The sequence below is a fragment of the Sciurus carolinensis genome, chromosome 6, assembly GCF_902686445.1.
Source record: "Sciurus carolinensis chromosome 6, mSciCar1.2, whole genome shotgun sequence".
Classification (NCBI taxonomy): Eukaryota; Metazoa; Chordata; class Mammalia; order Rodentia; family Sciuridae; genus Sciurus; species Sciurus carolinensis.
Genome location: NC_062218.1, coordinates 124,252,774 through 124,396,952, shown reverse-complemented (window position 1 = coordinate 124,396,952; position 144,179 = coordinate 124,252,774). Strand labels below are relative to the sequence as shown.

Below are 144,179 nucleotides of genomic sequence, written 5' to 3'. Positions count from 1 at the left end.
AGAACAGAGGAAGGAAATGGAGGAAGGAGAGGAGGGAAAGAGGAAGCACTAGGGACTGAAATGAAACTATATTCCATGCATGTATGATTATGTCAAAACGAACTCCACAATTATGTATGACTACAATGTACTAATAAAAACATTTTTAAAAACTAAAAATTTCCTCTATTTTTTAAGTTTCATTGTTATATAATTTACTATCATAAAGTTAACCAGTTGTCAGTGTATAGTTTTGTGGTTTTTATTAAATTGTGGAGTTGTGCAATCATCTCATAATCTGATTTTAAATATTGGAATAGCTCCATTTATTGAGATTTTATTTACTGTCTTTCAGCAATAATCTATAGTTTTTAGTGTTTAGATATTACACTTCTTTTATTTATGTATTGCTAGGTATTTTTCTTCTGTTAAATATTATTGGGAGTGAACCTAGAATATGTAGATTCTTATATCATCTGTAATTAAATAAAAATTAATTTTTGCCTTTCTAATCGGTGTGATTTTAATTTACTTTGTTTGCCTCATTGCTCTGGGTAAAGTACAATATTGAATGAATGTGGCAAGGGTGGAGATCCTTGCCTTATTCCCAAACTTGGGGTAAAAGCATTCATTCTTTCTCTCTTACATATTGTAATATGAATGTAGCTAAGCTACATTCCATAAACTTGTATATGTTGTGTTTTTGTTTCCATTCAGTTAGAAATATTTTCTAATTTTCTATTGTGATCTTTCCTTTGATACATGTATTATTTACAAATGCATTGTCTAATTTCCAAATTATTCCAAATTCCAAAATAGTTTAGATTTCCTATATTTTTGTGTTGATTTTTAATCCAATTCTGTTTAACAAAGACCATTTTGGGGATGATTTTGATATTTTTGAAAACACTGAGACTTTTTATGGTACAGTGTGGGAATCAGCAAACTTCTTCTTAAAGGGAGAGATATTAATTAAATATTTTCTAGATTTAAACAAGAGAGAAGTTTGCCATGTGGCATCTTGTTATCCAATAACATAGCATTGTAACATAGCATTGTATATCTTCTTATTCAGGTCATCTTTTATAATCATACCCTTAGGAAAGGTCTTAAGTATTAGTACTTATAACTTACTAGGCTCTTTTTTTGAGTACATAGCTTTATGGATAGTGCTAGTGGTTAGGAAAGCGCCGGATTTTGTCTGTTGATCTGGTTTCTGGTCCTCTTATTGGGATCTCTTACTATTTTTAGTGGTTTGTTAGCTGATTCTACTGGAAATTCTTTAAAAGACTATTATGTTATCTGAATTTACATATAGGTCTTTTTTTCCTCTTCTTTGCCAACATTTGAAGGTCATGTTTTGTCATATTTTACTTGCTAGAACTTATAATATAATGTTGGGCAGCAGAAGCCATAATAGCCACTCTTGTTTTATTTCTGACTTTAATGGAAATGGTTCTTTGCAGGGTACTGGCTGAAATTATACACCATTTTTTCCCAAAAATATCATATATAGATGTAGATATAGATATATTGTTATATATATATATGTATATATCATTAAATATATATTCATTTATTTAACTTTATTGGATTAGGAAGTTTCTTTGTAAGTCTAGTATGTGACAGAAACTTTTTATTAGATATGTATATTGAATTTATCAAAGTCTTTTTGGAGAATCTATTTACATGATTGTATGGTTTCCATTTTTAATCTAAAAACAGAATGAGTTACACTGATAATTTTCCCAATGGTACTTTCATCTGTTTTACATCCTGCTTGGTTTTAATTGTATAACATTTTCCTCAATCTGATGGATGGAGCATTTTTGCTTTAATGTGTACAGATCACTTTCTGGTAACCCAGGGCTCTTGCTGTTCTCTGTATGCACCCTTTCTGAGTCAGCAGCACATTTGGACTCATTCCATTTTTAGGTGGTAACTTTTCTCCATTGATATTATTTCATTTGCCTCACATATTGTAGGGATTCCTTGTAGTAATTTCTGGCCCAACCAGTGTATCCATTACTGTGTTTCTAGTACTGCTATGGATTTAAAAATTAAATATCTATAAATTGTTGAAATTTGGGATGGGAGAGGCAGAGACATTAACAGGGACTCTGACCATCTTGATCCAAGATCCAAATTGGTGCCATTATAGGCTTTTGTTGGAAACTGATTATTTCTAAGACTCTTAAATCAATTTAAATTCTATCAGAACACTAGGGACACCTATTTCTATAATGTGGTTGCTTATTTAACTTAATAAGATGTTTATTATTAGGAAGAAAGGCAGTACTTTAGTCAATGCTGTTTGTAATGGAGATAGGTCACAATATGCCTTTCCTAGGTGGTTTTCCAACAATCATGTAGGGCAAATTCTTAGAATTCCCTCTTGGAATAAACCAGTTTGGTCAGCTACCTACATTTTTTTTTTTTTCTCTTTTATGTTAGAACAGGAACTCCCTTCAACCTCACTTTCCAAATGGTATAATGGAATGCTAATTACTTCAGTAGCATTAAGAACAAAGTTTTTAAGCCTCCTTTCCCTTGAGGTGAAAAGGGCAGTGTATCTTTTAATAAGTTTCCTTTCTTCAGAGGTTTATCACAATCTTTGGTCCAAAGACAAAAGCAAATTCCTTGGGATTGTTTGTGTAAGAGCAAAGGCTCAATCCTTGTCTTAGAGGTTTCTGAAATGGCAAAGTGGGTACTGTATGCACATATCCTACATTCATCTTCAGCCTGCAGAAGTAAGTTATTCCTCTGGCAAGCAGGCCTTTGCCCAGGAGAAAGCCTAGGACAGCTAGCCCAGGCTATCCTGGGAGCCAGGGGCCTCCTAGGACAAGCTGTGAGACAAGGATTTAGGCCTTTAGTGCCTAAATCTCAATAGTTCAACAATATTCCTTCATTAAATAGTTCATTAAACATGACTGACCACCTACTGTATGCTTGACAGTAGAGGTTCAGCCTGGAATACAATAAATAAGATTTGCAAAATATTAATGTCCTTTTAATACCATGCTGTGTTTTGAAAACTTCAATTTTGTATTGAGCTTTTTGACACTGAGGTAATGTGACCTTGGCAGGTAGGGCAGAAACTTTTTTTCCCTGCAGGGTACAGGGTGAAATGATATACCATTTCTTTCCTAGGAAATGAGATATGTGGAGAGATCATCAGTTTGTTTGTCATTAGATATGGTTGAACTATATTGGGTAACTGGTCTTCTTGTAACTAAGGTCCTGACTAGCTACCCACACCCCTCTGCCACCACCTGCACTTGCAGACTGGGGCACAATTCTGCACTTGCAGACTGGGTGAAGAGCTTCTGTGGGTGTAGGGAAGGCAGGGCCAAGAGAGGAAACTGCCTCTGATCAATACAGCTTCAGCATCATCATCATAAATAATTTAACCACATACTCCACTTTTAGTTTCTGAGAGTGGCTTCTCATCAGGCCTGGTTGTATTACTGCCACAAAAGTTCACTCTTCAAGGCTGAAGAATCTTCCAGCAGAAACTCAGTCATCTTCCTGGGACAAAGGTCTACAGTCTTATTCCTCCTGCATCATAGCTAAGCATCATTTAAAAAAAAAAAATCATTCTGAAGTATTTTGGCATCGTTGCTTTGAGAGTTCTAAGCCAAAGATAAAGGAAATTACCTATAAGTGCTGGGAATAAGACAGATGGGCTAATTCTAGAAGCCTGCTTTCTGTTGTTCTTTATTTACTTTAGAACATTGTTTTTAGGTGTTGATGGAGGGATGCTATGGAGAGGAGGGAGGAGAGATAATTTACAGTATCTCAGATTCAGATCTAGTATTGCTTTTAGCGGGCATTAAGTAAGGAGATGGGGTATATCAGGAAGTATTGATTAGAAGAAGATTGGCTACTGTCTGATTATTGAATGAGGAGTTCATTAGCTTGGGCAAGCATTATAAAGCATGACTATTTTTCTGTTTTACCACCAAGACATATTTTTAAAAATTCCTTCCTCTTGTGCCAGAGCTTCCCAACAAAGGGCACATGGCTCATTTGCCATTAAGTGGAAATTAAGAATAACACCAATACAGGCTAATGATTCAATGATTAAATTGAGTATATGGTAGGGCTTGGGGAAATTCACAAAGCAGAAAAAGTGCTAAGTAAGGGATTCTGTAAGCATTGTCATCATACATAAAAACAATACTGACTTTGAGGAACAGGAAGGGCAAGCTTTTGGCCAGGCACATTTTCACCTATTCCTAAACTACAAACTGGTCAGCCAAGGCAAGATAAAGAGCTATGGTAAGTTTTTTTTTTTTTTTAATCACCTTTTTCTGAGTAATATGAAGGACACAAAAGGGAAGACAGGTTGAAAATTGTATTAACCTGTTTCTGCTTTTTAAAAAAATAACTACCACATTTATTTTCTTTCCTCAAAAGACTATATGTTCTTGAAGTTTTCCTTCTCACGAACTCAGCTTTACGTCATTTGCTTTTTTTTTTTGAATCCACATTTGAAAAGGGGTTTTGATTTTTGTGAATTTAAGTGAACCTACTATATTTTAAGAATGCTGAACATTTATGGGCCGCATTCCCCCATTGCCCACACCAGGTCACATGTCTCCAGCTGGGGTACTACAGTACCCAGGTGCTTCCTCCCACAGTCACTGTGAGCTGTGCACTTTGCAAATGAAAGGTGCATTCAATTATTTGCATGACTGCCTAGTGTCAGAAGGTAAGCAGAATTAGTAACAAACTAAAAATAATCAACAGCATCCCAGCCATACCCCCAAACTCTGATTCTGAAGTTCTCTCTCTTCAATTACAGTGACATGCACAGTTTTTAATTCTATCAGGGGAAACATTTTTATTATATTTTCCATTGTAGGCAACTCTGTTACTATAATTTTCTTCCTAACACATTTATGCAACATAGTAGCAATATTTCTATTTCCTTAGAGAATCAATATGGCTACATTAGGATAAATGAGAAAACTGTTTTCTGCAAATTTATTTATTCTAGAGTTGCATCAGCTTGCTAGGGGGGAGCTTTGTGTTTCAGAAAGGCATTTCACAGTATGTTAATCTTAAAAAGGAAAATTGTTAATATTTATTTTCTAATATATAAGGATTCATAATATAAAATATGCTTTTTTTCTGGGTAAAAAATACTTTGTTGAAATATCCATGTCGTATAATTCCAAGAGAAATTTTAAGTTTCTTTTTTCAATGTACCATCAAGACCAATTTTGTTTACCTGTATTGAAAAGAAATACTTTCTATTGAATTATGAAAATATCATAAAATTTTATTTACATTACCCCATTATGTTAACAATGAAACAAAAATGACTATTAAATATAAAATACTTAATATCTATAAAGTTCCAAAATAAGTATTTATTTAATGAAGAATGAATGAACAAACAAATGAATGTATCTGCTTTACACCTGGAGAAACTGAGGTCAAAAGAAATATTTTAGCCATAATTTAGTATAACTCAATTTTGAAATTCTCTAAATATCTAATTCAAATATTATTTTTTTCCTTTAAAAAGACAAATGAAAACTGAAAATTTACTCTTTGAAAGAGAAATCTGAGACTAATGCCTGCAGGGACAGGGCATTTCAGATTACAATTTCAGAATAAATATAAGAAGGAAAATTATTTCACACAAATACTGTTTTTGTTTGTTTGTTGCAGTAATAGGGATTGAACCCAGGGGCACTTATCACTGAACTACATCCCCAGTACTTTTTTATTTTTTATTTTGAGATAAGGTTTTGCTAAGTTGCTGAGGTTGGCCTAGAACTTGAAATCCCCCTGCATCATCAGCCTCACAAGTTGCTGGGATTACAGGCATGTACCACTACGTCTATATTACTTCTTTCTTTTAACCGTGGTTGTAAGAATCTAAAGTGACCATTTAAATTCTATGAAGTTATAGAATTTCATCAATTATAAATAAATTGTGGATAAGGGAAAGTTCTAATTTTTTAATTGTAAGCCCTACATTGTTTGTATTTTCCAAATGATTACTCCAAGTGGGAAATGAAAGCATAAAATACTGCTTTCTCTTCTGCCAACCAATAGCATAGTTATAGTCTAAGAAGCAGTATTTTATGGTGCATGAGTCCTTCTCCTTTGTTACAGAACCTTGACAAACGTGCCCAATGTGCCCAACTTTTAAAAATGTACATTCCAGCCATCTTTGCAGAAGGAGTAGTCAGTGAGATGCTATGGGAAGTTCTTAGGTGGGACTTGTGGAAAAGTCAAGAGGCCCTCTCTTTCCCTCTTTCTTTTCCTTCAACTGACAACACAGTTCTGATATGTGGCGCTCCAACCATGGTCTTGGACTACTGAGGAGAACCTAATGTTGGAAGTCATGCAGTAAGAAGATTAGGGAAGAAAGAGAGATGAATCTGAGTGTAAGTGGTGGAGTTGCCACTCTTAACTCTTGGTTCCTACCTCCCACCTTCTTTTATTCAAGAGAAAATTAAAGTATAACTTGTTTAAACCATGTTGAGTTTGATTCAACCGAACCCAAGTCCAGGATTGGGGATGTAGCTCAGTTGGTAGAGTGCTTACCTTGCAAGCACAAGGCCCTGGGTTTAATCCCCAGCAACACAACAAAACAAAAACAAAAACAAAACCTAAGTCCAAGCTGAAATAGCTGCATGGTAGGTGTTTGAACTTTAACAATTCATTTACCTTCTTTGCACCTCGATTTATTCATTAGTAACAATGGGCACAATAACAGTATGGACTCAGAGTCATTATAAGGATTAAATGAGTTAATACGTGTAAAGAGGGTAGAATTGTAACCAACACAAACTGAGGGCTCAGTGAGTCCTCTTTACTATTTTTAATCATACTTGCAAAAGGTGTATGAAGAGGAAAAATCACTGCATTTCTTTGCACTTTCTTCAGAGTAATAGACGTTGGCAAAGATCTTACCGGAACCTACTGTGTTTCTCAATTAAAAGTACTTCACAGATTACAAGCACTTCAATATACCTGAGTTGCTCTAATCCTTTCCAGGATGAAAGTGAACTTGGAAGCTTGTTTGCAGTGGCAAATCATTAGCTGGCTGGCTCCACAGTCTGAATCCAAGTATACTGTTTCTAGAAGGGCCAAGTTGGCTTGGATCTGTTTCATGACCTTTGACAGTGCAGCATACTTATCCCTGGTTAATTGCCCTGTAAACATGGTTCCAAATTCAAATTGTGTGGGAGGAGATATGAGGAAGTATGACTCAGCCATCCTTCCAAGAAATGCCAAGCATCTGCCTTCTCCGGGTGGTTGAGCCCATCTGTCAGCAGGTTTGTGGGGTTATAACTAAAGCTTTTTGTTTGGTTCTTTTTAAAAATGAGTTTCCTGAATTTTTTCAAGAGATCTGAATTTTGTTCCCCCAGTTAGGTTATCTAGAAACTTCTGAATCTTAGGGTTTTAACTCTATCATGCCTCTAGATTGGCTTCACTCCAATCATAATATAATCTTAACAATTAATATGTATTGAGCACTATGGGTGAGGCACCACTGCAGTGCTTTCTCATTATCTCTTTTGATCCTCATAAAACTCTACAAGGCAGGTACTATTCTATGCACTATTCAGAGCTAGCCAGCTGAGGCCCAAACACTGAAGTAACTGACTCATTCACCAGATAAAGCAGTGGCAGAGCCAAGTGAGAGTCCAGGGTCTTAGACATCACCTGCTTCCCCTGTCTACATCCTTAAACTCAATTTTCTATCCTCACTTTTCAAGCCTCAGTCACTCTGCTGCACCTGGGTGTGCTTCTTTGCCCACATGCTTTTGACTATGGTCATATTAGTGTCCCTGTTACTCCACATTCCAGTCTTTAATCACTTAGAAAGGATTGTCTTCTACCACTCAGTAAGCTGATTGTTCTGTCTTCCACACCAGAAGCTTGTTGCCTTTGGTTGGGGTGCCTGTCATCTCAACTAACTATCAAAAGTCGTGGAGAACCTTGGCCTAAGAGTGTTAGGTCAGCCCAGGGAAGTTTTTCTGAGGATTGCCTTGCTGCTAGTGGTTTTCAACAGGGTAAGCATCACTTCCTATAATGTACACTGCAATAAGGCCTTCTGTCCTGGATCCTAGTAATTCTGTCCTGCTCTAGTAATTAAGAGCTTTGGGTGCAATGGAGTAGGGCAGGAGTCGCAGGGGGGCGATCGACACAGGACTTTTAGTAAGCAGAAAGGAAGAAAAATGCTCTTTTATTTCTGTCATCTTCCTCCCTCAAACCCATAACTGCAATCTAACCATGAGGAAAAAGCAGACAAATCCCAGTTGAGGCGCATTCTATAAAATACCTGACCAGTACTCTTTAAAACCGTCCAAGGGGCACTGGGATTGTAGTTCAGTGGCTGAGCTCTTGCCTGGCACCACATAAAAATAAAATAAATAAAATAGAGGTATTGTGTCCATCTACAACTAAAAATAAATAAATAAATAAATAAATAAACTGTATAAGGCACCAAAACAAGGAAAGTCTCAGAAACTGTCACAGCCAAGAGTAGACATGATAACTAAAAGCAGCTGGTATCCTGGATGCAGTCCTGGAACAGAAGAAGGATACCAGGAAAAATCTGAGGAAATCTGAATATAGTTAATCATGATGCATCAATATGAGTTTATTACTTATAGTAAATGCACCATACTAATGTTAGGTGTTAATAATGGAGAAACTGGGCACAGAGTCTTTGGGGACTCTGCAATTTTTTTTCTGTAAATCTAAACCATTCTAATGTTAAAAAAATACTCAAAAAAAAAAAAAAAAAAAAAAAAAAAGCAAGCATGGGCAATGTATTAAAGTCCTATCCTATTTGTGAGATTTTATTCAGCTGGCTAATATACTATCCCCCTTTTTATAGAAACCTTTAATGTTCTTTCTCTCTTCTGAAGAGCTTTGGACACTTTGTAGAAAGGTATACATTGTTTTTATTGTTTCTGCTGATCTAGGTGGCAATTTTATGATTCCTGTGATACCTAGTAATTAGATCCAGCATAGGGAATGGCTTGATAAAGGTCACCAGAACAGGGTCATAGCTGGGTGTGGAGTCCTGATTGCTTACCTCTCTAGTGCCTTTGAGAGGCTGGCAGGAAATCTGCTTAGATGAATTCAGTTCCACTTAATTCAACATATGTTGGCTAGCACCTACCATGTAAGCATTGGGAACCTAAAACAGAAACTGATTCAGGGACCATGTGGTACAGTGGGGGGGGGGGTGCAAATATTATCAATCGGCAATTTCAGTATAAGAGAAGCAAAGTGCTCCCATGTTGAGGGAGCTCAGAGGGAAGGCATCTCACCAGAAAGGAGATGGTTGTTTACCCCAGGGAAAAAAATTTAAGCCTGAATTGCTGGTGAATCCTGGCTAGGGAAAATGTTTCTTAGTGCTGTTGGGACTCTGCGGTGTTTTTTCTTACAGACTCAAGGACCCTTTTGAAGAGTTACTAGGTGCCAGTAGTAGTACAACTCTAAAGCCAGTTTTCTTGTCAGGGCATAAATCTTACATTCAGTGGCCCAGTTTTCGGGAGATTATGAAAGGACTTTGATATACATGGGCAGCAAAATCACAGCCCAAGTAATTTGGCTTACTCCTGTCTCCCTGAGAAAGGAGGCTTGTGCATGATTTTCTGAACTGTAAATATGTTAGTACTCCCAGGAGAGTGGGGACAGTCCTGATTTTTTGTTAATGTTGTTAGGACTGATGATGGAGATCAATGGCATTTTTGTAATACCCTTTGACAGCAAGGCTAAGGCATTTTTTTCTTTAGGTGTGAATCACATTCTGGGAGATACTTCCTGGCACCCTTTCTTCCTAGGAGAGGTTTAACAAGTCATATAACTGTGCTATATTCTAAGTGCTTCTAGTCCCTTGGTAAAGTAGACAGTGAACAGAGAATTATGGTACAATGTGATAAGTACTGTAATAAGCACATAGTCAGAAAAGGGAGCAACAGGGTGGAAGTAAGACTTGAAAATGGGCTAGTGTCTCACTTGGCCTCAATTGACTGAGGCAGGTAGTGGGTTTTGTTGTTGTTGTTTTTTGTTTTGTTTTGGTATTGAGGATTGAACCCAGATGTACTTTACCACTGAGTAACATCCCAGCTCCCCCACCCCCCCCTTTTTTTTTTGGTACCAGGGACTGAATTTAGGAGTGCTTACTCACTGAACTACATCCCCAACCCTTTTTTATTTTTTATTTTGAGACAGCTAAGCTAAGTTGCTTAGAGTCTTGCTTAGTTGCTGAAGCTGACTTTGAACTTGCAGTCTTGTAGTGTATGTTTAAGGGGAAAAAATTAATAATCTTTAGGTCTCCTGAAGTTTAAATCCAGGTTACTAAATTACCTAGAATGTTAGTAAGAAAATCAGTCTTTGAGATAAAATATTCCCCATAGATTTTTTTCAGTTGTTTCCTCAGTAAATAATTTGTCCCCTCTTTAGACAATAGAAAAACAATTGAAATGAGATGCAGCATTACAAAATACAAAAGTAGTGAAGGAAAAGACTTTTGTTCCAGATATTTGTTTTTATACAGTCAAGCATCTTCTTTGATGCCCCTCTCTTCTCCCACCATATCATAGAACTCTGGGGCAAAGCATGTTCCAGATATGTGCTATAGAGACTAGTAACGCTTAATGGAGGACTTCCATTATGCTATTAAATATTTATGAGCATAGAAGTATTATTGTCTTCCACAAGTACAATGCGTGTAAAACATTCAACATTTATAACCTAGTCTGCAATCTGATGACTTACATAAAACTCATTTTAATAAATTGAACTGAACTCTCTGAACTTATTTTGACTCTAAAGTTATGTTGGTACATGCCTGTTGTACAGTGAGAGAGGGAGGGATCTGGGTTAGGGCTCTATTGTTCCATACTATTTCCTGTCCAAGTGGGTAGTACAATCTCGTTCATAAATATGTAAAAGCAATGCTTCCTGAAACTCATTCATCTACTTACAATTAATAGGTCTTTCAGAAATCCTTAATTTTTAAGATTTCATCTATGATAGAGAGAGATAAAATTCATTTTCAATATAATAATATTTCATAATTGTTTCCAACAAAAACATCTTCCTTCTTTGGAAGGCTAGGCCTAAAGTAGAAGGTAAAGAACTGCTGGTCTTTATTCTTTTTAAACTTCAGTCTTCCTACGACTGATGAACTTCCCAAGAAAAGAATATTTTACTAGAAACTTAGCTAAAGACATTGCCCCAAACCATTGCTTAAGAGACATTATACAATTATTAATCTGCCACTTCAAGACCTATACTCTTCACTTTAGAAGGAAACTTACGAGTTATTTAATACAGTGATTTAAAAAATTTTTTAAAATTTGTTCTAGCCGGTTTAATACAGTGATTTCTAAACCTGGTTTAGACGATCCATGGAAATTTCAAAAAGCAAGCAAGCAAGCAAGCAAACAAACAACACAAATCAAGCCTGTCTCCACCATAGCCTTCTGAATAAAAACAAAAAGTTTCAGGGCTAAGTCCTTGGAATCTAAATGTTTTATAGGTTTACTAGGTTATTCTAATAAAACATAAATTTCAGTGTGTAATAAGGTGTTTAGAAATAGTCATTTCAAACTCTATTAAACGTTATACAACTTCACTATCTTCTGGGGCCAGTTAGGTAACAGAAGTGGGAGATACTTTTGCATAAAAGTCAAGGAACCCAGCAGGTGGAAGGAGAGGAGAGCAAGGGGAAAGATTAGGGAATGATATTAGCCAAATTATATAGTTATAGTGTGTGCATGTATGAATATGTAACAATAAATCCCATCATTATGTACAACTGTAATGCACCAGTAAAGATGTAGAAATAGAAAAAAAATAAAAATAAAAGAATTCCCCTAAGGGTTCAAAACCAAATAAATAAAAAGCCAAGGAAGTGGTTTAACTGGGATTGATGAACTTGCAGTCTGAGACACTCAGATTAGCATTTTTAAAACTCTGCAGTATCAAAGTTTTCAAACAATGATAATAGCAAAATGATTTCCCATTAACACAGACCTCAGAACTTTAACATTTTGCCATAGTTGCTTTACCTCTTTTCCTCTTCATCTAATTCTATGTTCTTTTTTTTTTTTTTTTTTTTTTTGAGGTGGGGGTACTGAGGATTGAACTCAGGGGTACTCTAAAACTGAGCCACATCCCCAGCCCTATTTTGTATTTTTATTTAGAGACAGGTTCTCACTGAGTTGCTTAGCACCTCACTTTTGCTGAGGATGGCTTTGAACTCTTACTCCGCCTGCCTCAGTCTCCTGAGCCACTGGGATTACAGGCATGAGCCACTGTGCCTGGCTTCTCTGGTCTTTTTAAAAATTTCCTTGGGTATAGAACTCTAGGCCAACAATTTATTTCTTTAAGATGCTGCACCTGTTTTCTCACTTCCATTATTTTTGATGAGAAATCTGCTGTCATACTTACATTTTTGTTATATACTTAGGTATTTTTCCTCTGGTTTTTAAGATTTTCTCTTTATCACTGATTTTGATCAATTTGTTTCTTGTACTTGGATATCTTAGATCTGTGGATTTAATACTTTGTATCAAATATGGGGGAAATTTTGGTCATTTCAAGTATTCTTTCCTGCATCCCCTTTACCGACTTTTAAGACTCCAATTACAAGTACATTTATTAGGCTGCTTGAAGTTGTCCCACAGCCAACTGAAGTTCTTTCCATTTTTCAAAAATAATCTTTTCTCTGCATTTCATTTTACAGTTTTTACTGTTATATCTTCAAACCCACTTATCTTTTTTTCCTGCAAAGTCTAATTTGTTGCTAATATAATCCAGGGTAGTTTTCATCTCAGACACTATAGACTTCATATTGAAAAGCTCATTTTGGTCTTTTTCATATTTCCCATGTCTCTACTTGACATGTTTAATCCTTCTTCTAACTTGAACATATGGAATATATGGAAATAACTGTTTATGCTCTTATCTTCTAATCCTAACATCTGTGTCATTTCTGTGCCAGTTTCTGTTGATTGGTTTTTCTCAATAGGAGTCATTTTTATAATTTCTAGGCCTTATAAGTTTTGATTTAAGCATTGTTTCACCTTGTTGAATTCTGGATAGTTTTATATTTCACAACTATTATTGGGCTTTGTTCTGGGACAGTTACTTGGAAGGAGTTTGATCTTCTGGCGTCTAATTTTTAAGATGAGTTAGGTGTAACTAGACTTGGAAGAGAAATCCCTGCAGATATTCAGATTAGGTCCCTGTGTGGCTCTTTCCTGGCACTTTAACCTACGAATCCTTGCCATCTTGATCTCCTAGAAACCTTCTTTACTTTCTCTATCTGGGTCTCCCTTCCCTTTGGTAGTCTAGAGATAAACAAAACAGTAAGACAGGGCAACTGCTCACTGTTCATTTCACAGGGATCACTTTCCATTGCCTGATGACCAATGTCTTGAAAACCACTGGTTCATATATTCCATCCAGGTTTTTGATTTATTCAAGAGGAACATAAAAACTAGTCTCTGCTACTCTCTATCTTGGTTTGAAGTGGAAGTTCCATTGTAGTCTTTCTCCAGTACTGGGGATTGAACCCAGAGCCTTGCACATGCTTGGGAAGTGCTCTACCACTTAGCTAAATCCTTAACACTTTTAAGACCGGGTCATACTAGGTTGTTGAGGTTGATCTCAAACCTGTAATCCCCCACCTCAGTCTTAGAATAGTCGGGATCACAGACATGTGCCACTGTGCCCAGTAACCACTAGTCTTGTGTGTGTGTGTGTGTGTGTGTGTGTGTGTGTGTGGTGTTGGGGATTGAACCCAGGACCTTGTGCATGCAAGGCAAGCACTCTACCAACTGAGCTATATCCCCAGCCCCTAGTCTTTTTTTTTTTTTTTTTTAATCTTTTTAGTTGTAGACAGACACAATACCTTTATTTTATTTGTTGTGCTGAAGATGGAACCCAGTGACCCACACATGCTAGGCAAGCGCTCTACCAATGAGCTACAAACTGAGCCTCACCTAGTAGTCTTTTTAAAGCCATCTTGTTTGTTTTGGTACCAGGGATTAAACCCAGGGGCACTTATCACTAAGCCATATCACTAGCCCTTTTTATTTTTGAGATGAGCTTTCACTAATTTTCCAAGGGCCTTGCTAAGTTGCTGAGACTGACTTTGAACTTGTGATCCTCCTGCCTCAGTCTCCAGAGCTGCTGGGATTACAGGTGTGTACCACCGTGCCTGGCTAAAGCAAAGTTTTGACATCATCCCAATTCTTGATGTTTTTAAAATATGAGGAAATTTTCTTATAAAACAACCATTATCACAGACAGCTAACAAGAATAATTTTTAAATATTATCTAATAGCTAGATCTGCATTTCCTAATTAGCTCAAAGGTGTCTCAAAAGTTGTTTGTTCAAATTAGAACCCAAATAAGGTCTACATGTTGCATTTGCTTGCTACTTGCCTTTAATATTGAGCAATTTATTGTATCTTTCTCTAGTTTCCCCCTGCCATTAACTTGTTGAAAACATCAGCAATGTATGAGTGTACCTTTCCCCCATATCCTCACCAGCATTATTGTGTTCTTGATAATTGCCATTCTGATAGAAGTGAGATGAAATCTTAGTGTAGTTTTGATTTGCATTTTCCTGATTGACAGGGACAGTGAACGTTTTTTCATCCATTTGTTGGCCATTTGTATTCTTTTGGGAAATTTGTTTAGTTCTTTTGCCCTTTATTTATTTATTTTTAAATTTCTTTTTATTTTATTTTTTTTATTATTGTAAACAAATGGGATACATGTTGTTTCCCTGTTTGTACATGGCGTAAAGGCATACCATTTGTGTAATCATAAATTTACATAGGGTAATGTTGTTTGATTCATTCTGTTATTTTTTCCCCTTCGCCCACACCCCTCCCACCCCTCTTTTCCCTCTATACAGTCCTTCCTTCCTCCATTCTTGCCCCCTTCCCTAACCCTAACTCTAACCCTAACACTAACCCCTCCCACCCCCCATTATGTGTCATCATCCACTTATTAGCGATATCATTCGTCCATTGGTTTTTTGAGATTGGCTTATCTCACTTAGCATGATATTCTCCAGTTTCATCCATTTGCCTGCAAATGCCATAATTTTATCATTCTTTATGGCTGAGTAATATTCCATTGTATATATATACCACATTTTCTTTATCCATTCATCAATTGAAGGACATCTAGGTTGGTTCCACAATCTGGCTATTGTGAACTGAGCAGCTATGAACATTGATGTGGCTGTATCTCTGTAATATGCTGATTCTAAGTCCTTTGGGTATAGGCCAAGGAGTGGGATAGCTGGGTCAAATGGTGGTTCCATTCCAAGTTTTCTAAGGAGTCTCCACACTGCTTTCCAGAGTGGCTGCACTAATTTGCAGCCCCAACAGCAATGTATGAGTGCACCTTTCTCCCCACATCCTCGCCAACACCTGTTGTTGCTTGTATTCTTGATAATCGCCATTCTAATTGGGGTGAGATGGAATCTTAGGGTGGTTTTGATTTGCATTTCTCTTATTACTAGAGATGTTGAACATTTTTCCATATGTTTGTTGATTGCTTGTAGATCTTCTGTGAAGTGTCTATTCATTTCCTTAGCCCATTTGTCAATTGGATTATTTGCATTCTTGGTGTAGAGTTTTTTGAGTTCTTTATAGATTCTGGAGATTAGCGCTCTATCTGAAGTATGATTGGCAAAGATTTTCTCCCACTCTGTAGGCTCTTTCTTCGCATTGCTGATAGTTTCCTTTGCTGAGAGAAAGCTTTTTAGTTTGAATATATCCCAGTTATTAATTCTTGCTTTTATTTCTTGTGCTATGGGAGTCCTGTTGAGGAAGTCTGGTCCTAAGCCGACATGTTGAAGCTCTGGACCTACTTTTTCTTCTATAAGATGCAAGGTCTCTGGTCTGATTCCGAGTTCCTTAATCCATTTTGAGTTTAGTTTCGTGCATGGTGAGAGATATGGGTTTAGTTTCATTCTGTTGCATATGGATTTCCAATTCTCCCAGCACCATTTGTTGAAGAGGCTATCTTTTCTCCATTGCATATTTTTGGACGCTTTGTCTAGTATGAGAAAATTGTTATTTATTCGGGTTTGTGTCCGTGTCCTCTATCTGTACCATTGATCCACCTTTCTATTTTGGTACCAATACCATACCGTTTTTGTTACTATTGCTTTGTAGTATAGTTGAAGATCTGGTATTGTGATACCCCCTGCTTCACTCTTTCTGCCAAGGATTGCTTTAGCTATTCTGGGTTTTTTATTCTTCCAGATGAATTTCATAATTGCTTGCTCTATTTCTGTAAGGTACATCATTGGAATTTTAATTGGAATTGCATTGAATCTGTATAGCACTTTTGGTAGTATGGCCATTTTGACAATATTAATTCTTCCTATCCAAGAACATGGGAGATCTTTCCATCTTCTAAGGTTTTCTTTAATTTCTTTCTTTAGTGTTCTGTAGTTCTCATTGTAGAGGTCTTTCACCTCTTTTGTGAGATTAATTCCCAAGTATTTTATTTTTTTCGAGGCTATTGTGAATGGGGTAGTTTTCCTGATTTCTCGTTCTGAAGATTCATCGTTTATGTATAAAAATGCCTTAGATTTATGTGCACTGATCTTATATCCCGCTACTTTACTGAATTCACTTATGAGATCTAAAAGTTTTCTGGTGGAATTTCCTGGTTCCTCTAAGTATATAATCATATCATCAGCAAATAGGGATAGTTTGACTTCTTCTTTTCCTATTTGTATCCCTTTAATTTCTTTGGTCTGTCTAATTGCTCTGGCTAGAGTTTCAAGGACGATATAGAATAGAAGTGGTGAAAGAGGGCATCCCTGCCTTGTTCCAGTTTTTAGAGGGAACGCTTTCAGTTTTTCACCATTTAGAATGATATTAGCCATGGGCTTAGTGTAGATGGCCTTTACAATGTTAAGGAATGTTCCCACTATCCCTATTTTTTCTAGTGTTTTGAGCATGAAGGGATGCTGTATTTTATCAAATGCTTTTTCTGCATCTATCAAAATAATCATGTGATTCTTGACTTTAAGTCTATTGATATGGTGAATGACATTTATTGATTTCCGGATGTTGAACCAACCTTGCATCCCTGGGATGAAACCCACTTGATCATGGTGCACTATCTTTTTAATATGTTTTTGTATGCGATTTGCTAAAATTTTGTTGAGAATTTTTGCGTTGATGTTCATTAAGGATATTGGTCTGAAATTTTCTTTCCTCGATGTGTCTCTGTCTGGTTTAGGTATCAGGGTAATATTGGCTTCATAGAATGAGTTTGGAAGGGTTCCCTCCTCTTCTATTTTATGGAATACTTTGAGAAGTATTGGAATGAGCTCTTCTTTAAAGGTTTTGTAGAACTCAGCTGAGAACCCATCTGGTCCTGGACTTTTCTTTGTTGGTAGGCTATTGATGACTTCTTCTATTTCATTACTTGAAATTGGTCTATTTAAATTGTGTATGTCCTCCTTGTTCAGTTTAGGCAATTCATATGTCTCTAGAAGTCTGTTGATGTCTTCGAAATTTTCTATTTTGTTGGAGTATAGATTTTCAAAATAGCTTCTAATTATGTTTTGTATTTCAGTCGTGTCTGTTGTGATATTTCCTTGTTCATTCCAAATTTTAGTGATTTGGGTTTTCTCTTGTCTTCTCTTTGTTAGTGTGGCTAAAGGTTTATCAATTTTGTTTATTTTTTCGAAGAACCAACTATTTATTTTGTCAATTTTTTGTATTGTTTCTTTTGTTTCAATTTCGTTGATTTCAGCTCTGAGTTTAACTATTTCCTGTCTTCTACTACTTTTGGTGTTGGTCTGTTCTTCTTTTTCTAGGGCTTTGAGCTGTAGTGTTAGGTCGTTTATTTTTTGAGTTTTACTTCTTTTATTAAATGTGCCCCAGGAAATAAATCTTCCTCTAAGTACTGCTTTCATAGTGTCCCAGAGATTTTGATATGATGTTTCTTTGTTCTCGTTTACCTGTAAGAATTTTTTAATTTCCTTCCTAATATCTTCTGTTATCCATTCATCATATAATAGCATATTGTTTAATCTCCAGGTGTTGGAGTAGTTTCTGTTTTTTACTCTTTCATTTATTTCTAACTTCAATCCATTATGATCTGATAGAATACAAGGTAGTGTCTCTATCTTCTTGTATTTGCTGACATTAGCTTTGTGGCATAATATATGGTCTATTTTAGAGAAGGATCCATGTGCTGCTGAGAAGAAAGTGTATTCGCTCTTGGTTGGATGGTATGTTCTATAAATGTCTGTTAAGTCTAAATTATTGATTGTGTAATTGAGATCTATGGTTTCTTTGTTCAATTTTTGTTTGGAAGATCTGTCCAGTGGTGAGAGAGGCGTGTTAAAATCACCTAATATTATTGTGTTATGGTCCATTTGGTTTCTAAAATTGAGAAGGATTTGTTTGACATACATGGATGAGCCACTGTTTGGGGCATAGATGTTTATGATTGTTATATCTTGCTGATTTATGCTTCCCTTAAACAGAATGAAATGTCCTTCTTTATCCCTTCTGACTAACATTGACTTGAAGTCCACATTATCTGAAATGAGGATGGATACTCCAGCTTTTTTGCTGAGTCCATGTGCATGGTATGTTTTTCCCCATCCTTTCACCTTTAGTCTATGGGTATCTCTTTCTATGAGGTGAGTCTCTTGCAGGCAACATATTGTTGGATCATTCTTTTTAATCCAATCTGCCAGTCTATGTCTTTTGATTGATGAATTCAGGCCATTAACATTCAGGGTTATTATTGAGATATGATTTGTATTCCCGGTCATTTGGTTCATATTTAAAATTTTATTTATTTATTTATTTATTTTTTGACACATCTTGGTTCCTCCTTTATTTGACAGTTCCTTTAGGGTAATTCCTCCCTTTGCTGATATGTTTCTTTGTTTTTTATCTCTTCCTCATGAAATATTTTGCTGAGAATGTTCTGTAATGCTGGCTTTCTTTTTGTAAATTCTTTTAGCTTTTGTTTATCATGGAATGATTTTATTTCATCGTCAAATTTGAAGGTAAGTTTTGCTGGGTATAAGATTCTTGGTTGGCATCCATTTTCTTTCAGAGCTTGAAAAATGTTGTTCCAGGCCCTTCTAGCTTTTAGGGTCTGGATTGAAAAATCTGCTGATATCCGTATTGGTTTCCCCCTGAATGTAATTTGGTTCTTTTCTCTCACAGCCTTTAAAATTCTGTCTTTATTTTGTATGTTAGGTATTTTCATTATAATGTGCCTTGGTGTGGGTCTGTTGTAATTTTGTGTATTTGGAGTCCTATAAGCCTCTTGGACTTGATTTTCCATTTCATTCTTCAGATTTGGGAAATTTTCTGATATTATTTCATTGAATAGATTATTCATTCCTTTGGTTTGTTTCTCTAAGCCTTCCTCAATTCCAATAATTCTCAAATTTGGCCTTTTCATGATATCCCATAGTTCTTGGAGATTCTGTTCATGATTTCTTACCATCTTCTCTGTTTGTTCAACTTTGCTTTCGAGGTTAAATATTTTGTCTTCAATATCTGAAGTTCTGTCTTCCAGGTGTTCTATCCTATTGGTTATGCTTTCTATGGAGTTCTTAATTTGGTTTATTGTTTCCTTCATTTCAAGGATTTCTGTTTGGTTGTTTTTCAATATCTCTAACTCTTTATTGAAATGATCTTTTGCTTCCTGTATTTGCTCTTTTAACTGTCAATTGGTGCTATCATTCAATGCCTGCACTTGCTCTTTCATCTCATCGTTTGCTTCCCCAATCATTTTAATTATGTACATTCTGAACTCCCTTTCTGTCATTTCTTCTGCCATGCTGTCGTTGGATTTTATTGATGTAACATCTAGATTTGTTTGGGGCATTTTCTTCCCTTGTTTTCTCATATTGTTCAGGAATCAGTGGGTCATTAAGATATTGCAGATTTCCTCTATCGACTTATAATGTCCCTGAAGATTGCTAGTATATCCCCTCTTATCCTTCAGTAGCCTGAAGTCTTGGAGGAAGTTGATAATGCGGAGCTCCAGGAAGAAGTTGCCTCTCTAGGGGTGGTGACCCTCAGGTGGCGTATATTCCCTGCTAGTGGGCAGAGGTGACTCCACTTGTTGACCAATGGTCATCCAACGGGGAACTAGTCTGCGGGCTGAGGCAAGTCCTGTTTGTGCCTGTGTCTCTGGTTTTACCGTCCCTGTGGGAAAACCTCACCCGGCAGGGAAGACTCACTCGGTGGGGACGTCTTGCTGATCAGTTCCCCTCCTAGAGGTTCCCCTCAATCTACAACTACCGCCTGGGCTGGGCTGTCTTCCTCTGCAACGATCCCAGGGGCCCGGACCTACCTCCTGGGCCTGGGAGCCTCACCCTTCGCAGGCGAGTCTCCTTAGGCTGCCTCTCCCAGAGAATCTGCCCGCAGTCCTGAAAACTTCGCTCTGCCCCTAGGCGTGTCTCTGTGCGGCTCTTCCAGCAAGAAGCCACCTAGCTCCTGGGACCCTGCTCTGCACCTAATCACCTGGCTATGCGGCCCCTCCTCTGAGCCGCCACCTGGAGCCCTGTACAATAGCTCCGATACCCAGAGACCCGCCACACACCTCCTCCTCCGGACAGCGGCCGGGTTTCTGATGCAGTCACTAGGAGCCCAAGCAATTCACTTCGTGTCTCCTCCTCCCGCCACCGCCTGTAGCCCTAGGCAGTCACTCCAAGTCCAAGTGACCCACCCTGTTCCTCCTCCTCCTCCTCGGGGTAGCCCCCCGGGTGTTCAGGAGCGGTGGCTCTGAGACCAAGTGACCCACCACGCTCCTCCTCCAGGCAGGCCACCGGTATTCAGGAGCGGTCGCTTTTAGTCCAATCAACTCACCACTCGCCTCCTCCTCTGGCCACCACCTGTGGCTCTGATGCAGTCACTCCTAGACCAAGCGACCCGCCGCACTTCTCCTCTTCCTCCGGGCAACCCCCCGGTGTTCAGGAGCGGTCGTTCTGAGTTCAAAGAGCTCGCCACGCAGCTCCTCCTCTGGCAACTGCCTGTGGCTCTGATGCAGTCACTCCTAGGTCAAGCGACCCACCGCGCTTCTCCTCTTCCTCCGGGCAACCCCCTGGTGTTCAGAAGCGGTCGTTCTGGGTCTAAACAGCTCACCACGCAGCTCCTCCTCAGGCAGCCGCCCGGAGCCCCAGTGGTTGCTCCGAGTCCAAGCGCTGTGCTGAGTCGCCTCCTCTACGATGATCCCAGTTGTCCGTGTTTACTGCTCCTGTGGGGGGAGGGGCGTCTCGCCAAGCAACTCTACTTCACAAAGTTCCCTGCGTTCTGGGGCTACCGCCCCATCCGGGATGCCTCCCCAATGGGAGAGACTCACCCAGCAGCTTTGAGTTGGTCCCAAGTCTCTCACTATCTCCTCTTTTGAATCTTGCGTCCTGGAGCAACGTGAAATGCAGCCGCCCCCTAGTCCGCCATCTTGAAACCTCTCTTTTGCCCTTTATTAATGGGATTTTCTTGGTTTTTTTTTTTTTTTTTTTTTAAGCTCTCTATATAACTGGATATTAATCCTGTCAGAGGAGTGGCTGGCAAAGATTTTTCCATTTTGTAGGGTCTCTCTTCACTGTCTTAGAATTTTTTCCTTTGCTGTATATAAGTTTCTCAGTTTGATGGCATCCTACCTATTGATTCTCGGTTTTATTGCTTGAGCTTTGGGGGTCCAACAGAAAGTCACTGCCAATGCTTATATGCTGGCATGTTGAATCTATATTTTCTTCTTGGAATTTCATAGTTTCTGGTCTAATTCCCAGGTCTTTGATCTGCTTGGCGTTGATTTTCATGCAGGATTAGAGTCCAGTCTCTATATACGGATAATCAGTTTTCCCAGCACCATTTGTTTAAAAGGTTGTCTTTCCTCCAACATATATTTTTCTCACCTTCGTCATGTATCAGATAGCTGTGTTTGGGTTTGTGTCTTCTAATCTATTGGTCTTCATGTCTATTTTGATGCCAGTATCATGCTGTTTTTGTTACTATAGCTCTGTAACAATTTGAGACTGGATATTTTGATACCCCCCGCATCACTTTTCTTGTTCAGAATTGCTTTGCTTATTCTAGGTCTTATTCTTCTAAATGAATTTAAAGACTGATTTTTCTAGTTCTGTGAAGTATGTCATTGGTGGGTTTTGATGGGGATTGCACTGAATTTATATACTGCTTTTGGTAGTAAGGTCATTTTGACAAAATTAATTCTGCCTATCCAAGAACATGGGAGGTCTTTTCCTCTTCTGAGTTTGTCTTCAATTTTTCTTCAGTGTTCTACTGTTTTCACTGTAGTTCTTTCACTTTGTTGGTTAGATTAATTCCCAGATTTTTTTTTTTTTTTTTTTTTTTGAGGTTGTGAAAGTGATGGTTTCCCTGATTTCTCAGTTGAATTGCTGTTGGGAATATAGAAAAGCTATTGATTGAGAATTGGTCTTGTATCTTGCTACTTTGCCAAATTCATTTATAAGCTCTAGAAGTCTAATGGTGCAATTTTTTGGGTCTTCTAGAGAAAGGATCATGTCCTCAGCAAACAGTGACTTCTGATGTTATTTTCTTCTCTTGCATGATTGCTCTGGCTAGTTTTGAGAACTATATTGTAAAGTGGACATCCTGTCTTGCTCCTGATTTTAGAGGACAAGTTTAATTTTTCTCCATTTGGTATGACATTGGCTTTGGGTTTGTCATATATTGCCTTTATAATGTGGTAAATTCCTTCTATGCCTTCTTTCTCCAGTGTTGTTAACAGGGATGACTGTGGCATTTTATCAAAGGCTTTTCCTGCATGTATTGAGACAATCATGTGATTCTTGATTCTATTTAAGTGATGAATTACATTTATTTATTTGTACATACTAACCAACCTTGCACCCCTGGAATGAAACCCATTTGATCATAGTATAATACCTTAATGTTTTGGGATGTATTTTGCTAATATTTTGTGGAGGATTTTTGCATCTATTTTCATCAAGGATATTGGTTTGTAGTTTTTTGGATGTTTCTTTGTGTGGTTTTGGTATCAGGGTTATATTGGCTTCATAGAATAAGGGAGTGTACTCTCCTTTTCAATTTCATGGTATCGGACACTGGAGTTAGTTCTTCTACTCTCATAGAACTCAGCTGAGGATCCATCCGAGCCATTCTACTTCTATTAAAGTAATTTGGTAGGGAAATCATATCTGAAAAATGGTTTTTTTTTTTTTTTTTTGCCTTTCTTTTCCTATTCTACCAGAGACACCCATTTACCTGGAGGTGTTTAGATCATTACAGCAAGGATGAAGGGAGGAAATATGCAGCAAAAAAATATAATTCGTAGTTTGTGTCACTTGAGAGAATTTCCTAATTTTCTTAAGTTCCAATTATTAAAGTCTAAGAAAATGAGGAATGGTAAGTCCCTGCCACAGATGAAGCAAGGAAATCCTATTACTCCAAGCCCTGAGAATATGCAGAAAGTATAAAAGATGGAAGGAAGAGGTGTGTGGAAATAGCAAGGTCTAGATAGATATGAAAGAAATTAAGTACATAAAGGTTGGTGGTCTTTCAGTACTGCCCTTAGATCTGGGCAAGGGAAGCCCCTGCATATTAGAGAAACCTGTGAGGCCACTTTTTAGGCCATCCTAGGTACCAGAAATCCTGCAATTCCCTGTCCCAGCCCACTCCCAGGGCCTTCATGGGCTTTTCCCTGTGTCCTTTTCAGACTATGCTGCCAGGTTATGTAGCCCTAGACCCAAGGTGTGATAAATGAGCAGCTGTATGTGGAGTTGAACATCAGGGGGGGTTGGAAAAAGGGGCTAGGAAGCCTCCACAAGGGTCATTGGATTCCTCAAGGTATGGCAAAAAGAGGGCTGAGAACCCTGAGGCTAAGATTTCTAAATTTGAATCTGGCCTTACAGCCTCAAATTCCTTTGAGGAAACTGAGGAGAAAGATGTTTATCCTGTGGTTATCCCTAGTGATTACAGGGAGCCAGGGTTGGCAAGCCAGCAAGTTAAGAGAGACATTCTTTCCTTTCACTTTGCTCCAGACAGCTGTGGCCTGGGGTAGAAAATGGAGTTAACTTTAGATTTGTGCTATTTGGTTATTTGGTATGGTTTGCTATTTTTTCAGTTCTGTAATTATGAAGATGTACTTGTCAACCTAGGAAAACTTAATGATTTGATAGTTTGATTTACAACTTACAAATATGTAGACTTGTGCCAGGTGCAGTGGCGCATGCCTGTAATCCCAGCAGCTTGAGAGGCTGAGGGAGGAGGATCTCAAGTTTGAGGAAAGTTTTAGCAATAAATTTATTGAGGGTCTGTCTCAAAGGACTGAAGATGTGGCTTAGTGGTTAAGCACCTCTGGATTCAATCCCTGATACCAAAAAAAAAAAAAAAAAAAAAGTAGATGTAGTGTGTTTGGTGACTCCAGAGAGAGGTATATAGGCCAAGAGAAACAGGCTTACCTTTGGTATAGGATCATTCAGTGAGGATCACTTGCTATCCAGGGTGGTTCAGTAGCATTGAAGTTAAAGGGGAGGTAGCTATATATATGAAAAAGATAAGAGTGCTTCAGCCTAGGCTGGAGTTGTGGCTCAGCAATAAAGTACTTGCCTGGCATATGTGAGGCCCTGGGCTCACTACTCAGCACCACATATAAGGAAACAAAAGATACACTGATAACTAAAAAAAACATATATATTATATATATATATATTATATATATAAATATGTTATATATATATGTTTTATATATATTTTATATATATATATATATATATTAAAAGGAGTACTTCAGGCATTAAGATCATCTAGCAATTTCTGCATAAGCCAGAAAGCAGTGAATGTGTGTATGTATGGCAGGTGGAGGAGAAAGAGATCAAGTCACTAATATCAGTTAGCTAAAATGAGGTCTTGGATTGGCATGAGGTTATAATGTAGGGTCTGTGAAACCAGAAGAAAATAGACAAAAACCCATCTTGAAAAGTCATACTAGGTCAGCTGCAGATACTTCAGTAGGCACTAATCCAGGTATCAGAGCAGAGCAGAAACCTGCAATAGAGGCTCCCCATTCCCAATATGGAGTCACGTATAATAGAAAACAAGAAGCAGGGAAAAAAAAAAAAAAAAAAAGACTGATTTCTGTGGAGATTGAGATTGTTAGCTGACAAATTCAAAAGGCTCCATGTCTGTAGCCTCCCCCATGCTTTGATGTTCAAAGACATAGGTAAATTAAGATTATTGATGTATTTCAAAAAATAAATGTCATATAACAATTTCAACCCTACAAAGATCATTGCAGCATTTTTGGGGTGGAGGTAAAAATCACATTATCGAATTATACTCAGTTCACTGTTGAGTAAAAACCCTATCTTTATTTGCAAATAGTTCTAGAGCTCTCACTCTTTTTCCTACCCAAGTTACTTTTTCCCAGTGACTTGTCCTGAAATATAAATGTGCATCAGAATGGAATCATTTGACTCAGTTATCTACTCCGTGGTTTATATCCAAAGGACTTAAAATCAACACTACAGTGACGCAGCCACATCGATGTTTACAGCAGCTCAATTCACAATTGCTAAACTATGGAATCAGTCTAGGTGCCCTTCAACAGCTAAACAGATAAAGAAAATGTGGTACATTTACACAATGTAATATTACTCAGTCATAAAGAGAAATGAATTTGTGGCATTTGTCAGTAAATGGATGGAATTGGAGACTATCATGCTAAGTGAAATAAGCCAATCCCAAAGAACCAAATACCAAATGTTTTCTCTGATAATTCGGATGCTAAAATCACAATGGGGTGGGGGAAAAATTAGAAGTACTTTGGATTAGAAAAAGGGTAATGAAGGGAAAGGAGGGGGAATAGGAATAAAGATAGAATGAATTGGACATTATTTTCCTATGCACATATATGAATACATCACCAATGTAATTCCTTATCATGTAAAACAAGAACAGGGAGTTATACTCCTTATATGTATGTTATGTCAAAATATATTCTACTGTCATGTATAACTAAAAAATATAAAAAAGTCCTATGCTAATGCACAGACAATATTCTGATTTCATTCTCACATACATCTGACATTCACTCATATAACACATATTAAAAAATGAACCCAAACTTAAAACTTGTTTTCTACACATTATTGACAAGGGAATAAATTATTTTCCCCACTAAGAATGAAAACACTTTAAGATTGATAAAATCCAATGGTACTATATGCTGTTACCTTATTGGTGAGTTAAGAAATGACTACTGTTTCTGGATGGCAATTTGGCAGTAACTACCAATATTTTTAAAGCAGATATCCTTTAGTCCAGACATTTTCTTTTAAGAACTCCACAGAAATGTATGCTGTTCACAGCAACATTTGTGAGTTAGAAAAAACCTAAGTGTCCCTTAATATAGGAAATATTAAAATGAATATTGAATCATAAAAGCAAAAAAGGTATTGCTTCAACAACCATGTAACTATTTCTATAACTTACTGATTTCCTACAGGATGTTTTGGAGCAGAAAAGGATATTCTACAACAAAACCTCATTTGTGGTTGGTTCTGGTGGTGCATGTCTGTAATCCCAGTGACCCATGAGGAGGCAGAGAGATTACAAGTTAGAGGCCAGCCTCAGCAACTTAGCAAGACCCTGTCTCAAAAAATAAAAAGGGTTGGGGATGTGGTTCAGTGGTAAAGTGCCCCTTGTCCCCAGTTTAAAAAAAAAAAAAAAAAAAAAGTGAATATTCTAGTGTTATTCAATTGCTGAAATTTAAATGACAAGAAAAATACACTAGCATTCTAGAAACCTCATGTGCACTTTATCAATTTATTTTAATCATATTTTCCTTCACTCCTTTGATATTTTATAAAGCTCTACCAAACTCCCCTAACTTACTCATGTATGATTAAATGAGAAACTGATGAGCCTAAGCTTACCATGTCTGTTGTGTACTTTCACTTCACAGTTTCTCCAATGAGTTTTACGTTATTTTCATGTCCCACATACACTTTTTTTTTTTTTGGAGATGGTGGGAATGGAACCCAGTGTCCCATGCATGCTAGGCAAGAACTTTACCACTAAGCTGCATCCCCAGTCCCGCATATTCATTTTATGATTTCCCCCCAGTCCTGGATATCTACTACCTTCACATATACTAAGTGAGTGCTCTACCACTGAGTTACATGCCCAATACTCTCCATACACTTTTATAAAACCTTTTACTTTGAAATACTTACAGTTGCAGTCACACTTCTCACTAGCTTCTTCAATGAATACATCATCCAAAGCTGCAGTGTATTCTAGGAAACTTAGTGAGACGTGCTTGCAAAATAAAATCTAAAAAAGGGCTGGGGATGTTGCTCGGTGGTTGGGTGCCAATGGGTTCAATCCTCCATAAACAAAACAAAGAAAGCTGCAGTACATTATCAATCACTTAATCACTTCAGGAAATCGCACATACACTTTTAATGGCAACCCTTATTTTGGTTAGGGCTTTAATAAAAATTAGAACATTAGGAAAAATGTGAAAAAATGCAAGAGGATGAGGGTACACCTCAAAAAGATGTGGCATGAAAAGAACAAAAGTACCCTGTGCTGGAGAAAGAAAATGTGCACTCAAGTTGCAGCACTGTTACTAATCACACACACACACACACACACACACACACACACACACACACACACAGATCTTGTAAGTTACTTTATAGTTGGGGCTCAGATTTATAAATAATTAAAAAAAGGGTGAGGAACTAAGCCATTAAAGTCTCTTCTAAAGTCACAATTCTGAGTTACAAGTAGATGCAATTTTATTACTAGATGACTATTTTCTGATACTTAAATTCTCAATATTGAGGTATACATGCATTAGTATGCCTTTCTTAGAAAGCAGCATGGGAAAAACTACCAGAACTTAAAATATACAGTTTTTGCTCCAGCAATTCTGTTATTTATAAATTTAAAGAAACACACAATGACATATTTTCAAGGATCTTAACAGCAAAATATTTGTAATTATGAAAATAAGGTACTGATACTTATGAAATGCAACACTATAGAACTACAAAAAATATGGATATCATAAGGCATTAATAATAAATTATTGAAAAGTTATCTTATGGACTCAATCTCAGATCTTTGTGTGTATGCATCCTTATATCTGTATTTGTCTAAGTATGTATAAAGGATTGGGTAAGTAATGCTTAAATACAGTCATTTAACATATTCTTTCTCTGTATACACACATAGAGGTTTGCAGGATTTGTCTTAGAACAACAGGTTGGGGGTGAGGATGAAGAGGACTATTACTCTTTTTTAAATTATAATACTAAGAGTCCAGTGTAAAAAGCAAAGGTTCAAAGTGAATGGAGTTATAAACTTTTAAAAAATGAGTAATTAAGCACTAGTCATTCCAGTATCACTTAAAAGTTCATTTTCCTCACTGATCTGTTTTGTCTCTTACTGTATTATGACATTGAGACTATTCCTGGAATTTTCTTCTGTTCCACTGGACTGCCTATTTATATGTCTGGTATATTATATCAAACATAATTCATTCAGCCATATGGTTTTGTGTCCACACTTTAAAAAGTTGCATAGTATTGCGCTGCATAAATGCATCATCAGTGCATTTCTCAGTTTACAAAAATATTGTGGTAATATCCTTGAAACTGTAACATTGCCCATTTGTAGTTTACAAATACAGAATTAATGGGGCAAAGAGTGCACATTTTAAATTCTGATAGCTTTTACAAAGGAGGATTTAGAATATACTTTAATGTCTGGTAGGGTTGGTGCCTCTCATTCTTTATTTTTCTCATTGTTATTCTAGTATGTTCTCCCAAATAAAAACAAATGAGAACAAGCATAACACTAAGGGGATGTCATTAAATTTACAAATTAACATAAAAAGGAGATCCTGTTTTGATATTGAATGTTCTAATCTAAGAATATGGTATAGTTTTTTACTGTTCAAGTCTTTTTTTTTTTTTTTGGTACTTTAGAGTTATTGTTCTGAACAAAAAGATTTCTCATATAGGTTTTAGATGTATCAGGTTTATACTTTTTTTTTTTGCAATCAACAGGGGTCTTCTCTTGAAGTAAATCTAGTTTAGGATTGTGTGTGTATATATATGTATATATACACACACGTATAAAGTCTTTTATTCTTTTTACTAAATATTTTTATTTATCTATAATTATACATACAGAACAGTGCCAAAATCTTATGTACAGCTTAATATTCATAAAATGAATGCACCTATGTAACCAGCACCTAAGATCATAAAACAAAACATTACCAGCACCATAGAGCCTCCCTGTATTCTCTTCTAGAGCCAAAGAAATCAGGTAAAAAAATAATGTACACAACATGGGTCCACTCATATAAAGTTCAAAACCAGGCAAAATTAATTAATGATTACATCTTGATAGCACTTACCTTTCAGAAGGGAGGTTGTAGCTGAAAGGGGTGATTTCTGAAAACACTTGTGAATTCTGCCTATTCTGAACTTATAATGGAATCAGAATATGCACTCTTGTGACTGGGAAGCCTACTGATTATTTAACTGTACTTAACAGTTACTTCACTAAGTTCTTTTCTAATATACATAGTTTATATATAAATTCCTTTGGGTTTTCCAGACATATATAATCACATATGTAAATAGCTTTGTATTTCTTTTTTAGTTCATGCCTTCGTTTTGTTTAACTTCCTTGGCTAAAATTATGAACACAGTGTTTAAACATAGAGGAAACAGTGGGCATGTCTTGTTCCTGAGTTTGGTTGGGAAGCTGCTTTGGGGCATAAATACAATGTTAATGAGTTACTCATCAGTTCCTACACCTAAAGTACTTAATTCTACTAGATGTCTTCTGCGAAGATAACCATAATATTTTCTTTAGCTTATAATATATTGTCTAATACTGAATTATTCTTGCATTTCCTAAAATAAATTGAACTCAGTCATGATTAATACTTTTTGAAAGTGCTCTTGGATTGTTTGCTAATAAATCATTAAACTTTATGCACTGATATTCATGTTAATGGCCTAGAATTTTATTTTTATTAAAATCTTTGCCAAGTTTTTTGATCAATGCTGTTGATCACCCAAGAACAAAATCTGGAAAGTTTCTTTTTTTTGCAATTTAAGGTTCAAGATTCTTTGTCTAGTCTGTAATTTAAGCAATACTGGGAATATTTGATCTTAAATATTTGGTAAAACTTACAATCTGGGCCTAAATGTTTATTTTTGGTAGGAGGTCCTTTAATTACTTGTTTCTTCTATGGCTGGTTTATTTTGGTTTTCTGTATGAAATTTGAGCAATTTGCATTTTTATTTAAAAAGCTTTCTAATTTGAATACAATTCCTTTCTAATTTGCATAAAAGGTCAGTTCAAAAAAAATCTTGCTTTATGGTTATTTCCCCCTTGTCATTTAAGTTTTTCTTATTTGTGCTTCCTCCTTTATTTCTTAAATCAGTGAGCTGATGGTCTATTTCATTGAGCTTCCTCATTCCCTCAACCTGGTCAAAGAATCAGGTTGTCAGTTTATTGACTCTACTGTTCTCTGCAGTGCTGAGGATCAATACTTTTCGCTTTTATCTTTACTAATTCCTTCATTGTGTTTACTTCAGCTTTTAAGACTACTGATACCATACAAGATACTGTAATTGCTCTCATAACTGCATTTTGTTTTGAAGTATTAGATTTTTATTTGTCTTTCATTGTCTGTGGGGATGCTGATTTACTTATTTTCCTATTTCTTATACTAACTTTGAATGGGAATTGACTGCAACCCTGTTTAGTTTTTTTAAAAAGTGAGTTTTCCTGTGATTTTGGGAAGGAGTACTCTAACTTTTTCAGTTTCATGGACCCAGAGCTCCCTTTTTTTCCCCCCACAATGATTGAATTGATTGTCTGTGTTTATATATATATTTTTTTGTCTACTGGCCTTCTTTCCAATATTCGTTTTGACCACCTCTTTTTTTTTTATCCTATTATACCTGTCCTGTCCACCCTGGATTCTAATTCCAGCAGTTTCTTGCAGGCCTGGCCTTTGTCTTATTTTCAAAAGATTGTACCAAAAATAAGTATAAGACCCCAGCTGCTCTAGTTAACTATTAGACCATACCACATTGCTTAAGCACTCACCTGCACATGGGATTCTGTAGAACCCTTCCTCATTTCAGCTTCTGTTCTCAGGATGGCCCACTGCACTTCACAGTGAGAAGCTCTGGGCAATGTCATAGTTCTCTAACTCAAAAGTCTTCAGAAACCAACTGCCTTCCTCACACTTCCTCACAGATAGTGAAACCATGTGGGTCAGCGTTTTATTCTCATTTACTTGTATTTTGTATTTCATGGGAATATCCTGCCATCTATTTTTATAGACAATGTGTCTGTGGCTACCCCAATTACTGTCTTCTTATGGAGAGATTAAAAACTACACTGCTGCCATCATCTTCCCTGAGTTGTATTACACTCTGTTAAGACCTCTACTATAGAGTAGAAGTTTAAAAAAAAAATAATAATAATTTTGTGATTATCACACTATAATTAAGAATATGGTGGATTTCAGGCACTATGCTAAGTGTTTATATGCAATACCTCATTTAATCCTTACACAACCCTGTGAGTTCAGTTTTACTATTTTCCTCATTTTACCAATGGGGTACCTTGGTTCCATGATAAGCCGAACTGGAAGATTTCGGATGTAAACCCAAGCTACCTAACTCCAGAGCATCTTCTTATTAACAATCAAATATAATCAGGTTTAAGAATTTTCAAACTATATACTTCTAAGTAGCAAAATTTCTGCGTGAATTTAGATTACTTATAAATAAGAACCTAAAAAAAACCCAAAACATATTGTAGATGAAATTTAAAACACCATAAATGATAAATAGGTTAACAGTAGCTTCTATTATCATATATATATATAAATGAAAACTGCTAGGAAGGAGAAAATTTAGAGACTCTGGGAATAGTTATTTGAGATTCTGATCTTCATATTTCTCTTCTCATTACATCACTACTTCTAAAGAACAAAATATATTTGTAAAATAGTCTATAATTTACTTTATTAATCAATAATTTTCTTGTAAATTGTTTTTAAAAAGTTAGGAATAGTCTTTCCACAAATCTCAACAGCCCAGTATTTTTTGGTCAGTATGTTTTGGTGAAAAGTGAACATTCACTGGCCTATAAAGTTTCACAAGAAACTTTGTCTCTTAATGTATATCAACTAGAATTATTCTATTATTAATATTTTTAATTTAATTTTGCTATTAAATTATTCAAAGAGTTAAAAGTATCCAACAGTTTTATGAATGACTTTTACATCAGAATTCACTTACCTTTCATTTATGAATATAGTTACTATTACTATCTTTCTTACCTTCTAACCACTGATGGTGACTCAGGAAATTGTGGGTTTTCTACATACTTGTAAAGCCATTATATACATGTTATTTTAACTCTTAATCTCTAATAGATGACTGAGTTTGATAGGGAGGGATACCTAACTTGCGGGGATTTAAAGAGAAGCAACTGGAATTAACTCATGGAAGAAAAACACCTTTTGATAAGTTTGTATTTTCCTCACCACTGGAAGATTTCTTTCTTCCTTTTTTTTTTTTTTTTTGGGTGGAGCTGGGGATTGAACTCAGGGCATCACACATGCTAGACAAACACTGTATGACTGAGTTACACCCTCAGCCCTATTTTATTTCTAATAAAGTACACCTGACTTTGCAAACTCCAGTTTAAAACTACACATACCAACGATTCTAATAAACAAATCATTTTTCCCAAGTACATACTAGGTTTCCCTTGGGAAGAATTATTTTAGAATATTCTTGAAACTAGGCACAAAATTAAAATAAGTTGAAAATATTGTAATTCCTAAAAAGTAACACAACTTAGTTTTTATACTGATGTATGTAGAACTAATGATTCAACTTTTATCATTACCAAGACTAATTTAAGCCCAGCTCCTTTAGTGAGCTTTCCTTCTATATCAGTATTAGCCTAATATCAGTATTAGGCTCATATCTCTGAATGTGACTAAGTGATAGATGTGATTTATTGACAAGTTGACTATTGAAAAGTCTTTACACCATCAACTTTGCAATTAGCTAGTTCACTGCATTAATACAAAATAATGACTAAAAGGACAACCCTAATTCTTACCTCTAAGTGGTTACATTTCCCTCCCATTTACCTGAAAATATAAAACTGTAAAGTACCATGACTATGTATGGAGCTGCACCATTGAAATTACTTGACTGGTTCTGTTTTTGCATTTAAATTTTAACTTAATTTTAAAAGCTACAAAATTATTTCAGGTTGAATATTCCTTATCCATGAGTTTAGAACCAGAAGTATTTCAGATTTTCAATGTTTTCCCCCGAGATTTTAGAATATGTGTGTGTGTGTGTGTTTATACATATGTAATATCTTGTGGATGAGACCTAAGTCTGAACACAATGAATTTGTTTCGTATATACTTTACATAAAAAAGCTGAAGCTAATTTATATATTTTTAGTGTGCTTATTACATTTTCATCATGATCTGTCACAAGAGGTCAGATAATTTTCCACTTGAGTGTTATGTTGGCACTCAAAAAGTTTGGATTTTGGAGCATTCTAGATTTCAGACTTTTGGATTAGGGATGTTCAACCTAATAGTTTGAAGAGCTAATAATAACACATTGGTGTCAACAAACAAAAATTTCAAATGGCTAAAAGTAACTGTTAGAAAAGTATAATTTTCAGTATCATGAATCTCAGAAATATAAACAAAAACACTAAATGCTTTTCGTTCTAGATAAGAATGTTTTCTCCCCCACCCCTAGAAAAGACAACTTACGATATGAGATTAAAATAAAACATAACTAGTCACTCCAACAATGTCTACATAAAGATCCACATAGCACAAAACTTTCTCATTCATAATCATAGTTAAATTACTCTTTCCTTATTCAGTTACATAATAGTCTTCTTAAAACAATCTCCCTTTAGAAAACTATACTAGTTAAAGCCTATTTACTCTTTTATGAAGTTATTCATTTCATTTAATGAAATTAAATATTGGCCATATAAGTTTAATTGGCACACTTCAGAATAAGACAAAATAAGCCATTCTTTAAAAAAAATTATAAGATCATCTGTTTTCAAAGACTAATCCCAGATACTTAATTCATTAAAGCAGTATTTTTTTTTAACATCAGTAGTCAAGATTTTGAAATGATCACTAAGTCCTCAGCTGAAGATTATCATTGCTATATGAAGTGTAAACTTGTTTTGAAGATTCGTGTTCACTTTATGATACAATTTGTACTAAGAGTTTTTAAAAAGATAACCTACATACGTACAGTTAATTTACCCCAAAGAACTTCTTAGAAATATTGTATAAACATTTAAGAACCATAACAGAATCCACTGTGGTTCAAACTTCAACAAAGGTTTTCTTGAAACCTAGTACAAAGGTTACTGGCTCAAGACCATTTCTAAAGTGATATCAGTATGAGCTTTGATTGCAAGACTCTACCCTTTAAAAAAAAGAGCACACTTGGTTATACATGGCTTTTAACCTTGAGCTACAGTTATGCTACAAATCCCCCCCACCCAATCTAAAGTCAGTCATGTGGAGATATGTACATTCTCTGAGCACTGTTTAGAGTCCTTGGTTTTCCAGCTTTGATGAAGATCTCTAAGGCGTTCAGAAGTCCGTGTGCTTACATTCAGAGCAGGATGAACTTTACAAATTCCACTTTCCTCCATTAGTGACAGGCCACAGATCCCAAAGTATGCATGCAAAGCATCTGAAAAGAAGGTATTTTTAAAATTCTAATAGGCATTCTGTACCTGCTACAAAATATTTTAGCTACATGTCTATGATACTACATTAAAAATAAATTTTAACAAAGGCAAAAATAGTTTTTGAAATACTTTGTTTCAAAAACCAATTTAAAAATCAGATGATTAAAATATTTTATTAATGAAATTAAAAACAGTTACCAACTGAGATGAAACTGCCAATATTCTCTAAGGACAAAGAAAGAATAGCAGTAATATAAAAGGATCTCTCATATTACTGAGTTTTTCCTTTTGCTTACTATAGAATATGGAAACAAGTGCCTTTCACTCTATATTAGAAAAGAAAACAAACCTACTTCTGAATCTAAGTAGCAATATAGCTTTCCCTCCTACCTCTAAGTTTTACTTCTAGCAGTTCTTAAACCATATACTAATATTGTGTTAAGTGAAAAAATAATCAGTTCTGAAATGTTGCCCCATATTTAGTTCTTCTATTTAGTATAATGTCAACCATTCTAAAAATATCTGACTTTACCAAAAATAAACAAACAAATTCACATTCTATCTCCCTCTATTTGGTTACAATAACAATTCTTCTGTAGTGGCCTTACTACAGTTTCCCATCTTCCAGGGGACAGCAACCTTCTAAAAAGTGTATGGACTGAAATCATGTATGTGTCTACTGCCTGCCTGAGAGCCTTATTTTTAAAAATTCTGAAAAGCTCAGAACTGTGCTGTTGTGGGAACATTACAAAAGAACAGTTTTGAGCAGTCAAGGTTTTTTCTTATTTTTGAACTGGCCAGCACATATGACCTCAAGATCTATAAAAGTACAAAACATCTCACAAAGTTAAACATCATTAAGAGTTACTGCTTAGGTTTCTTCTGGCATTCTTTCCTCCAATTTTCAGACTAGAAAAATTAAACTTGATTTCCTTTGTACTGTTACATTATTTCATAGTTATTTTAAAATTACAAAGAGCAAAAAGCAACATTAAGGTTCAGTTTTATAAATGAGGAAATTTTTTCCAGGAAAAAAATGAAAAAAAAAAGTATAAAAGTGCCAGGCACAGCTTCACATGCTTTTAATTATAGCTACACTGCAAGCTGAGGCAGGAGAATTTCGACTTTGAGACCAGCGTGGGGAACTTAGGGAGGCCCTGTCTCAAAATAAAAATAGCTAGGGGGTATAGCTCAGTGGTAGAGGTAGAGGCCTCTGAAGTACCATAGAAAGGGGGGGGGAGGAGGGAGAAGGGGTCATAATATATACACACAGAATAATGAAAAATAGGATCTTACATAAAATTAAAATTTTTACAGATGTAGTAAAGCTTGTATTTTCCTCAAAAGGAATTTTCTAAGTCAAAAAGACCAGAATTTGTTTCAAATCTGGAATAATTTCTTTAAAAAAATCTTATCTGTAGGTGGTAACATATAAAAGCACTTTATATGGTGAAAGATCTATTTATTTCATAATTAAAGTCACTTTTTCAAAAAATTCCTTCCATAAATGTATATAAAAATCTCATGTCAAATCTACTACTAGACTTACTAGAACTCCCCAGTGTATAGGCTCTGGAGACACTTTAATCTATCTGTAAAAAAGTCCGTATCATATTCAAATATTTACACAAATGTCCAAGTTAACAACTGATCTTTCTAGAAAAAGGTTCATATTTATTTTAGTTACGTTTATAAAAGAAATGCTTTCCAAGAGGCTATAATCTCCATCTTCTCATTTTTCATTAAAATAGTATATTATTTTTAGGAATAGTACCACACAGATTAAAAAAATGGCATCTCAAAAAAATGGCATCTCATATTTCTTGAGGTACTTTTTAAACATTTATAACTATATGTTTTATGTATCAAAAAATTAAAAATAATTTGCTTTAGAAATTAATTTATGAGGGCTGAGGAGATAGCTCAGCTGGTAGAGTGCTTGCCTCATAAGCACAAGGCCCTGAGTTCGATCCCCAAAACCACAAAAAAAAAAAAAATTAATTAATTTATGAAAACATACTTTATGTCTGAAAGCACTGTACAATTTTTCTAAGGAAGTATGCTTTATAATAAAAATATAGGTTAAGTATGGGAGTGAGGAAATATTCCTGCCCATTTCAAGAACAAAAATATGACTTCATGAGCACCTTATATATCGATTCAAGTATATGTTCTAACCATACCAGTTCTATGATAAGAGATGAGCTGAAGAGTTACTTTCTAGACTGATGATAATAAAAATCATGATTCTACTGCAATGCTATAAAAACAATCATTTCTTATATCTGACTTCATGTATTTACAGTAATTCTTTATAGAACAAGCGTATGAGCAGTGAGAGAAACTGTATTTTTTTTTTTTTTTTAATGACTTCTCAAAGAATAAAAACTGGTTCCCTTCAGGACTGAGAGTAATTTAGTCTAATTAGAGCAAGTCATAGTTAATAATCTTAATGATTTTGGATGGCCAAATAATCCTATTTTGGAAAAAGACCCATTCAGACCATCTGTTAAAGTCACACATTAAATAAGACGTTGCTAAGTATTTGGGAAAAAATGCATACTATGCTGATGCATCTTGATAATCATCCCCTTCCTTTATACATTCCAATACCCTACATCTATCTCAAACTTAAATGATTTATCTTTTGAAAAATATTATTTATTGTAACTTTAGAGCTGTGGCAACATTTTCTATCGCACACCTTTCTGATAAAGATGTTAAAGATCTACTCAAGAGATAAATACTATTCTGTATTCATACAGAAAATAATTACCTGGATGACTGTCTGGCCATTTGGCAAATCCTCCTACAAGGCGATCTTGAGTTGATAAGATGTAATTTCTATTTTTCTCAAAGTTAGTGTATTGAAAAATTTTCAGAAGCTGAAATGACAAAATTAATTGATGTAAAACTTTGATATTGGCCTTTGGCTCACATTTCAGGTATACATCATTTCGATATGCTTTTTTCTAGCTAACACTTACAGAGGAAATCTTTGGGGACTTTTCAGCACTTAAAATCAGTCAAGCTACATGATTTTTTATCTTCTTTCCAAAATCTACTCTCCTTTTATTGATCTACTGTTTCCTTCTTCCAAACCAGGTTCAACTTGGCTCTTTGTACCACATTTGAGTTACATTTAAAACACAACTTCTTCAACCTACTAAACATAATCAGTCATTTAAAAAAGAAGAAAATTTTATCTAGTCATATTTTAACTTATTATTATAGACTTTTGATTCATTTATTGCAAACTGTTAGTAACTGGAACTCAAAGTATTACAAATAAGAACAAAATTAACTACATGCTAGAGATAATTTTCTATGAGAAAAGTAAAAAATTATAGCTCTTTAGTTAGGAAAGATAAAAGTGAGACAAATATGATTGCGACATAAAAAACTTTGTTGCTTAATGATTTAGGACATCTTCTCTCAAGAGGCATTAAGAAGAAAAAAAAAACTATGACAGGAATAAGGATGGGACAGATGGTAGATAAGAGGGTTCAAGAAATTTCTGAAGACACAAAGTAGTTTCAAGTGTAAAGTGTATTCAGGAATCAGAGAATCAGGAAAGATATTAGTGACTGATAAACAAGCACTATTTCTCAAAAATTACTTTAAGAAAATTGACATAAATAAGAAACAAACTTATTTTCTTTGATTCAGTTAATTGAATATAAGGAAAGAGAGTGACACATTTCCTAGCAAGTGGCACATGAATCATTGCCTAAAAGAAGAAATTATCTTTTGTTTCTTTACTACTGGTGTTTGAATACTTGGCCTGGGCATGTTAGGCAAGTGTTCTGTCATTGAGCTACATCTCCAGTTCAAGAAATTATAATCTAATACTGACTTGGTCCAACAATAAACAATATTTACATTGTCACAAAAGTGTTTATTACTGGTTTCCAAAGTGAAGAATTTACTTATAGGGAAAATACAAAAGATCAGATAGCAATCAAACAATATTAACAATATAGATAGTTACCTAATGTGACACAATAAAGGAAAAGCAAACTTACAGTTTTGGAAGGTAGGAGAAAAGTTTCAGAAGTAAATATAATGTAGTCAGCAACAATATGCTGAAAAAAAAGGAAGGCTAAATCCTAAATATTTCTTAGTTAGGAATCAAAGAAAATGTTTAATTTAAAGCTGTTAAGTCAAGAAATCAGCATAGGCTGGGGCGCGGCTGCATACGCCTGTAATCCCAGTGGTTCAGGAAGCTGAGGCAGGAGGATCACAAGTTCAAAGCCAGACTCAGAAACTTAGTTTAGGCCCTAAGCAACTTATTAAGACCTGTCTCTAAATAAAATGTTTGAAAGAAAAAGAGTGCTGGGGATGTGGCTCAGTGGTTAAGAGCCCCTGGGTTCAAATCCCTGATACCTAAATAAATAAACAAAATCAGCTTATAAAGTTATGGCAATGTCCACAAAAACTAAAAAAAGAAATGTTTAAAAGTAGTTGCTGAGATCATAAAAAAAACTTCAAGAGTCAACTTTAAAAGGCTCCTACTGGCCACAGATGGGACAATCAGAAGCACTGAAAAAAATAAAGAATGAAATATTGAAATATATGAGTTCACAAAGGTAGTATCAAAAAAAACCCATTTCACTGGAAAATTTGAAGGGATATTAGAGAACCAACTTACTGTGGCAAATATATTGAAATTGTAAAGAAATAATCTGCCTTTCTATGGATAAACTATACCTCAGGTTAAGGTAAAATTCTTTATAAGGAATGTTAGTTAATAATTTCAGAAGAAATGATAATACTATTGCTGTTTTACAATCCCTTACTGACACAAATGATGTGATGTATTCAATGGTTACTAAAACCATTACGTGAAAAGTTGATGGGTTTCTAAACATTAGCAATACATAATCCAAATGCAAATTTAAAGTGATTCTATTTATAAGCATTTAGAATAATTAAATACTTAGAAACAAATCTAGTCAAGGAGGTGAAAGACCTGTACACTAAAAACATTTCTGATGGGAAGATCGCCCATGATTATTAATATTGTCAAGATATTAATACAACCCAAAGATATCTACATATACAACACAATCCCTATCAAAATTCCAAAAGCTTTTTCTATTTTTTTTTAGAAATGGAACTCAATCACCAAATTTGTATGAAACTGCAAGAGGCCTCAACAGCCAAAATAATCTTAAAAACCATGGAAGTTAGAAGATGTACACTTCTTCATTTCAAAACTTACTATGAAGTTTTAATAATCCTCACCTATATGGTTAACTGATTTGACAAGGGTGCCAAGAATATCAAAGAGGTGCTGGGAAAACTGACATGTGGATCTTACTTTGTGTCATGTATAAAAATTAACACAAGATTGATGAAAGACAAACTTTTAAGTCCTGCAACTATAAAACTATTAGAAAAAAAAAATGGGAAAAATCTTTATGATTCTAATTGGACAACAATCTCATGAATGTCAAAAACAATTGGAAAAATCTTTATGATTCTGATTGGACAACAATCTCATGAATGTCAAAGAAAAAATAGGGCTGGGGATATAGCTCAGCTGGTAGAGTGCTTGCCTCACATGCATAAGATCCTAGGTTCAATCCCCAGCACCACAAAAAAAAAAAAAAAAAAAAAAAAAAAAAAAAAAAAGATTAAATTGGACCACATCAAAATTAAAAATTTTTGTTCACTGAAGGATACTATCAACATAGTAAAGAGGCAAGCCGAGGAATGGAAGAAAAAAAAATTTCAAATCATTTATCTGCTAAGGGATTAATATGTAGAATAAACAACTCCTACAACTCAGTAACAATAGTGTTCAGTATCACTCATTATTCAGGAAAAGTAAATCAAAACCACAATGAGATAACTGCTTCACAGACCCACTAAGATGGTGATTACTTAAAAAACAAAACAAAAAAAAAAACAACTGAATGATGACAACCACTACAAAACAGAAAAAAATGTTGGTGAGGATGTAGAGAAACTGGAATCCTCATAATTGCTAGTGGGAATATAAAATAGGGCAGTTGTTGTGGAAAACTGTTTAGTGGTTCCTCAAAGAGTTCAACACAGAACCACTATATGACCCAGCAATTCCACTCCCGGGCACATATAGCCCAAATATGAAAACAAGAACTTGAACATGGATTGTACAACATGTTCATAGCAACATTATTTACACAGCCAGTAAGTGGAAACAACCCAAGTAACCATGAAAGATGAATAAGCAAAATGTGGCAAACACATACAATGGAATATTATCTAGCCATACAAGGAACAACAATTTGACGCATACTACAAAACACAGACCCTGAAAACATTATGCTAAGTGAAATAAGGCAGATAACAGGACAAAAAGTATGATTCCACTTCTATGAAGTAACTAGAATAGACAAATTAACAGAGAAAGAGAGTAGAACAGAGTTTAGGAGCTGGGAGAACAAAATAGGAGGTTACTGTTTAATGATTTAATGAATACAGAATTTATGTTATGAATGATGAAAAAGTGAATACCAATGGTGGTGATGGTTTTACAACATTGTGAATATAAATACCACTGAATTACATACTTACAAATGGTTAAACTGATATGTATGTATATTTACAATAAAACATAATGTAGAAAAACAAAAATTAATAGGAACTTAATAGAAGAAATCAGGCTGGCAATTCTGGAGCCTTCTGATAAAAGGAGAAACCAATCAGATATGTGCCTCTTGATGTGATGCAATGGGAAATACATACCCATCATGGATTGGATATTTACTGATAACAAGAAATTATGGCTAATTTTTTAGATGTGATGGTAGTAAGGTTCTGTTTATTAAGAAGTTAATTTGATTTAGAGATAATACTGAAGGATTTCCAGATAATATATATCAGATTTGCCTTTAAATAACATGGTGAGGGGCTGGGGAAATAGCTCAGTCGGTAGAATGCTTGCCTTGTAAGCACAAGGCCCTGGGTTCGATCCCCAGCACCCCACCCCACCCCCCAAAAAAAAAAAAACATGGTGAATGGGAGAGAAACAGGACAAGTATGGGTAAAAGAAGATTGGTTTAGGGATAAATTTTTTTTTTTTTTGTGGTGCTGGGGATTGAACCCAGGGCTTTGTGCTTGCAAGGCAAGCACTCTACCAACTGAGCTATCTCCCAAGCCCAGGGATAAATATTGATGATGGTTGATGAATAAATGGGGATTCACTACACCATTCTCCCTACTTTTTAGTATGTTTGAAATTTCCCATGATTAAAAAATGAAAATAAAACCAGGACATCTGAGAAACAGCACTAGAAGTAAGGAGAGACAGAGATGTTATTCCTGTCATTTTAAATCATTTTCCATTCTGAATTTGTTTTAACCATACACATAAATTTTGTTTAAGAGAAAAAAATTAAGATATTACAAAGAAGATGAACACAGACTATTTGGATTCTAGACTAGCTAAAGATACTTCTTAATAAATTTCAAGTAGCACAGAGAAAAAAAATAAAACAGTAGCCTAAACTTAGCAGTACTTAATGCACATGACCAAGATCTAACATTTTCGCATTGTTTATAATAACATGAAGTTTAGGTTTCTCATTTTTATTATTTTTCTTACCTTTAGAGTTGCTCCTACCCAAAAAGAATAACAGGTGTCCACAGGTTTATTAGGTCTTCCATGATAACCATTTTGTTGTCTCATTATGCACCATCTCTTTATTCTGTTCAATTCTTTCTCTGAAAAAACTTCTTCTAGTTTTCCCATTAGACATAGTGATGCAATGCCACAAAAAGTAGATCCTCCTGTTAATCAAAATCACACAATGTTAAAAACTTCAAATTAGAAGCCTATAAAAACAGTACAAAATGCCTGGGGGAAAAAGGGGTTAAATAATCCTAGAAAGCAGTGAAATAAAATTTAAGTGCCAACTGATTTCAAAAGAACCACTGAAGTCTTTAGTGTTGATTTGATGAAACAAGACTTTAAAATAATTTAAAGTTACAAGAATCATTTTGATTATGAGAAAAAGACTCAGAACAAGATTAAGAAACTTGTTCAAAATTATATCATTAATGGCTAATTTGTAACTAAAATCTGGAACTACAAAGTCCCTGTTCAACTCCATCACCTAAGTCTAACCTTCCATATTTGTGGGTTCTTCATCCAAGGATGTAACCAAATGAAGATCAAAAATATTTGGGAAAAAAAAAAGTGTGCATGTACAGTAGAACAGACTTTTTTCCCTTGTCATTATTCCCTAAACAATACAGAAACTATATAGCATTTACACTGCACTAGGTATTATAACATAGAGACTATTTAAAGTATACAGGAAGGCATTATATGCAAGTACTACACCACTTTATGTAAGAGACTTGAGCAACAGCATTTGCAGAGATCCTGGAACAATCCTGCATAGGCTGACTGTACTTTCCTCAGGAAATGAAAAGCTAGTACTTTTCTAGAAAAGAAACAACACTTTCCACTGGCACTATCTGTTGTCAACTCCAAACAATTTGAAAATACTTATATTTCCCATTTATTATAATTTCATCTAGTGATTTTTATTAATTTCAGCAATTTAAATAGACTGTCCCTAATATGTCTCATCCCTTAACTTTCCTGTTGGTGTTGCAAATCCTGGAAACTGTTGGGGGCTGTGCCATGTGGGCTGCGCTGGGATGGCGGCTGGTGGCCAGCCAGAAGTTGTTTTGATCACATCAGCAGTGAGGAGGTTGATTAATATAAGCACACTCAGGTGATTTATCATTGGCCGTACTCAATTAAGTCCACGCACACAACGCGTGCACAGGTGTTCCCAAGTGCTGCTGCTCCGGCCTGCTCGTTTTGACCTTTGCCGTGATAGGACAGCTGGCTCCTTGCCTGATCTCAACTGGCATGGTCCTGCCCTCCGCCTCCTGGAGGGAATATAAGCAGGCAGTAGGTAGAAGGCAAGAGAAGCAGCAGTAAGCAAAAGCGGCAGCTAGCAGAAAGAAGCAGCAGCAGTACGAAGAAGCAGCTAGCAGAGAGAAGCAGCAGCTCAGATCGCAGTACGCTGGAAGCACCACTAAGAAGCACCTCAGATATAATAGATAGCACTTAGTTCACAGGATGCGGGACCTACCTCTAAAAAGCAGTAGCAGAACTCTTAAGAAGAAATAGATCTCTGATGAGCGTAGAAGCCTGTCTTTCTCTAAAACTTTCTCTATAAGCAAAGCCTATCTTTCTCTCAAAGTCTCTCTTTCTCTAAAATCAAGCAAGTCTCTTTTTCCTCAATAAGCTAAAGAATAAGCAAGAAAGCAAGGAAGCAGCTCAGGAATAGAAGTAGTTTATTTCCAGTCCACCTCCGATAAATACCCGCACAATTGTTGCCACGGGCGGCGACAGGAAAGGAAAAGTGAGCATTATCTCTAGAAAATTCAAGGGAACTATCAAATTAAAAATGTTACTGATGATAACAATTACTTAATCTTTAAAATCTTCCCCAATTAGTTGGGAGATCTATTCTAGAGTGAATTAAAACAGAAAAGCAAAACAAATTTATTACAAGTCTTTAGAATAATTTATACTAAGCAACCAACAATCATATTTCCTTCATAATGACTCACTAATTTTAATTTCTCTTTCATGATAACCTACCCATGACTTCAGGTATTGTTATATCATTAAAGATAAAACCTCTAAATAACAGTACATAGTCTTCAAATACCAATAGGAAAAAAGAGGCAAGTTAAGTATTATTCTCTAAACTACTTGTTGGGATTCTTTAGAGAAAACGATCACAATTCAAATGAAAAACACTTGATTTTTTCCCAGTTTTTGAAAATGGTAACTCTAGAAGTAAATTTGAGCTGTAAGTGTCCAATTTTACCAACAAGGGTCTCTTTTGTTTTTAAATAATAAGGGAGACCAATTTGATAGAGGAAGATGATGGTGTGTGTGTGTGTGCACGAGTGCACGTGTGCAGAAGTAATGGGGAAAGAAATCTACCAAATTATCCTATATCCATGTATGAATATACCACAATGAATTCTGCTTAAACATATAGTCATAATGCATTACAACTGTTACTACTACTACTACGGCCATTACTACTAGAAGGAAGATAAATGAGTAAAGAAGTACAAGTGTAGGGGTTGGGGTTGTAGCTCAGTAGTGGAGAACTTGTCTCTCACATGTGAGGCACTGGGTTCGAGTCTCAGCAACACATAAAAATAAAGGTAGTGTGTCCATCTACAACTAAAAAAAAAGAAAAAAAAAGAAGTGGTGCAAGTAGAATTGGGAAGGAAGGAGGGAAGGGAAAGAGAAGGTACTGGGAAATTAGATTGATCAAATTATGTTAAGTGTATGGATGAAAATGGCCCAATGAATCCCATTATTATGTATAATTATAAACCAATAATTTAAAAAGTCTCATTTTACATAAAATTCTGAAAAACTAGTTCTAAAGATGAGGGTTAAAAGTAGAATATCAGAAGGTGGTAGAGGAAAAAAACCAAAAACAAACTAGTAACAGTTCATCAATAAGATGATCAAGAAATACTATTTAAAATAAGCAAAAGAACTGAAAAAGGTTAATGAACTCTGCATACTTCACAGTACTTCAAGGTTATATCATTAAAGTATAATACAAGAGTGTGTCTCATAATAATGATCTGAATTCATTAAGAAAAGGTTAAACTCTGTTCATTTTGCCTCAGTTGAAGACCATTAAAATTACTTCTTGAAGGCACATAACAGTAAGAGAATATTAAATAAAGTACATATAAAAAGAGAATCATAAAGATTTCCAAGTGAAATGATTAAAAGTTTGTCATCTGAAGTGATATGCTATAGTTGTGGAGAATCAATGTATGAAGAATACCAGAGTGATAAAATTCCCAGTTGGAAGGAACTACAGTTCTTGCAGGTGCAGAGTAAAGGAGGTACTATAGACCTTAGTTCTGTATATTATGGTCTACAGACATTTTAGCAGTGTTAACAGTTACAGATTAACTTACTGCTGCCATAATTTTACAGCTCAGTTGTAAACATTCTCATAGTATTTGATACCTCTGAAATTTATCATTTAGGGCAGTCAACAATCACATGGCTAGAGAAAACTAAATAAATAGACACACAAACAAGTACATCATTTTGTACTTAAATACCATGTGAAAAAGGTAAAGTGAAACAAATTAAAGGGAACTGAATGTTTATATGAAATTAAGGGCAAAGATATTTCATATTTCTGTTCTGGCTTAAGCAGAGATTTTAAAAAAATCATGGCATTAATTTATCTGAATTTTTCTATTATGAATCTTGAGAGAAAAAAATAATTTTATCCCTAACAAAGCTGTTAATTCCAATTCTTCTGGAGCACATTAATGTACTCTAAAACTATTCTACCACAGGAAAATCGCTGGGGTAAAGAATCACCACATTTGGGGGTGGGGATATAGCTCAGTTGATAGACTGCTTGCCTCAAAAGCACAAGAGCCTGGGTTCAATCCTCAGCACCGCAAAAAAAAAAAAAAAAAAAAAAAAAAAAAATCACCACATTTGATGATCATGGTCTAGGTTATAATATGTCTGCTTAATTTTTTGTTGTTGCTATTTTGTTTTGGGGGAGGGTGTTACTGGGGACTGAACCCAGGGGTGCTTAACTATTGAGCCACATTCCCAGCCCTTTTTATTTCATTTTTAAATTTTGAGACAGCGATCTCACTAAGTTGCTTAGGGTCTCACTAAGTTGAGGTTGGCCTTGAACTTGAAATCATTCAGTATTCAGCCCACTGAGTTTGTGGGATCACAGGCATGTATAGAGCCATACTGGCTCTATTTAGTTTTTCTGACAGACTAGAGGCCAAGAGTGTTGGACAAGAACAGCTGAGGAGAAAAACAAGAAACAAAAAATACCTAAGAATTTATTGGGGAATAAGGAGGAAAAGTACATGAAGAAACTAAGTTATTATCAAACTTAGCAGACAATTTCCAAACTTGACTTTCCAGGCTAGTGATGCAAAGTGGAATACAGGATGACCAAGTCATCAAATACCAATTGAACAACTACCCTGCACATGGGCATAAAAAGAAAGACAAGAATAAAACATGATTATCTTACAAGCTAGCAGCAAAGACCGAGGTAGGAAGTACCATAAACAGGATATGGACCAAATGTTACATGAATATGGAAAAGGAAAAAACTGCTCAGGAGTAGTTGGGGACAAAAGATAATGAGAATTTCATAAAGTTGACAGTGGAATAAAGCACAGAAAGGTCAAATTCTTGAATGTTAAGAAAAGAGAACAAGGAGAAAGTAAACAGAGGGAAAGGAAAAAGAATATTAGCAAAGTTGAGAAATGTGCAAATGTTTAAAGAATATGTTTTCTCTAAGCCTAGAGTGCCTGGACGGATCACTTTACAAGGGTCCATAAAACTAGAAGGAAAATGAGTTCTGGACTAAACTAATGGACCTGAACAGAGGAAGGACAGTGTTGATGGGCAATTATGGATTTATGAAGTGTATTTGACACTCAGGCACAGCAAAATCTCTAAGAAGATTGACTATAATTATTGTGGTGGTTTTTCAACTTCATTAATCAAGAATTATTTTCCCAGAAACTCCTTCACTATGTGATCTAAAGTTGTCAGAGAAATCTGTGTGAAATATGTAAAGCAGAAATGAAACAGCAGTCATTACCCTAGTTGTAGTTGAAGGAGATAAATGACGAAGGCAGCCGTGCTGGCTTTACTTTGCCATACAAATTCTTCTTTCTTTGCCCTGGTTTGACAGGACTCAGAGGCAGGAGTAATAGCCCCCCACAAACTAACCTACTTATAGTCATATCCTGGCAGTAAATATGGCTTTCTCGGTTCCCCTGTGAAATACGTTTGCCCACTTCTGCCAGTGCTTCATGATGGCTTGTAGGTGACTTTTCTCTGATCCTCTATTCCTTTTATGTGTTTCTCCATCTTCTTCCATAGTTGTGTAAAACTGTATTCCTGTAATATATCCTTTATTCTTTTTTAAAAAAAATTTTTTTTAGTTGCAGATGGACACAATACCTTTATTTACTTATTTTTATGTGGTACTGAGGACTGAACCCAGTGCCTCACATATGTGAGGCAAGTGTTCTACCATACTTGCCACAACCCCAGCCCTCCTTTATTCTTTAATACTAATAGGGTTTTGTTATACTGATTGAATTTGAATTTATTATTGAAATACCTACTCTCAGAGGGTTGGTGTGAGGATTATGGATGTAAAATATCAAATATTACTAGCAAACAGCTCTCCTGCTTAATAAGTAATTTTGCTCTTAATCTCTAGATCAGATTATAAATGAGTGGCTCAACTGGTAAATAAAAACAAAAAATCTGGAGAAAAAACACCCTAAATTCTGGACTGCTGGCTTCTCTAAAAAATCAGATCTGGTGGTTAGTTATTCCACATTTCTTCATAGCACCATCAGGCTTGTTAGGAAGGAAAGAATGAGGTGATTTTAAATGTATGCAGTTTGAAACCTCCAGTTTTCCATAGTGGCTTTACTGATTTATAAATTTATAATTTATAAAATGTAAGCTAGAGGTCATGATGTTAAGTGAAATAAGTCAAACACAGAAAGACAAGTACTCCATGTTTTCCCTTTTTTATGAAAACTTGAAAAACTTGTAGGAGACTTTTCTCTTATCCTCCAACTATTCCTGAAACAAACAAACCTGAAAGTATAAGAGGGACTATTGGGGAAGGGAAAGTGAGGCGAAAGGGGTAGCAAGGAAAGTAAATAACAAAGTACAATATGTGCATGTATGAAAATTTCAGTCAAACCCAGTAATCTGTACAATTAATGAGTTAATGAGTTAATAATTCAAAGTATCCAGTGTGAGATGTTAAAATGGAAGTACAGAGGACATGCCTGGTGAGCAGATGAAAAGGGGACTATGCAGCACAGAAGCAACAAATTAAAAAGTTAGTTTTAGGCATGGTAAACATATCAGTGGATAAACCAGGGCAAAAATCTGTTCTGATAAGGCTCAAAATAAGAGGCAAAAGGCAGACAATAAACAGCTAAAATATAAGGTCACTCATAAAATATTAGTGATATGAAATAAAGCCAGAAAGGTGGTTAAAGAATGGGGTACATATAGTTGGCCTGCAATTCTAAATAAACTATGTGTATATGGGTGGTTAACAATTTTAAGTAAGGGGTTTGTAACAAATATAATTTGACCAAGATCTGAAGGATGTGAAGGAAGGACAGGTACATGCTGGGTATATGGGATGGATTGGAAGATAATGTGTACAGGGAATAACAAGAACAAAAGCACTGAGATAAGAAAGATGAGAATGGGGAGGGGCAAGATGGCAAGACAGAGGCACTTGGCATTCATCAGTTCCTATGTGGAGTACAACCAAAGTAATAGGTGTGTAGATGCATACTGAGGTCAGTCAGTGACTGTGGAATACTACTGGAGTCCAACAATGGAACTGTAAACTCCAAAGACTGTAAAATTCAAAGACTGGGGACAAGCACGTAAGAGAAATGAAATACCCCAACACCAGTCACCTGGCTCCATAGAGGAGGGGAATCTCCCCTATAGAGGAAAAAAGGTGAAAAACAGTCCCAGCAAGTTCTGTTGATGCAGCAGCTGGCATAAGGCAGGATTATAGCCTAAATAAATAAGAGCTCTGGTGTCCGCACAGTGGGCTGACTCTGAAGAAGGAATTTACTATTATTTCCCAGTGAATTCCCAGGGTGTCACTGATGGGAGCCATACTGAGAAAAGACCCACTGAGTCTGGGCTACTCTGGGGTCACAAATTCCTGCGTATTTCCATCTTTGGAAGCCTGTGGTCATCCCACTATAGTGCTCAAGCAGGAGATTATGAGAAAGACCTGGCTCACTGGAGTGACTGATACAAACCTGCTGAAAGTGACGAATGGTAGGGAACAGGAGCTACAACTCAGAGAGGAGCAGAGGGTGCCACCCTCTAGAAATGGAGAATCAGACAGCAGAGTCACATTTGGTTTTGCACAGGTGCCAGGACTGAGGGCATCTGTGGCCCCCACAGATACTGCTGCTCCTCTCCCAGCACAAAACTTTGTGAGGTCTGCTATTCCCCTCTACCTGGACACCCACAGAGGATTCCTGTGGCAATTACAAATAAACCACATGTTACTCCTGGGGTACAGAGTCTAAGAAGATTAGGAGAGAAAGTTGCTTGGCACTGTCTGCATTCCGACCCAAATGGTTCAGTAGGCACTGAGGAAATTTTAATGGGTTTCAGCCATGACTCATTACTGTTCTATATCTGGTGGACAGGTGTGTGTGGGGGGCGAACTCACATTGGCCATGTATGGCCAATGCCCTGCCCAGAAGGTGCTCAGCCAAAGCAAATCCAGAGAAATTTTATTTCACTTAGACCATGGATACACCTCAGCTGAGAAGAATTTTTTTCCTGTTGTCATTTTGGTGGTGGTGGTGGTAGCAGAAGATCTGTTTATGGTTTTTCTTTTTTCTTTTTTTTTGGCAGTGCTGAGGATCAAGTCCAAGACTTACACATGCTAGGGGGGTACTCTGCTACTAAGCTATATCCAAAGTCCAGCTGAGAGTAGTTTTGTCCAGCTCCAGCTCTGATCCACATCCACGCAAAGCCCTGGTGGGCACTCCAACATAAAAAACTGGGGGGAGCTGGGCACAGTGGCACATACCTGTAATCCTAGCAGCTCAGAAGGCTGAGTGAGGAGGATCTAGAGTTCAAAGCCAGACTCAGCAAAAGTGAGGCACTAAGCAACTCAGTGAGACCTTGTCTCTAAATAAAATATGCAATAGGGTTGGGGATGTAGCTAAGTGGTCAGGTGCCCCTGAGTTCAATTCCCTATATCCGCCGCCAAAAAAAAAAGAATTGTAGGAAGAAAATCCCCAGGCCATTCACAATTAGGGAGGATCTGAGGCCTGATGACAACGTGCTCAGTAGCAGCAAGATGGAATATCTCACTTTTTGCTAATACCGTACCTACGTGAGTCCTTTGCCTTGGTTTACCAGCACCTTGGTTAGATCGGGCCTTGCTGACACCACTGGGAATGAGTACCACAGAAGGGGGCTATTGTTCTGACTCCTGCCCTTCCTCTTGAAGCACCTGGACCCAACACCAATGTCTAATTAGAAGACAAATATTTCCAGCCCTTTCCCACAACTGGAGCACCCAGTATAGAAACCCTTTCGAGGAACAGAACCAATACCAAGAATGCCTTGAAGAAACCCCCATGACCTGATGGGGCCACCACTCCTTCTCTAAGACTAACTGCAAAGTGTGCACTCCCCACATTCTGCTGCCTACAAATACCTGCCTGAAGTCCTAGAGGGTTCCCATTCTTGTGAAATCTGCAAAGACAGTTTTCTTTGAACTCTGATACAGTACTGTGACCAAATACTAATCACAACCAAAAGAGCTGCCCAGCTAGAAATAAACTCAACATCACACAACAAACTGATATCCCAGGTAACATCCTCTGGAGAAAACTGTTTAGTAAGAAGGTCATTCTGTAAAAGCGGTAGAGATATTCATCTGAACAGGTGCACAAATCTCAACACAGAAACACAAATAATATGGGGGAAAAAAAGTAATATGACACTTCTTATGGTTTATAGCTTTCTAGTAACAGTTTGTAGATAACAAAATAAATAAAATGACTGATAATTCAAAAGGTAATATTTAAAAAGCTGATATCTAATACAGATAAGGAACACAATGCAGGCTATGAGTAAGAAATTCATCACAGAGAGATTCTTAAAAAAACCAATCACAATCTTGGAAATGAAAAGTTCAAGTCTGATAAAATATTCAGTTAAAAGCCTTAGATACAGTGGAAGAAAGAATATCAGAACTTACAGACCTTTTAAAATACTACCTTCAGACACACATACACAAAAATGAAGAGCATTCAAGAACTGTAGGACACCATTAAAAGATGAAATGTCTACATTATCAGCATACCCAAAAAGGAGGAAATAAAGTTTAAAGACAGAGAAAAATCTGTTCAATGATATAATAGCAGAAAATCTCCTAAGTCATGAGAAAGACACAGATATTCGGTATAGAAGGCCTTTGGTACCCAAAATAAACGAACAGAGAAGAATCTTACCATAACACATCAAAATTACAGGAAAAAGAATACTAAAGTCTGCAAGAGAAAAGTACCAAGTCACATTTAAAGACAAACTCATTAGACGAAGAGCAGATTTCTTAGCAGAAACATTAAAGGCCAGAGGGCATGTACTGATGTATTTCAAGTCCTGAAAGAAAATAACTACCAATCAAGTTTACTGAATCTAGTAAAATTGAAGGAGAAATACTTTCTAAGATAATCATATAAACTATGGGCATTCATGACCAGTCTTACAAAATGCTTAAGGGATTCCTACACCCGGAAGTGGAAGAAAGGTAACTACCATCATGAGAGCAAATGAAAGAACAAATCCCACTGGAAGAGTAGATACACAAATGAGAAAGAGGATAGAAACCCAACATTGATATAGTAAACCATCAAACCACAGTTGAATTAAAAAAAGAAACAAAAACACATTTAAAACAACTAGAAGAAAACCAACAAAATGTCACCAGTCCACACCTTTCAGTTACTCTGATAAATAGCTTCAAATCTCCAATTAAAAAGATACAAGTTGGCTGAATAGATTAAAAAAAAAAAAAAAAAGACAAAACAAGTATGTATGCCTACAAGAAACTCTCCTCACCAGTAAGGACACAGACATATAGACTGAAAAGACAAAGGACCCCCCAAAAAGATATTCCAAGCAATGGAATCCCAAAGCAATCAAGAACAGTTATACTTCTATCCAACAAAATAGACTTTAAAACAAAAACAATAGAAAGAAACAAAGTTCACTATATAATGATCAAGAGAGCAAATCATCAAGAAGATATAATTACAAATCTCTATGCACTGAGTGTCAGAGCCCCCAATTTATTTATTTATTGGTTCTTTTTAGTTCTACATGACAGTGGAATTCATTTTGATAAAATTATACAAGCATGGAATATATCTTATTCTAATAAGGACCTCATTCTTGTGGTTGTAAACAATGGTGGGATTCACGATGGTGTATTCATACATGTACATAGGAAAAGTACACCAAGTTCATTCCATTGTCTTTCCTTTTCCTATCCCCACTCCCTTCCCTTCATTCCTCCTTTGTCTAATCTACTGAATATCTGTTCTTCCTTCTTTCCCCTTATTCTGGGTTAGCTTATACATATCAGTGAAAACATTTGACCTTTGGCTTTTGGGGACTGGCTTATTTCACTTAGCATGATAGTCTATCCATTACTGGCAAATGTCACAAAGTCATTCTTCTTAATGTCTGAGAAATACTCTATTGTGTATATATACCATATTTCTTTCTCCATTCATCTGCTGAAGGGCACCTATGTTGAGTCCAGAGCTTAGCTATGACAGAGCACCACACAATTTTATAGCAAAATACTATTAGGCCTAGAAGAGACATAGGCTCCGATACAATAACAGTGGGGAATTTTAATACCCTAAGTCTTACCAATAGATCATTCAGACCAAAATCAAAAACAAAAAACAAAAAACCCCCCAAAAAACAGAGTAATTATCCTATAGAGCAAATAAATTTAACAGACATTTACAGAACTTTCCACTCAAAAGCTCCAAAATACATATTCTTTTCAGTAGCGCACAGAACATTTTCTAAAACAGACAATATCAGATGACAAAACAAATCTTAATAAATTAAAAAAAAAAGAAATAATAATCTTCATTTTTTTCTAATCATGATGGAAAAATAAGAATGAAAAGAGAAATATTAAAAATTACAGATACGTGGAGACTGAACATTACATTTTTGAAAGAATAGTGGGTCAATGAGAAAGAAATTAGAAAAATACTTGAATTAAACATAAATGAAAACACAACATACCAAAACCAGTGGGATACACAAATGCAGTACTAAGAAGGTAGTTTACAGTTGGTGTCCACATTAAAATAAAAAAAGAAGAAAGAAAGAAGAAAGATCTCACATAAATAACTTAATGATGCATCTCAAGGTCTCAGAAAAGCAAGAAAAAAAATATCCAAAACTGGTAGAAGGAAATAAAGATCAGAGCAGAAATAAATGAAATAGAAACTCAAAGAATACAAAGAACCACTGAAAGATTTGGTTCTTTGAAAAAAATTAATGAAACTGATGATCCTTTAGCTAGACTAAATAAAAGAAAAGAGGAAGACCCAAATAAATAAAATCTCTGATGATAACCACAGAAATTTAAAGGATCACTGAGATTATTTTGAAACACTATATGGTAGCAAAATGGAAAATCTAGAAATGTACACATTTCTGGACACATATGACCTACCAAAACTGAACCAAGAGGATAAAAAAAGTGTGAACAGACCAATAACATGTAATGAAATTGTATCAGTAATAAAGACTCCCAACAAAGAAAAGCCCAGGACTGGATGGTTTCACTAATGAAACGTGCCAAAACTTCAAATGCACTAACATGAATGTTCCTAAAACTATTTCACGAAATTCAAAGGTAGCTGACCCTTTCAAAAGCATTCTATAAGGTCAGCATTACACTGTTAACAAAACCTGAATAGGACATATTTGAAAATAAATAATAAATAAAACTACAGACCAATATCCCTGATTAACATAGATACAAAAATTTTCATTACACATTATACATATAGTAGCACATTAATTGCACACAATATTATATACCATGATCATGAAGGTTTCACTCCAGTAATGCAAGGATTATTTAATATACACAAATCAATAAACAATACACTACATAAACAATGAAGGATAAAAATTACATGATCAGCTCAACAGATGCAGAAAAAGCATTTGATAAAATTCAATATCCTTTCATAATAAAAGCACTTAGTAGATTTTATTTATTTGGGTCTTCCTCTCTTCTTCTGTTTAGTCTAGCATAAGGACTGAAAGTCAATATGATAAATGATATATCACACTGAATGGGGAAAAGCTGAAAGCATACAGTGAACAAGAGTGTCCACTCTTATGGTTCTTATTCAGTACAGTACTAGGAGTTTTACCTAGACAAGAGAAAGTTTTAACTAGGCAAGAGAAATAAATAGAAGGCATACAAATAGAAAGGGAGAAAAGTCAAATGATCTGTTTGCAAATGCTAAGATTCTTTGCACAGAAAAACCTAAAGACTCCACCAAAAGCCTATTCATAGAATAAATGAATTCAGTAAAGTAGGATGCAAAATCCACACACAAAAACCAGCAGTTGCTGGATGTGGAGGTACACACTTGAAATTCCAGCAAACTGAAAGGTTGAGGCAGGAGGAATACAAGTTTAAGGCCAGTCACAGCAACTAAGTGAGACCTTGTCTCAAAAAAAAAAGGGCTGGGGATATAGCTCAGTGGCCAAGCACCCCTGGGTTCAATCCCCAATGCCTACCCAAACAAGCAAACAAACAGCAGCTTTACTATATACCAATACTGGCTGAGCAAGAAACCATGACAGTGATCCCATTCACAAGAGCCGCCCACAAAATACTTAGGAATAAACCTAAGGAAGTGAAAGACCTATGCAATATAAAGTGGAAAACAATGAAGAAAGAAACAGAAGCTACTAAAAGGTGGAAAGATCTTCCATGTTCATAAACAGAAAGAATATTGTTTAAAATATCTACACTACCCAAAGCAATCTGCACACTGAATGCAATCCCCATTAAAATACTAATGACATTCTTCACATAACTAGAAAAACAACCCTAATATTCATATGGAAGCACAAAAGACCCCAAATAGCCAAAGCAATCTTGAGCTAAAAGAGCTAAGCAAGAGGCATCACAATACCAGAATTCAAGACATACTACAGGGCTGGGGTTGTGGCTCAGAGGTAGAGCACTTGCCTGGCATGTGCAAGGCACTGGGTTTGATTCTCAGCACCACATGTAAATAAATGAATAAAATAAGGATCTAATAACATCTTAAAAAAAAAAAAAAAAGACATACTACAGAGCAACAGTAACAAAAATGGCATGGTACTGGCAACAGAAACAGACCAATGGAACAGAATAGAGAACCTAGAAATAAATTCACATATCGATTGCTAATTGATTCTTCACAAAGTTGCCAAAAACATACAGTGAAGAAAGAACAGCCTCTTTAACAAATGGTGCTAGGAAAACTGAATTTCCAAAAGCGGAAGACTGAAATTTGACCTCTATCTCTTACCCTGTTTAAAAATCAACTCAAACTGAATTAAAGTCCTTAATATAAGACTTGAAACTCTGAAACTACTAGAAGATACATAGAGGAAAAACTTAAAGATATTGGTAGAGGCAGTGATTTTCTGAATAGGACTCCCAAAGCACAGGAAACAAAAGAAAAAATTAACCAATAGGATTACATTAAACTAAAATGTTTCTGTATAGCAAAGAAATAAGAGTGAAGAGAAAACCTACAGAATGAGAGAAAATATTTGCCAGTTATTCATCTGACACAGGGCTTGTATCTAGAAAAAGAACTCAAAAAACAACAACAAAAAAAAATGAGTAATCAAATTAAAAATATGGGCAAATGATCTGAACAGACACTTCACAAAAGAGGAAGTATAAAAGGACAATAAAATAAATGAAAAATGCCCAATACATATAAGTCATCAGGGAAATGCAAATCAAAACTACAACAAGATACTATCTCATTCAAGTTAGAATGGTTATTATCAACAACAAAAACTAATAAATGTTGGCAAGGATTTGGAAAGAAAGGATCCCTTTTAACACTGTTGGAGGGAATGTGAACTAGTAGCCACTATGCAAATGAATAAAGTATACAAAACAAATACCTGCATACCTGTGTTTATAGTGGTAATTTTTGTGATAGCTACAAGAGGGAATCAGCTCAGGTGCCCATCAACAGATAAATCAATACAGAAAATGTAATGTGTATACAATACAGAGAGTATTATTCAGTCATAGAGGAGAATGAAATCCTGTCATTTGCAGCAAAATGGATGGAGATGGAGGACATTATTTTTCTATTAAGGTCAGGCACAGAAAGAAAGTTTTGTATTTTCTGTTTCTCATATGGAAATTGAAAAAAGGAAAACAAATAAATTTAAAAAGTCAACCTGAAAGAAGAGGGATTACTGGTGACTGGCAAGGGTAATGGGGGACATGGGATGCAGGGTAGGGGAAAGAAGAATTTACTATGTATATCTATATGTGGATATATCACAGTAAATCCCATCAATCTATAAAACCAAAAAAAAAAAAGGTCAAAGAAAAATGTAAAAAGATAAAGGAAAAGATGGATTGAGGGTAAGAGATACAAAGAAAAAACAAAGATGGTAAAGGAACCACATACAATTAATTGGAAAGCTGTACAAACAGAAGATGATATTTCAAGAAAGAAAGGGGGAGGTTAACAGCTTTCAATGCTTCAATGAATAAAGGATGAGAAATAAGCAAAACATACTGGATTTGAAAAGTAAATTACTCATGACTTTAAAAGAGAAACTTTCTAAGTTGTTGAAGGTTTACATGGAAAATTAAGGAAAAAGTCAGATGTGGAGGCAGAGGCAGGAGGATCACAAGTTTAAGGCCAGCGTGGGCAACTTACCAAGTTCCTAACCACTTAACAAGACCCTGTTTCATTTCAAAATAACAAAAAGACTGGGGATATGGCTCAGTGGCTCAGCGCTCCTCCTGGGTTCAATCCCTGGTACAAAAAAAAAAAGGCATTTGCCAAAACAGGCAAATAGTATATTTGGATCACTTTTCCAAAAAAGATTAACAAGAAGAAGAAAAAAGGAAGAAAACAATCACCTGATGGGGTTGGCAAATTGCAGGGCTTCATGTTAGGAAAAAGTTTTACTTGCTAGTATAGATAGTGCTAAAAAAGGGAAGGAAGGCTACGCCAAAGACCTCTAGGGTAGTACTTTCAGTCTCACTCACCTTCATAGTATATAAAGTATTTGAAAATACCTACATTCTATTTGAGATATACAAGGATACTGTGGCATTCTGATTAGGAAACTCTTTTCTAGGGCTTTAGGTCTCAAACCCAACAAGCCAAACAAAACCAACTCATAAGAGTGAATTGTGGGCCTCTTCTTCTTGGTCCCATATTGAACTTGAGTTGGAAGAGGCGAGTCCAGTCTCAAAATGAAGATAAAAGCAATGCCCGGTCATCTACAGCCCAACTCCAGCTGTTTTCATTGCTGCTGCCTGCGGTGGGGGGAGGACAGCCATGATCCAAAGGAACCAGAGCAATTGAGGAAGCTGTTTACTGGTGGTCTGAGCTTTGAAACTACAGATGATAGTTTAAGAGAACATTCTGAGAAATAGGGAGCACTAACAGATTGTGTGGTAATGAGAGATCCCCAAACAAAACATTCCAGGGGCTTTGGTTTTGTGACTTACTCTTGTGTTGAAGAGATGGATACAGCAATGTGTGCTCAGCCACACAAGGTTGATAGATGTGTAGTAGAACCAAAGAGAGCTGTTTCTAGAGAGGATTCTGTAAAGCCTCCTAATAGTGAAGAAAATTTTTGCTGGTGGTACAGAAGAATATAATTTGAGAGATTACTTTGAAAAGTATGGCTAGATTGAAACCACAGAAGTTATGGAAGACAGGCAGAGTGGGAAAAAGAGGATTTGCTTTTGTAACTTTTGATGATCATAATATAGTTGACAAAACTGTTGTTCAGAAATACCACACTATGAGCAACACTGTGAAGTGAAAAAGGCCCTTTCTAAACAAGAGATGCAGTCTGCTGAATCACAAAGAGGTCATGGAGGTAGATCTAGCAACTTTGTGAGTTGTGGAGGAAACTTTGGAGGTGGTGGAGGTAACTTTGGCTATGGTGGAAACTTTCATGGAAGAGGCAGCTATGGTTGTGGAGGTAGTGGCAACAGAGGTAGTTATGGAGGTGGTGATGGTGGATATAATGGATTTGAAGATAATGGTGGCAACTATGGCAGTGGTCCTGGTTATAGTAGTAGAGGAGACTGTGGTAGTAGCAGTGGATATGGTGGTGGAGGAGGAGGAGGATATGAGGGTTAGAATGAAGGAGGAAATTCTGATGGTGGTAACTATGGTGGTGGTGAGAATTATAATGATTTTGGAAATTACAGGGGACAACAGCAATCAAATTATGGACCCATGAAGAAGGGCAGTTTTGGTGGAAGAAACTGGCAGTTCCTATGGTTATGGATCTGGTAGACAGTGGTGGATATGGTAGCAGAAAAGAGCTACAGTCTCTTGGTAGGAGAGAGAGTGAGTGGGGAGTTGTCAGAAAAACTTCAGGCTACTTTGAGACAGTCATCCCAAATGCATTAGAGGAACTGTAAAAATCTGCCACAGAAGGAATGATGATCCACAGTCAGAAAAGTTACTGAGCTTAAACAGGAAACCCTTCCTATTCAGGACTGTGATAGCCACAATCTGCAAAAAGTGCAGCTATTGATTAATGCAATGTAGTGTCAATTAAATGTACATTTCTGAGGCCTTTTATCTGTTGTAGCTTTTTCTTTTCATTACATCAGGTATATTGCCCTGTAAATTGTGGTAGTGGTACCAGGAATACAAAATTAAGGAATTAAAAGGAGAAAAAAAAAAAAAAAAAAAAAAAAAGAATGACTTGCATGCCACAGGAAGGTTTTTATCCTGTTAGGAGCCTTTGGAGTGTTTGAGCAGCCCCTGTTTCATATCCCAGAAAACATAATTCCAATTTCTTGGAGATAACAGTATCTGTCCCACAGGTCTCCTGTGCTGGTTAAATGTCTTTCCAGCTAGAGTGTTACAGCAGTGAGCACCAAGATCCTATCTTTTCGGAAATTTTTAGAGTTATCCTATTTTCTTAGTATCACTATAACTATATCACTTCTGATTATGTGGATGAACTAGTAATGTAACTGCTATGGAAACTGGTTAAGACCTGGACAAAGTCTTCCACTGAGCCACATTCCCAGTTCTTTTTTATATTTTATATAATATAAAGGGTCTCGCTGATGTGCTAAGTGCCTCGATAAGATGCTGAAGCTGGCATCGACCACACCCAGCTGGACAAAGTCTTTAGATAACAAAGTTCTCAGTTATCTTGTAGGACAAGTCTTAAGGACAGTCTGAAAGTCTGAAGTCAGTTTTTCAAGAATGAGTATGTGCTGAAGAAGTCAGCTCTCCAGTTAAGATCTTTGACATCATAAGCTCAAAATAATTGCCTTCAGAAAAGAAACATGTAATCTATAAAGAGGCACGATGATCATCTACACCTGTGTAAAAGAACCCTTAAGCTTCCCCTTGACATTCAATCAGTAAGTAGCTTCTTCCTTTTCCCTTCCTATAAATTCCTCCTGATACCTACCAGTTGACCAGGGAAGCGGATCTGAATTTATCAAGACTGATCTCCCTGTTGGTTGTGCAATAACACTCTTTTTGCAGTAACTAATGCCACTGTACAGGATTCTATGTGCACAGGTCAGTGAGTCCTTGCCCAGTATCTCTATTACCAGTTCCTCCTACAATCAATCATGTGTAACTTAGGCACACGCAAGAATTATGGAGCCAAAATTACAGCATGGTTTCAGAGGAAAATCCAAGATAGTCCTCCATATACCCTTAGTAACATATACCCTACGATTATCTAGACTGAAGGAAGGAGTGAAGATGCAAGAGGGGGAGGAGATATCGGATAGGACAACAACCTGGGAGATATTTAAGGATATGGGGTCAAGGAATATATGTTAAAAATAAAATTTTATACATGTTTTACTGTTTACAAACAACTTTCCCCTTTATCTTTCATAATAAAGACAATTATTTCCATTCTGTTGTGCTTAAGAGAGGAGCCAAGGGCTGGGGTATAGCTCAGTGGGTAGAGTGCTTGCCTAGCAAGCACAGGGCCCTGGGGTCAATCCTCAGTACCACAAAAAAATAAAATAAATAAAAAGAGGAGTCAAGGTCACACAACTGGTGCCAGAATCATGACATAAAGACTGATCTGTTCTTCCTACTCTTATCATGTTAGCAGAGGGATGGAGAAAACAAATAAATATATTTAAAACAAAACAACAACAACAACAACAAAAACCCTGCTGTGATGAAGAGAAAATTGAAGCTCACTCAGAAAACCTATAAGATCTGGGCTCCTTTTTAGAAAAGAAGAATGCATGCTTATTTACTTTTGAATGGCAATTTTACTTTCAGAGAGTTCAAGCTACTGATGTGCTGACAAACTTAATGACCACCATCTCACTATTTTGCTTCTGCCAAGTGAGGAAAATTTGAGAGACCACTATTACTAAACATATGTTAAGCAGCAAAATGTTTTATGTCTATGCCTATGGATAATAATATTAAGGAATAAAAATCTTCATCTCTTCATGAATTTATTGATTCATATTAGATATTCTGCATCTCTTTGTTCTGGTCTTTGAACATTATACAAAAAAAAAAAAAAAAAAAAAAAAAAAACCTGCTGTTTTCTAACAAAGGTTAAGAAATCCTAAGATATTTTTGTGCAGTTAACACTTGAATAAATTACTAGGAAATACTGTATGAACACTAGTCTGAATAATGCCTTAATGAATGTTGACCCAAGAGGCTTCAAATAGGTACAACAGGGTCTAAAGAGAGAGGTAAGAAAGTTACAAAGAAGATAATAAGGCTACCCAAAGGGCTAAGACAAATTTCAGAGATCTTCCACACTGTTTAAAGAAACTACACATTCATTTAAGATATCTTACCATGAGATTCAAGTCCAGCTCCCTGTGCCAGCCCATTGTCATAGGACTGAAAAAGAAAAACATTATTAGTTTAATAAGAAAAAAATATGGAATAATAAATGACTTAACAGTTGCCATTGTGTTTTTTTTTTTTTTTTTAGAAAATCTTTTATTTTCATTTCTCCTTTGTATCTTTCAAAATTTGCATTTTTCTCCATAGAGAAGTAGAAGCAGGCATTTTCCAAATACCTGGTCTTTCATTCACCAAGCCAAATCACTAAACGCATGCAATTCTGAGAATAGACTGTTCAAAGATTGCATCCACATGTTCAATTTTTACCTAATAAAAAGCGCTCACCCCTATTCCTCTAACATTTGCAACTACGTAAGAGTTGAATGAAAATATAAGGATTTTAGTGTCATAAAACTTTATGAACATGAAACAAATCTAGTGAGACAGTTGGACTTGCTGAAGGGTAAGAATGGCCTAAATTTCAATTTCCCTATATTGTTAAAAAAATCAAAACAGAATAAGAACAACAAAATTTACAAAATTCAACCCTTAGCAAAGCAACAAGAAATTCTCAAGCTTCAGATTACCAACTGTCTATAGAAAAAGAAACATCAAATCTCAGGAATCTACCTCCTCTCAAACCTCTGATATATTTTTTTAGAAAGTGAAGGTGATTTGTGAAAAATTATGAGGAAAATAAGAGGGGGAGATGATAGGTCTGAGATTCACTTAAAGATCACTGCCTAAAAAATAAAGTTCACCCCAATACCAAAAATATAATAAACTTGCTTTGCATATAGTTCCAATCTGTACAAATTCCAGTTACAGTAACTTTAAAAATAAAGAGTTCACATTTCATTAAGTATGGTATATTAATCATAATTTTGCATAAAGTGTAAGTTTTTCAGTCCACATGTCATTACATAAATAACAGATATGCATCATAACCAGTGACCAATTACATCCCCCTTTTCAAAGTCTGTTAGTAATTGGTCATTGCATGCTGTTCAGTTCACACAGCAAGCATGTGGCTGTACTGTCTCTTTGTCTCTCAGTGACAAACCACATGCTGTTTTACAAAAATGCATAATGAAAAGAAAGGATTAGTAACTAAAGATGAAAAGTACAGTAAAGAAATAAAAAGCGATAACACTGTAAATAAACTTGAAAACAAACAGTCACAGAAGAAATAGTTGTCGCTGACATGTTGAAAATGCTGCTGTTTGAGAAGTTCTAGATATGCAATCAGAAGAAATAAGTGAAGGTGAAAGGAGTTGAGAAAAAAAGGATGAAGATATTCTAGAAAAGCATTTCTGACAAAAATGTAACAATCTCAGAGATATTTTACAACATTGAAAACACAAAGAACAAACTGAAAACTACCAGAAACCTGGGAGTATGATCACTGGCCTAGACAAATAAAAAACGCTCACTCCATATAGTCAGTTACATAATGAGAAGGCAAAGCGAGAAGGCAAAATGCTGTTCAAATACTTTAATTCTCAGTATTACTGAGAATTAATAAACGTTACATTTGTAACGTTTTAAAATTACAGAGTACTAAATATTTAATGTACTGCATACATTTGTTCTTGACAGTAAATGTTTTTTGTGCTTTGGCAAAAACTTTCAAAGGTCACAGAACAATTAGCATTTTCCCCATCAATGATTAAAATAATTTTGCATAATTTCAGTATGCATGGTTATCATTATGGTTTAGTACTTCTATGAAAATCAAGGACTGCCTAAACTGAAAAAGATCTGATAAAATACAGCACTGAATATAGGAAAGGGATTTAAAACGGTACGCAAGTCAAGGTGACAGTGCTTAAAGGGCATGACTTTTGGTGAGAAAAGTCAGAAAGAAAGAGGGGCCCTCTGAAGATCATGTAATAAGAAAAACCTGAAAGAACCTAGAAACAAGAGAATCTCTTTTTTGCCAGAAATAGCACAGAACACACAACCCTTTCCCTTCTACTAAAATGAACCACCCATTTCAGAAATCACACTTGGTTGCTCTGAAAAGCAGGTAGCCTTAAACTAGAAATTCTTTTAAGAAAAAAAAAAATCCATGAAATTACTAAACACAAAAGATGTACATAAAACTGAAATACCTAAGTTTTTTTTTTTTTTTTTTTTCAAAAAAGGAGAACAATAGATATTATAAAAAAACAAAAAACAAAAGTCAGGCCTCCAGCCTGGTTTTGTATAGATCTTAAGAAAACAGTCCATTTCACTCATAATAAAAGAAATGCAAATTAAAAATACACGGACATAATTTTTCAACCACCAGGATAAGAAGATAAAAGTACATTCTATTGGTTAGACTGTATGGAAACAGGTATTTGTCTACATTGGCAGGAATACAAATTGGTCCATCTACTTTGGAGAGAAAATGAGATATATCTAATAAAATTACACATAAATTTAGCTTTTTGGTGGTACCAGGACTGAACCCAAGGATGCATAACCACTGAGCCACATCCTTAGCCCTTTTTCATTTTTTATTTTGAGATGGGGTCTTGCTAAGTTGCTGAGGCTGGCTTTGAACCTGTGATCCTCCTGCCTCAAGCCTCCAGAGCCACTGGGACTACAGGCATGCACCACTGCGCCCAGACTTAGTTTTTGATCAAGCAATTTCACAATCACAAATTGATCCTGAAAAATACATCTCTAACAAAATACACAAACATACAGGCATGAAGTTATTAATTATATCACTGTTCAGAAACTACATGCTCTCTATATAAATTAGATGATATAACTATGGCATATTCTCACACTGGAGTAACATAAAACTATAAAAAAATCCAAAAATTAATGAGAATGGTCACCTACAGTGAATGGGAATAAGATGTTAAATCTGGGGGTCAAGAAGGGTTTGGAAGATGGAAGAGGAAATAAGGAGACAAACTTCTGTGACTGCACCTTTTCACTGTGACACTCAGAATCAAAATAATGCTTCATATGTTAACAAACAAAAATCAACAAACTGAAGGGGGGTGCAAAATGGAAGGAATCCAAATAGAAACAAACTTAACTGTACTTCAAATATAGCATATAATTACATTAAAGAGGGAAAATAAATGAACCCTATAGTGTCAGACTGAAATATGAGGCATTTACATGAACTTGTAAAAGCTGAATTAACATCCTTGAAAATTCTAATTTACAAAACTTAAAAATTTCATAATTGGGAAGTAATAAACGTGGAAAGCAGCACTTCTATTTCTTCAGGTTTTCTTTGTTTCTTCTTTTAATTTAATTAAAATAAATCAACAATAAATAAATCTTAAAATTTAGTATTTCAGTCAGACTTCAGTTTTACATATGAGATGGAACAGGGCAAAGAATAATTATGGCTGAGACTAAGCTTTCCTCACTACTGCCAATAAAAAGATTAAACTGTTCTGTGTGAAAGAACAGCAATTTTACTTGGTATTAGCCTTAAAATAAACGTAAAAATAAACTTAAAATAAAATGTAAAATAAACTTAAAATAAAACATCAACACACACACACACATTAAAAGTATTAAAATTTAATGGCCAAGGAGTTGATCTGCTCTTTACGACTATTTCTATACAGTGTTCTGATACATGAGGTACCAAGAAATCAATCTTACTGGCCTTACTTCCAAATTCTAGGTGGAAAGGATGAGGCATACATTATTATTGCAGTTCTCATATACCAGCAATAATAACCTAAACTACTCAGTGTCATTAACATAACTCACCATGCTTCTTCTAATATAGGTGATGGCCTTTTTCATATCCATACCTGACCAGTTATTCAGCATATAGCAAATACAGGAAGCACAATACACAAATCGCATGTCATTTTCACTGCCTTCGGGTACAGCACAAAAACTGAAAATTAAAACAGTAAGGTGATTTTCTATTAATGCTGGACTACAATTTTTTTGCAAGGGGGTTAGAAACCCCTACTTTGTGTCTTAACAGAAATATCTATCACTCATTTAGAAACCATGTTCTACTTGTCTGTAAATTACAGGATTATTAACTGAATAAATTAAAATGATCTCTAAGTCAACATTCTACTTCAAAGTTCTGATACCTGGGTAGTATTATACCCTACCACGTTACTTTTTCCCAGATGCTACCATTCAGAATAAGCTTATTTACTCCCAAGGAGGGAAGTTGCAATACACTGATTTGAGAAGTAACAGCAGAAAAAGTAGAAGGGAAAACCTGGGTTCTTATTGGGCAGTAAGAAATTCCTAAGCCCATGTTTTGTTATGTAAAATTTGTTCTAAATGTACATACAGATAACTATTAATTGATTGACCACATTGTTTTAACTTTTACACATTAATTAGTTTCTGAGAGGTAATAATATGTGTTCATGTCTATTCTTTATAAACAAATATAAGGTGGCAGTAATTGAGGACAACAGTGAAATATTAATCACACATACTGGCTGAAGTATTATAATATTTCCTATGAATGTCATTTTATTCTGTAGGTCTACATTAATTTTTCCTGCACCAGGAGCAGTGTTTTGAAAAAATATCAGTAGATGAGTACAAAGATGTAACAATACAGCAAGATTTGTTTGCAAAGTCTTCTTTAAACTGCATCACTGTATCACTTTGCAGACTTAAAAACTGTTTTGACTTAAAATTCTAGAAAAATTCTTTAGATACACCTCTACAAACTACCAAATAGTAGCACACTACTTTTTCTTTTTCTTGGATTCTAATCTGGTCTTTATTACATGGTTACCACCATTGCAAAGTAATATCTAAACAATAGGGAACAGTCCAAATTACATGGAGTTTCAAAAATCAGAATGATTATATATCTAATTTTGTATTCTGAAAATAATTATTTATTTTCCCTTTTTTAGTTTTTATTTTTACAGACTGCATTTTGATTCATTGTACACAAATGGGGTACAACTTTTCATTGCTATGGTTGTACACAATGTAGATTCACACCATTTGTGTGAACATACATGTACATAGGGTAATAATGTCTGTCTCAGTCTACTGTCTTTCCTTCCCCCACCGCTACTGCCCCATTTCCCTTTACACAACCCAAAGTTTCTCCATTCTTCTCTTGCTGTGCCCCCACCCCCTGCCATCCCTCCCCTTGTTACGTATCATCATCCACTTATCACAGAAAAACTGCAGCCTTTGGTTTTTTGGGTTTGGATTATTTCACTTAGCATGATACTCTCGAACTCCATCCATTTACCAGCAAATGCCATAATTTTATTCTTCTTTATGACTGAGTAATATTCCATTGTGTATATATACCACAGTTTCTTTATCCATTCATCAACTGAAGGGCATCTAGGTTGGTTCCACAATCTAGCTATTGTGAATTCAGCAGCTCTAAACATTGATGTGGCTGCATCACTGTGGTATGCTGATTTTAAGTACATTGGGTATAAAACAAGGGGTGGGATAGCTGGGTTCTAATGGTAGGTCCATTCCAAGTTTTCTGAGGAATCTTCATACTGCTTTCCAGAGTGGCTGCAAATTGCACCAATTTGCAATTCCACCAGCAATGTATGAGGAGCACACTATTTTTTCTACCCTTTGAAAATGTCATGTTCATCCATTCTCCCATATTTTTAAGGAATGTTTGGACTAAATGTATACTTGCCTCCAAATATCCGTTTTTTTCCTATGGAAGGTAAATTAAAAATGAAGTGAAAAAGGAGTTGTGCTATTATAAAATTACTTTCATTTTCATTCACAAAAAATTCCTGCATTACTTTTTTGATTAAGCACATAACTATGTATTCAATAAACTTTAAGTGGTTCTAAGAAGAGTATGTGATCCTCTAAAGGTCTAGTTAGTATTATATCTTTTTTTATTCCATAATATTTTTATTAAAACAAACAAAAAACAACAAGGAATGACTCATACCTCCCATCTTCCAGCTGAAGGGCTCTTAAGCCTGCTAAGCAAGCTTCTTTATTTACTCTGCTTAAGTCATCTCCAAGAATAACTAAACATGAAAGGCCAGTGTAGGTCATTGCTATGTGGCCACTATCATAAGGATGAGCTGTTCCAGGATTCTAAATTTAAAAATATATCAATTAATGAATTGAAATGAAAACTTCCTTCATTAATTAGTGTTGTTAATAAACAGTAAAATTAAATGTTGTATATACTAATTTGTATAGACATCCAACTGAGAAAAATAAACTCACATTAAAATTTTTTTTTTTCCCTCAGTACTGGAGATTGAACCTAGGGGCACTCTAACACTAAGCTATAACCCCAACTCGCTTTATTTTTCATTTTGAGGCAGGGTCTTGCTAAGTTGCCAAGGCTCCCCTTGAATTTGTGATCCTTCTGTCTCAGCCTCAGCAAGTCACTAGGATTACAGGTGTGTGCCTCTATACCCAACAAATCTCCTTTTTAATGTATGTTTCTGTATAAATATGATCAAATACATTTCAGGCAACACAATGTTTAAATTTATCTCAGGGTCCTCAAAAGTTTTATGGAAGTAGTTATGTTATGAACTTCATATTTAATTAAATTCATTACTTATAATTTAAGTCTTTTTGGAAGGGGGTGCTGGGGATTGAACCCAGGGCCTCCTGCATGCCAGGTAAGAGCTCTACCACTGAGCTACATCAACAGCCCTTTTTATTTTATTTTGAGACAGGGTTGCCCCAGCTGGCTTTAAACCTGTGATTCACACCAGGCTTGCATATAGTCTTTTAAACAAAACAGATTTATAAAAGAAAAAAAGAGGGGCTGGGGAGATAGCTCAGTTGGTAGAGTGCTTGCCTTGTAAGCACAAGGCCCTGGGTTCGATCCCCAGCACCAAAAAAAAAAAAAGAAAAAAGAAAAAAAGACTTTTATACAGCACAAATGTAAATTAAATACTAAAGTAGTAATCACATAACAATTTTTAAAAATACAGTTGAAAAACCTAATCATTCTTGTTCCTATATAAGTTTAATTATTTGAGTCTGTACTAAAACACTAGTATTTAGGATAGCAAAAACCAAAAAAATGCAAACAAAAACTCAAAATACTAAAATTAAAAAACTGGAAATAAAATACTGTTAACTTGAAGTATGTAGATATTTAGAGTTCAAGCAAAAAGCATTTTATGAAGCCTATGTTCTTATACAGGGACAATTATTAGGCTAGCACAAAGATGGGAAATGACACTTAGAAACCAAAATATGTGTGGGATTAATTTGACCTGATTGAACTGTTTCAATAAAATTAATTTTATTGAAAAGCTATAAAAGATTGTTTAAGTTTACAAAAAATGTGACTTCTTATAAGAAATCCTATAAAGACCCTGAGAGTTGGCACTGTCATAGATAAAATCTGAATTAAAAAATGGTCATGGGGACTGAGGTTGTACCTAGCAAGTGTGAGGCTCTAGGTTCTATCCTCAGTACTACATAAAAATAAATAAAATAAAGCCATTGTGTATATCTACAACTAAAAAAAAAAGTTATTTTGCTGGGTGCAGTGGTGCACTGCTGTGATCCTAGCAGGGCAGGAGGATTGCAAGTTTAAATGCAGCCTTAGCAACAGTGAGGCACTAAGCAACTCAGACTGTCTCTAAATAAAATATATAATAGGGCTGGAGATGTGGCTTAGTGGCTGAGTGCCCGAGTTCACTCCATGGTACTCCCACTCCCCAAAATAAGTTATATCAAGTAACTCTATATGCCACAATACACAAAAGCATACAGTTTTATAATTTCAAATATTCAGCTGATCCTAATTGGTTATTTTAAAAAGGACACTTCACTTGAAAAATATAAAATTTCCCATTAATTACTCAGTTCAAGAAAGTTTTCCTTTGAGTCCGGGTGGAAGGTGGAGGTATAGATCATTAATAGAGAGCTTGCCCAGCAAGTTTTAGACTCTGGGCTTGATCCCCAGCACCCAAAAAAGGGGGAGATGAAGAAGAAAGGTTTACTTCTGATAGAATGAGTATATTCTTAATTCATCTTCTCATAGTTTTCCCTTCTGTTTGTTAGGGTTCACCGAGTACTGTTTTAAATACTGGAAAATTAACACCATGACGTACATGACTTTCTTGTATAACAACTTTCTGTGCTTTCACAGAGAATAAGTTTGCATAATGTTCAATAAACTTTAAATTCAGGTAGTCATTGAATTAGTCACAATAGTAAGAGAGGTTTTAAAAAAAAATAGAAATTTTTGTGTGTTTATGTAATTCTTACAGGAAGAGGAATACAATTTTCCTTTAAGAGGTTTCAGTTTATATTATACATTATTAAATAGCATTTAGCCTGATTAAAACTTCGAAGTCTGGTTCTTTCTGAATAATTTCTTAGTCTTCTTTCTTACTAAAATCTTCTACATCCCTTCTCCTATCTTCTGACCCCAAAAGAACTAACCTTTGATGGATTGAATGGAATACCCAGGTATGAAGAGCCTCGGAAACCACAGCGATTTAGATTTGATCCTAGAAAATAAAACATATTTAAAATACACCTTATTTTTATAGAGTCTAAAGCAGTTTAATTATACAATCTTTCAGAAAAAGAGTATTTTAGTACCAAAGTTTTGTCACTGTCTCCATTTTCATGCTAGCAAATGTTAAATGCTTACCATGTGCCCGGTTCATTCTAAGTGCTTTCTGGGAACATCTCATTTAATTTCTATACCACTTAGAAACAAAATAGTGATTTCCTACTATGTACATTTATTTATAGCCTATCTCACTGCACACAAAATGCTTTTGTACTTCTCCTGTATGACCATTTTTCATTTGATCAACATATTTAATCCCACTTTATACAGAATGGAAAACATTCATGTTCAACACAACAGGTCTAGAATCCTAACTTCCCACTCAGTGTCCTTTTCTTTTTCTTTCTTTTTTTTTTAATTGCCCTTTTTTCAGGGGTAAAACTAGGAAATGAACTCAGGGGAATTTTACCACTGAGCTACAACCCCAGTCCTTCCGAGACAGGACCTCACTAAGTTGCTGAAGCTAGCCTCAAACTGCAATCCACTTGTCAGAGCCCCCTGAGTCACTGGGATTACAGGTCTGAGCCACTACACCCAGCTCAGTTTCTTTTACTTTAACACACTGCTTATTTACACAAGAGCAAGATAAGGTATGAACTGCTCTAGAACCACAGAAAAAATATGTACTCTGTATTTCAGTATTAGACCTTTGTTCTAGGTTATGGCTTTGAAGTATATAGAGTACTATAAGTTAACCCTTAAGTCTCTACCCATTCAAGGTGTATTTATTCATACTTTTTTTCTGTTTAAAAAATTTTCATTTTTAAGACATTAATTGGAATGAAAGTTGGGAATTTAACAAAACAATTGCATCCATAATAAATATGGTTTTGACAGTTATTAAAAATAATTGACAGAATGGATCAGCAGACTACAAATGAACTACTAAAAAAACCTGATTTAAAAATATGCTCTAACGTGAGGAACTGCTTTAATATCTCTCTTAACTAGTTCTTGACTTGTTCAGAATAACTGTTTTTCACTCTCCTGATTCTTCAAATCAGGCACTGTACTTTATTTAGCTTTCTACTGCTTGAAATATTTGGAATAGTTGCTTATGCATTCTTTGGACAAATTAGGACCCATTGAATTTAAAACTCTCCATCAATTATCTTTCCCCATTAATTTTTTTATTTTAAAAAGATATTTATAGTGAAAATGACTAGTGAACATGGTTCTCTTAGTTCGCTGAAGACTTAAATTAAGCCATTAAGACTTGCTGATGCATAACAAAGTCTTAAAAACAATTGTATACTCTGACGAAGTCACAATTTGTATCTGAGAACTTACTTCAAATATGAGATTGTAAGCACAGAAATGAGTAATAATGGTGATAATCTGCAGTGCAATAATGGTGATAATCTAGAAATGACATAAAAGTCCAAGTATATTATATTAAGTATATCATGCTGCTATCTACTAAAAGGAACATTATGCTCCTATTTAAAACAATTATTAATAAAACTATATAGCAACATGGAAAAATGTAAGAGAAAAAGCAGGATACTAAAGTGTGTCTGCATTATTATTTTTATAATGTAGCAAATGATACATTTTTCAACAAAGTCTGGAAGGGAATAAACAACACAATTTAAGTGTGTAGGATGATATGAACAACGGTGACTTTTGTCCTCTGTATTAGTCACTGTTTCCATAATAAATCAGCTCAAACTCAGCAACTTTAGGCACTTACTATCTCACAGTTCTGGAAGGGTAGAAGTTCAACACAGGTTTTGCCAGGATAAATTCAAAGTGTTGGCAGGGCTAAATTACTTACTGGAGGTAGTGTAGGAATAATTGGTTTCCATGCTAATTCAGGCTGTTAGCAGTAGGAATTTCCTAGCAGATATGGGACCAAGGTTTCTACTTCTTTGCTGGCTAAGGGCTAGGGACTCCCCTTAGTGCCTAGAGACTCTCTTCCCATTTCTTGCAAATGAATTCTTAACAGAGTTGGCAGTAAAACTCAAATCCCTTCCATGGTTAGACGTTCTCTGGCTTTCTCTTTTCTCTTTCACTACATTTTCTATGACTGACTCCCCTGCTGCTCATGTGATTATACTGAGCCTACCTGTATATATTTATCAACCATGAATAATCTCCACATTTCAAGATCAGCTAATTAGTATTACCTTAATACCCATCTTCAAAGTTCCTTCACAGCAGGGCTTAGATTAATGTTTGGGGAAAAAGAATCTTGTGCAGTTAGTATCGTTAGAAAGCTGCCTAAAACAGTCCCCAGATCAAATCCCTTTATCCTTTTGTTTAAATCACCCTAAAGTTGAGAGAGGGGCAGTGTCAAAGGTGTATTTTACTATAAGATATATAATCAGTCCCCCACCCTCTGCCACTTAGGATTGCCTTTCTAAAGGTTCTTCTTTCCAGCTACTAACCTGTTGAAACTTCTTCATAAAAATCTGATCCCATTTCTATTTTTGATGGAAGAAAGCTCTAAATCCATCTTTTGGATCTGAGTTTATGCTCTCATTTGGAAGCTTATATTGATTCCCCTGCTGAATTTGACAATTCTGCAAGATGTTTTACATAGAGGCAAACATGCATTAAGAATTCAATAAAATATCTGTTTGAGTAAAATATCACTTCCTTAGATGTAAATAAATAATGGCATTTGTTTGCTATTTCTGAATTTTAGCTTTTTACATTAATAACATTTGTGAAAAGCAGAAATATTAATGTTCAAAAATGCCATATAAGGATAAGAGACTATGGTATGAACTCTTGGAATCAAACTCAGGATCTTTTTTTTCCGAGCACTATGTTCTTAGGACATGAAGAAAAACCTCTCTGAGCTAGTTTCTTCCATTTTGAGCTGGGAACATTGCAAATATAACCCTTGTAAGGTTCTTGTAAGGGTTAAAAGGACATGTTTAGATTGTACTTTAGCAATGACCAAGGCTTGATATACAGCAACCACTTAAAATCAATTACATTTTAACAAAAATGAAACAAGAATTAACTGTTTTACCATAGGAAAATATCTTTAAAGTAAAAATAACTTTTCAAAAAGGAGAGTGCATACTGTCACTATGAAAAAAAAATTTATAATCTTAAGCACCAGTCACAGTATATGGAAAAAAATGTATATTTCTTGCCCTCTTCTAATCTGTCTACGGTCTACAAAGCTGGAAAAATGAAATTGTATATTTCAGTATAAGTAACAGCAACAAAAAGAGATCTTAACACTTCTTAGGGAATTTGATTAACTTTAAAAACCTAAGAACCCATGAAAAATTATTTATTAATCCTATTTAATTTAAATCCTAATTTTTTTAAATGGTGCTAAGAGGTAACATTTTTGCCACTCTAATTCATTAGGCACTCCCTTTTGATTCCTGTCAAGATCTATCTGCTATTGTGCTAGTAATAATTCTAGTAATCTAACCTTTTCATGATATCGACTAAGGTATAACAGCAATTCACTCTAATCCAGGTTAAGTTTAAACTTCTTTGGAGGTTACTTATAGCACCATCTAGTGTTCCTACTCAACAGCAGCACAATGAAAGTTCCTATCTGGTGGGTCTGTCTGCCCACCAGAATCAAATACAGGAGTTTGAAAAAATATAGGTACCTCTTGGATCCTATTCAAGGCTTGCATAAAAACCACAAATGTGGGGCCTGAACAATCATATTAAAAAAACAATTGATAACCACTGATTTAATGAATGTACCTCTACTTTCTAGTCTTTATGAAGGTAAACTAGTTCATGAAACATGTTGTTCTGGTGGCAATCTATCATAAAGTGACTTGCTGGACGTGGTGGCACACACCTGTAATCCCAGTGGCTCCAAAAGCTGAGGCAGGAGGATCATGAGTTCAAAGTCAGCCTCTGCAACTTAGTGAGGTCCTAAGCAACTTAGGGAGCCCCTGTCTCAAGATAAATAATAAAGGGCGGGGTTGTGGTTTAGTGGTTAAGTGCCCCTGGGTTCAACCCTTGGTACAAAAGGAAAAAAAAAAAAAAAAAAAAAAAATCCAAGTGACTTAAGAAAAATAAAAGTTGGTAGATGGGAGAAGCAACAAAATTGAGAATTTATGCATGGATGCAAATGGGTATGTGTGCTTATGTGTAAATAAGTAGAGGGGGGTATTATTAGAGAGTATGTTTTTATCTATCAAGTCACACATGAAGGACAATTATTAAGCTAACTCCTGTCTGATGACATCTCACTTTAAAACTTAGTGAGTTTTATATAACCATCAACTATATGTCATGCATTATAAGACAGTACATGTAGAATTTTTTTTTTTAAAGAAAATGGTTATAAACTAACAGAATAAGAAGTTTAATGACAGTTAAATAAGATTTATTTCAACTGAAGGAGTTGCTTTTCATAAGTAGTATATTTACCCTCTCACAACTGTTCTATGAAAGAGAAAATAAAAACACATTCAAATTATACTTAGGTATTTCAATAAATAAAGGGCAACTCTTGGTCTAAAATATCACTACACTATTAATGGTGGTCACGCTGTTTAAATGTAATTCAAAACCTGATTTGATCATTTCTTAACTTTCTAATTTCCATTAAGCAAAAAGAATTCAAGTGAGGAATGTGGCAATGTAATTTAAAAATGGACATTTATATTTTATGAATATAAATATAATTCTTTGCACCTCCAGAAACATAAAATTTCTTAGGAAGAGGACACATCTTACCCAACTTCTTGTTTAAGGATGTCAAGCCAGAACTGGATAAAGTAATTAATTTCTAAGAAAACATGATTTTTTCCAAATCTACTTTCTAAATTTCAAAGATTAGTTTTAGAATCTACGTATACTTTCAGAGTTTTCCTATACCTTTATCCACACAGATTATTAAAATGACTTTCTTTTTTTTGAGACATGGTCTCTATGTTGCCCAGGATAGCCTTAACCACCTGGGCTCAAATGATTCTTCAGGCTTAGCCTCCCCAAAAGCTGGGACTACAGGTGTGAACCATCATACTCTACTCTCGTGCATGTTTCTATTAGTATTTAACTATATATGATGGATAGAATTTCAAGTCAGTACATATACGGATCTATCTCAATTATTTTACTGTTAGGCAGTATTCTTCACTGGCTCATGGTTTAACGGTTCCTTTTTTTTTTTTCTTTTTTGGTACCAGGGATTGAATCCAGGGACGCTTAATTACTGAGCCACATATCCAGCTCTTTTTATTTTTTGAGACAGGATCTTGGTCTTACTAAATTGCTTAGGCTGTCTTTGAACGTGCAATCATCCACCCTCTACTTCCTAAACTGTTGGGATTATAGGCATGCACCACCATGCCTGGTTAAATGTTCTGTTTTGATGAACATTTATTTTGCTTCTAATTTGTTACTGCAATAAAATATCACATAAACACTCTTCTTAGTTTCCTGAAGTTAGTAACAAATTCCCACAAATTTGGTGACTTAAGTCACCAAAATTTATTCTCTCACAGAAATCAAAAATCAAGATATTAGCAGTGTTGCTTCCTTTTAGAGACTCTGAGGGAGAAACTGTTACATGTCTTCTGACTCTAGTGGCTGTGGGCATTCCTTGGCATTCCTTAGCCTGTTAATGCATCACTCTAAGCCACCTGTCTCAATCTAGCCTCCCTCCTCTGATTCATCTCCTTGTCCTTTCTCTTAGAAACAGTCTCATTTTCAGATCCTTATCTTAATTATATCTGCAAAGATTTTTATTCCAAATAAGGTTTCAGTGTGAGGTTCTGGGTAGACAGATCCTTATCAGGCCACTGTTCAATCCACTACACAGTAGAGTATGTCAGGTAGGATAAAAAAATTAAACTGCTAAATTACATCTAAAAATTCTGTAATAATTTTTACTTCTACCAACTGAATATTAAAGTGCTTCCCCCATCCTTGCCAACTGTTAAAAATTTTGGCAAAACTAATGCGTTAGGTAAAAACAATGTAACACCATTGTTTCATTTGCACACCCCAATTTGTAGCAATATTAAACAACTTTCATGTATTTACTGATTATCTGTATTTCTTTTGTTAACAACCTATAAGTTTTGTCATTTTCTAAAGGATGGTGTATCTTTTTCTCTTCCCTCTTTAAGAAATTTTCATGGTCTGGATACAAATAATTTGATTATAGCCACACTTATCTCCAAGTCTGTCACTTATATAAATTATTGGCTTTCACTACAGAAAATTTCTAACTACTTAGTCAAATTGATCAAATTTTTCCTTTATGGTCTCCAGGTTTTGTTTAACAATTAGATTTTTAAATTCCCTAATTTTTTTATGACATCATAAAGTAGGACAAATAATGACCTGTAAGTTGCAGAATTCTACTCAATTTGTAAATGTTTTATGAATGAGAAAATACTTGAGTCAGATCATGCTCTGGGCATTTATAATTCAGACAGAAGTAACAAATATTTTAAGTAGCAAAGGGCTTCAAACTGACAGAACAGGTGAAAATGATAATAGGAAAAAAAATTTTCCTAATAGGTCTCAAAGACACAGTAAATTGCAACTCTAACTTCAGAAGATTTTAAGCATTCAAAAGAAAAGTATGCACTTTCTCTCAAAACATGTTTTTGATACTCATTTCATGAACTGCTTGTAGTTGTTCATTCCCCTGCATAGTCTTCCATGTGCCAAGAGGCCAGTATATCATTACACCAATGAGAGTTATTTATATGGTTCCTATCTCTGGGATTCTATGAAAAATACTGCTATAAACACTCTAGCACGTTTTCATTTTTTGGGGACTACACTAGGAGTGGAACTGAGTCACAAAACGTACAATGTTCCACTTTAGTAACTACCACCAAATAGTTTTTCTTTCTTTTTTCTTTTTGGCAGTGCTAGGGATTGAACCCAAGGCTTTGTGCATGTAGCTCTACCACTGAGCTACATCCCAGTCCTAGTTTTCCAAAGTAGTTATAAAATTCCTTCAACAATCTAAGAGTTCCAGTTTGCTGTATTCTTGTCAACACTTACATTTTATCTTTCCCTTTTTAAGTCATTCTGATAGGTATGGAGCAAACAAAATTACTACAGATGTCAAATTTCAGATAATAGTAAATCTCTTAAAGATTAAATAAATGAAAACAGCATGTAGGCGGTAAAAAGTGGGTTTAGAGTGTTATATTAACAACAACAAAAAAAAACACTCATTTTACTAATAAAATGATAGGGGGAAGTAAACACATACTAAAAAATAGATCAAAAACCAGCTCAAATAAAAAAAAAAAAAAAAAACCAGCTCAAAAATGGAGCCACCAAATAGTCTTTAAAAATCTGAGGAAGAGGGCTGGGGTTGTGGCTCAGTGGTAGAGCACTTCCCTAGCACGCATGAGGCACTGGGTTTGATTCTCAGCACCACGTAAAAATAAACCAGTAAAATAAAGGTTAAAAAAAAAAAGAGGAAGATATAATTGCAGAAGATAGAAAGCATGGCTAATAAGTGACTAGTAATCTGGAAACTAATTTATCCTATAAATTCTCTCGCTAAAATGTTATGGTTCATATTATGCTACAGAGACAACTGTCACTTTACTTCAAGAGAATGAATCAGGCAGTTTTTAAATAAAAGCAATACTAAAATATGTTTCAATAGTCACCGAAAAGCTTTTCTATGTGCTACAGTATATCTGCCTATCTTTACTATGTAAGATACATTTAAGAAACTACAGTTTATAATTAGATTATGGCATATATTTTTAGGGGAGGGGACCCCAAGCTGAATCTGTAATACTATCTTACATCTAACACTGAACTTAAAAAAAAAAAAAAAAAAATCTAGACTTACACTTAAAACTCTGTAGAAAAAAAAATCCTGGCAAAAATGGAAAACTGTAAGTTAATTCTTTATGCAAGTAACTAGGATTAAGTATGACCTGGTCTCAGTCATCCTACAGAGAAGACTATGTCTTGTAATTTATCACAAAACTTTTCTATAGGTTTAGCTGAGTATTCTGAACAAAAAATTCAGTAAGTTTGACTAACCAATATGTTGGAACCTATAAATAATGATCACATTATCTTATATACTTCTTCGTGAAGTTGGTGGAAAAGTGTCTTGATTATTTATATATTATTCTGAAAGACCCAGTTCAAAATGCTTAATTAACAAGAATTGGTAAGTATGTATATATTTTTTAAATTATGTAAAAACAAAAACTATGAACTTCAAGAACAAAGTAGAAAGCTATAAACTATATTCAAGGTTATCTGTTAAACCTCTCTCTCTCTTTTTTTGGTCAGTGATGGGATCAAATTCAGGGCCTCACAATTGCTAGGCAAAAAATCTTCCACTGAGCCACATTTCCAGTCCAAACTTCTTTTTAAATAAAATTTTAGCTTATTTCTCCCAAAGTCATTGGATGAGATTTATACATGACTACTTTAATCTATGAACCATATTTTAAATTGATAAATACTGACTCTTAAAAGTTAAGTGGTGACCACTGACAAACTGCATGATTTTCTACAAGTTTATTTGCTTAATCTTTTTTTGTACACCTCTGATGCTGGAGATCCCAAAAGCTAAGCATGCATTCTGACACTGAGTTACATTTCCAGCCATGTTGGATCATTTTAAGGTTAGACTCTCTAACATGTACGAGTTACGTATGTTAGGTTTTTTATACTAAGAGAGTATCTAATAGAGTTTATAAAATGTGTACATTTAGTTGATCAGGTAATTTAGGAATTCTGATAAGTCAATCAAAATTTTTTTGTTTTAATAAGTATAAAAATGTCTGAAATATAAGTAAGAACTCTTAAGAAACCCTTCAAAAACGCTAAACATGACCAGATACTGAAATGAAACTTTTGCTTGTAGAATTTTTCACTGAAGAGACAAAATGAATGGCTGGGAATGAAGAGAGTGAATGCTATGGAACTAATCATACATAAACATTGAATATAAATAATCAATAAGCAGTCATCAACATGGGAGTGTACAAAATAGTGTAGAGCTACAACTGTTGATTCTCTAATCCCTAAGGACTCTAAATTGTCCTCTCCAGAGATTACTGAACAGACTTGTTAGATGTTGTATCTAAACAGAATGGGAGTGTCACATTACAAAGAAAACATGTAAAATATGTTAATATTACATGAATGAATATTAAGATCTGCTAGTTCAACACGTTGTATCAGGTACAACTAGTCACACTAAAAATAAAATGTTAAAAACTCACTCACTGTCTTCTGTGGGAAGGACTTGAAGGGAGTAAATCCACTCTATTATATCATCTTTGTTCACCACATCTAAGGAGTCCAACATGTCCAGCCCGGAGAGCGCAAAAAATGCAATTGTTAATCTAAAAGAAAAAAATATAAGATTCCATCTTAACTATCAAACAACTGAACTCTTTATGGTTCAAAAAAATCATTTTAACAGTTAAACAATTTAAGCAGCATTCCCACTTTGTCAAAGAAAAAAAAATCCCCTCCACATAGTTTACCTTTAATAATTTAATAGTATCGGTCAAACTTTGAATTGTAAAAAAGGGACATTTATGGGCTAAGAAATCAATCCTCAATTGAAGTACAAGTGAATCCACTAAAGCCAGCACATAAAAAACATGAAGGTTAAATGTAGATTTTTTAAAGTAAAGAATTCCCTCCATGTAATCAGTATGAATAAGCCAAAAAGGTTGAGAAAATGTATAAAAAGGTCAATTTTCACTAATTTGCCAACAGGAAATGTTTTATAAACTTATGCTTACTTCTTGAGGAATATAGCAATTTAACCTTTATTCAAATCTGTTTATAAATATGACTCCTTGAGAAAAATTATGAATTCTGTAAAGCAGAAATACTTTAAATACAAATGCATTTCAACTTCATCTTTCCATAGAGGAACATTATTTGATGGAATAAAAACCTATACAGCAACATCATTCCTCTCCAAGACTGTGCACTAAATCAGAACTCTAAACCCTGTGCTGTTCTATAAAAATCAGCATCTCAGTGGTTGCTTTCAACATAGTTTAATTTGGCAGGCAGCTTCTCCGGCCAGGGCAAGGGGGCCAGAGGCTTTCCCAGCAGCCTGGCTCCATCCAGCGGCAGGCCCGGTCCACGGCTAGCAGGTTCGCCTACTGAGAGGCTTTCCGAGCACACCCAGCCCGCAGCCCAGCACCCAGCGGCGGGTCCCTGTCCTCAGACAGCTTCTGGTCCTCAGAGAGTTTCTCAGACCAGGGCAGGGCGGTGGGAGGCTTTCCCGAGCAGCCCAGCTCCAACCGGTGGCAGGCCCAGTACACAGCCAGCTACTCAGAGCAGACCCACCAGTGAGAGGATTTCCACACAGAACCAGCACCCAGCCCTGGACCCAGTAGCATGCTAGGGGCTGCTTTCTTCAGAAGTACTGCATTATCAAGTTCCTCCAAGACTTCAGGCTACTGAAGGCTGGGAGGTGATATACTGGAAATCTACAGGGACACTATAAGCCAATAGAGGAATTCTGCAATATCTTAGAGTCCCACTGATATCTGACCAATATGAGAAAACAAGGGAAGAAAATGTCCCAAACAAACCTAGATACTATATCAATAAAACCCAATGACAGCACAGCAGAAGAAATGTCAGAAAGGGAGTTCAGAATGTACATAATTCAAACAATCAGGGAAGCAAACGAGCAGATGAAAGAGCAAATGCAGGCACTGAAGGAAGAGATGAAAGAGCAAATGCAGGCATTAAATGATCGAACCAATCAACAGTTCAAAGAGCAAATATGGGAAGCAAAAGATCATTACAATAAAGAGTTAGAGATACTGAAAACAAACAAACAAACAAACAGAAATCCTTGAAATAAAGGAAACAATAAACCAAGTTAAAAACTCCATAGAAAGCATAACCAATAGAATAGAACACCTGGAAGACAGAAGCTCAGACATTGAAGAAAAAATATTTAATCTTGAAAAAAAGTTGAACAAATAGAGAAGATGGTAAGAAATCATGAGGGGCGATCCAAGATGGCGGCCTAGAGGGAGACTGCACCCCCGGTCGCTCCAGAACCCAGGAGTTAAGAAGGGGAGGCATTGAGAGACTCGGACTGAAGTGGAGCCACGGGTGAGTCTGCCCACTGGGTAAAGCTCGGCCCGGGTGGCAGGCCCAGATAGAGGTGGCTTATCGGAGCCGGGCAGGGCAGCTAGAGTCATCCACAGGCAGTCCTGCGCACTCCGGCGGTGGGCCCCGCCCACACAGCCAGCTTCTCCAGGTTCTCGGAACGGAACTGGCCCGCTAGTGAGAGCCTGTCTGAACAGAGCACGCTCCGAGTCCCGGAGCCCCTGCAGTGCAGTGTACTCCCGCAAAGAACCAGCGGAGAGCCTCGATCTGCAGTCAGCCTCAGGGATAAGGGCAGGGCAGCCGGAGACCTCTTCAGGCGGCTCTGCCCACTCCGGCTGCGGGCTCTCTTCACGGGGCGATCCAAGATGGCGGCCTAGAGGGAGACTGCACCTCCGGTCGCTCCACAACCCAGGAGTTAAGAAGGGGAGGCATTGAGAGACTCGAAATGAAGTGGAGCCACGGGTGAGTCTGCCCACTGGGTAAAGCTCGGCCCGGGTGGCAGGCCCAGATAGAGGTGGCTTAGCAGAGCCGGGCAGGGCAGCTTGAGTCTTCCCAAGGTAGTCTTCCACACTCCGGCAGTGGGCTCTTCCCACACGGCCAGCTGCACGGTGCAGGCCCACAGTGAGAGCATTTCCGCACAGAGCCAGTTCCAAAACGTGGAACCAGTAGGGGGCTAGGGGCAGTATTCTTCGAATGAGCTGCTTTATCAGATTCCTCCAAGACATCAGGCTACTGAAGGCTGGGAGGTGATACACTGGAAATCTACTGGGACACTATAAGCCAATAGTGGAAAACTGCAATATCTCAGGGTCCCACTGACAACTGACCATTATGAGAAAACAAGGGAAGAAAATGTCCCAAACAAACCTAGATACTACATCAATAAAACCCAATGACAGCAGAGCAGAAGAAATGTCAGAAAGGGAGTTCAGAATGTACGTAATTAAAACGATCAGGGAAGCTAATGAGGAGATGAAAGAGCAAATGCAGGCATTGAAGGAGGAGATGAAAGAGCAAATGCAGGCATTAAATGATCGCACCAATCAACAGTTAAAAGACCAAATACGGGAAGCAAGAGATCATTTCAATAAAGAGTTAGAGATACTGAAAAAAAACCAAACTGAAATCCTTGAAATGAAGGAAACAATAAACCAAGTTAAAAACTCCATAGAAAGCATAACCAATAGGATAGAACACCTGGAAGACAGAACCTCAGACATTGAATACAAAATATTTAACCTTGAAAACAAAGTGGAACAAACAGAGAAGATGGTAAGAAATCATGAACAGAATCTCCAAGAACTATGGGATATCATGAAAAGGCCAAATTTGAGAATTATTGGGATTGAGGAAGGCTTAGAGAAACAAACCAAAGGAATGAACAATCTATTCAATGAAATAATAACAGAAAATTTCCCAAATCTGAAGAACGAAATGGAAAACCAAGTACAAGAGGCTTATAGAACTCCAAACATACAAAATTACAACAGACCCACACCAAGGCACATTATTATGAAAATACCTAACATACAAAATAAAGACAGAATTTTAAAGGCCGCGAGAGAAAAGAATCAAATTACATTCAGAGGGAAACCAATAAGAATATCAGCAGATTTTTCAATCCAGACCCTAAAAGCTAGAAGGGCCTGGAACAACATATACCAAGCCCTGAAAGAAAATGGATGCCAACCAAGAATCTTATACCCAGCAAAACTTACCTTCAAATTTGACGATGAAATAAGATCCTTCCATGATAAACAAAAGCTAAAGGAATTTACAAAAAGAAAGCCAGCATTACAGAACATTCTCAGCAAAATATTCCATGAGGAAGAGATGAAAAACAACGATGCAAATCAGCAACAGGAGGCGCTAGCCTAAAGGAATAGCCAAATAAAGGAGAAACCGAATCATGTCAAAAACAAATATGAGTCAATTGACTGGGAATACAAATCATATCACAATAATAACCCTGAATGTTAATGGCCTGAATTCATCAATCAAAAGACACAGACTGGCAGATTGGATTAAAAAGAAAAATCCAACAATATGCTGCCTGCAAGAGACACATCTCATAGAAAGAGACACCCATAGACTAAAGGTGAAAGGATGGGGAAAAACATACCATGCACACGGACACAGCAAAAAAGCTGGAGTATCCATCCTCATCTCAGATAATGTGGACTTCAAACCAAAACTAGTCAGAAGGGATAAAGAAGGACACTACATGCTGCTTAAGGGAAGCATAAATCAGCAAGACATAACAATCATAAATATCTATGCCCCGAACGTTGGCTCATCCACGTACGTCAAACAAATCCTTCTCAATTCCAGAAATCAAATAGACCACAACACAATAATACTAGGCGATTTTAACACACCTCTCTCACCACTGGATAGATCGTCCAAACAAAAATTGAATAAAGAAACTATAGATCTCAACAACACAATCAGCAATTTAGACTTAACGGACATATATAGAATATACCATCCAACAAAGAACGAATACACTTTCTTCTCAGCAGCACATGGATCCTTCTCTAAAATAGACCATATTTTATGCCACAAAGCTACTGTTAGTAAATACAAGAAGATAGAGATACTACCTTGTACTCTATCAGATCATAATGGATTGAAATTAGAAATAAATGACAGAATAAAAAACAGAAACTTCTCCAATACCTGGAGACTAAATAATACACTATTATATGATGAATGGATAACAGAAGACATCAGGAGGGAAATTAAAAAATTCTTAGAAGTAAACGAGAACAAAGACACATCATATCAAAATCTCTGGGACACTATGAAAGCAGTACTCAGAGGAAGATTTATTTCATGGGGTGCATTCAAAAAAAGAAGTAGAAATCAACAAATAAACGAGTTAACACTACAGCTCAAAGCACTAGAAAAAGAAGAGCAGACCAATACCAAAAGTAGTAGAAGACAGGAAATAGTTAAAATCAGAGCCGAAATCAATGAAATCGAAACAAAAGAAACAATCGGAAAAATTAATAAAATAAATAGTTGGTTCTTTGAAAAAATAAATAAAATTGATAAACCCTTAGCCACACTAACAAAGAGAAAAAGGGAGAAAACTCAAATTACTAAAATTCGGAATGAACAAGGAAACATCACAACAGACACGAGTGAAATACAAAACATAATTAGAAGCTATTTCGAAAATCTATACTCCAACAAAACAGAAAACCTTGAAGACATCAACAAATTTCTAGAGACATATGAACTACCTAAACTGAACGAGGAGGACATACACAACTTAAATAAACCAATTTCAAGCAATGAAATAGAAGAGGTCATCAAAAGCCTACCAACAAAGAAAAGTCCAGGACCAGATGGGTTCTCAGCCGAGTTCTATAAAACCTTTAAAGAAGAGCTCATTCCAATACTCCTCAAACTATTCCATGAAATAGAAGAGGAGGGAACCCTACCAAACTCGTTCTATGAAGCCAATATCACCCTGATACCTAAACCAGACAGAGACACATCAAGGAAAGAAAATTTCAGACCAATATCCTTAATGAACATCGATGCAAAAATTCTCAACAAAATTTTAGCAAATCGCATACAAATATATATTAAAAAGATAGTGCACCACGATCAAGTGGGTTTTATCCCAGGGATGCAAGGTTGGTTCAACATTCGGAAATCAATAAATGTCATTCACCATATCAACAGACTTAAAGTTAAGAATCACATGATTATTTCAATAGATGCAGAAAAAGCATTTGATAAAATACAGCATCCCTTCATGCTCAAAACACTAGAAAAAATTGGGGTAATGGGAACATTCCTAAACATTATAAAGGCCATCTACGCTAAGCCCATGGCTAATATCATTCTAAATGGTGAAAAACTGAAAGCGTTCCCCCTAAAAACTGGAACAAGGCAGGGATGCCCTCTTTCACCGCTTCTATTCAACATCGTCCTTGAGACTCTAGCCAGAGCAATCAGACAAACCAAAGAAATTAAAGGGATACGAATAGGAAAAGAAGAACTCAAACTATCCCTGTTCGCTGATGACATGATTATATATTTAGAGGAACCTGGAAATTCCACCAGAAAACTTTTAGAACTCATAAGTGAATTCAGTAAAGTAGCAGGTTACAAGATCAATGCTCATAAATCCAATGCATTTTATACATAAGTGATGAATCTTCAGAAAGAGAAATTAGGAAAACTACTCCATTCACAATAGCATCGAAAAAAATAAAATACTTGGGAATCAATCTCACAAAAGAGGTGAAAGACCTCTACAATGAGAACTACAGAACACTAAAGAAAGAAATTCAAGAAAACCTTAGAAGATGGAAAGATCTCCCATGTTCCTGGATAGGCAGAATTAATATCGTCAAAATGGCTATACTACCTAAAGTTCTATACAGATTCAATGCAATTCCAATTAAAATCCCAATGATGTACCTCGCAGAAATAGAGCAAGCAATTATGAAATTCATCTGGAAGAATAAAAAACCTAGAATAGCTAAAGCAATCCTCAGTAGCAAGAGCGAAGCAGGGGGTATTGCAATACCAGATCTTCAACTCTACTACAAAGCAATAGTAACAAAAACGGCATGGTATTGGTACCAAAATAGACAGGTAGATCAATGGTACAGAATAGAGGACATGGACACAAACCCAAATAAATACAATTTTCTCATACTAGACAAAGGTTCCAACAATATGCAATGGAGAAAAGATAGCCTCTTCAACAAATGGTGCTGGGAAAACTGGAAAACTATATGCAATAGAATGAAACTAAACCCCTATCTCTCACCCTACACAAAACTCAACTCAAAATGGATCAAGGACCTCGGAATCAGACCAGAGACCCTGCATCTTATAGAAGAAAAAGTAGGTCCAAATCTTCAACTTGTTGGCTCAGGATCAGATTTCCTTAACAGGACTCCCATAGCACAAGAAATAAAAGCAAGAATAAACAACTGGGATAGATTCAAACTAAAAAGCTTTCTCTCAGCAAAGGAAACTATCAGAAATGTGAAGAGAGAGCCTACAGAGTGGGAGAATATCTTTGCCAACCATACCTCAGATAGAGCGCTAATTTCCAGAATCTATAAAGAACTCAAAAAACTCTACACGAAGAATACAAATAATCCAATCAACAAATGGGCTAAGGAAATGAACAGACACTTCACAGAAGAAGATGTACAAGTAATCACCAGATATATGAAAAAATGTTCAACATCCCTAGTAATAAGGGAAATGCAAATCAAAACTACCCTAAGATTTCATCTCACCCCAATTAGAATGGCGATTATCAAGAATACAAGCAACAATAGGTGTTGGCGAGGATGTGGTGAAAAAGGAACACTCATACATTGCTGGTGGGGTTGCAAATTAGTGCAACCACTCTGGAAAGCAGTGTGGAGATTCCTCAGAAAGCTTGGAATGGAAACACCATTTGACCCAGCTATCCCACTCCTTGGCCTATACCCAAAAGACTTAAAATCAGCATACTACAGAGATACAGCCACATCAATGTTCATTGCTGCTCAATTCACCATAGCCAGATTGTGGAACCAACCTAGATGTCCTTCAGTTGATGAATGGATAAAGAAACTGTGGCATATTTATACAATGGAATATTACTCCGCAATGAAGAATGATAAAATTATGGCATTTGTAGGCAAATGGTCGAAATTGGAGAATATCATGCTAAGTGAGATAAGCCAATCTCAAAAAACTAAAGGACGAATGATCTCGCTGATAAGCGGATGAGGACATATAATGGGGGGTGGGAGGGGCTAGCATTAGGTTTAGGGTTAGGTTTAGAGTTAGGCTAAGGAGAGCAGTAAGAATGAAGGAAAGAAGGACTGTGTAGAGGGAAAAGAGGGGTGGGAGGGGTGGGAGGGGTGGGAGGGGTGGGGGGGAGGGGAAAAATATAATAAACATCATTACCCTAAAAAAAAAAAAAAAAAAAAAAAAAAGAAATCATGAACAGAATCTACAAGAATTATAGGATATCATAAAAAGGCCAAATTTAAGAATTATTGGGATTGAGGAAGGCACAGAGATAAAAACCAAAGGAATGAATAATCTATTCGATGAAATAATATCAGAAAATTCCACAAATCAGAAGAATGAAATGGAAAATCAAGTACAAGAGGCTTATAGAACTCCAGATACACAAAATTACAACAGACCCACACCAAGGCACACTATTATGAAAATACCTAACATACAAAATACAGACAGAATTTTAAAGGCTGTGAGAGAAAAGAATCAAATTACATTCAGGGGGAAACCAATAAGAATATCAGCAGATTTTTCAATCCAGACCCTAAAAGCTAGAAGGGCCTGGAACAACATTTACCAAGCCCTGAAAGAAAACGGATGCCAGCCAAGAATCTGATACCCAGCAAAACTTACTTTCAGATTTGTCGACGAAATAAAATCCTTCCATGATAAACAAAAGCTAAAGGAATTAACAAAAAGAAAGCCAGCATTACAGAACATTCTCAGCAAAATATTCCATGAGGAAGAGATGAAAAACAATGATGCAAATCAGCAAAGTGAGGAACTAGCCTAAAGGAATAGCCAAATAAAGGAGAAACCAAATCATGTCAAAAAACAAAAATGAGTCAAATGACTGGGAATACAAATCATATCTCAGTAATAACCCTGAATGTTAATGGCCTGAACTCATCAATCAAAAGACATAGACTGGCAGGTTGGATTAAATAGAAAAATCCAACAATATGTTGTCTGCAAGAGACTCATCTCATAGAAAGATACCCACAGACTAAAGGTGAAAGGATTGGAAAAAACATACCATGCACATGGACACAGCAAAAAAGTTGGGAGTATCCAACCTCATTTCAGATAATGTGGACTTCAAGCCAAAGTTAGACAGAAGGGATAAAGAAGGACATTTCTTTCTTTCTTTATTTTTTTTTTTTTTGGTGCTGACAAGCACTCTACCAACTGAACTATCTCCTCAGCCCCAAGAAGGACATTTCATACTGCTTAAGGGAAGTATAAATCAGCAAGACATAACAATCATAAATATCTATGGCCCCAAACATTGGCTCATCCATGTAAGTCAAAAAAATCCTTCTCAACTCCCGAAATCAAACAGACCACAACATAATAATAGTAGGCGATTTTAACACACCTCTCTCATCACTGGACAGATCTTCCAAACAAAAACTGAATAAAGAAACCATAGATAATAATAACACAATCAATAATTTAGACTTAACGGACACATATAGAATATACCATCCAACAGAGAGCGAATATACCTTCTTCTCAGCAGCACATGGATCCTTCTCTAAAATAGACTATATTTTATGCCATAAAGCTAATGTTAGCAAATAAAGGAAGACAGAGATACTACCTTGTATTCATTCAGATCAAGATGAATTGAACGGGCTGGGGAGATAGCTCAGTTGGTAAAGTGCTTGCCTTACAAGCACAGGGTCCTGGGTTCGATCCCCAGCACCACCAAAAAAAAAAAAAAAAGAATTAAAATTAGAAATAAATGTCAGAATAAAAAACAGAAACTACTCCAACACCTGGAGATTAAATAATACACTATTACGCTATTATATGATAAATGGATAACAGAAGACATCAGGAGGGAAATAAAAAAAAATTCTTAGAAGTAAACGAGAACAAAGACATCATATCAAAATCTCTGGGACAATATGAAAGCAGTACTTAAGAGGAAGATTTATTTCATGGAGCGTATTCAATAAAAGAAGAAAAAAAATCAACAAATAAACAACTTACAAACACTACAGCTTAAAGCCCTAGAGAAAGAAGAGCAGACCAACACCAAAAGTAGTAGAAGACAGGACATAGTTAAAATCAGAGCTGAAACCAATGAAATTGAAATAAAAGAAACAATAGAAAAAATTAACAAAATAAATAGTTGGTTATTTGAAAATATAAACAAAATTGATAAACCCTTAGCCACACTAACAAAGAGAAAGAGAGAAAACTCAAATTACTAAAATTCGGAATGAACAAGGAAATATCGCTACGGACACGAGTGAAATACAAAATATAATATTTTAGAAGCTATTTTGAAAATCTATACTCCAACAAAGCAGAAAATCTCAAAGACATCAACAGGTTTCTAGAGACATATGAATTACCTAAAGTGAACCAGGAGGACATACACAACTTAAATAGATCAACTCCAAGCAATGAAATAGAAGAGGTCATCAAAAGCCTACCAACAAAAGAAAGTCTGGGACCAAATGGGATCTCAGCCGAGTACTACAAAACCTTTAAAGAAGAGCTCATTCCAATACTCCTCAAACTATTCCATGAAATAGAAGAGGAGGGAACCCTCCCAAACTCATTCTATGAAGCCAATATCACCCTGATACCTAAACCAGACAGAGACACATCGAGGAAAGAAAATTTCAGACCAATATCCTTAATGAACATCAATGCAAAAATTCTCAACAAAATTTTAGCAAGTTGCATACAAAAATATATTTAAAAGATAGTGCACCAAGATCAAGTTGGTTTTATCCGAGGGATGCAAGGTTGGTTCAACATCCGGAAATCAATAAATGTCATTCACCATATCAACAGATTTAAAGTTAAGAATCACATGATTATTTCGATAGATGCAGAAAAAAAAAAAGCATTCAATAAAATACAGCATCCCTTCATGCTCAAAACACTAGAAAAAATAGGGATAGTGGGAACATTCCTTAATATTGTAAAGGCCATCTACGCTAAGCCCATGGCCAATATCATTCTAAATGGTGAAAAACTGAAAGCATGCCCCCTAAAAACTGGAACAAGGCAGGGATGCCCTCTTTCACCACTTCTATTCAACATTGTCCTTGAAACTCTAGCCAGAGCAATGAGATAAACCAAAGAAATTAAAGGGATACGAATAGGAAAAGAAGAACTCAAACTATCCCTGTTCGCTGATGACATGATTATATATTTAGAGGAACCCAGAAATTCCACCAGAAAACTTTTAGAACTCATAAGTGAATTCAGTATAGTAGCAGGATATAAGATCAATGCTCATAAATCCAATGCATTTTTATACATAAGTGATGATCTTCAGAAAGAGAAGTTAGGAAAACTACCCCAATCACAATAGCCTGGAAAAATAAAATAAAATACTTGGGATATCATTGGGATTCTGAGATATTGCAGATTTCCTCTATTGGCTTATAGTGTCCCTGTAGATTTCCAGTACATCACCTCCCAGCCTTCAGTAGACTGATGTCTTGGAGGAACTTGATAATGCAGTGCTTCCAAAGAAAGCTGCCCCTAGTCTGCTACTGGGTCCAGGGCTGGGGGCTGGTTCTTCGTGGAAATCCTCTCACTGGGCGGGCCTGCTCCTAGAAGCTGGCTATAGACAGGGCCTGCCTCCGCCTGAGGGAGCCAGGCTGCTGGGGGAAAGCCTCTCCCTGTCCTGCCTTGGTCCCACAAGCCGCCTGTGGGCAGGGGCCCACCGCTGGGTTCAGGGCTTGGGGTTGGCTCTGTGCGGAAAAGCTCTCACTGGGTGGGCCTGCTCCTAGAAGCTGGCTGTGGATCACACCTGCTGCTGGAGGGAGCTGGGCTGCTTAGGGAAGTCTCTCGCTGCCCTGCCCTGTTCCCAGAAGCTGCTCACTGTCCAGGCCTGCCACCCGGGCCGAGCTTCACCCAGTGGGAAAGACTCACCCCGAGGCTCTATGTTGGTCCAAGTCTCTCAATACCTCCCCTTCTTGAATCCTGAGTTCTGGAGCTATGGGAGATGCAGACACCCTTTAGTCCGCCATCTTGGATCTCCCAACATCATTCTTAATGGAGAAAAACTGAAACCATTCTCTTTAAAAACGAGAACAAGACAGGGATGTCCTCTTTCACCACTTCTATTCAACACTGTCCTTGAAACTCTAGCCAGAGCAATTAGACAGACTAAAGAAATTAAAGGGATACCAATAGGAAAAGAGGAACTTAAGCTGTCAGTATTTGCTGATGACATGATTCTATATTTAGAGTATTCAAAACCTCCTCCAGAAAACTTCTAGACCTCATCAATGAATTCGGCAAAATAGCAGGCTAGAAAATCAACACGCATAAATCTAAAGCATATTTATACGCAAGCGACGAAACAGCTGAAAGGGAAATGAGGAAAACAACTCCATTTGCAATAGCCTAAAAAAAAAAAAAAAAAAAAAAAGTGGGAATCAATCTAACAAAAGAGGTGAAAGACCTCTACAATGAGAACTACGGAACACTAAAGAAAGAAATTAAAGAAAATCTTAGAAGATGTAAAGATCTCCCATGTTCTTGGATAGGCAGAATTAATTTTGTCAAAATGGCCATACTACCAAAAGTGCTATACAGATTCAATGCAATTCCAATTAAAATCCCAATGATGTACCTTACAGAAATAGAGCAAGCAATTATGAAATTCATCTGGAAGAATAAGAAACCCAGAATAGCTAAAGCAATCTTTAGCAAAAAGAGCGAAGCAGGGGGTATTGCAATACCAGATCTTCAACTATACTACAAAGCAACAGTAACAAAAACGGTATGGTATTGGTACCAAAATAGACAGGTAGATCAATGGTACAGAATAGAGGACATGGACACAAACCCAAATAATACAATTTTCTCATACTAGACAAAGGGGCCAAAAATATGCAATGGAGAAAAGATAGCCTCTTCAACAAATGGTGCTGGGAAAACTGGAAATCCATATGCAGCAGAATGAAACTAAACCCCTATCTCTCACCCTGCACAAAACTCAACTCAAAATGGATCAAGGACCTCGTAATCAGACCAGAGACCCTGCATCTTATAGAAGAAAAAGTAGATCCAAATCTTCAACATGTCGGCCCAGGATCAGACTTCCTTAACAGAACTCCCATAGCACAAGAAATAAAAGCAAGAATCAACAACGGGGATAGATTCAAACTAAAAAGCTTTCTCTCAGCCAAGGAAACTATCAGCAATGTGAAGAGAGAGCCTACAGTGTGAGAGAAAATCTTTGCCACTCATACTTCAGATAGAGCACTAATCTCCAGAATCTATAAAGAACTCAAAAAACTCTACACCAAGAATGCAAATAATCCAATCGACAAATGGGCTAAGGAAATGAACAGACACTTCACAGAAGAAGATGTACAAGCAATCAACAGACATATGAAAAAATGTTCAATATCACTAGTAATAAGAGAAATGCAAATCAAAACTACCCTAGATTCCATCTCACCCCAATTAGAATGCCGATTATCAAGAATACAAGCAACAATAAGTGTTGGCAAGAATGTGGGGAAAAAGGTACACTCATACATTGCTGGTGGGGTTGCAAATTAGTGCAGCCACTCTGGAAAGCAGTGTGGAGATTCCTCAGAAAGCTTGGAATGGAACTACCATTTGACCCAGCTATCCCACTCCTTGGCCTACACCCAAAGGACTTAAAATCAGCATACTACAGAGATACAGGCACATCAATGTTCATAGCTGCTCAATTCGCAATAGCCAGACTGTGGAACCAACCTAGATGTCCTTCAACTGATGAATGGATAAAGAAACTGTGGTATGTATATACAATGGAATATTACTTAGCTATAAAGAATAATAAAATTATGGTATTTGAAGGCAAATGGATGAAATTGGAGAATATCATGCTAAGTGAGATAAGTCAATCTCAAAAAACCAAAGGATGAATGATCTGTCTGATAAGCAGATGAGGAACACATAAGGGGGGGCGGGCAAGAATGGAGGATGGAGGGACTGTATAGAGGGAAAAGAGGGGGGGAAGGGAAAAAATAACAGAATGAATCAAACAACATTACCCTATGTAAATGTATGATTACACAAATGGTATGCCTTTACTCCATGTACAAACAGAGGAACAACATGTATCCCATTTGTTTACAATAAAAATATATTTTAAAAAATCACAAAATGCAGTCTGTAAAACATAAAAATAAGTACATAGAAATGTAAAAAAACCAAAAAAACAGAGTTTAATTCCTTTTAAGCTGACAAAGTCTATAATGTTGCTTATTTGAGCACCATTAACTCATTTCCACAGTTTAATAATCTCTGTAATAGCAAAAAACATTTATTTCAGATTTTCCAGTATAATATTGTATAGCAGAGTCATCTGAAGCATGCTGTAGCCTTTTAGGAAGGTCCCAGAGAAAATAAAGCCTTAATGCCATAAGCCATCCACTGTATGTAATAAATTAACTATGCAACTAGGATAGAATTATCTACAATGGTATTACCAACTTTAAGACAAATAGAAAACATTCACTTTTTTTTTTAGGGTGTAATTCTCTCTCTGATCCCTGTTTAAAAAAAAAAAAAAAGGGCTGGCATCCACTAGGTAAAAGAAGAAATCACAGTATTTTAATTCCAACTAAACCTTAAGGGCAAAAACTAAAACCAAGGATATTGATGTACTTAAGAACAATAAAACTAGTATTATTTAGAGACTATTAGCATATACTGGATACTGAATTAGGAAACTGCTAATGTATCACTTTGCTTCTAACAACCCACTGAGATCTATCTAAATTAAGGTTATTAACCTGCATAAGATCAGGATTAAATTAAGGGCAGTGGAACCCTTTTTATGTGGGAAACAGTGCTATACAATTCAGAGTTCAAACTCTGCTGTCAAAGGAGCTACATTCAAATTCTACTTTGGCCAATTTCTAGTCACATGAATCTGGGCAGGTTACTTTACCTTTCCTAAGTTTTAGTTTCCTACAATGATGTAAATCATCATTAGTCATCACACAGTTATTGTGCTTATCTGTCCACAACAAGCACTCAAATGGACACCATCATTATTGGTGTCTATCCTAACATGTAGGGACAGGAAAAATAATGACCTTAAGATCTAATCACACTGTATTACAGACCTTTTCTCCAGGTCCTTGGTTTGCAACCTTCTTCCCAGAGGAAGGCTCTTCTCCGAAACAAAATGATACTCTAGACACTGGGAAAACCTCTACTAACAGCAGCTGAGTTTGAAAATTACTGTTCCTGGAGGTAACTTTTTATGTAAAAAGATCTACTTTTCTGGTGGTATGTACTCAAAATATTTATTGAATTTGCTGACATATAAAATCCTGCAGTACATATATCTGTATTCCTGGAGAGTTTTAAAGGGTTTTCAGTTTTTGGTATAACCCATAAAATGAATGAGCATGATCAGATAAAATTAATAGTGAATAATATAGTTTATTAAAGCATTATTATATAAAAAAGCAAGAGAGACATCAAAATTGAAAAAAAAAAAGGAAGGACTTGAGGTTGGAAACAGAGAGAGCAAAGATCTTTTAGTAAAAGCTATAAAGGTAACATCCAAAAGGCTAGGACAAGGGAGTATAGTTCAATGGTTAGCGTTTGCCCAGCATGCTGCAGGTCCTGGGTTCCAACCTTCGCATCTCAAACAAACAAACAAACAAACAAACAAAAAAAGGGCTGTAAAAACAACTTGGTATTCTTTTCTTTTTGCCGAGTACTGGAGACTGAACTCAGGGGCACTCAACCACTGAGCCACATCCCCAGTCCTATTTTATATTTTATTTAGAGATAGGGTCTGAGTTACTTAGCACCTCACTTTTGCTGATGATCTGAACTAGCAGTGTTCTTGTCTCAGCCTCCCGAGCCATGTGCAGCACCACGCCCAATTATGGTATTCTTTTCTAAGTTAAAAACATCAGAAATTATCAAGACCATTTCTTTAAGTTGAAGACAGTAAAGTCCAAAGGATTAAATTTACTTGAGATTTCTACGCTTTGGTTAATCAATTAAAGTCCAGTGCATTATTCTTTCCCATAGAGGTGCTTCTCAAACCTGCTGCACATTAGAATCTACTTAAACAAAACAAAAACAAACAGACAAAAAAGTTAAAACACCACAACATAACCTAGAAGTCCAGGCCATACTTCACAACTAAATCAGAATCTCAGGGTGGAAGTTAGGGTCTGGGTACTGTTCTCATTTTCAAACTTCCCAGATGATTTTAATGTGCTGCCAGGTTTCACAGTGGTTTTTGACTGAAGCAACACTGCCCCGAATGGGATATATCATAAGCAACTGCAAGGGGTTGCTACTGTCATCTATAGGGTAAAGGCCATGGATGCTGCTCAAGTTCTCCAATACCTAAGACAGGCCCAAAGAACAAAGAATTCTCTGATTCCAAATGTCAATGCTAATGATGAGAAATTCTATTCATACTGTTATCTAAAGGGTTAAATGATGTTTTGTTTTACTTGCTTCTGCATATTCTATTCATACTGTTATCTGAAGGGTTAAATGAGTTTTATATTACTTGCTTCTGCATATTGATGCATTTCATTTATATGCAAGGAGTAAATATAATAAATCAATCATATGATGGTAAGGAATTTTAAAATCTTGCACACTTAAATTATTAAGGGCTTCTAAAAATCTAGTATTTTTAACTCATGGTTGAAGATTTAAGTAGAGACTCTAAAGTTTCGGGGATTAACATAGCTACAGTAAACTGCTTATTATTTTTTTTTATTGTTTTTTAGTTGTATACCGACACAATACCTTTACTTTTATTTTTATGTGGTACTGAGGACCAAACCCAGTGCCCCCCATGTGTGAGGCAGGCACTCTACCACTGAGTTACAACCCCAGTCCAGAATTGCTTATGTTTATAAATTAAGTTCCCAATATCAGGAGGAGGGAGGAGGGGAAAAAGGGGTTAGCAAGATATGAAATTAACCAAATTATGTTATATGAATGTGCCAATATTTAGCAATGAATTCCACTATTATGTATAACTATGAAGTACCATTAGAATAAATAAATGAAGTAAGGCCCCATCAGAAATGTTCAGTAACAGCTGGTACACAGAACCAAAAAGGTTTTTTGGAGCAAAGGCCCAGCCTCCCTCTAAGGCTGGTAAAGCATTCCTTTTCTGATAATTTCAGAATTCTCAAGTAGCCCTAAGTTGATGAGGGAGAGAATTAAACAAGGTGTAAGATATGCAAATGAATTTTAGGTTGTAGGCCTCTGAGAGAAATAATATAGGGTTATGGTGCCCAAATGACTGCTACTTAGAATATAAACTGCTGGTTAATCTCTAATCAGGTATATAGAGGGGTAATGCTTGTCAACACATGCCCCTAAAATCAGGTCAACTAAATTATTTTTACTTTATCACTACTTCTGGAGAACATCTGTTTCCTTCCTTTCTTTTTCCTATAACTGAATCTCTGAGTTTGTAGCTTGAGAAGTTGAAGTAAGCAAGCAAACAAGCCACGTACTATGTACCCCCTAACTCTTACTGGAAAAATTTTATACACACACGCACATCCACACACATATATCTACACACACACACACACACACACACAGAGTTTATCTTACCTGGGCAGTAAAGTAATATTTCCCACCCTAAATAAATGTTGCTTCACCACTGGATCAATGCAAAGATGGGATGGATGAAATAAATGTCTCCAAAAGACCTCATTTTTCAAGCTTAAGTTTGGGCAATGGAAAAAAGAATTTAGTTGCAGTGATATAAGCAGTGTGCTATCAGGCCAGGGCAGTGAGTGACAATTTGGGAATACATTGGAAATACTGATTTATGGGAGTTAATTGGCTTCCCAAATTTTGGATCACTTGCTTTGTCCCTTTCTGGTACAACACTTTGGCCTTCCTTTATGGATATCTGTAAGATGGATTGTATTTCAGCCTAGATCTCAGGTGGGGCTATGGTTAAATCATACTGCAGAAATCTAAAATTATAAACAAGCAGCTACATTAAGAAACAGAAATACACATTAAACTGATAACAGTGTCAACAGACAGTCCTTAGAGGACACATTAAATCAATCATGAAGTTAAAATACTAGCACATAGATGCCCCAATACTTTGAAATAATTCAGTATGAATTCTAGAATTTTAAGCATTATTCATTCATACTTTACAATGGCTGACTCATTAAATATGTTTAAGTATAGTCACACAACTTTAGAATTACTTAACTTGTAAAATAGTTTTTCTCCTATCTTATTAACTTAAGAAGAAAGTTACTGAAAACTAGACAGAACTTTATGTCATCACAAAAATGAATAAATCTTTCTAACTTAAGCAGGTTCTATAATACATATATAGAAATCATACCTTTCTAAACTTGCTCCTTTTTGCCTCTTGTTCTCTAGAACAGATGATAGTTCCAATACTGGAATTCTGAGATGAGGATTCCTACTTCGTGGTTCTAGCCCCTCTCTCCTGGACTAATACAAAAGTTTTCTATTTGATATCCCTGGTTCTGGTCCTATCTCATCCAATATAATGATCATTCTCAAATCCAACGATCACCCTGAAGTGTACACTAAGATCCACTGTTTGGTGATTTTCCATCACATGATATCAAATTCAAGTTTCTGAACAGGGTACACAAAGTCTTCAATGATTTGGTCCATGCTTTAGGCTCAATTCCTACCACACTTGCCTTACATTTTGAACCAATATTAGTTATCTCCTCAACACCCGGTCATTTGCCTTAACTCACTGTCCACTTGCAAAGCACCATTGGCTGGGGCGAGGGGGGGGGGGCGATGGTGACGACCCACAAACCACAAAAACACCAAAAAACACTGGAGCACACTCTAATAATATTTAGTTTGGGAGTTATTTCTTCCAGGAAGCCTTCTCTGAGTTCCTCTCTTTTCAGGTTCAGCTAGTTAGGTGTTTCCATTATGCCCTATGAATATCACCATCATTGTATTACAAATTCAAAGTGTGGTCAACGGATCAGCAGTGTCCACAACACTTGGGAATTTGTTGGAAATGCAGCATCTCATACCCCACCCAGAACTACGCAATTAGAATTTGCATTTTAACAAGATCCCAGGAGAGTCATATGCACATCAGAATTGGGAAGCACTGTTGCAATAATCTGTTGCATATATTTTTCTCCTATCAGACAGTCTCAAACTTCAGCAAGCATCAGAACCACTTGCGAAGCTTGTTATGATACAAAATCCCAGGCCCATGTCCAAAATAGTAGATATGGGGAGGCGACCAGGAACCAGCATTTTTATAAGCACCCATGTCACTAAAAAAAGAGTTTCTCACAATTATGCTTTGAAAGAAACACTGCTAGACTACAATATGGTGGATATAAGAAAGGGAATGAAAGGACATTGTAGTTGCAGAATGGTAGGCAGCAGAGAGGTTACAACACAGGATACACAAAAATTAAAAATGCCTCCTAAAATAAAAACTGCCTAAACCCTTCTTCTAGAACAGCTGGATTAAACAAATAAATATATAGAAAATGCTCACTATGGTGTTCCTCAATCAAAAAAAAGTTTTACCTAATTTTTATTACCCCAGTACAAACAACAATAACTGAGACAACAAAAAACTCTAGAGTCACAAAAACGTTTTGAATTGACAAAGCTTACCATCTAAGGTTAGTCACTTAGCTAGTAACTACCACTTTTCCAAGGTTAAAAGAAAAACCTCAGATGAAACAGCAAACAATATACTTATTTGCATGAAGTAACTGTCACTAGAAAAGTAAAAAATCATTTATTCTTACTTGACAGATAGCTATTCTTTAACTTTGCTAAAATACTGGGGCAGAAAATAAGTGTCTAAATATCTGGTCCAATATTTGCCTTAAAAAGTCAACTGTTTTATATTCATCTGCAAAAATAACTGAACAGAGAACACCTGAGTCATTGTCTTAACACTGTATTCCTGTAACTAGACATCCAGTAGTCACTCAATTAATGTTTGTGGAATTGAACTGCAAAACTAGGTAAGAATTGTGACCTACCCAAGTCATTGTTTTCATCTTAAAACTCTAAAAATCAGTAGAAATTTTGTGACCAGTCACCTTTGTTTAAAAGGTTAAAGCTTCTTCACAATCATTTGAAAATAAATTATGAATCCCACACATCATAAAAGACCTTAATGCTGAATGAAGAAAGGTAAAGAATAGGGAAAGAGAAACTGAAAAACGAACTACAAAATCTGAAACATTTAACCTTTAAATGCGGCTAGTGAGTAAGCATAGGAAAACTAAAAATGATAAAAAATTCTATGCAAGTGACAAATACTAAACATAAAAAGAATATAATTAACCACTGCAACAGTACTATCTATTCTCTAATACATAATGCTTGGTGTAGATCCTACTAAAAAGTTATTAAATAAATTGTTAAATTAATTAAGTCAGGCAATTTTTGCTGTTACTTATGTTGTGAGCAGAATTACACAATTTAATGCCACCATGCATTAGTCTATATGGTTTTGTATAAGCTGGAATTTTATAGATCAAACACAGTGGTATCTTGAAAATGTAACCACAGCTCTATATGGATAGTTGTAAGTAAAGTCACAATGTAACAAAAAGGATATAATTTTTTAATCCAAAATCTGAATTTACATGAAATCAATCTCCATAAAATTGATCTATTAACATTTTTAAACATTTCATATCATTACCATCAATGGACTAAGGTCTGGATTTCCCATGCATGCTAAAGAAGCACTCTTACCACTGAATCCAGTACCTAAAATCGTTTTAAGGTGTAGTTATGGGCTCTGCTAGCCAATTCTACAGATGAAGAAAAGAACCTAAATAACATTATAGTCTTTCAAGAATCTGTTTGTCCTTCTGGGCTCAGCTCACATTATTCAACAAATATTTCTGTACTGCTTATATGACAGATACCATTCAAGGCATCAGTGCAATGCAGCCTCACAGGCCTTTGTAAGATGATGCAAATTGCTGAAACAGAAAGAAAAACAGCCACTGGCCAATATGGTGACAAAGTACTTGAAATGTGGTGGTTACTGGAACAGGGGAACTGATTTTTTTTTTTTTGGGGGGGGGTGCTGGGGATCGAAAGTAGGGCCTTGTGCTTACAAGGCAAGCACTCTACGGACTGAGCTATCTCCCCAGCCCCAGGGGAACTGATTTTTAAATTTGATTTAATTTACTCAAAACAAAATAGTAAAATGTGGCTAGTAGATACCATATGGACAAGGCAGTCTCAATGTGTTACAGAGGTAAACATGATAGAAAATCCTGCCTTCACAAATTTACAATTCTGTGGGTCACAAAGTTAGTAAATAAATCAAATAATAAACACACGTCAAGTGGTGGTTACACATGGCCTCTCTTAAGGAATGGTGGATTAGGTACATGCCCTTTCTATATACGCTCCCATGAACTCTGTACTAATAGAAAGCTTTACTGAACTAAAACAGAACTCTACTGGAAGAACTTGTCTTATTCAGTTGTATTTCAAAAACTACCATAATAAACATACTTGACCTCGTGTGTAGAAGCAATCTGAAATTCCCCAAACTAACCCAGTTGTGCAGTACTCAAAATACCAAAAACTCAGTTTCTTCTCATCCAGTCCAATGCAGTTCTGAAGCCTCACTTTAAAACAGAGCAATGCGGAGCAAATATCACCTTTCTCTTTCTCATCCCCAGACTTTTACTGTGAATCACATTCCTCAGCCGTCTCCAAACTTACCAAAGGCAAATGCAAAAACACTTTAACGAAATGTTTCATGCAACATTGCACCTTTTTTTGTTTACCATTGGACTTAAATTCCTGGAAAGTAAATTTCTACTCATACCTTACACTCCGCTGCTCCTACACACCAAACACCATACTAGCTTTCAATTACGCATTACTGACTACGGGAGAAGGGAAGCACAGGAGCTTGGTGTTTTCCTTTTATACTCATAAAAAACGAAACAAACTGATTCACAGGATCTGGGAAACGAGCAAAAAAGCAGCTTAGAATAAACAAACAAAAATGGCTGAGAAGTATAAAAGGCGGAAATTGAGGATTCCAAAAAACCGTTCACTTAGAGCTTTCCAAACCTTTCCGCCATACCTCAGGGGTGCAAGGGTGACTGTAGTTCCACCTGAGGCGGGGGGGACCGGTCAGGGTCGCGTGGCCCCCGGCGGACGCCCAGTTCTCATTCCAGCCCCGCTGCGCCTTTCCGAAGGGGCCGGGCTCTGCTGTACGCCCTCCAGGCCGTGGCCATGAATTACCTGCTGGTCTCCAGCGAGGAGTAGCGCTCCGGCAAGACCTGAAGGCAGCGCTGGAAGAACCGCACGTGCCTGTCCCGCAGGAAATCCAGCCGCTCGCCTTCACCGCTCCCAGGAAGCCGCTCATCCTCCGCGGCTGCCATGCTGCTCCGGAAGTGGTGTCCGCCGCGACCCGGAAGCAATAGACGTAAAGGGTGCCCAAAACCTCACTAGCGACCCGGATGTACCGGGTTGTAAACCAACTCGATAGTGGGAGCTGTATTTTGTAGAGTGGAAATGTCCAGCATTTTCTACCTTGCGCTTCCAGAGATTTGGAAATACTTGATCTTGTGAACTTCAGCCCGTAAATTCCTCTGTCAAAACTTTGGTCTTAGTGGGACATTTAGGAGGAAGTGCAAGTACAAGAGCTCCGAGTTCGTTTTGTAAAAATCCTGGCCCTAAAGAATGTAAAATTGGTAGATCTGAAAATAGGGATGGATCAGCATAAATTTGCTAATAGAGTCATTTCCGAGGGAACACAGTTGTAAGCTCAATGAATAGGGAAACTAAACCTAATTAAAATGATGGAGATAAACATGCTTATCATATAATTGTCAGCACCACAAACGTTCAGATTTTCCTAATTTTCTTTGAACTGACCTGATTCAGTCTTCAACTTACCACGGTATGACCTAACGATTTTTCAATAGAAATCATACTTTGAATTCTTATTTTTTCCTCTCAACTTAGTAATAGGTTAATAGGATACGCTCCTAAGGCTGTACCTAGGGTTGGGAGGCACAATTAGCCAGGACCAACCAATACTCTTAGGGTATCAAAATGCATAGTGTAATATTCATAATATTTCCAAGCTACTATGTATTAAACTAGGTGTATTAATTGCATTTTTAAATTTATTTTCAACTTAAAAAGGGCTTATTGGGATATAATCCTATCATAGAGGAGCACTTATATATATGCACTATACACACCTTACAGATAACTTACAGTATTCATATGCATGAGATTGCATTTTTTTCTTTCACACATCTTACCAGATTTAAACTTGTGACTAAGTGTCATCAGGAATCATTGTTGCATCAATTTGCAACACCAAAATAAGCTCAACATATTCTCCAACTAACTATATTAAGACTGAAATAGGGTGCTTCTAGATCTTTTTTAAAAAATGGGGGTTTAAGTTACTGCTACTATGTACATTTTTCTTTAAAGATTCATGAGGCATTCTTGTGGAGGAGAAGGATCAGGCCAAAACTAGGTTATTTAAAAATAACTATGCTATTAGAATGCTATGCTATTGGGTTTACTTTTGTTAGCTTTCTTAGAAAATGTTTTATTTAAAAATGTGCCTGTGGGGAAATCAACAAATATATGAAAAAGTGCTCATCATCTCTAGTAATTAGAGAAATGCAAATCAAAACCAACCTGAGATTTCATATAACTCCAAGTAGAATGGTTATTATCAAGAACACAAGCAATAATAAGTGTTGGCATGGATGTGGGGGGAAAAGGCACATTCATACATTGCTGGTGGGATTGCAAATTGATGTAGCCACTCTGGAAAGCAGTATGGAGATTCCTCAGAAAACTTGGAATGGACCCACCATTTGACCCAGCTATCCCATTCCCTGGTTTATACCCAAAGTAGTTAAAATCAGCATCGTGCAGTAAAGCAGCCACATCCATGTTTACGGCAGCTCAATTCACAATAGCTAGGTTGTGGAACCAGTCTAGATGCCCTTCAGTTGATGAATGGACAAAGAAACTGGTATATATACACAATGGAATATTACTCAGCCATAAAGAAGAATAAAATTATGGCATTTGCTGGTAAATGGAAGGAGTTTGAGAATATCATACTAAGTGAAATAATTCAAGCCCCTAAAACCAATGGTTGAATGTTTTCTCCGATAAGTAGATGATGATACACAACAGGGCGGATGACAGGCGGGCAAGAGAAGAATGAAGGAACTTTGGATTGTGTAGAGGGAAATGGGGCAGGAGGGGTGGGGGAAGGAAAGGTAGTGGACTGAGACATTATTACCCTATGTACATGTATGATTACATGAATGGTGTGAAGCTACATTGTGTACAACGATAGCAATGAAAATTTGCACCCGATTTGTGTACAATGAATCAAAATGCAGTCTGTAAAACTAAAGAAAAAATTTTTAAAATGTGCCTGTGGGCGGGTGTTATATTTATTCAACAATCTAAGGCTCCTTCAATGATTTTTGCTACTATTAACTACTTATTTACAGGCATTCCTGCATTTCTTTAATAAGTAATGCATTAACAAACAGCCTGATGGTCCCAGCATTGTCCTTGGTGCTTTGCTACAAATATGGAGCTCACAGTTCTTGTTCTCAGTTATGGCCAGACTGGACCATATTTTTGCTATTATTACAATTAAGCTGTCTCACACACACAACAGGTAACACACACACACACACACACAACCTGAAGATGTTAAAAATAGAGTCATAACACTGATTTAATTTACTAGAATCAACTGTGTATGCTCTATACATGTTTGACAATTCTTGTCAACATAGTCCTTAAATTAGGGAAGCCAAATATTTCATCTCATTCTTAAGCTCAAGGGCTAGCAATTTAATACGAAGCTCAAGGAAATCTTGCTATGCTAAATTCATTGAAAGATATATTCTATACCTCCTAAGTAAGTAAAGACTTTCCATCAGTGAGTCTGATCATACAAGATGTTTGGTATATGCATGACAGAATCTAACATCCACATAAAATGCCACTCTACATAATTAGCTAAGTATGAATAGTTCAAAGCTATGACATAGTATCTATAAATCAATATTATTTAGCCATTAAATGAAAATGTTGAAGCCTGGTAGGGTGTCAGTACATGACTATAATACCAGGCTTGGTAGGCTGAGGCAGAAGGATCACAAGTTCGGGACTGGCCTAGACAACTGAGAGAGACCCTGTCTCAGAATAAAAAATAAAAGGGCTGGGGATGTAGCTCAGTGGCAGAGTGTCCCTGGTTTCAAACCCCAGGGCCTTCCCTCCCACAAAAAAAAATAATGTTCAAATTATGTAGAAACGTAGGAAAATATGTATAATGTATTATTAAGTGATTATAATATAGTAACTAATATGTGCCTCCATGTATCTGTCATAAAATATATAGCTATATTTTAGAAAACTGTTATCTTGGAATTACAGATGCTTTGTAACATTTCTTTGGTGTTTTCTTTCTAAATTTCTTATTCATACTTTTTAAACCAGTATAAGAAATGTTTATTTGATATCTCATCTACAAAACTATAGCTAAATGTTTTTTCAATTATGTTTATCCTACATTCTTTTTCTTTTTCTTTTCCAGGGCTGAAGACTGAACTCAGGGCCTTGCATGTGCTACGCAAGTGCTCTGCCATATCCGACATTCTTTATGTAGGAATTTATATAATAAATTCCTCATTTACTTCAGATTCAGTTAAAAAGAATGATTTTCTTCAGAGAAACTTCCATACTTTATTAAGAATAAATAAATAAGATAAAATAAAAGAGGGTTAGCAGTATAGCTTAGTGGGGAAGCATGTGCTTATTAGCATGCTTGAGGCCCTGAGTTCAATCCCTAGCACTAAAACAAAACAAAACACTCCAAAATAAACAAAGCCATAAGAAACACATCAATCAGAATGCTTAGCTTAGATGAAGGAAATTGAAAGCTGCATTTGTGTACAACAGAAAGCAACAGAACAAAGATTTGCTTTTCTGTATCTTGTAGCTGGTTCAAGCTGTTGTTAAAATTCCCTTGTCTTACACATTTTATTTTTGAATTACTTCAGATCATTAAGTTACAGGGAACAAATAATATAAGTAGAATGGACAATTGCAACTAAAGATCTTTTGAGTTGGTTTTCTCATTTGCACCAATAACTATACAATTAGAATTCAATTTGTAAAATTTGGAATCTACATGCTTTGAATATTAACTGTTATATTAGAAAAGGTTTTGACCACTATGAATCATTCAGACTATATGTAACACATTACAATTAAGAGATACTTTAAAGTTATAAGAAAAACCATTTTTTTGTATTTTTATGAATACAGTATGTTTCCTATAAATGAAAAGTAATTAGGATTAGGAACTACGATTTTATAAAGTGAAAAGTTGAATTCAGTAAAATTGTGTTTTCATTTATAAAAGTTTAGAAATTTAAAAATAAACACATTGGACCAAATATGTTTGTCTAGCAATTTTAAAGCATTTTAAATGTCACCTAAGAAAAACAAGTATTTTAAAGCTAGCTCATTTCAGATGATGTTTCAGAACAAAGAATTTTTCTATTGTAAGGCAAACAGAGCAGACAATAAAAACTGCATTAACCAGTAAGATGTGAAAGACACAAAGATTTTATAAATGTATGAAGTTCAGAAAGACTGAAGGGCAATTGGGAATAGCTGAAGGAAACCAAAAGGATGATAGCAATAATACAATTAATAGGGAATATGAGGTGCAAGGTATATTTTTAAAGTATTCTCTTTATAAAACAAAGCATGCTCCAAACAAATACAAAATGTTTATTACACAAAAATGTAATAACTGACAAACTACCAATTTGTTAAACTTAGAAAAAATATTAAGGTATTTCATAACTCTTAAAAAAAGACACTTTACATTTTTGTTACTCTAGCTAACTTACTTCAAAGTTATAAAAGTTACAAAATTTTGGTTTAAAAAATGTCTTTCTATGACTATCTCAATTTATTTTGCTACACATGACAAAAAAACAAAATATATTTGAAATATTTTCAGTATTTAAATGGAATAAAGTTTGAACAAGTTATTTAAATAACTTTAACATCAATAATAGGCCAACATACACTTTAAATATCCTCTTAGTAGAAGCAGGAAATACTAATGACAATGGTGCATGAAACTTAAAAATACCTCTCAATTCACCTACAGCACAATAATTAACCTGGCTAATAAGCTAGTGATATTTAAAGAATATGGTTAGTTACTCTCTTAGTATAACTGAATATGTTAACATTCTCAAAAAATGAATAGCAATTCAGTTATCTGACATTTTCTATATTCCTTGTCTCCAGGTTGGAATAGCCCTACGGAGAAAAAGAGAAAAGCAATTACAAATATATAGGAAAAAAATTAAAGACATAAACCCATCTGATTACATGTTAACTGCTAAAAATGTGTATAGATTTACATTATCAACCTCTTAATTGTAAAATATAATACAGAAATTGTATAAAATACAAACATGCAGCTATTAAATTTCTCTAAAGTGAACACCCCTTCTAACTCCTTTTTACCTATGTGGGATATGTAGAAGAGGTCCAGAGCCTGTTGGTTCTGTCTTCTTGATTCGTTCTTTCCAACCTTTGGTAGGTTTGTAAAGCCTAGAGGGATCTCTACTAACATTATTTTCAACCTATAATCAAAAGCAAAATAGTGTCAGTTAACTTATATGAACTAAGTTTGTATTTAAATGAATAAGATCCTAAGTAACATAACACAAAGCAGTTTTAAAAAACATATTTGATAGCAGTTAAACAATAATAAAACTGTTAACCTGTTCAGTAAACTTCTAAGTGTGCTCATATAGCTAAAATAGCATTTGGACTACATCAATTTATTAATAAACTACTAGATTTTTTCCTAGTTCTATTTCTATTTTTTTCTCTTTTTACTATGAGAAAAATGTAAAACAGCTACGTTTAATACTGATATGGGCAGACAAAAATTTAGGATAAATAACCACCAATGAGTCCTCTGTTTAATCCTTCAGATCATCAACCTCTTTATTTCTCAGTATTATCAGTGAGATTCCAAATGATCACAGCTGCCACAGGTATAAAAAACAGGTACAAAGAAAGAATGAAAATGAGAAGAAAAAGTAGGAAGAGAGAGAATTCAGGGTGAAAGAAAAGGCTACTTATAATGTAAAATGGTAGAATTCAAATGATAGTTTTAAAATTGTAAGCCTATGTTTTGTAATATATTAATGAACAGGAAATTTAAAGTATACAAATATAAAAATGATATGAAGAAAATACATATGATGTCAGTAGACTTAGAAACCAAGGAATTAAGACAGGAGTGAGATAAGGAAAGGCTGATCAATGAGTACTGAGTTATAGTTTGGAGCAAGTTCTGGTGTGCTAATGACAGTAGGGTGACTGTTGATAACAATGATGTACTGTACAATTCCAAAAGCTAAAAGAAGGGATTTTCAGTGGTATTGTAAAGAAATGAAAATGCTTGAGGAGATAGCTATATTTGTCCTGGTTTAAACATTACACAATGAATATATATGTATTGAAATATCACATGGTACCCCATTAATATGTATAATTTTTGTTTTCATGTAGTTTCTTAAAAAAGAAATTAAATCTCAGTACAGAGTACCTTTTCTTTTAATTTTGCCACTCTTCTTTGTTTTTCTGCCTTTTCTTCTTCCTTTGCCTGTCTGTCTAGAATTTTCAATTCAAGTTTATGTAAATCCTTAAAAAAAAAATTACATTAAGAAAAAAAAATTAGGGCCTGGGGTTGTAGGTCAGTGGTAGAGCATTCACCTAGCATGTGTGAGGTACTTGGTTTGAATATCAGCACCACATATAAATAAATAAAATGAAGGTATTGTGTCCATCTACAACTAAAAATAGTATTAAAAAAACTAGAATTTGTTTAAAATTTAGTTGTTGGAAAATAAAATTAAATTACCTTAACTATCAATACTCTTTCAATATCAACCATTTCCAACAAAGGCTAAGAGCTTTATTATTTCTAAATATAACTGTAACATGCCCATCCTTTCTGTACACTTTTAGGTATCACTTATTTCACTTTAAGGTTCATTCTAAAATTCCTTTTAATACATAAGTTCATCTTCATTTATTGCTACAGATAGGTCTAGCTTTAGACTTCTCATATTTTCTGTTTTACTGGTTTTCTTATTTCTAAGTCTTTTATTACATGTCCTATTTACCTTTTGAGGGAGTAAGAAGGCATGAAATCTTCTGTTATTGGGAAAGATTTTTATATATGGACTAAAAAATGAACTAAAATTTCTATTATTAATGTATTTTGTCTATTATTTTTCTTTATACTTCCACTATTTTTTGCTTTAATGTTACTGCTATACATTTTGATGAGCATAGTAATTCTTAACAGTTACATGCATAAGTTATATCTTACTTGCACCCTTTTGCATTTAAAAAACTTTTCCTTGTCTTAATATTTTTTGGACTTAATTCCACTTTGTCTTTACTAATGTTTTTCTGGGATATATTTGTTGAAAATTACCTGCAGTCCTATTACCTAGCAATGACAGAGTTTTTTAACCCATTAAGTCACAAAGTTTCAGTTCTGGAAATATGATTTCAAAGTTATCATAATTGGTATATTTGTTGCTCAATTTAAGTTTTGTAAGTGTTTCACGTCTGGGATGATGGGACAAAATGAATTAAGTATACATCAAGTATCTATATTGCACCATGCTGTAACACTCTTCTAAGATGCTATTCATGGTATTCCCACTACTAGGAAAGATTTCTCCTTCAAGAATCAACCCAAGCAACACCTTCTTTCTCTCATAGCGGTGGGAAGCATCCCTGTATATCACCTCCTAAAATAATCTGTGTACACCTCAATCACTGCACTATTTACCACTTGATACTGAAATCTATTTGTATATACCTTCCCACTAGATTATACCCACTAGAAGTTAAGAGAGTCTGGCTTACTCATTTTAGTATGGTGATGCCAAGCATAGCTCTGATGTATAATATGCACTCAACTTTTGCTGAATTGAATCTGGAAATAATACCTCTATGTATTATTTAAGAAATATATTTACTTACTCTTTCTTGAAACCTGGAAATTTCATCAGCAGCAGTTTTCCTTTTTTCTGCCTTTTCTGCCTTTTCTCTCATCTCCTTTTCAAGCTTCAAAAATTCTTCCTGTTCTTTCTTCTGCTGGGTATAACTTTCTAGAAGTAATTTTAGTTTAAACTGGCGTTGACGCTCTTTCTGCTGCTTTTTCTCCTTCTCTTCCTCTTCTTTTAACTGGGAAGCATATTTCATTGACATTTCTATATTTTTCTGTTTTTTCCAAGCTTCAACTGCCAATTTCTGTCTCTTTCTTTGTTCTTCTTTTTGCTTTTGATTATCTTCTAGTTTATTATGAAAGAGCATAGGTATGTTGTCTGCCTTTTCTTTTAACTTGAAAATTTTCTCCTTTTTTTGCTGCTTTTTACTTTTCCAATTCTGAATAGACTAAAGAGTTAAAAAAAAAAAGATAGTAAGAGAAAAATATTTATTCCAAAGTAATATAAAATACAAGTACAATTCCATCTTTCTAGAAAGGATAAAAATTATAGGATGCTGGGTACTTAGGGTTTTAAGTTTTGTTTGAACCAATGAAAATCTTTTTCTACTTCCGTTTTAAAATATTACTCTTTTAAAAACTCTGAATAGTAGGTCATTCTTTTGGCCTTCCTTTTCCTCTCTAAATCCTTAGGCTCACAAGGACTATATTTATTAAGTCTTCTTCTCTTCACCTGCTTTATTTTCATGGGCAACATCCCTTTCCTGTAATCATTTCACTTTTGCTTCCAAATTCTTTTTCTAGGCTTAGCCTATGTTCTGGGTGATCTTTCTCTGTTCAAATATCAGAAGCAGAATTAAAAGTGAGGTAGTTTAAGAGCAAGAGCCCCAAAGTCAGACTATCTGGGACCAAATCTTGGCTTTGCCATTTACTAGATGTGACCTTGGATAAATCAATAAACTACTCTGTCCTGTATTTCTTATGCAGGGCTATTGTGAAGACCAAATGAGGCATTGTTGGGGGCTGTGCCATGTGGGCTGTGCCAGGATGGTGCCTGGTGGCCAGCCGGAGGTTGCTTTGATCACATCGGCAGTGAAGAGGTTAATTAACATAAGCACATTCAGGTGATTTATCATTTAAGTCCATGCACACAACGCATGCACAGGTGTTCCCGAGTGTTCCTGCTCGTTTTAACCTTTGCCGTGATAGGGCAACTGGCTCCTCGTCTGATCTTAACTGGTGTGGCCCCGCCCTCCGCCTCCTGGAGGGAATATAAGCGGGCAGTAGGCAGAAGGCAAGCAGTAGCAGCTAGCAGAGAACAGAAGCAGCAGTAAGCAGAAGCAGCTAGCAGAGAAAAGCAGCAGCTAGCAGAGAACAGGAGCAGCAGTAAGCAGAAGCAGCTAGCCAAAAGAAGAAACAGCTAGAAGAAGCAGCTAGCCGAGAGAAGAAGCAGCTAGAAGAAGCAGCTAGCCCTCAGACAGATAGCACCTAGTTCACAGGATGCGGGATGCAACTCTAAGAAGAAATAGATCTCTGATAAGTGTAGAAACCTCTCTTTCTCTAAAAACTTCCTGATAAGCAAAGTCTCTCTTTCTATAAGCAAAGCCTATCTTTCTCTCCAAGTTTCTCTTCCTCTAAGCAAAGTCTCTCTTCCTGATAAGCAAAGTTTCTCTTCCTCTAACCTCTAAGCAAAGCATCTCTTCTTCTCAAAGTCTCTTTTCCTCTATAAATTAGTGAATATAGGATAAGTAGTTTATTCCCAGTCCGCCTCCGATAAATACCCGCACAACTGTTGCCACAGGTGGCGACAAGGCAGTACCTGGAAGACAGTACTTCATAAATGTAAAAACACAAATAATAAAATAGTTCAATATCTGTATAGATTGGATATGGAAAGATTATTTAAAATTCTAGTGGCCTTCTCAATGCCACATAGGACATATATAAATACATTTTATCATCTTATCATGTACCATTCATTCATTAAATTCACATGGAATGTATATTATATACAAGGCAATGTGACAAGATTCATAAATGATTAAACAATACCAAATACCATTTGATATAACACATTCAAATGCCAATCCAAAAAAGTATCAGGGATTCATGACAATGTAAATCAATTCACTGCTGCCTTCAATGAGAAAATTTTCTATGGGAAAAAAAAAGTCAACTGAATTAAATAGTGTGCTTACTGGGAACTGATTTTCAGGCAATCACCTTATCTCATTGTAAACCAGTAACAGTTTACAAACTAATATCCAGTCCACAGACCAAGTCTGAGCAGCACTATTCTTGGGGAGATACCACATGGGCATGCCATAGCACATCATTTAAAAAAAAAAAAAGTATAAGCAACGTGTTAGTGAAAGTGTGACGAGGACAACTATGTTTGGGTGGGCAAGAAAAAGGCAGCTTCTACTCTATGCAGATTTTGATAAGCTGGGCATTGAAGAGGAAAGAATAGAGGCACATAAAGTAAGAACAAGATACTGGAGGGCACTTAAAAAGTTCAGAGTATGTATGAAAATGGTAAGTAGCTTCATTCACAAAAAACACAGGCTAGGAGCTGGGAAGATAGCTCAGTTGGTAGAGTGCTTGCCTTGTAAGCACAAGGCCCTGGGTTCGATCCCCAGCACCAAAAAAAAAGAAAAAAAAAAAAAAAAGGCTACATTAAAGTAAGTGGAAGATAGCAATGTTAAATTTCCCACACATCCTAAACTCAGTAGATTTCAAACTGAATTCCTAATATATTCCCCAAATTTCCCTCTTCTCCTCCAACATTTCTTACTTCAGTGAACTATTACTTCCACTCTACACCCCCTTCTATCTCATTCCTACATCCAATCAATCATCAAATATCAAGAAACAGAGTGGTTGGGAACAACAGTAATCTGGAACTGGGGTGGTTTACTTTTATTATAAGCAGTACAATGTCTGCTCCTTTTTTTTCCAGTGAGGGTTCTCAAATATGAGCTTGAAACAAGTAACACAGAGGGCTTGGTAAAGTACACATTGCTGGGAACACCCGTCAGTCTTAGTTCTGATTAGATCTGGGATTGGGGTCTAGTAATAAGGTCTTAAGAAATTCCCAGGTGATGCTAATTTTGTTAGTTTAAGGAGTATTCTGAGAACACCCCTTTCTTTTCAGTAGCCAGAAGAAAAGACAAAATAATTTTTAGTTTATTTTTAGTTTTTATTTTATTTTTAGCCATGTTGGCTAGTTTTCTCTTGAGTCTTTAAAAATAACATGTCTCAAAAATATTTTTCAAACTCCAAGAATCAATCTCAGTACATTCACTTTATTTAAAGGGAGGTAGGGGGCACGCAATGACAATAACAAAAAATGTAGCTACTTCCTCTAAAACTTTAGACTAAACATGGAATCAATATTTCCTTGCTGCTCCTTAGGTGTGTCATCTGTTGAACAGACATACATTTCTTGTTAAACCAAGCAAGTTAAAGTTCATCAGAGCTGAAGACTACAAAAACAAAACAAACAAAAAATCCTCTTTTAATAGTATTTTCTCCTCTGCTTCCTGACTTTCTATTCAAAATAATGTAACCTTTGCTGAAAAGATGATTTTTTTTTCAAAAGTCTGAGTAGATATAAATTATATACAGTTTTAAGAAATGGAGACAAAGTCCACAGTTACTAATTTTATGGCCCCTTGTGCAAATTCTTAGGGGTAGAAATTTGTGCCCTTGAGGAAGCCTAACTATAGTTCCATTAACTTGGGTAAAATTACTTAAATTCATATTGCCTCAGTTTCATCTTCTGTAAGATGGGGTAAAAACAACTACAAATACACTTAAAGGGGTTGCTACGAAGTTAATGATAGTTTAGCACAGTGCCCAGATCAGAGAAACATACAATGAATAACAGCCATTATTATTACCTCTTTTTTTCTTTCTTCTAAAGCCAGAAATTTTTGATACCATTTCTCATGCTGTTGAACTTCATCCTGTGTTCTTCCTGGAAGGTATTCAAGAACTTCTTCCACAAATGCTGGTTTCCCTTTATGTTTGTTTCTCACCTTTACAAAGTTCTGGTGGTCATAATCATCCCAGCCCCCTTGTCGCCCTCCTGTTTGCTGAAGGAATTTTTCAAAATCTACCACTTCTTCTGGAAGACTACTTGGTATCACTTTGTCTATAGGAACTTTGCTTGAGATTGCTCTGAAAGCTTTCTCTGTTTCTGAATTACCCAAAGCCCATATGTCAATTTTTCTTGATATGGCATTCAACTCATTATTCGTTGTTTTCTCTTCTTTAATAAGCTCTTCATATCTAAAATTTTAAAAAGTTTGAAGATAAAAATTAAGCCATAGTAATCTTCCAGTTTCCCTCAAATTCAATTATTCCTGACTCTATATCTTCTTCTCTAATTGACATTAAATTTATAAATCTAAGCCTTAAGTTTCCTCAATGATAAAATCAATCTTTCTAATTCTTATTTGAAATTTTATAGTGTCCAAATATGAATGAAAATTCCCTAAAGACATGAAAAGTCATCTAAACTGTAAGACAAAAGGAGAGGTGTTATATTTCTTTTGTGTAAGATTCAAATACAAAACAATAATATGGTTGTATACAACAATCTAGTGGTGTTATTAAAAATTAAAGGTCCGTAATATTAAAGTAAGTTTAAAACATACATAAGCCTCTGTTCTTCTTTAAAAGTGTTAATTGCATTTTCAATTTCTTCCATCATTTCTCTGAGCTTTTCAACAACTGTGAAAAGAAAGAGAAAACAAAAGCCAGGGACAAATTATTTTGTTATATTTCAGTATAGATGAGTTAAAAATTAAGACAAAAAAGTGGAATGTTTCCCTAATTTTAAAATATTTCTTGGCCTAAGGAATTAATAAACCTTTTTCAAAAGTAAACTTTTATGATTACAATTATTTTTGATTACAGATAATTTTCCTATGTATCCATAGAATTAAATGTTATAATTAATATTAGTTTTTGCAAAAATTTTCAAAACATACTGCTGTTTGGAGTTTTCATTTAACAAAATTTTACAAAAATTAAAAAAAACTATAAATTAAAAAAATTTTTTTTTTTAGGTAAAAAAAATTGTGATTAAATTTTCACACACACACACACACACATCACTATCTCACTTTTCCTGTGGCTATATATGGCTACATCTATCGTAATTCATTTAATCCACTCTCCAATTTAACTTTTAAATATATACAATGCCATAGTAAAACTCCTTGCATACATTTTTAGCACACTCAAATAAGTGCTCTTAGAGAATAAATGATAAAACTTTAAATGTTAAGTAGAAAAGTTTATAGTATGCTAGATACTGTTACCTTGTTCTTCAAAGACCCTATACCAACTCATTGTTTCTCTGAGTGCCCCTTCCTATGTACTTTTAACCATTTCCAAAATGCAGCAAAACTTTATCATCACTGATGTAAGCTGACATTTTTGTGATCAATAATAAGCCTGAGCATTTTTATAAGTATTTTGAATTTCTTTAGCTACACTGTATACCTTATAATCTTATGCTGCTAATTTTTCTATTAGGTTATTTATTTTGGTTGCTCTAATTTCTGGCATTCTATGTATATAATGGATGTTGGCTTTTAAAATTACATATATACTATTAATACTTTTCTGATTTGTTTATCACATTTGCTTACAGGTTGAAGTTTTTGTAAGTAGTTGTTATGTTCACTTTTTTCTTTATACTTTGTTCTTATCCTTTTAAACATAATATTATTATAAATATATTAAACTATGTTCTATTCTAATATTTTATGGTTTTATTTAATGAAAAATAACTACACTATTCATATTTGACCTTTTATTTAGTGCTCACTATGTTATAACCACTGCACAAGTGTGTTAGTGCATTGTTTCACTTCATCTCCCCAACAACACCATGAGAACTAAGAAAACAAAAGTTCAAGTAATTTGCCTAAAATTTAAAATTACAAAACTAACAGATGACAGATCAAGTCATCTGTATTAGTCCATAATCTTGAGTACTTTACTTTATTGCTTTGAACCTTTGGGAATCAATGTTAATATAAACAAGGAGACAGGGATCCAACTTTTCCTCCCAAAATCAGCATTTGCCCCAATACAATTGAACCTTTCTTACACATTTGAAATGCCTCTGAAAGGTAATTATTTCAAAAAGCAAATGACAGGAAAAGAACTAAGCCAGAAATCAGGACATCAGTGTTCCCTCTAACCTTAATTAACTCAATCTGAACTTTTTGTACCATAGATTCTCTGTCTTATAAATGACACTAATATCTGTTTATCCTACCTTATAATTTTTAAGGATTTGGTAGCACTCTAAAGATTAAAAAAAAAATCTATGTAAACACCAGATACTACAGTTGATATATCCTTATCAATCTCCAAACAATAAAGTAGTTGTTACCATCATTAATGTCAAGAAGAAAAATAGACATTTCATATTAGAAAAGTATAAATTTTTCTAATGAGCATGAGAAAATATTAATATATCAAAAATTCTACCATTTGAATTTACTTACAATCAGGTGTAGGCTTCACATCTTTTAACTGATACTGGAGTTTCTTTACATTGTTATGTATTTTGGCCAACTGTTGCTGGATTTTTGCTCCTGTGAGGAAGAAGCACATACTGTAAAATTATTCTGTGACAAGTGTGGTTGCAATTAGGATTCTACACATAAGACTGATCATAATCAGTGATCACATCACTGATCAGAGGTGATGTGAGGTGCCTCACATCACTGATCACAAAAGGTAGCAAAGAACAACGAAAGAATAAAAGATGTTTATATAAAAACAACCGAAATAGGTACCCTTGTTCTAAAAACAGTATATCTCTTAATTTTCTCCAATATTTAAAAGCATAGTGGATTAAATTTTACTATAAACTTGTGCCAAGGAAATGTCTTTTTTACCTTCTGTGGAGAATGAAGTATTGCACATTGTTTTAAATGCAGGATTAGTAGTTTAAGTTTATCATGTTTTGTTCTTTAAAATATTTTTTCTTTCTTTCTCTCTTTTCCTTTCCCTTCTTCCCTCCCTCCCTCCCTCCCTTCCTTCCTTTCTCTTTCTTTCTTTTCTTTTTGGTAGTACAGCACCACTGCACCAGGCTTAAAGCATTTTTTAATTTGTTGTGATTTATGGAAATAGAATTTAGTGGGAATACTAAAACTACTAATTCTATGGATACCGACAAACTTCCCACTAAGATTTAAATTCATCTAAATGCATTCTCTAAGACAGAGGTGCGAGGATACCTACTGGTGTCACTGTCATGCCCCTGAAGAGGTCCCTCAGGTGCCATTAAGTGGTATCTATGCTACAGGTGCCAAGCTCAACCAGAGGAATATCCTGAGGTAAAATGTTAAGCCCTGGGCTTAAAAAGTCTGGAAAACAGGTTAAGAGTCTCAGACATTTTCAAGTGGTCTCTATCAGTAGTAGAAAGACTAGATTCTTCTTTCACATTTTTTTCTGAAGTAATATTATTATTTTAAGATTTATTTAAATAGTAGGCTTATGTTATAAATATTCATATTCATGCATATGTATTCGTATAACAGTAATATTATTTTATCAACACTGGGTACTTTATGTGCCCTCCTCCTTTTGTTTTTGCAACTTTTGGTGGGGGTACCAGGGATTGAACTCAGGGGCACTCAACCACTGATCCTCATGCCCAGCCCTATTTTGTATTTTATTTAGAGACTGGGGCTCACTGAGTTGCTTAGTGCCTCACTTTTGCTGAGCCTGGCTTTGATCTCATGCTTCTCCTGCCTCAGCCTCCTGAGCAACTGGGATTACAGGGGTGTGCCACTACATCCAGCTGTTTTTGCAACTTTTGACAAATGAGCATGAAGTATCAAAAGTCTGTAAAGACATTCTATTTTATTTTATTTACTTGCAGTGTTGGAATGGAATCCAGGACTTTGTATAGGCAAGGCAAACACTGGGCTATGCCCCCAGCCCTGGCAATAATAATGATAACAATAATAATAATCAATTGTTATGAATTTTAAGGTTATTTAATCTTAGAGTCAGGGCTAATATCCAAAAGAAGCTTCTGAATATTTATGTGGCTTTGTTCTATTTTTTAATTAACATTTGAGAGCTCTATAAAAGACAGCTTATCCCATTAATTTAATAGTCTTGATCACTATCAAGACTATAAAGTTATAAAACATTGTCATAAAACTTTAAGTCAAGAAACTTCTCTAGTAAGTTTAAATAATTAAGAAAGAATTTTTGGTTGTTTTATTAGCTTGATTAGCTACAGCAAAATCACTACATGGCAAACAACCTTATTTTATTTATCCTTTGGAACTGACACTCTGCATAGCCAAAGAACAACAAAATTTAAATTCAGGCTAAAACTGAGGCACGGATATTTGAGGTAAGGAAAAGGTATTTACTATTTCTGAGCAGTGATCTATAAAGTGGAAGCTTCTATATCTCTATAGTAAAACAATACACTCCTTCCTGTCTTAGATATATGTAAGTCTTAATAACAAAAGGCAAAACTACAGAACAAAGGAAAATAAAAAGATGAAAATGAAGTTGTCTTAAAAAAACAGAAAATCAAGTAGGCTTTAAAAATGCACAAATTGAGATATTCTACTTAAGAACATAACCAAGAAATGAAAGATTAGTTTCCCATTTGCTTGCAAAAGAACTAAGGGAAATTAACAAATACTAAATCAGCAAAGTCTGTACTTTTCTATGACTCAAAGGAGAAAGAACTGGAAAAGTGCTATTTATATTAGGTCCTATTGTCATTCCAACAGAAGAGGGGGATTATTTTTTGCCACTATCTGACAAAAGATGACTTCTAAAAATAGTATAATTTTGTACTGTGAAAGAAAAAAGTTATTAGGAATTTTTTAATTGCTGATGAGAGTACCATAAATAGCCTAATCTCTACATAGTAAGTCAACATGTCATAAAGCTTAGCTAACTGATAACCATCATTTTTTCTGTAAGCAATGCTAAGTTGCTTTTCTATTAAGTGGATTTCTCAACTTAAAGAATTTAATTTTACAAGGTATTCTCATAGAATTCTTTAAGGCTAGCATTTAGTACACTCTGTTGAAAATGATTAATTTTCATAACAATATTAGAAAATATTCACTGCAATCTTTAAAGCACTTTCTTATATATTATCTTCCCTGAGGTAGAAATGGTAGGTTTTAGAGTACAGATGAGGAAACTCAGATTTAAATAATCATGTGACATGCTCTCCTCATACAGTACAGATTCTAAATCTGCTAATGCCTACTGAGTCCAGAGGTTGGTTAATAATGCCAGGGTGACCAGCTAAGATCAGATAGCTCAGAACCATTTTGTTTTTATTTTAGGAAATTTTAATAGCATTTACAAATTCGTCAACCAAAACACCAAAACCCTCTCTTTCCTGTCAAATTAAAGAAATATACTTAGAAAACATTCCAGTTAGAATGACTAAACAGTGACCTGAGAAAATAAACACATGTCCCTTAAAAAGACAAAATTACTACCAACTAAAATATCTTGATACAGAATATAATACAGTCAATGCACAAAGACAAAGACAGGGCAAAACTATAACTTTATTTCACTGAACAGTTTTTAGTTCATCATGAACTCAACTTACTTTCTGTTTTCCTGCTGTTAATCAATTTATTTTCCAATTCTTCCAGCATACTATGCTCAATTCTGAAGTCACTTCTTTGGTTGTAGAAATGACTGTGCTTATCTTTTTCTATGATAATAACTCTTTAGGAAAAGAAACAAATGGTATAAATATGATTTAAATATATTTTTGGTATAAATATGATGTAAATATATTTTAACTGTTTACAATATGAAGACACTCAAAATAGATTAATTCATTTAAAAAGAGAGAATGCAATTACTTAGATTAATAAGGTTAAGGAATCAAAATAGTAGGTAGGAATAAGTTCAACCAATATCAACTGTAATTTGAACTATTACTTAATTTATAACATGGATATATGAATTTCCTTTGAAAATACACAAGACCACTTGTCTATAGTTTCCAATTCAATGGGGTCTGAAAACGGCAGTCACTGTTGATCACTGTTTTTAGCAGTAGATACCTTTAACTTTGTAACCTTAGCCAAGTCATTAACCTCATTTGATGTGACTCATCTCATGGCTAACAGGATTAATAACAGTGCTGTACTACCTAACAGGGCTATAATTAACATCAAATGAGATAAAGTATCTGAGGGATCTTTCTACAATATATAAATATGTACTATGGAAATTCAAGTTGCAGATATTAACACTAAAACTTCAAGAGGTAAACAAGCTACAAAGACAGGAAATTGAGTATACTTCAGGGATAATGTCTTCATTCATTTCAAAGCTTCTTTCATCTTATTATTGCTCTTTGGACTTAGTCCATGTACCAGTAAGAAGTTGTAATTGCTAGTTTGAGCCCTTGGATAAAACAAAAGATAAATTATTAAGAATTTTTTTTTTTGTTGGGCAAAGAAATTAATTGTGTTAATGTTAGTTTTCTTTCTCTCACAAGGTGGAAATTAATATGAATATTTCTTCCTTAATCCTGGATTTAATGAGTGCTGGAGTATCTCTGGCCATTGACTTAATTTCACACAATCTGAGGGGCAACTACCAGTCTTTTTCACCTTGCCATACAGAGAAAAATTTAATATTTATGAGGCACAACAGGGAAATAGATGAGAAAGCCTCAGGCCCTAAAGGCAGAGGGGATTATATCTCAGCATGTATGATTAGGAGGTTTGTGATGTTTGTAAGAGGAGGCAAGAGGTAGAACAGAGACATTGAATAGACTCATTCTACTTGGCATTTCTAACACATTGAGGGTTACTACTAAAGTCCTGTGTGTTAAGAACTGGGAATCCCATGAAGGCTCTAGATAGGGAGCAGGGATAATATTATGATCAAATAGAAATGTCTGCCAAGGACACAGGATACAATATGACAGTTACATGTTGCTATTGCCAGACTAGAAATACTAACATGTAAAGATGTTCAAAATATACTAAAAGAAACAAATTGCTAAATATATGAAAAGATGTTCAAACTCAAATTAGGAGAAATGCAATTAAAACTGTAACATAGTAACACTGCATTTCTATCAGATTATCCCCAAATCACAAGTTTAAATAATATATTCCACTGGTTAAAACTGTGGGGAGATAGATCTTCTCATACATTGTTGGTGAAATTATAAATTGCCTATGGATGGCAATCCAGCAATATTTATCACATCACAAATTCATATGCCTTTGACCCAGTATTTTCTCCTAGGAATTCATCCTGAAGATACACACATGTGCAAAACAATGTGGACCTATGAGGATTAATTAATTGCAGCATTGTTTGTTATAATACAACTTACACATCCACAAGTTTAGAACAGGCTAAATAAGTCATGTTACACTCAAATACCAGAATATAATGCAGCAGAAGTATATTCCATGCACTGAACAGGAAACATCTCCAAGAAGACACTCTTTTATTACGAAGTTTTTATGAAAATGTCAAACATGCCCACAGCCAGAGAATGATAAATTGACCCCTCATCTACCCTCATGCTGTGCCTTTCATATCGCTCTGATTCAACAATTTTACCTCTCCTTTAATCTATCCTTTCTTTCCTTTGCTTAAGTATTTTAAAGTAAATCCTCCACCCTATGCAGTTTTTCTCTAACATACTACCATGTACATCTCTGGAGATTAAGGATATTTGATGTATATAACTACCATGCCATTGCAGAACCTGACAAAATCAACAATGCCTTTGTATCTAAGATATACTCTGAAGTTAAAAACAATAAAACCAACAATAAAACCAGCAACAATAAAAACCAAGATGCAAATCAGTATGTACCATATGCTACCACTTACATAAAAAGGACAAATGTGAATATATATTTCCATTTCCTAATAAACACATAAAATAAATGGAAGAATATACAAAAAACTAGTACTACTGGTTATTTGAGGGAAGAGGAACTAGATGGCTGCAATTAAGGGTAAAACTGAGCCTGTCTACTGAGTACCCTTTGATATTGTTAAATTTTTGAGCTATGTGAATGTATTACCTACTCTAAAAACAGAAAGATGGGGCTGGGGTTGTGGCTCAGCAACAATTTACTTATACAAATAAGTAAATAGTATTTTACTGAATTCTGGGTATTAAAGAGATAGTATTTATAAGTTTCAAATATATTATTATTATATTATTATTAACCAATGTGAACACATAGTATTTGAACAACATTTCCCCGTGCTCAGCTAGGAAGAGCACTTGCCTAGCATGTGTGAGGCACTGGTTTCCATGCTCAGCACCACATAAAAATAAATGAATAAAATAAAGGTCCATCGACAACCAAAAAAAAATTTTTTTAAATAACAATGATACAACAAATTGTTTTTCCCTTATTATTCAATAAGAATTGAACAGAAACACATCAAATTGCTATATTTATGGACCTTAACCATTTAGTGGACATTATGCCATCTAGAAAGAAATATAAACCAGAACACCTAACAAGAATCCAATCTACCTAGAGTAATGCATTTTAGAAAAAAATACAAATAAGTAAATAGTATTTTACTGAATTCTGGGTATTAAAGAGATAGTATTTATAAGTTTCAAATATATTATTATTATATTATTATTAACCAATGTGAACACATAGTATTTGAACAACATTTCCCCGTTATCTGTACCCCTAACCTTTACATACCACCCCTCTGGTATCTACCCTTCTGGTCTGTTTTTGAATTCAACTTTTTTAGATTCCACATATAAATGAGATCATGCCATGTATGTCTTTCAGAATTTGACTTGTTTTATTCAGTATAACATGTTAAGGGAACAGATATTAAGTATTTACACTCCATACACACACGTGTGCAGAGTAAATATCTGAGGTGATGAATATGTTATTTAGCTTGATGGCAATAATAATTTCACAATGTATACATATATCAAAACATCAGGGCTGAGATTGTGGCTCAGTGGTGGAGTGCTTGCCTAGCATCTGTGACAATCCTCAGAACCACATACAAAACTAAGTAAAATAAAGCTGCAGCTAAAAAAATTCACTTTAAAAAAATCATGTTGTATACAACATACTATTTTTATTTGTCAATTATACTTCAATAAAGCTGGGGGGAAAAGACAAGTATTATATAAATGTAGTAAGAATTAATCTCCAAAAGCTACATATGGTATAACTTTTTAAAATTCAAATAGTATAGTTTTTCTTTGGCAGAATTTCTAAGTGAACTGTCATTAATTCTGTTCCAGAGACTATTCCTTACAATAGTTTCCTTTTCTCAAGTTCTTTGGCAAATTGATAGTGTTTAAATTCAAAGCAGCATGTTTATAAAAAACTATAGAGCAGAGTGGGGCACTTTGAGTTCTAATTATTACCATTCCTCATGATATTTATATCATGATGCTGCAGACAATGATGAACATTCAATAAATATCAGTGCTTATTTAAGGACTAAATACATATACTATACACTAACATTTTAAAATAAACAGAAACTTCTCAATTTCATCATAATGTATAGAATAGATCAGAAAAGAGTAGAGACCAAATGTTATTTTAAAAAAAGGTAACTCAAGGGTACAGATTTTTCATGAAAACTAGTCACTGCTTTCCTCAATGAGATCACACTGACACACTCCAACAGGCTTTACTGAAGAACAGCACTGGTTAGTAAAAAATACAATGGCTTTCAGGTGGCTGAAGTCCACCCATAAGAGTCCCTAAATCAATCATTTACTAACTAACCCATGGGAAGATATTTATTCCCTATAATCGTCCTTTGCAAAGTAGGAAGAATAGCAATTTAAATACATGTTTATTTATAAAGCACTTTCACACATATATATTTTAACCCCCACAAATTATTCACTTACCCAAAAATACTTACTGAATGTTTACCTACAGTTGTAAAATGAAAATGTACTCAATCTGTTTATCTGATATGCAAAATCTAAAGAAACAACTGTTTTGTTTTCCTTAAAATACAAATTAAAAATGGTAAAAAAAAATAAAATAAAATTGAAACAATTTCACTTACAATTTTATATTAAATATTGTATTACCATTTGTCCTTTCATATCTCCCACCTTTCTTTGTTATGGTTGACAGGCTAGTGACTATAATTTTCTAATAGTATAGGATTTGGTAGGGTGAATATTGTTTATTATAAATTGACTAGTAATGTTATTTGAACAAAACATACTTACTGGTTTTTTAATTTTTCTGCTGTGCGTATGAATTCTGCTTTCTTAGTTCGACTAACTTTCTGCTTCCAGTTTTGAAGTTGAAAAGGACGAATTCCACCTGAAGTACTAAAACAGCCATCATTCTGCATAAAGAATAACAAGAAGGTATTATCCGTAATACAAGTGGTAAGAAATAATGAGAAAATTTTTTCAGATGGTAAAACATCAATACTGGAGTTTATTGAGTGTCATTTTAAGGTCAATTTAATTTTTTCAAAAATACATTTTGTGTAAGAAGGAATTTCTATCTTAAAATGCTAAATTAATAATATATAATAATAATAATAAATAATCCAGAGATTATTTACAAAAAAGATCTAGGTCATTCACCAGTCATTTGTCACCTATAGATTGAACACTATCTATGATATGATAGGTGCAGCATAAGACATTATGGAAACAATAATGATCCATCCTAGTATGGTCCCTCCTTAAAACCTATGGTGAGGCAACAGATTTAAAAAGAAAATACAAAACAAACAATAAAAACAAATAAAAATGCACCAACTGTGGTAAGTGCTATTAAGGAACTAATGCTAACATGGAGAAAATGGGACCAGGCTTGCTTTTCAGTTTGAATAGACTCAGGGGTTCTATTTGAGGGGGTGACATTTAAGAAAGAATAGAGTTAGCCAAGCCAGAAGTAGCACAGAATGGTGTGCTAGGTCTACAGATTAGCTGCACAAACTAGAAAGAGCAAGAAAGACTGACTAGTTCAAGCAGAGAAAAGTAATGTGGCATGAGATTAGTAAAAGTGGGGGGCTTGGTAGGATGAGAATTAACAGGTAGGTACATGCCAGATACACACATGGTTTAGATCACTGAGTGTATTTTACGCAGGGTTTTGAGTAAGGAAATGCTGTGGTAAATTTAATTCTTTAAGAAAAATTTTCTAGCTGTTCTGGGGGAATTAACTGGTGGGAAGTGTGGGGGTGGGTGAGGCATGACTTGAAGCAGGAAGACCAGTGGAGTAGCTGGTACAGCAAAACAGGCATGGAATGAGTGTCCAGGACTGCTCAGGTGATAGAAATTACAGTAAGTAAGAAACTTGGATTTATTTTGAAGGTATAACCAAAAGGAATTGTTGAACAACGGGATGTGAGAGATGAAGAAAAAGGGAAATTCAGGCTCTATATTTCTAGGAGCAAGAACAAAGTAAAGAGTTTAGGAACTATTTAAAAAGTTGAGATATAATTCACATTCGATAAAATATTATCTGTTTAAGATGTACAATTTGGTGGTTTTTAGGATATTCACAAAGCTGTGCAACCATCATCACTATGTGGTTCTGAGATATTTTCATCATGCCAAAAAGAAGTCTTGTACCCATTGGCAGTCACTCCCCATCCCCACTTCTCCCAACTCCAGGCAACTATGAAACTATTTTCTAACTATGAATTTACCTATTCTGGCTAAGTGGACTCATACAACATGTAGCCTTTTCTGTCTGGCTCCTTTCACTTAGCACAATGTTTTCAAGATTCATCCAGCTGTACCATGAATCTGTATTCCATTCCTTTTTGTGGCTGAATAGTGATGCTTTATATGGATCCACCACATTTTATTTACCTACTCATTGGACATCAGCTGATGGACAACTAGGTTGTTTCTACTATTTGACCCAGACAAATAATGTCACCATGAACATCGCATGTGAATTTTAGCTTGCCTGTTTTTATGATACTGGGGATTGATCTCAGGGTCTCACATATGCTAGGTAAGCACTCTACCACTGAGTTACATAACCAGCCCTAATGTTTTCAATTCTCTTGGGCAAATATCTAGCAGAATTTCTGGGTCATAAGGTAGCTTTATTTTTTACTTTCCCACTTAAAAAAATTGGGTTGCCCTTTTGTTGAGTTGGAAGCATTCTTTATATATTCAGAAGATAAGTATCTTATTAAATATATAATTGGCAGTTAGTTTCCCTGGTTCTCTGAGTTGTCTATTCATGTCCTTAGTAATGCCTCTGATGCACAAAAGTTGTTAGTTTTTTGAGAAACTGCCAAACTGTTTTCCACAATGGCTCCACCTTTTACATTTCCACTAACACTGCATAAGGGTTCCAATTTCTCTATACCCTCACCAACTCTTGCTATTATCTGTTTTATTCTAGCCATTTTAATGCCTGTGAAAGGGCACTTCACAGTGATTAATCTTTGACTAGTTTCTCATGACTAATGATGCTGCACACCTTTTCATGAGCTTATACATCACTACTCTTGAGGAATGTCTACCTACTTAAATCTTTTCTCATTCTTGTTTTGGAAGAAAATAACTTTTACTAACTCATAAGCAATAATATCAAGATTGGTTTGAGTCACTCAAACATTTGTCCAGCCCCCAATTCTATACCATCTCAATGAACTTCTATACGTTTGGAACTTCCTCTTCCATTGCCATTCTGAATATATTTTCACTACCAGTTACATTTTTATGCTGAAGTAATTTGGTCATCAGAGCTGATCTTCTATTTCTTCAATTTGAATTTCTTAATTAGATTAGCCTATTACAAGTCTGCACTGTCTCAGTAGCTCACTGAAATCATTACAATGGCTTCACATTACTCTGGTTCTAGGCATACTCCCAAAACTATTTTATCTCATAAAAGCAAGGGCCACCAAATTGCTGCTGCTGTGCTGGCTCAGGTCCCTGAGACTCCTGGTAAGTGAGGTCAGGCTTAAGGGCTCAGCATTACTTCTTCCACTATAGTTTTAATAATGGTATGACCCTGTGTGTGCTGGACAGCAGTGTACACAGCCTCACTAGTTGCAGTACCCATATGACATCAGACTTTGCTGGGAGGTGCAGATGTGGGTATATCAACTGCAAATGGTTCAGTTGCTGCTGGTGGCTAAGTTTCTGGTGCTGCCCAGGGAGTAGCTCTCATCTGACATGCCCCCTGGCTGAAGGGCCACATGGGAAGTATGACTTTGGCTTCCATGCAGCATTATAAATGCACAGTGACTTGGAGTCTAGAAAAACAAAGAATATGGTGGCTTCTGCCTTTTCTCATTTTAAAAATTGGGCTACATATCATTTTATTGTTGAATTCTAAGAGTTATTTATATATATTCATTTTTATGGGAAGGTATTGTTTTAGACTGAACTCCTTCACTAAGTCCCCAAAGACCAGACCAAACCAAAATGGAGTCACTCATGCTAAGTGCTACATAATCAAACTGAAACTCTAAGGAAGCCAGTAGATCCCCAAACAGACCAACTTTTCCTAACAGGACATTCACCACAACCAATCAGAAAGGCTTTATCAGTCTTTCCTCCCCCACCCCCCATGTACACATTTATTTGTTACTGAAAATTAAAATAGCACATCAAAATTTCCTTTTATTCCAACTCAAATTTTTGAAAACCAGAAAATCGAATTATCTACTCTAATTATTACAGTCTAATCAAACTATCCAATATTCTCTTTACATCTCTTCCAGTTCCTGAGTTTTATTTCATGGATTTCAGGCTTATAAAATCCACAGGAAGACTTGAGACCTATGGGTACTTCTTTGGGTCAAACAGAAAAGTAAAACTAAAGTATATTAAAATAATTTATGTACATTTTAACTGCACAGATTCCTTATAAATTACTGACACTAAGACATGAAGAGATCCCCAACACCAGAAAAAAAAAATAGATGCAAAAGAATAAAGACATCACAGAACTCATACATAGCCTATTCAAAATCACTGGTACTCAGTCTAAGTGTAGAAAAGCATGCCTAAATTATCATCATGAGGAACAGGATATAATTTATGCCTATATTGACTCTGTGTCATAATCATACCCTATTCCAGCATTCTCAGAAGGATCCCATCCATGATATACATAATAACTGCAGGTACATTTGAATGGTACACTTTGTGATTCACTCTGAACTCCCATAAGATTGTTGTCTCTTTGTTGTTCTCTTTCAGGTTGGGAAAATCTTACACTGAGGAGATATCTCCATTTTGCCACATGTTCAGATAACAATGTCCAAACTCCTTGCCACCTGTAGGGAAAGCCACTTCTGACCTCCTGTAAGATTCTCTCACTTCTGTCCTGTGGTTGTGATGGACCTTCTGGGCAGAGGGGAAAGGCATTTAGAATGCAGGGTAGTATTTCTATTTTTCTGCATTTGCTGAGAGTTGCTTTGTGGCATAACATATGGTCTATTCTAGAGAAGGATTCATGTGTTGGTGTATGATTCCCTTAAGCAGTATGAAATGTCCTTCTTTATCTGGGGAAGGGTATTTAGCACAAGGATTCAGTGTCAAGTTATGAAGTTGCTTATTAGCATTTCTGAGCTGAATGGATGAGATTCTACTGAATCTTTGGGGAATTTTTCTTCATTTTCAGACATTGGAAAAAACTCCTGGGTCAAGACTGGGTTAATTTTTTGCAATGGGTCCACTGGTAGGTGAGCTGAACCCTCAAAAAGTTGCTCCGATGTTGTCAAAGTTAGTCACTGATTGCAGGAGGTGGAAGACCAAGCCCTCAGCTTACTCCACTTCTCATTTTCTCTCTTGTTTAATATGCACCCTTCTTCATTTCCTCTTTAGTTTTAGCTAACTGTAGAAATCACTAATTTTTCCAGGCATGGTGGTAACACTCCTGTTCCCAGAGTAGCTAGCAATGAGCAGTGAAATGCATGGCAAGGTTACAAGTGTTCTTTAAATTACTTTAGGGTCTTCTTTAAACTACTTTCAAAATAGATGAGAAAGCAAAGGGTGGTAGTTAATTTGTAGCAAATAAACAGAAGCAAAGAAGTTAATGGGAAAATACATCAAAAGAAAAAGGATTAATGCAACTAACTGTTGACAGGGTCCACTGAGGTTGATATGAAGGTAGTAATTATGGCCAGAAGTGTCTCCATTTGTTTGGGAAGGAAGATTCCCAGGAGTGCAGGCACACAAAGGTGACTTCTTGTAACAGTGGTCCACTTTATGCTTTAAATATAGCCCTCACTGCTCTGCCACTGCAACTTATTTTTAAAATGGACAAGTTTCTTTCTCTTCCTCTCTCCCCGCTCCTCTCTTGATTTAACAGTCTTGAGGGAGTCTTGAGGGAGTGAAATAAATAAATCCTCTTTAACTCTCACGAGAAAAGTAAACTGAAGCAACCTGATGTTAACCAATATAGTTTTCTCTTATTTTCTAGTTCCTACCTTAAAAGAAAAACAACAATGGAACACTGTTCTGTGGGAGTTATTTTATTTTATAGAATGAGATACTGCTCCAATTCATGAGTTGCAAATAAGTCAATTCAATTTTTAAACTAGTTGTGCAATTTTGTTTTTTAACATATATTTTAGACATAAAACCTTTATAAACTTGCATGTATTTTCTCACAGTCTCTGATCTGTCTTTTCACTTTCTCCCCCCGCCCCCTTTTTTGGTACTAGAACTAAATTAAGGGCCATGTGCACGCTAAGCACATGCTCTATCATTGAGTTATACCCCAAGTCTCTTAATTTTCCTGATAATGTCTTTGAGGCACCAATTTTTAAATTTTGATAGAGTACAATTTATCTCACTTGAGCTTGGTTGTTTATATGTCAGGTTTTTGTATAGAAGAAACCACTGCCTATTCAAGGGTCATGAAGACTCATGCCTATGTTTTCTCCTAAGAGTTTTATATCCCACATGTTGGTCTCTATTTTCATGTATGGTGTGAAGTAGGAGCTCAACTTATGTATGCAGATATCCAATTGTCCCAATATCATTTGTTGAAAAGACTATACTTTTCTTACTGAATTGTCTTGTTGAAAATCACTTTTCATGCCTACAACGTAGGTTTATTTCTTGACTCTCATTGATCTATATATCTGTGCCAGTATACACTGGTTACTGTACCTTTGAAATAAGTTTAGAAATTACAAAGTGTGTGCCCTCCAACTGCGTTCTTTGTTCTAAGCTGTTTTTATTATTTTGGGTACCTTGCATTTTCCGTATGAAATTTAGGATCAGTTTGTAAATTTTTGTCCAAAAAAAGGGCAGTTGAATTGGATTCTCAGTTTGGAGAATATACCATTCTTAACAGAAATAAGTCTTTAAATTCACAAACATGAAATATCCCTTTGCATAGGTCTTCTTGAATTTATTTAAAAAATGTTTAAAGTTTAAGTTTTGCACACCTTTTACTAAATTAATTTGTGTATTTTACTCTGTGATATTACTGCATTTTTCAGTTATTCCCTTGCTTCCTGTCTCACCATGTGACTGTTCTCTCCCTCTCACATATGCTGTCATGATGCCATCCACCACATTGTGACACAGGGTGGGGGGCCCTCATGAGAGGCTGAACATATGGAGTCCATTTATCTTGAACTTTCAGCCTCCAAAATAGTGAATTAAATAAAAATCTTTTATCCAATAAGTACCCACAGGGCTGGAGTTATGGCTCAGTGGTAGAGCACTTGCCTAGTAGGTGTGAGGCACTGGGTTCCATTCTCAGCACCACATATAAGTAAATGAATAAATAAAGATCTGTCAACATCTAAAAAAAATATTTAAAAAAATAAGTACCCAGCCTCAGGCATTTTGTTACAGAAACAGAAAACAGACTAATACAATGCCCCTGGTTTCTGATGTGCTAATCTTATTGAGAATTCATTCTTGTATGTAACGAATTGCTTCTTGGAGCTTTCAAGATTTTTCTTTGGTCTATACTGTTTGACAGCTTCATTATGACATGTCCAGGTATGGACTCTTTGAGTTTATCCTACTTGTAGTTGATGAATTCCAACAATGTGTAGGTTAACGTTTTTCACCAAATCTGGGGAGTTTACTGACATCACTCAAACATCCATTTCTTTGTGTACATTTTGCTTCTGTTTCTGAAATTCTCATTATTTGTTAATTCCGCAATCCCACAGCGCTGGGGACTCGAACCCAGGCCTCCAGCATGCGAGTCCGGCACTCTACGTGATGGGCTATATTGCCAGCACTGAAATTCTCATTATTAATATTAGTATGCTTACTGGTGTCCCACATCTCTGAGTCTTTATTTTTCTTCATTTTTTTTTCTGTTCTTCAGTCTGGATAATCTGAATGACCTACCTTCAAGTTTGCTGATTCTTTTATCTGCCAGCTAAACCTGGTATTAAGCCTCTCTAGTCAAGTTTTCATTCGAGTTCTTGTACTTTTAACCCCAAGATTTCTTTTCTTTTCTTTTCTTTTTTTTTTTTTTTGTGGTGTTGGGGATTTGAACCCAGGCCCTTGTGCTTCCGAGGCAAGCACTCTACCAACTGAGCTATATCCCTAGCCCCTAACCCCAAGATTTCTATATGATTCTTTTTCTGTAATCTTTATCTCTTTATAGATATTTTCTTTTTGGTGACAATTCATTCTCATATTTTCTTTTAGTTCCCTTTAGTTCTTTGAATATATTTAAAATAAATGATCTAAGTCAGGTGCAACAGCATACACCTGTAGTCCCAGCTACTCTGGATGCTAAGGTGGAAGAATCAATACAGTCATGAGTTTGAGATGAGCCTAGGCAACATCAAAATGCCATCTAAATAAATAAATGAGTAAAAAGGTAAAATGACTAAATATGAAAAAAAACAAACAACTGATATGAAGTCTTTGTCTAGTATATCATTTAGTCCTCCACTTTTCTGCTTTTTTCCCGTGTGTGTGAACCATACTTTCTTAAGAGTTTCTTTGCATGTCTCATATTTTTATTGTTGTTAAAAACTGTACATTTAAAATAATAAAATGTGGCAACTCTGAAAATAAGATTCTTAGGATTTATTTTGTTGCTGTTTGTTTACTCATTATTCTGAACTGTATATATTCTTTGTTGGGTGCAGCACTGAAATCTCTGGTTGGTTAGTGAGTTGTCAGTTAATAATTGGTCATAAATTTCCTGAGATGCTTTTAACCAATAAGTCTTAGCCTTTGCTATCTTTGGGTGAGGGGGTCTGCATACATTCTGGGGCACACCTTCAACTCAGGCAGGAAGTTTACAACTCTACCTCAGACTTTTCTTTCTGTCTGCACAGAGCTTTAAGGTTAGTCAAAGATGAGGACACAGGACTTTCTCAGGTCTATCCTGATGTTTCTTTGCTGCTACAACAAATTTATCACAAATTCTTCTAACACAAACTTACTGACTTAAACATTACAAATTTATTCTCTTCCAGTTGTAGAAGTCAAGTCTAAAATCATGATGTGAAACTAGAGGACATTATGCTAAGTGACATAAACTAGACAAATAAAAATGCCTCATGATCTTACTTACATTTAGAATCTAAAAAAGAGTTGATCTCATAGAAGTAAAGAGCAGAATAGTTGTTACCAGAGATTGGAGGGAACAGGGAAGAAGGGCATGAGGAGTAGTTGGTCATAGGGTACAAAGTCAAGATGGAAATGAGAAGTAAGTTTTGAGACCTATTGCACAATAAAAATGTATACTTCAAAATAACTATTAAGAATGCATTTTCAGGGCTGGTGTTGTAGCTCAGTGGTAGAGTGCTTGCCTAGCACGTGTGAGGCACTGGGTTTGATCCTCAGCACCACATAAAAAATAAGTAAAATAAAGTTGTCCATCTATAACTAAAATAAATGAATAAATAAAACATGAAAAAGAATGCATTTTCAAATGTATCACCACAAAAAATGAAAAGTGAGGTGATATGTCAATGAGCCTGATTTAATCATTCCAGATTATATACATATACCAAAACATCACAATGTATATCGTAAGTGTACAACATCATGATTTATTCACTAAAAATAATCTTAATAAAAGATAAATAAAATCAAGGTATGGGTAGGGCTATATTTCTTCTGGAGGCTTCAGGGGAGGACCTATTTCCTTACCTTATTCTTAGCTTCTAGGGTCCACCTTTACTCCTTGGTTCATGGCCCCTTCCTCAGGTCACTCTATTCCCCTTGCTTCTGTTATCACATATACTACTGACTGACTCCCTTGCCTCCTTTGTGATCATAATGGGTCCCATCATAAGGTCCATGAAAATGTCCCCATTTTAAGATATTAATTAAATCGGCAGAGATGCTTATGATGTATGCCCTGGGGAAATATTCAGTCTACTACACCTGAGCACGTATACAGCCCAATCCATGTGCATGACCTTTGAGAGAAAATCCATTTTGAATGACCATTTAAAGTTAGAGAAGGAATGTAGTTATTATTGAAGGGTTACTTGAGGCAGTCAAGGGGCTTAAAATTCAGATCATTAGAGAAAAGTTCACTAGAAATAAAACAGAAGACACAGCCCTATTTTGGTACAAAACCAGCAGCATCAGTTAGAGACAATTAAAAAAACTCATAATTCAAAACTAAAATGATCAGGTGAACAGTTTACAGGAATAAGAGGGCAATGGCACTTGAGAGGAAAATAAAAAGATCTGTGGTCTTTAGTCTTGAAAGGCAGTGTGGCTGAATCATATACAAACATCAAAAAGCATAGAGAGGGTACATTAAATTTATGACATTCCACACCCTAAGGAGATTATAAAATAAAATACAATATAAAATAGTTCTAGAACTTTAAAGGTAATTATTCCAGACTAATTTATGGGAATTGTTATGGACTGAATTGTTTCCTCCCCAAATTCAAAGCTCCAAAGTGACTGCAATTAGAGATAGGGCCTTTCCAGAGATAATTAGTTGAATGAGGTGATAAGGGTGAGCCCTAATCCAATAGGACTGGTATCCCTTTAAGAGGAAAGACACCAGATCTATCTCTATCTTTCTCTCTCTATCTCTTTCCTCCTTTCTTCCCTTCCTCTGCAGGCACACACAGGAAAGGTCCCATGAGGACACTGCAGGAAAATAGTTGTCTACAGGTGAGGACAAGAGGTCTCACCAGAAACCAACCCTAACACACCTTGTTCTTGGACTTTTAGCTTCTAGAATTGTGAGAAAGTTATTTCTATTGTTTTAGTCACTCAACCTGTGATATGCTGTTAAGGAAACCCTAGGTTTCAGATATCTTTTTGATACTTCTAATATCATGAGATTATCAGAAAAATCATCTCTTCTCAAGAAATATTAGTTGGTTTCAGTGTTAAGGAGCAGGAATACTCATTCATGATAAATATTCAGGTTTGGAATTAGACTGTAGAATTTTTATTTAGAAATATGTGTGTGTATGACATATTGGGGGAGTTCAAAAATACATCACACATTAAATTCCTCAAAATATCACAACAGTCCAGCAGTAATTCTAACTTTTTTTAGAACCAAACACCTGAGGATTTCTACTTCATTTCTGCTATGATTCTCAGTTATGAGGCTCTGTCTTCCCTAATAAAGTGGGGGAAAGGTATATAAAGCAAGTTTTTTCAACTTCAGTACTACTAACGTTTGGACCACATAACTGTTGTGGGGGGTGGTCTTCTGGCCTCTACCTATTTCATGTTAGCAGCAACTCAAAACCTCTTCCCTTTTGTCATAAGTAAGTCTCCAGAAATTGCTAAATGCCTTCTGAGAACTAATATAATGTTTGAAATAACTGGTGATTCTGATGTAGTCCTGGGGCAAACACCACTTCTGAGAATCTCTATAGCAGATTCAAGTGGCCTTGTCAATAGCAATATTAGGTAATTTTTAAAAAACTAAATCAGGAGGTAAAACAGGCTATGAGAATTTAGAGAACGAATCACATTGCACTAGAGTAAGTTGAATAGTTTTCATGGAGAAAGCCAGTAATATAGACAAACTACCAGGATCATACATTTTTAGTCCATACTTAAAAACATTTGATCTATTTTGTATTTTTATATTTTTTTTCCTGATGCACTTGATCCAGAGTTAGAACAGAATCACAAAGAACAGGGGAGAAAATTTGTCTGAGGTGGAATTTCCTGAACTGCAAAGCTGAAAAGGCACTGTAATTTCTTTGAGGGTTAAAACTATTGAGCCTGTCCTTAGTTCACAACAGCTTTTTTCAGGTTTGGACTGCTCCACAAATATTTAGTAAGTGCCTACTATATCCTCGGTACTACAAAGCGAGCATATTCTAGGTGCTGGGAATACAATAGTGAACAAAGCTTCCAAAAATTTCTGCCTTCATGGAGCTTACATTCTCAAGGAGGCAGGGAAAGAATGAAAAAAATACGTACTATATCATATGGTAATAAGTGCTATGGAGAAAAACAAAACCAGAAAAGGAGGCTGGGTGTGGTGGGTATAAGGGGGATCTAGTTTAGAGGGTAAGGAAGTCTCGTTAAGCTGATGGCATCTGACAAAAGGTATGCTGGTCTTCGTTGTGGAGAAAATGGTCCTTAAGCCCATCGTGGGAAACACCTCTGCCTCAGATCCTCCCATATTTTATCCCTCTTTTGTGTTCCCAGAACCGGTACAATAAGAGCTGGCAATGATTACTGGGTGCCAAGTCTCCCTCCAACCAAGCTTTATGTCAGCGGCTCCCCAGACATTATGCCCACAGCTCGGTGAGGGGCGGATTATTTATCAGTACCCATTTTTAGAGAAGAAATTGAGTGGCCCAGGCATTTTCCTATGATACGGCTAGAAAGCGGCAAAGCCCGGGGCTTCCACCCTGGTCTCCCTCGACTTCAAAACTACGTGGAGGTGGCTTATCAAAGCTGTTAGACAGACGCATTTACCAACAAAGAGCAACGCCGCCGGGTGTACCAGGCCTCGAGCAAGGGAAGTGAACTCGGCACCTCCCGGGCGGCGCTGCAGAGGACACCTGTTCTGCTGGGGCCAGAGACCCGGTCCGCCCCCAGGGCCTACAGCTCCCCGAGCCCCACGCCCGCCACCAGAACCGCTCCCAGCCGTCCTCGATTTACCTGTTGCGGCGCGGGCGCCGCTCCCACGCTGGTCCCTGTGGCCGCGCCCGCCCCCGCCACCGCCCCAGCTACCGCTGTGGCCGCCGCAGCCGCCACGACCGTAGTCAGGGCGGCCATGTTTCCTCCCGGGAGCGGCTTGGGCCTGGGGGTTCTGGTCTCTGCAGACTTTTCCTACAGCAGCCGCGGGGATGGGCAGAATCAGTGCAGGGCCAAGACGCCCGGCAGGGTCCGGTGCAGGGCGGGACGAGATGCGGGGCGGGGCCCGGTGCAGGGCGGGGCCGACACCGGGGCGGGGCCGCGGTGCAGGGCGGGGTCGTGGAGGGCGGGGCCTGGGTAAAGGAAGGGACTGTGGAGGAGCCGGGAAGGGGGGCTATGAAGGGTGGGGCCCGAATGCAGGGGGGGCGGGGCTGGAGGCATGGCCTCAGATGGAAAGGGCGGGGTGAAGGGCGGGAACGGTGGGGAGGTGGGGCCGGGTGTAGTATACGCTGGGGGAGAGGATCATTCTGTCCACTGGCGGTTTGTGCAGTCGATTTAGTTGCTGGTATGCTAGCGTGGGCACAACCCCATACCTGCCAAGAAAGTTTATTGTATTACATAGTATTCCTTAAATTGAATTGGTGCCATGCCCAATATATATCTTTTTCACAGGATGTAGCTGCATTCTAGTTTTCTACTACAATAAATGCTGGTGAAAATGAATATAAATGAAAAAGCACTGTCGATGGGTTCTAGCAATATATTTCACATTTTCTAAGAAAAAATAAAGCATGCCCCGCAAAGCAGATATCAGAGGCAGAAATGCTACAGTTGGATTTCTCGGCGTTTGTCAATAAAAAGAGATTCCAAAGAGTGTGTGTTGGGAAGCTGAAGAAAAGACCTGAATGATTCCTCCAATTAAGGCAACCCGTGGCAGGACATCTAGTTTTTATAGGTTCTACCTTTACCTGGTTTAAATGAATTCATTTATCAATCATTTCAGGTCTTGTGAATTCATCCTTGAATGAGATACACAAGGTTTCTTCTGTCATGACTTCTAGGAGAAAATTTAAGTAAACAAATTGGGTCTTTGCTGAGCAATTATTTTGGATCAGTCTATTATAAATGTTTCGAGTGCGCTTTCCCGTTTAATCCTCACAAACAACCTAGTGATGTAGATTATCCTTTTCACAAATAAGTGAAACAGTCAAGATCACACAGGAAGAAGCTAGCCTGATTCCAGAGAACCCAGGTAGAGACATTAAACAGCAGTTGGATAAACACTTCTGGATCCCAGGAGAGAGACTAAAGCCAGATATGAATTTGGCCTTCTTCTCCATATAGGAGTTACTTAAAATAAAATTAAGAGTACTCCGGGGAATATATAACCTGAAATCCGATAATAGAATCTAGGGCTATCCAGTGTAGATGTCCCAGACAGGAGGAGGAGACCTAGAAGAAGTCTGTGAGGAGGAAGGAAAACCAGACTCTGGAAGAAAGTGTCTTAAGGAGAGAAGGCTCAACAGTGTGGTCTGCTGTTCTGAGACTGAGAAAACAGAGAAATGATAGCTGGGTTTGGCAATAAATAGGCCATTGTTAGGCATGCCAAGAGAAAGGCCCAGTGGGTGGTAAGGACCAATGGCTGACTGAATGTGTTGAGGAAATAGTGGAGGAGGGGTGGTAGAAATGGTGTGTTTTGACAACTATTTTAATAGATTTGGAGGTACACAGGATGATCAAAGAAATGAGGTAACAGGAGACAAATACAGCTATCTCATACTAGACAAAGGTGTCAAAAATATACATTAAAGGAAAGATAGCCTCTTCAACAAATGTTGCTGGGAAAACTGGAAATCCATATGTAGCAAAATTAAATTAAACTCCTATCTCTCACCACGCACAAAACTCAACTCGAAGTGGATCAAAGACCTATGCCTTTGGCCAGAGACTCTGCACCTACTACAAGAAAATGTAGGCCCAACTCTCCATCATGCCTGCAAGGAACTGACTTCCTCAACAAGATTCCTAAAGCACAAGAAGTAAAATCAAGAATCTATAAATGGGATGGTATTAAACCAAAAAGCTTCTTCACAGCAAAGGAAACAATCAAGAACATGAAGAGAAAGCCTACAGAATGAGAGAATGGGAGAAAATCTTTGCCACATTCACCTCAGCTAGAGCATTTATCTCCAGGATTTATGAAGAACTCAAAAAACTTAATGTCAAAAACCCAAATAACCCAATCAAAAAATGGAAAAAGAAACTGAAAAGACACACTGCACGAAAGAAAAAATACAATTGGTCAACAAATATGTGAAAAGATGTTCACGGTCTCTAGCTATTTAGAGAAAGGCAAATCAAAATTATACTGAGGAACTGGGACTGTAACTCAGTGACAGAGCTTTTGCCTGGGTTCACTTCTTAGCACCTCATAAAAATAAATAGAATAAAGGCATGCTGTCCATCTATGACTACATCTATGACTACAAAAAATAAAAATTAAAAAAAAAAAGTGCTGGGAATGTAGCTCACTCAGTGGTACAGGGTTCCTGGATTCAATCCCCAGTACCAAAATAAATAAATAAATAAATAACCCAACCCATCAGGATAGTGAAGATATTTAACAAAGAAATTTAAGAGGGAAAAAATATAATAAAGTTAGTTTGGTGATAAATTTTTATTGTAATTTTTAATACCAGTATAAAAGTGAATTCTGTAAATAACAATATGGGTGTGTTTATGGGAAGAAAGCTCAGAATTTGGGGGCTCTGTTTTGTCTTTAGAACCCTGCATGGGGCCCAAAAGGGGTATTTTTGGCCAGTACTTGAGTTGTAACAATTTATGTCTGGGGTAGGTGGGCAAAGCATGTTTCCTCTGTGTTGAAGAATAAAGCCCTGCTTCCTGGGGAAAAAAAAAAAAAAAAAAAAAAAACCCTACACTGAAATTCCATCTCACTCTAGTCAAACGGCAATTATCAAGAACAGAAGTAGCAGGGATTGGGGTTGTGGTTCATGGTGAAGCACTTGCCTAGCATGTGTGAGACACTGGGTTCGATCCTCAGCACCACATAAAAATAAATAAAATAAAGGTACTGTGTCTATCTACAACTAAAAAGAAAAAAGAAAAAAATATATAATAATGTTGGCGAGAAATGGGGGAAAAGTTACACTCATATATGTGCTGGTGGGCACAAATTGGTAGAACCACTATGGAAAGCAGTATGGAGATTCCTCAGAAAACTTGGAATGGAATCACCATTTGACTCAGTTATTTCACTCCTCAGTATACACCCAAAGAACTTAAAATCAGCACACTACAGTGATGTGGCCACATCAGTGTTCATAGTAGCTCAATTCACAATAGCTAAGCTGTGGAACCAACCTCGGTGCCCTTCAATAGATGAATGGATAAAGAAAATGTGGTAAATGTACACAATGAAATATTACTCAGCCATAAAGAAGAATGAAATTATGGCATTTGCCAGTAAATGGATGAATTAGAGACTATCATGCTAAGTGAAATAAGCCATTCTCCAAAACCAAAGGCTGAAGTTCTCTCTGATATGCAGATGCTAATGTATAATAAGTGGGGGTGGGGAATATAAATTGATTGGATTAGACAAGGGGAATGAAGGGAAGGGAGGGGAACAGGAAAGGCAATAGAATGAATCAAACATAACTTTCCTATGTTCATATACGAATACGTGACCATTGTGACTTCACATCATGTACAACCACAAGAATGGATAGTTATACTCCATTTATGTATAATGTCAATATACACTCTATTGTCATGTATATCTAAAAAAGAATGAATAAATAAATAAATAATAAATAAAATATAAAAAAGGAAATAAGGTAGTAGCTAGAGGAAGATGGGCTTCAGAGGAGAGTCTTTGTTGTTGCTGTTTTGTGTTCCCATGTGGAGGATTGGTTGAATGTTTGGGAATGACCCAGGGGAGGACAAAATTTGATGCCACAGAAAAGAAAGGTTACTAAGACTGCTGGAAGGCAAGACAAGTCCAGAGCACAAGCAAAAGTTTTGGTCTTTTACAGGAACAGGGACTCATCCCGATAGTGGATAGGGAGGAGAGCTTTGTACATTGTCCAAATTTCTGTATTTGTCAGCCCAGAAAATCTCGCAGTTTTAGGGGAAAATAAGTCAATCAGCACTTTGAATCAAGTGACCTTTGTGAGGGACAACACTGCACTGGAAATAATAAATAATAAATAATAAATAAGGGAAATAGGAGCAACCACCCAGATGTTCACCAGATTTAAGGTTTTTAATGATTTATTAGAATGTAAATTAAAAAAAAAATTAATCTCCTAAGCAGAAAACCAGAGCAGACCTTTGTGACCAGCAGACTAGATAACTTCCTGTGTCCTCACTTGCAAACCCTCCCAGTGGTTAGAGCTATAAATGTATATTTACTGTATAGTTCCCTTTTTTTTTTTCATTTTGTGCCAATTCTAATTTCACATGACAGGTTTATCTTTCCCTGACTTTTTTTTTTTGTACCAGGGATTGAATCCAGGGACACTTAACCACTGAGCCACATCCCCAGTCACATCCCCAGCCCTTTTTTATATTAGTTAGAGACAGGGTCTCACTAAGTTGCTTAGGGCCTTGTTAAAATTGCTGAGTTTGGTTTTGAACTCAGAGTTCTCCCATATCAGCCTCCCAAGCCACTGTGATTACAGGTGGTCACCACCACAACCAGCTTCCTGACTGGTTTTATATTTGCGTTTTTCCCTCTTACACTGAAAATCGTGGTTACTTAAAATATCAACAAATATATTTGTCCCCTTTATCTTGCAATAATCATGTAGTTTAAATTAATATTACCATTTTAAGTAAATCTAACTAGCTGAACCTTAAGATCCTTTCACAGTTCTTTTTGTCCTTGGGATTGCCAGAGTATTGTGTTTTGAAGTTTTTTGATACCAGTCTTTTCTCTACATAGTTAGGGAACCAATTTGATAAGCAGTTCAGTTCTTTTGGTTATGCTTTTCTTCAATTTCAGTATTTCCCCTGTTTCATTGTTTTCTATTTGATTTACCTTTAAAATAAATTAAAATGTATCATATTTGTAAAGTCAAATCTATATGACAAGGTATTATGTTTGAAGAAGTCTTGCTCCTAAACTCATTCTCTCCACACCACTTAAACTGATTCTCTATGAGTAACCATTTTCAGTCATTTTTGACTCGCTCTTTTAGACTTCTTTTTGCAAAAAAAAATTAAATATACATACATATGAATTTCTACTTTTCCTTTTTACTTACAAAAACAGCATAGCCAGGCTCAGTGGTGCACACCTACAACCCAGTGACTCAGAAGGCTGGAACAAGTGGATTAAAAGTTCAAGAATAGCCTGGGTAACTCTGTCTCAAAATACAAAAGGCCTGGGGATGTAGCTCTGTGACCTTGGATTCAATCTTCCATACTAAAAAGAAGTGGGTGGTGTATCATTTTGTGTTAATTTTCTAGTGCTATTGTAATAAAGTACCATAAACTGGGTAGCTTAGAACAGCAGACATTGATTCCCATAACTCATGGTGCCTGAAGTCCAAACCCAAGATGTCAACATTATGATTTCTTCCTGGAAGCTTAGATGGAAAATCTATTCCATGCCTGTCTCCTAGCTCCTGAAGATTGCCAACAATCCTGGATGTTACTTGGCTTGTGGAACAATCACTGCAATCTCTGTCTCCAGTTTTGTATGACCTCCCTGAGTATCTGTGTCTTTCTGTCCGAATTTCCTTCTTCTTATAAGGATACTATTATTATCCAATATTAATTTTAACTTGATTATGCCTGCCATTAAGATCACATTCACAGGTATCAGGGGTTAGGTCTTAAGCATAACTCTTTAAACACAATTCAGACAGTAACATATATGACATATAATACCCCAAAGCTTACATTTTTCATTTACCAATGTATCCTGGAATTCATTTCCTATCAGTTCACAGAAATTTTCCTCAAATTTTTAAAATGGAAGTGTAATATTCTGTTATCTTTTTTCAATTAGTTTTCTGATAGATGTTTGGGCTATTTCCAATCTTTTCCTGTTGCAAGAAACAATTCATAAGTATTTTATATTTTGGCAAAATGACCTGGAATCGCCAGGTCAGAGGATGACTTCAAATGCAACCTGGTCAGATGCTGCTAAGCTCCTCTCCATAGGTGTTGAACCATTTTCTTTCTTTCTTTCTTTTTTTAAGGCAGGGAATTTTCCCCTTTTTTTCCATTTTTTTATTGGTGCATTATAGTTGCACATAATGATGGGATTTGTTGTTACATATTCATATATGTACACAATATAACAATATAATTTGGCCAATTTCACTCCCCAGTCCTTCTTCCTCCCTCCCAACCTCCTATCCTTGGCTCTCTTTTTTCTACTTATCTTTCTTTGATTTTCATGAGTTTCCCAACCCTCCATCTTTCTTTTCCTTTTTCCTCTCTAGTCTGCCACATATGAGAGAAAACATATGACTCTTACCTTCTGAGTTTGACTTATTTCACTTAATATAATGGTCTCTAGTTCCATCCATTTACCTGCAAATGATATAATTTCATTTTTTTTCAACTGAATAAAACTCTATGTGTATATATACTTCTATAGATGGACACCTAGGTTGTTTCCATGGTTTGGCTATTGTGAATTGTGCTGCTGTAAACATGGGTATGCATATATATCTGTAGTAGGATGACTTTAATTCTTTAGGATAAATACCAAGGAGTGGTATAGCTGGTTCATATGGTGATTCCATGCCTAGTCACTTGAGGAACTTCTCTACTGATTTCCATAGTGGTTGTACTCATTTACAATCCCACAAACCATGTAAAAATGTTCCTTTTTCTCTGCAGCCTCTCCAACATTTATTATTATTTGTATTCTTGATTAATTTTTCTTTTCTTGTGTGGTTTCACTTTTCACATTTATTATGTTGGTCAACTTTTCATTGCTGTGAACAAAATACCTGTCAAGAATACCTTAGAGGAGGGAAAGTTATTTTGGCTCATGATTTCAAAGGTCTCAGTCATGATCAATTGACTCTATTGCTCTGGGTCTGAGATGAGGCAGAATAACATGGTAGAAGGGCAAGGCAGAGGAAAGTTGCTCAACTCATGGCAGCTAGGAAGCAGAGAGACAGAGTGAGAGGAAGGGTCTGGGGACAGATACAGTCCCCAAAGTCATACCCCAGTGCCCTACTTCCTCCACCTACACCCCACCTGCCTACAGTTACCACCCATAGTCCATTCAAAGTATTAATCCATCAAATGGATTCAGCCATTGATGAGATTACTACCTTCATCATTCAAATATTCTCACCTCTGAACATTGCTGCACTGCCTAACACTTGAACTCTGGGAAATATTCCTAGATTCAAACCATAACATTTACATATCTAGATTATTTGGATTTCATTCTGGTTTCCATTGTGAGATAATGATCCAATTTTACTTTTTCCCAAATGGATATCCCAACATTTATTAAAAAGAATATATGTTCATTTATCATTTTTGGTGTCATTGAATTTGTCACATATAATTGTTTTACTTCTGAATTTTTTGTTCTATCATTCTTTGTGTCTATGTATTAATAAATGAACACATTTTTAAATTATAGGGACTTTATAAATGTTATACTAGTTTATAGGGCTAGTTCCTCTCATGTTCTGCTTTTCCAGGTTTTTACTACTGTTCCTATTTGATCACTTTTCATAAGAACTTCAGAATCCATGGTCTACTTTAGGGGAAAAAATGGACACTTTGATTAGACTCTCATTAAATTTATTTGTTAACTTGGAAATAATTAACATGAATTATGAGGTATAGTTGTTCTATTCATAAGCAAGGTATGCCTTCTACATTTGTTTAAATCAACTTTGCATTTTTTGAATAGTAAACATTTTATTTTATTATTAAATTTTAAAAATCTTTTTTATTACAACTGTAAATGTGGTTTCCCCTTTGCTTATATCTTCTATCTGGTTATTCTTTACATGAAGACAATTGTTCTTTATTCATTATTTTTATATTGTTATTCTATAAATTGTTATTAAATAAATTCTTAATTTTGGTATTACTTTTATAATAATTCTTTTAGGGTTTCCATATATACTATATATTATCTGCAAACGGAGATCATGTTATTTTTTTCTCTTTAATTCCATTCTTACATTCTAGATAGCAAGAGGCTGCCCTGAGATTAGATCATGAACAAGGATTTGGTCAGAGCGAGTAAATTATCTGGGAAGTGATCTCAGGAAGCCAAGTAAGTTCTAGAGAAGGAAGAGAGACAGGGAAAGGAGGGAAAAATCAATAAAGAGGCGGAGTGGGCAACTGGGGCTCACTCCAGCTGGAGATCTTCTGGGGCATCTTACAGAACATTCCTCATAATAGTCCCTCTAAAAGATGGGAAGCTGAGGAATTTACCTGCCAAATTCCAAGCTTTGTTGATCAAAGGTTGCTGTGGGGACATTAAACACCAATATTTACAGGCTGTCCCACACATGACTAAACAGGCTCCCAGGGAAAACTGTTAGGTCAAGAAGCAGAGAAAGAGGCCTGGGTGTGCGTGGAGGCAGGATACCTAACATGTCTGCTAAAAAGACGGAGAGCAAAAGGAGTGTGTGTGATAGCTAATCTGTCCCCCTTACAAAGCTTTCTTAGACCTCCCCAATGCCTTCCACTTAGATATCTTTAACTGAAGCTGAGTCACATGGCCACCCCTAGGTCTAGGCATCCTGAAAATGTATTTTCTCTAGGTTATTGTGAGGATGAATGGGTTAGAGTCAGCCTTGCCTGTTGGTCTTTTTAATTGTTCTTATGTTTCTTGGTTTGGTCTTTAAGTACCAGCCTGTTTTTCCTCTACTAGTCACTTTTCATTAAAATATTATTTGAAAGTACTAGTTTATTTTATAAACAATTTTATTCCACATCAGTGTATTTCCTACCAATCCTTACTTAATTTTTTGATTTTTTAAAATTTATTTTTATTGTAAACAAATGGGATACATGTTGTTTCTGTTTGTACATGGAGTAACAACATACCATTTGCGTAATCATACATTTACATAGGGTAATGATGTTTGATTCATTCTGTTATTT

General features: G+C 35.7%; 2 protein-coding genes, 1 non-coding gene and 1 pseudogene across 4 annotated transcripts; 1 reads left to right on the top strand and 3 right to left on the bottom strand.

Annotated features, from left to right (window-relative positions):
- Positions 1 to 33,428: 33,428 nt before the first annotated feature.
- Positions 33,429 to 101,300, bottom strand: Pggt1b (protein geranylgeranyltransferase type I subunit beta). Its single transcript, XM_047556194.1, has 9 exons — positions 101,161 to 101,300; positions 79,249 to 79,367; positions 69,939 to 70,006; positions 67,459 to 67,610; positions 65,295 to 65,427; positions 61,568 to 61,613; positions 42,418 to 42,602; positions 37,600 to 37,708; positions 33,429 to 34,825 (listed from the first exon to the last, which is right to left on the bottom strand). Exons 1-9 carry the CDS (start codon positions 101,298 to 101,300, stop codon positions 34,644 to 34,646), a joined length of 1,134 nt encoding a protein of 377 aa, XP_047412150.1. The 3' UTR covers positions 33,429 to 34,643.
- Positions 58,064 to 59,173, top strand: LOC124986919 (heterogeneous nuclear ribonucleoprotein A3-like; annotated as a pseudogene).
- On the bottom strand, positions 68,111 to 68,187 carry Trnaa-ggc (transfer RNA alanine (anticodon GGC)). Its single transcript has one exon. It is a non-coding gene; the product is annotated as a tRNA-Ala (tRNA).
- A 4,117-nt stretch (positions 101,301 to 105,417) lies between the features above and the next one.
- On the bottom strand, positions 105,418 to 135,329 carry Ccdc112 (coiled-coil domain containing 112). 2 transcript variants are annotated; one of them, XM_047557007.1, is made up of 10 exons: positions 135,078 to 135,329; positions 123,261 to 123,382; positions 118,626 to 118,747; positions 115,519 to 115,608; positions 113,650 to 113,725; positions 112,891 to 113,281; positions 109,024 to 109,437; positions 107,570 to 107,665; positions 106,474 to 106,592; positions 105,419 to 106,263 (listed from the first exon to the last, which is right to left on the bottom strand). In XM_047557007.1, the coding sequence occupies exons 1-10, from the start codon at positions 135,192 to 135,194 to the stop codon at positions 106,233 to 106,235; spliced, it is 1,578 nt and encodes a 525-aa protein (XP_047412963.1). In that variant the 5' UTR covers positions 135,195 to 135,329; the 3' UTR covers positions 105,419 to 106,232. The 2 variants fall into 2 exon arrangements, with proteins under 2 accessions (XP_047412964.1, XP_047412963.1); XM_047557008.1 differs by lacking the exon at positions 107,570 to 107,665 and having other exon boundaries at positions 105,418 to 106,263.
- Between the last annotated feature and the right edge of the window lie 8,850 nt (positions 135,330 to 144,179).

Coding starts and splice junctions, on each gene's coding strand:
- Pggt1b (XM_047556194.1), bottom strand. CDS start 101,300: ATGGCAGCCGCGGAGGATGAGCGGCTTCCTGGGAGCGGTGAAGGCGAG. Junction 65,428..67,458: donor CTTCAGCTGGAAGATGGGAG/GTATGAGTCATT, acceptor TTTAATTTTCAG/TTTTTGTGCTGTACCCGAAG. Junction 37,709..42,417: donor GGGTAGGAGCAACTCTAAAG/GTAAGAAAAATA, acceptor TTGTCATTTCAG/CTTCTGAAAATTTTTCAATA.
- Ccdc112 (XM_047557007.1), bottom strand. CDS start 135,194: ATGGCCGCCCTGACTACGGTCGTGGCGGCTGCGGCGGCCACAGCGGTA. Junction 123,383..135,077: donor CGGCGCCCGCGCCGCAACAG/GTAAATCGAGGA, acceptor TTCTTTATGCAG/AATGATGGCTGTTTTAGTAC. Junction 109,438..112,890: donor TAGAAGAAAGAAAAAAAGAG/GTAATAATAATG, acceptor TTAACTCTTTAG/TCTATTCAGAATTGGAAAAG.